Source organism: Macaca thibetana, chromosome 8 (genome assembly GCF_024542745.1).
Source record: "Macaca thibetana thibetana isolate TM-01 chromosome 8, ASM2454274v1, whole genome shotgun sequence".
Classification (NCBI taxonomy): Eukaryota; Metazoa; Chordata; class Mammalia; order Primates; family Cercopithecidae; genus Macaca; species Macaca thibetana.
In genome coordinates, this window is record NC_065585.1 from 84,085,481 (window position 1) to 84,229,659 (window position 144,179).

The window sequence follows — 144,179 nt, forward strand, 5'->3', positions numbered from 1 at the left end:
TTGGCACTTTGTTCTTCAATGTTTAAGAATTGGCCTCATAATTTTGTAAAACTAATTCATACTAATACATAGACTGACATTTAGTTTTTGGCCAGGCGCGGTGGCTCACGCCTGTAATCCCAGCACTTTGGGAGGCTGAGGCGGGCAGATGACCTGAGACAGGAGTTGGAGACCAGCCTGGTCAACACAGCAAAACCTCATTTCTACTAAAAATACGAAAAGTAGCAGGGTGTGGTGGCAGGTGCCTGTAATCCCAGCTACTTGGGAGGTTGAGGCAGGAGACTCACTTGAACCTGGGGAGATGGAGGTCACAGTGAGCCAAGATGGCACCACTGCACTCCAGCCTGGGGGACTAGAGTGACTCTGTCTCCCAAAATAAAATAAACAAAATAAATAAAATGAAGTTCTCTATCATGACTTCAACCAAGAAAGTAATAATACCTGGTCCATCCCAACAGAGGATGAGATGATCTACCGTGGTGTTAGGCTTCATTTTAATGTAAACATAAAGCACACCTAAACTCTTGAGAAACACAGGTAGACACTCTGGTTTACCTATTTGTACAGTCAATTCCTGTTTATTATTAAACAGCTTTATCTCTTTGTGTATCTTTTACTCATATAATCAAACCTCATGCTGCCAACCTCAGGACTAAATAAACTGAGATGCGGCTTTACTATGTATGAGAGAATAAATGTTCAAGGTGTTCCAAAGCCAGATGTGAGTCAGTTTTTCTGAGTGATTGGAAACATTTTGGTACGATTTATATCCCAATCCTTTTTGACCATTAGCAGATAAATAGGGACTATTTTCCTGTTAACAGGCTATTTTAAAATATCATTAAAAACAAATTGTATGCAGTTGTATATCCTGTTTCAGTTGTATATCTAATTATATGCCACATTCTTTCAAAAAATTGGCTTTTCATTCGGTTGTCTTAAATTTGGAAGACGAATGGTAACAGTATCTTTGCGAAGATCACAATTTTGAAATATTACATGTTGAGTGAGACGCTGAAAGCTGCGTTTATTTTTTCAGTGGCTGATTTTCTATGTCCATAGATGCTATAAAAGTTGATCAAAGACCAACTAAAAATTCAATTACAGTATTACAAATTCAACTGCAGGTACCAATATTACATTATTTGACAGGGATAATAAAATGAGCAAAGAGTGGAAATCATAGACAATAACACTGCTTTCTCAATTCACAGAAAGGATTCATAACATATTCCTTAATGGTAGATGCGATTTGTAGAGAATGTGGAAATGAACTATTGAGAAGTCCACCTGCTGCACCAGACTGAGGCACATTAGGGTGCTTGTGGGAGGAGTTGTATTTGAGGGTTCCACTTTTCCTTAGGGTATTAAAATACATGTCCTGGTTTGTTGTTTTTGTCATTAATTTCTCTTCTTCAAATAAAAGAATTGGGGGAGAAAGCATGGAAAAGAAACACATTAAACTTCTGGAAAAGTTAACAGAAGCTTAAAAATAACAATTTCCAAAGAATCATTCTCTTCTTGGTATAGAGCAGAACCTCTCCTAGCTGCCTTAACTTTTTCTACTCATTGGTAAAGAGAGTGATTAGTAAGACCAGTGTATTTGATATGGCCACTTGAAAGAAAAAGGCTGTACTACAAATACCCACCAAAATAGATCTTCTCTCACCTTTCCCTCTGCCCTCAAGGAGATAGTTAAAACAAAACTATGATAGCATTTGGTGATTTCCCACAGAAGTACTGTCAAACTTTTAACAGAGTATTGCTGAATCTTCAGGGAAGACCTGTAGAAAGTTGAAGGCCGTGAGTGAAATGAAAGTAGTTTCAGAATTAGAACTTCTTTATGCTTTTTTTCAGGCATAAGTGCTTTTGTGCTGGTTCAAGAGTAGAAAACACTTGCTTACATTGCTTATACCATCAACAAAAAGAATTTCAATATAGTGAGATTTGTCACATTTTAGCAAAATTTTTAAAAAGGGTTGAGTGTTAAAACATTCTGACCCTTTTAAAAAACATGCTTCAACACATGTAAAAGCTGTAAGGGGACTAAAAATACATTAAAAAAGAGGTGGTCATAATAAAAAAAAAAAAGAACACTTTTATACATAGGATTTTATTTTGCACTGCTATAACAATTTCATTATAGACCAAGGGAGAAAAAGAAAAAAAGGATAAAACCACCACACTGAGTAAATTACTAAAGCTTTTCTACTTTGTAACAGTATTTTTCCATCTGATAGATTTATTGTCATATCCCCTTCAAAACAGACAAGATGCTTACCATATTTAAAGATTATAGAGGTTGCCACCGAAAGAAAAATTTTACACAGTCACTGTACATCAAGGTTGAAAAACTGTCCTGCATGAAAAATATACTTAGAAATCATGTGAATAAAAGAAAAAAGAAAACATTATTGTGTTTAAGGAAAGATTAAAGTCCTCATAATGTGCCATCTAAATGTGGATACTCATTCTTCTTGGAGTCGCTAAGATGTAGGAATTTCTTGCTTCTGCCCTTTTCACTCATTATACTGTGTTTTTCTCCAACAATATTCGTTAAGGCAAACAAATCCTTTTCTGAAGAGGTCTTAAGGAAATTGTGGACAAAGCAAACTTTTGGCATTAAAACAGGTTAACATATACAAAGCCTTTAGTAATATACATTAAGCATATTTCTCTTGGACTAGTGACAAGAAAAGATGAACATGCTTGTTAACAATGTCAAAAAGTTTAAAATTCAGTGTCCAAGCAATTCCTAACAATGCTTCTGTAGCTTTAAGCTCTAAACAGTATAGAATTTATGCAAATGCATTAAAGAATTCAAGCTTGGCAAATTACACCCAAGCAGGTTATTAAACTATATATACAGAAAGTAAATGATAAATACAGAATTAAAAGAGTCCTTCTGTTCCTTATAGCCTTGAAAATTGACAAAGTTTTTGAGGACAGTTCTATAATATTAAACATTAGGTAACCACAGGTGTTGGGAAACCTAACTACACAAACCGATTTAAAATACTCAAGATGACTTTGTAGTGTTTAATACAATTCAGTTCGTAGTTAAGGGCACAAGACAACATTTAACAAAAATAATCACATCAATTGACCTAGAAATCAAATGCAAATAGATATGAATACAATCTCCAAAATCTGTCTTTTAAGTGAACATTAACCATTTATTCAAAGTTATACAAGAATTTGAAGGATTAAAGTCTTCTGTGACATAAAGCCATTTCAAATAGTTTCATGTCTCAGCTGAGCAGGAGGAGAGGGGGTGAAAGAATAAGTGAGTAGGCCCCGTTGGGCAGCTAGACAGTAAAAACAGACTCAACAGCAGCCGCCCCCAGCCTGCTGTCCTCCCTGATTGCCTGCATGTGTTGCATTAGTAGCAGCATGCTGAGGGCCAATTTTAATGCCATTTGCCTGAAATAAAAGAGAACAGAACAATAAATATGACCAGACACAACCAGACGATACAGTTTAACTAGATTCTTAAAAAACTCATTTAATTCTTTATAATACAATTTTATCAAACAACTGAGAAAAATACAGTAAGTAGATTTTAGCAAGAATTAAAACAATCTCTCTTAAGGGCTGTTCCTTCCTTTTAAAAACACTGTGGAAATGTTCCTGAAAGTAATTCTTTATCATACCAGGTTCGGGGTAAACAGATATTGGATAATGCTGCTTTTCAGGAAATTCTCGTAATGCAGAAATTGTTTAAAATAATTATTGCAAGTAATCTTTAAAGCATAAAAATATCCAAAGTCCATGCTGCTTTAATACAAGGTAAAATCTTTTCACTAGACAGTGTTTCTGTTCCATGTTGAATCAGCTGTACAGGCTAAGGGCATATGAGTGTTCTGTGTCATCAATAATTTCTATGATCCCCAAAGACATGGCAGCTTGCCAAGAACCCACACACAGAGTAGTTCTTTCATTCATCAAACTCACACTTATGTCTTAACCCTCACTCCCTCAAGTGGATTTTACCTAAAAATACAACACTTTGAGAAAAGTAATACAGTAGCTTCAGAAATTAAGCTCTTAAGGAAACTTTACGTCACAGTAAATCTCAGATTTATAGTGCTTGGCAGTTGTTCTGCAACAGTAGTAGCCTTGGGGTTTCTGGCACTAGCTCAGTATTGACAGCAGCTGATGTGGTTTCTTTTCGCTCTTTTGACTCCTCTTTAATAAAAAGCATGCCCTATGGCTCATTGGTTTTGCCCCCTCTGGGCTGGTAGCAACTTCTTGAGGAGTCAAGGAGTCAGCCTTGGCATTAGGCCAAATAAATAGCACGGCCTGTTGGCTCCTGACAGCACATTACAATCAAAGCTGCATAAGGCACGGTAAAGCAGTCAGCTACTATATGAAACCAGACAGAAACAATGAATGTACTCTTTCAGATAGAGGCCCAATTACTGTTCAATTTATATGGCATTAGTCTCTGAATGGTGTCACCTTTAAACTAACTCGAGAAGTACTATCATATAAGCGCAGAAGATAGGATTGAGAAACTATATTACTCCAAATTAAACAATGAAAAAATCATGTACTTTTTGGAAACCTTAGGCAAACTGCTGTTTGTTTTAGCAGAGACTACTGAAGTAACAGAGAGCCTCATTAATGTATAGGATGAGACAGACATACATAATGGCTTTCTAACACAATGCTTTTCTAAGTGCAACTGGGGAGAAACCAGGGCTTTTCTTTCAGAAGCCAGAAATCTTAATACAGAATGGCAAAAATATTTATGTGAAAATAAGTATGCTACATCCACATAAACATTTTGAAATAAAAACAGATAAATGCAGAGTGGGGATGTGGGTCAAGTGATGATCTTTGGTGAACACTGAAATAGATGCTTCAAAGCTTTACATTTTATCCTAATCATGTTGACCAAAACAGTATGAAAATAACATTACAAAAAACCCTATGCCAAATGCCAATTATATACATATATATACACACACACACAGACACACACACACACACACACACACACACACACACACACAGATATATATATTTAGTCTCCTGAAAACATGCTATGCTATATTGGGAGTAATTTCCAAATTTGGTATTTCCCTCTTTCATACCAGATAACAGAGAAAGCATCTTTCATTAGTACATAGTACATGCATTTATATACCAGATCATTATTCCCAAAGCAGATGACACCATATGGTCATGTGGATAAAAGTGGATTTTCTTTTCTCTTTGGGGGATTTATATTATTTTGCATTGCTTGCAATGAATGGATAGGGTCACTTACTTTAATCCATTTCCATAGATAAAGTGTTGTTCTACTAGAACATATTTAACTACTATACCACATATACCAATTTTTCAGTTGGATGACTGTAAACCAATGGTGTTAACTGATTATCATGATTGATTTTAGGATTAAAAAAATTATAAAACAATGAAGTGAATTCTAAATTAATATTGACCAACAATATTTATATGTATATACCTCATTATTAATGTCAAAGACTCCTTCTTGAATTTTTTCATAAATTTCTTTTGCTGTATTAATAAATGCCTGAAATATAGAGAAATTGGTTCATATTATATAAAACCAAAGCAATAAAATAACATTATATATGCTCTATAGAATATCATAATGTTCAACATATGAAAGTCAGTTGTGACATATTCATAAAGAATAAAGATCATATTAATATAACATATTAATAAAGAACAATCAATGTAATACATTATATTAATAAAGAACAAGCCCACATGATCATCAATAGATACAGAGAAAGCATTTGACAAAATCCAACATTTCATGATAAACTCAACTAGAAATAGAAGGGAACTCCTCAACCTGATCTAAAGAATGGCATCTAAGAAAAACTATACCTAACATCATATTCAAAAATGAAGGCTGAAAGCCTTCCCCCTAAGATTAAGAACAAAGGATGTATGCACATGCTAATTAGAATTACAAACAGCATTATTCACAATAACCAACAAGTGCAAACAACAGAAATGTTCATTAGTCAATAAAAAAAAAATTGGGATATTCAATTAGAATATTATTTGGCCATAAAAAGGAATGAAGTACTCATTCATGCTACAATGTGGATGAACCTTGAAAAACTGTGCTAAATGAAAGAAGGCAGACACAAAAGGCAACAATACTACAACTCCATTTATATGAAATGTCTAGAATAGGCAAATCCATGGAGACAGAAAGTAGATTACTGGTTGCCAGAAGCTAGATGGAAGGGAAAATGGGGAGAGAATGCTAATGAGTATGAGGTTTCTTTTTGGGGTAACTAAAATGTTCTGGTATTAGATAGTGGTGATAGTTGCATAACTTTGTGACTAGACTAAAAACCATGGAATTGTTTGTTTATTTATTTATTTATTTATTTTTGAGACAGAGTCTCACTCTGTCACCTAGGATGGAGTGCAGTGACGTGATCTCGGCTCACTGTAACCACCACCTCCCAGTTAAAGAGATCCTCCTGCTTCAGCCTCCTGAGTAGCTGGGACACAGGTGTGTGCTGCCACACCCAGCTTATGAATTGTATATTTTAAAAGGATCAATTTTATGGTATGTGAATTATATCTCAAAATAAAACATCATGACCATGAGAGGAAAAAAGAATATTGGAATATGAGAATAGCACACAGAGAAAAACACATATGTAAACTGCATAATCCTCCATGTAAAAACTAGCTTACTTTTGGAGAATACAGTTCCACACAGGGCCTTTTTTGCCATGATAATACATTATTTAGTATATAGTTTAAGAGAGCAAAATCAAAGGATGCTTCTGATAAAGAGATAAAAGGCAGCTCAACTTCTTTGCCATTAAATTGTCAAAATAAAAAACTAGTGTTGGAATACTGTAGATCAAATTAAGCCTATAAATACCAAAATTCATACACAAGCATTCTCTATGTAAAATATTTAGAAATTCTATATAAATATTACCAATGCTATAGAAGGCATATACAAACTCTGAATAGGCTCTAAACTATCAGATTTGACAGATCACAGATAACAGTACCAATCAATATAGTAAAGTCCTCTTCAATTAGCATTCTATAAAAATTCACAAAAGAAAGCTATACTCCATTACCACTGATACAGACCTAATTCAAAGTTTAAAAAGTAAACAGGATTCATGGAGAGGAACAAATCATACCTTTCATCTTTTCTACACTGGAAACATTTGACTGCTGAACTTGCCATCAGAGCTTTTGTTTCCTAATTAACAGGACTGATATGTTTTCACCTTTAAAGGCCTTACAGCTCCCCAGAGTAATCAATCTACTGCAGCTCAATTACTGCACCAAGCACACACCAGTCAGTGAAGGAGATTTGAACGTCTGCGGCAGGAGCACAGAGATATGAATATGCATAAACTCTAAGTGGCTGATCGAATCATCACAGAGGGTCATGAGAATTTGCAGCAAAATAATGAGAAGAATTAATCACTACAGATTCACAAGGCACTTAGGATGCAAGTGCGCTTTTCATGTATGTGCTGGAGCTAAACTGAAGAGAGAACTGGCTTTCAGCCAAGTATGAATTGATTCACATTCTTCAAAATTGAGGTTATCCCTATAAATAAGGAAAAACTTAACTTTATTTCCAATAACACGTCAATTACTGTGATGGCTTTAGAAATCAAGCTAACTAAATACTGAAGTCAACAGATACATAAATTCACAGGGCTGGAGGTGCTTCCAGGAGCACCCACATGTGCACATTTCACTACAACATTACATAGAACTACAAGGCCCCATAAGTGAGTTATACTTCATACAAACAAGCACTTTTATACTACAAAAGTTATTATTAAATGTGTCAATTTACATAAAAATTGCATTTTTGCCCATCTGGTAATAAATCACTTTAAAAACGGGCTTAAGAAAGTGATGCTATATAAAATTTCATAAGTCACTACTAATTTTATTACCTAAATAGTAATGAATACTTTATTAAGCACTTTTAAGCATAGTTGTACCAGATGAACTGAGGATGTACATACAGTATTTTTTATCTGAAAGGCATGCAATTAACTTCATTATAACTGAAATACAACAAATAATAACAAATAATCTTTGGATAATGCTACATTACTTGGTCGTTCAATCTCTGATTACACATTACAGACAGTAAAATCAAATATTTTCTACCTCCTAAGCATATTATAGAGGATACAATACAAATGGGTTTTACATACCTCATGACAAACATTAATATTTAATATATATTACTAAGTGATTAATGACTAATTTTAATGAGTCCTTGGCGTTTGAAACCCAGCCTGACAAATGTAGACATTAATATACCTGTTTTAAAAGTATGTGGCTATTTGTAATAACACTAGGCTTTGCACAAACATACAAAAAATAAAATACGTGGCTATGGACTTTGAAACTGCTGAGTTCCTAAATATAATGAACATTAACCAAATACTATCAAGGCTTATGAGGTCAAATAAAAGTTCTAAGGTAAGAGCCTTGGGTATCACAGACAAAATCTCCTCCACTTAAGATGCAAAACATTTCCAAAAAGATGAGAAATATATATGTATACAATACATTGGCTGGGATTTTAAAAAATTGATCATTTCACTGTATTCATTAAATATCAATCCCAAATAAAAACTTTTTAAGGTATGGATGTTTCTAATCCATCTTCAGATCACTGCATTCCATATATATATATAAAGTACAAAAATACATTTTAAGTATTGCTTGGTAAATACCTCAAGGCAGTACTAATGTTCTTCACAGAATTAGTTTAATTTGAATGGTTAAGCTATTCCCTTAAAAATACCTTATCTATAGATATTAAACATATTGTAGTTTTGAATCTCTGGCACAATACCTAAAATAGCATAGGTACTTAAACTGCCTTTGTTAAACTCAATTACCCTTAGCAAGGAAATACCTACAGGGTAAGGTAGGCTTACATGAAATTGCTGGTTTCTTTTTGCTTATGTGCATCTCTTTGGGGGCAAGTTCTTTTAAGACTTCATTAAGGGACAAGCAGGAGGCAAAACTAGTAGGTTTTAGAATAGGAAAAAATATTTGTTGACGAACTGATGTCAAATGACTTCATTTGTTTCAATGATTTCATTGTTTGCACCATGAAACAAACAATGTCTAGGCAGATCCACGATTATGAAGTGTAAACAGATTTCTCTGCAGCCAACTGAATTTGGTGCTCCTCCTGCTTCCCCATGTGGCAGGTGCTCTGTTGCAGTATCAGAAGCCTGCCTCTCTCATTTTATCACTAGCCCTTCATTTTCCCCAGGCTTTAACTGGCACGTTCAGTCCTTTACCTTCCTTTTCTTCATTAGCCATTCATTCTCTTGCTTTCCACCTCAAACACTAATCTTTCAGTGTTTGGCAGCATTTAATCTGAATGATACTGGTAATACCTAAACTTATGGCAAAATTACAGGGACTTCAATAGCACAGTTGAAACAAACGTAACCACAAAGGGCTATAAATGTGTTGTAATTCAAATAAACATTCAGTAAATACACATGTTAATGTGTATCTTGCATATCACTGACATTTAGCCAAGGGCACCTATTAAACTGTTGTCACTGGCCAGGCTCACACCTGTAATCCCAGCACTCTGGAAGGCCTAGGCAAGAAGACTGCTTGAGGTTGGGAGTTTGAGACCAGCCTGGACAATGTAGTTAAGACCCCTGTCTCTATTAAGAAAAAAATTGTTGCTACATATTCAGAACTTCTGTAGGTACCATGGAAGATACAAAGATGAGGAGAACTATTGTTGCTGAACAACAGGAACCATTTAGGTAGGAATAAAACCATTTAGTTGGCAGAATTCTAAGCCCAACGGCTCAAATCTCCATAAAGATGGAAGAAAAAAACTTTCTGCACTGATAGGAGAATGCAGGGCAGGATTAAGGCAGGTCTCACGGATATTGTGCTAACAGGACCTTTAAAATAGACTGGAGAGAATGGAGGCAAAGGAGAACATAAGATACCATTTTATTTTTATTATGGTTGGACAGTTTTTAAGGCAAAATATTGAAAATAAATGGGCTTCAACAGAATATTTAAATTACTTCCTTACGTAACATGCTGCCACCTGGTGGCAAGATAAAAATTAGGTTAAGACCGGTATTTTGGACAGTTTAATTATCTTGAACAGATGCTACATAGCAGGGTATCTTGTAAACAAGTGACTTTTAGTTCTTAGAACTGAGAAATATGAGGTAACTAATATGTCGTTTAATTTTCTTCTCAACTGCTAAAAGTCAATGCTATGAACATTACAGGTATCCATTTGCCTAAGTTAATAATAATATATACTAAGTACTTACTATGGGACAGTCACTATACTGATTTATAAAGGTTTTCATTATTTCTTAAAAGAAATTCTAAGTATGTAAACAAATAAGAAAATTAATGTTAACTTTCTTTTGCTTTCAAGAAAATCTATAGTTGTGGGATGAAGTTAGACCTTTAAAATGAGCAGAATTACTGAGAGCTCTAGAACCAGGCTCTCCAGGACCAAACCCCAGTGCCACTTCTTACCAGCTGTGTTGCTCTGGAACCAGTGCTTAGCCTCTCTGTAAAATGAGGATGATAATGTGGGAAGTATGTGCTTTTTTTTATGTTCAATTACAACTGCAACATAAACAAAACAAATGAAAATTCCTTTGACTTGTATTAAAGGTAAGTGGTCCTAATAAAGGAAAGATAAATGTAGCCTACTTCATAGGATTGTTAGAAGGGTTAATGTAAAGCATTGAAAACCATGCTTGACATGTAGTAAGCACTCAATAGGTGTGTCAGCTGTTGGCATGAACGTTTGGATGCAAAGACACATGGGGAACAACAGGAGAAGGGAGTACGGGTGCTAAATGTGTATGTGCCCTGCAGACACTACAGATTTAAGGAGAGAAATGGTGATCAATGCTCTACAGTCAATTCAAATATCTTGATTAAATAGAGCGAAACCTTAAAAAAGTGAATTGGCAACATATAATGTACACACTGAGCCCCCCAAAATAAATTTAATAAGACTTAGATATTGGGCAAAAATAGGAGAATCCGGTGAAAAGGACAGCAGACTAGAATTTCATATTAGGGAGTTTAAATAAGAAACTTCTTCAAATTCTGTGACTTCTTCAAATTCTGTGATTCTATCTGATTTAGGGTGAGTGAAGAAAAACTCACACATCATCCAATAGTGGCTTTTAAATCATATTTCAAGGCAATTCTGCAGGGGCCACCTTTTGGAATGAGATGGGAGTAGGGACAGCCCTGTGGAGGGAGAACCTCTGCCTCTTCCCCACCTCTTTCTATAGCATCACTAGTTCCAAAGTAGAGCTGTTGTGCTGTTACTTCTCTCATACAGTTTCTTTGTGTTTCACTAGAAGGAAAAGGGCCATTGCTAAATCTACAATCTATAATTTTCTCATTTTGTAGACATGACTGAGCGGCAAAAGGAGAAACGACTTGCCCAAGACCACACAAAATTATAGCAGAAGCAGGATTAGAATCTAATATTCTTCTCACTACATATATCTTTCCTTTATTATAGTCAGTTATCTTTAATACAAGTCAAAGGAATTTTCATTTGTTTTATGTTGCAGTTAAAATTGAACATAAAAAGCACACACTTCCTACATCCTTTAAAACCCTTTTAGCTAGAAATTATATTGGATTTCTAGGATTATTTTTGGAAGTATATAAAATTTGTATTATTTACATCTTTTGTCTCTTTCCTACCCTTTACAAAAATTAATATCACTAGTATCAATGTTAACTAAAGGAAAGTAGGGAGCCTAAACACATCTTAATTTTAGCAGGGAAATAAAGAGGGGAAGCAACTAGAACTATTTGATTAGAAAGGTTTGGGGAATATGGCATTTAAGAATTTGCTGTTCCTAGAAAACCAAATACCACATGTTCTCACTCACAAGTGGGAGTTGCACAATGAGAACACATGGACACAGGGAGGGGAACATCACACACCGGGACCTGTCGGGAGGTTGAAGAAAAGAGGAGAGAGAGCATTAGGACAAATACCTAATGCATGCGGGGCTTAAAATCTAGATGACAGGTTGATAGGTGCAGCAAACCATCATGGCACATGTATACCTATGTAACAAACCTGTATGTTCAGCACATGTATCCCGGAACTCAAAAAAAAAATAGTTGTTTATTTTAGGGTTTGTTGCTGCAGCATAATATAGCAAAAGCTGAGCAATGCAGATGAGTAATTGGTTTTCTATGTAAACTTAATAGTTTTAAAAATCGTAATTATTGCAGCATTTTACTCTTCAGTACTGAGTATACTAAACTAACGATTAACATTTTGTAATTCAAGTGATGGACTTAAACTTAGCTCATGAAGAAAAATTTCACTCCAAGTTATTCTTAGAATGCTTATCTATATTCAAAAGTAAATATTAAAATATTTTCAATTAAAAAAAAGAATTTCCTGTTCCTACTTTCTGTCAGAGGTAACGTAAAAATGTTTGATTCCTTAGCAATTTAGTTCTTCCATTTAATAAGCATTTACTGAGTGCTTGATTTGTACCAGGCACTGAGGACACTCAGGTAAGTATGAATACCTTAAATCTCAAGGATGTGGTATATAGGATAGATATGAATCCAATACGGGAACGTAGAAGAAAAACCTTCAGTTGCTTAGATGAGTAAGGTGGCGTGACCACTTCTGAGAGAGGAAAGTCCTTCAAGGGAAGTCCTGAAAGGTAAACTCCAACTCATTCCTTAGGAAAATTGAGGGGAAGAAGGGCATTCTGGACAGAGGAGAAGATTTTAAGTTCAATTCTGTTGGAAGCTGGGGATAGCCAGGAATGTGAGACAAAGTTTGAGATGTGGCCCTATAGGCAGAGGAACCCTGAAAAGGTAGCAAGCAGGCAAAATGAGAGGAGTTTGGAGAATGAATCACAAGGGGGCGACGCTGGCCACAGGGAGACTGAGGAGTCCAGAGCAATAATCCAAGAAACAAATGAGGGCCTGACCAATTCAGATGGTGGCAACGAGAATGAATGGCACAGCTCAAACCTAATATCCGTTGTGAAGAAATTAACAGGACTTGGTAAGTGACAGGGTAAAATGGTGATATGTTTATGGATGACTCCGCTTTTGGTTTAAGTGATGAGATAAAAGGGTATACCATGAATTGAGATAAATTAAAAAGGAAGGAAATCAGTTTTCAAGGAAGGAATTAAAAATGTCTTTTAGACATATGGAATTCTAATACGTTGTACACATGGGAAAGTCTTGGTAGATGGCGATCTATGTAATTGTGCACCTATATGGGGATATAAGCTACAGAAATATGTGAGTGTGTAAGTGTATGACATGCATTTATTAGCATAATTTTCTTGGGTAATGTTTAGCCACCCTGGTTTAGAAGTACAGAAAATGGATGCAACTTTCAAAGTCAGAGTTTGGATCATCTACGAAGTTCCGGGGATGATGGCCAAATTAGAGGTGAAGAAGCTGATGCCAGTCAGCCAAGTCTACCAAAATGTGGAGGAGAGTGGTAAATATTTATTAAACTAAGCTATCCTCAAGGGATACTGGAAAACTGCTGAGGAAGGCCAGGTCAGATTTCCAGTGAAGTCCTGTGGTACGCATTCATGAGCTTAACACTCAGAATCGGTTTAAGGGTGCAACAAAGCCTTCAGTTTACAACCTCATTACAGCTATATAAAAATACTCATTCCACCACTTACAACAAAGCCCAAGACAAGATGGTCCCTCAATGCAAATGAGGTCTACAGACTTTCAAGTACTGAGACAGAATGCAAGTATTAGCAAGGGGCCTTGAAATTGGTAGTCTTCCTAGTTACTAATGTCTTAGTAAGTCACGTGTTCTCTCTGGACATTAAAATTCATCTATCCTGTCAATTTAGGTGGCTTGGTGGGTTAGTGCAACCTGTCTTAGGGTTAGCTGGTTGTATTTTCAGCTATTGTCTTGATGGCATCTAGTACTTCAGCAGCCTAAGCATAAGGCTTCTGGGAAGGGTGGGGGTTTACCTGGCCTGCCATTATGACATTAACATCTCTCCATCTGAAAAGGCCTTTTCAACCCACAAAGATTCCAGGCAGCTACTGAAGGAAGAAGCACCTGATTAGAGGCCAATTTGCTCATCTGGATTTTTTTTTTTTTGGAGACACAGGGTGTCTCCCTTTGTTGAGCCAGCTGGAGTGCAGGGGCATGATTTCAGTTCACTGAAGCCTTTCCCTCCTGGGCTCAAGTGATCCTCCTACCTCATAGCTGGGAGGACAGCAGGCGTGTCCCACCATGCCTGGCTAATTTTTTATTTTTTTGTAGAGACGGGGTTTTGCCATGCGGGCCAGGCTGGTCTCAAACTCCCGGCCTCAAGTGATCTGCCCACCTTGGCCTCCCTAAGTGCTGAGAGTATAGGTGTGAGCTACCATGCCCAGCCTCATCTGGAGTTTCTAAAATCTCATGTTTTAAAATGCTTGGGCAAAGATAAGGTTTAGGACAGAATTCCACCTACATGTAACAAATGGGACCAAAGCATAATCAGAATGAAAGACTAAAGGAAGAAGAACATCGTTGAAGCAAATATATACTTACTCATCCAAACTTTTGTTATCTAACATGTGGGGGTTGCAGAAATGACAAGAGTCTGTGTCTTTAAAGAACTCAATCCTTATGGTGGGCTGACATGACAAACAAGTGCAATGATATCATGCCAAGGTGAATTCATGCCCAGGATGACACAGGAATGAGTAGAAGAAAAAGTCTATCAGTTCAGATGCCGTGTATGGTGGCTGGTGGTGGAAGGAAGACACGCTGGTGTCATGGAACACACTCCAGAGAAGGGATCAGACTTGACCATATCCTTGGAGGATCAAGTCGGAAGGAAGGGCATTTCAAGTGCACAGAATACTTTTTTTGTGGAGAAGGAGAGAGAACACTGTAAAGCTGATCGACTCTTAGTTTACCAAGGAGAGCATATGGTGTGAAGGGTTGGCAATCAAAGCATCCTGTATGCCAAGCTAAGGAGTTTGATGCTGAAGCTGTGGGGAACCACTGCATGGTTAATAAAATTGGAGAGAGACATTCAATCTTCATTTTTAACAAGATCCCAGAGGTCACAGTGTAAAAGGACTGAAAAATGAAGACAGGAAGTCCAATTAGGATACAATTATGACAGAGGACAATTTAATAGGAAGAAACAATAACAGGTGAAAAGTGATACGTATTAACTGAATAAATCAATGTGAAGGGGTAAGAGAAAGAACACTATAGAATACAGAAGATTTGCAGACTAGAATAGCGAAGGGCTGTCAGTTCAGTTGGATGTGTTAAATTGGAAAGGTGTGAAGATCACTCAGCACAACTGTCTAGGCAGCAGCTGTCAGGGCGGAGCTGAACATACAGCCTAAAAGGGTACCTGAAGTAACAGACTTAGGTGATATCTCAAAGTGGAAAAAAGAACTGGTAAAGAATATCTGGGGAAGGCCAGTGAGGTGGGGGTGGGGGTAGGGGTAGAGGGACAGAGGGACAGAGGGACAGAGGGAGAGAGAGAGAGGGGAAGGGGGAGGAAGCGAGAGAGAGAAAATGGTGTCATGGAGCTAAGAAAGTTTACTGAAGAGTAGTCAAAAGTATCAAATATTCCCAAAGGACTGTTTAAGCTAAAAACAGAAAAGCAGAAGAAAAAAAAAGCTATAATTCTTGCTTTTTGAGTGCCTATACAGTCATTGCTGTTACATTTTCTTCTAGCCTTTACATATTATGAATATGTTTTTATTATTCTTTTACTTATTATCTATTTTGCAAGTTTTCTTTCATGCAATTACTTTTTTATAATAAACTTTTTCTAAAAGTAAAAATAAAAACCAAACAAACCCAGAAAAGTATTTGTTACGTGTGGCTTTTAGGAAGACCAGGATGACTCTGGCCATGGTGGAAGAAGTCAGACTATGAAGAGAAGTGTGAAAAAGAACAAGGAAATGGAGACAGCTCTTAATAGAAGCCAGAAGGAAAAACATTCAGGAGAAATGGAGTGAAAGTATTTTATAAGATGGCTGAAACTTAATTACATGCTGGGAGCCAAGAATCAATAGAGAAGGAAAGGGTGAAGATAATGAGATGGCTTGAAGCAATAACATCTCTGAGAAAATGGGAGGAGACAGCACTCCGCCTGATCCTCCTGTGACAGAACAGACTGGATTCCTCTACAGCTTCTGTATCTCCTCAGAGTGTGACCCCTGGATCAGCAGGATCTACATTAGTTGAGGGCTGGTTACAAATGCAAGCTCCCAGGCCACAGCACAGATCTACTGAAGCAGAATCTGCATTTTAACAGAATTCTTAGGTGATCTGTATGTACATTAATATTTTGTGACGCTCTGGTCAAAAAGACAACTGACTTAGGTAGGTTGGGCATGGTGGCTCATGCCATAATCCCAGCACTTTGGGAGGCTGAGGTGGGAGAATTGCTTGAACCAAAGAGTTTGAGACAAGCCTGGGCAATATAGAGAGACACTGTCTCTACAAAAAAAAAAAATCTTAATAAATAAATAAATAAATAAAAAAGACAACTGACCTGAAAAAAAGGAAAATCTTATGAGGCATTCTTAGTTTAGTTTAAAAAAAAAGTAGTCTCCATGCACCCACCACAAAATATATGTGACCATGAAATAAGAGAGTAAGCAAAATAACACAGACATCAGTCCATGGTATGTTAAGAGGTGTTATGCATCCCCCACAGATTCCAATTTTAGGCATTTCAGAGACTTTACAGGAGCTCTTCCCATCACAGGCCTGGAGGCCTAAGAGGGAAGAATAGTTTTGTAGGTCAGGCCAGGGCCCCACCACCCTGTGTTGCCTCAGGACACCGCTTGTGTATCCTAGCCATTCCAGCTCCAGCTGCAGCTCAATAGAGCCCAGGTATAGCTTGGGCAACTGTTAGAAAAATTTGCTGACTTTTTAAAATCCAGATTTCCCAAGTATTATTTGTGTATACAATAAATATCTATGTGGTTATATATTAGTGTTATGAATGTAGTATGTGATAGTACTCTCTCTATGATCCTGTCTTAAGAAATTCTTCCCTCTAAGTAATACCTAGTTTAGGAAGACTAGGGCATTTTATTTTTATGTTCTTTGGAAATAAACTTCAAAGTGTTGCCTTGGGTGCCATTTTACATTTAAGATACTAGTTCAAGATAGGCAGCATAAATCCAGGTAAGAGCAAAACAGTTGGAATATCAGAGGTATAATTAAAGGATCTGGGTACCAGTATCATCTGGACAGATACTAAAACATTTAAGAGTATTCACTGCAGGATTTGCAGGTCAGAGGCAGCTCCAAAGATTAGTACTTCTTAGTCTTTACTTTCTCCTTGCTCAGGGCATCACTGAAAAGAAGCGTTTTATATACATGTATTAGTTTCTTTCACCTATGAGTCTTTACTCCTTCCCAGCTCAGGGCGTCACTGAAATGAAGCATTTTGTTTGTTTGTTTGTTTTCTAAGACGGAATCTCTGTCGCCCAGGCTGGAGTGCAGTGGTGCGATTTGAGCTCACTGCAACTTCCACCTCCCTGGTTCACGTAATTCTCCTGTCTCAGCCTCCTGAGTAGCTGGGACTACAGGCACAAGCAACCACGCCTGGCTAATTTTTGTATTTTTAGTAGAGATGGGGTTTCGCCATATTGGTCAAGCTGGTCTTGAACTCCGGACCTCAGGTGATCTGCCTGCCTTGGCTTCCCAAAGTGCTGGGATTATAAGCGTGAGCTACCACCCCCAGCTTGAAACGAAGCATTTTTTATATATATGTATTAGTCCCTTTTGCCTATGAGCCTGTAAAATAAACAGCTAGTTACTTTCAAGATACAATGGTGACACAGGCATTGGGTAAATACTCCCATTCCAAAAAAGAAAAATTGGCCAAAAGAAAGGGGCTACATACAGGTGCTATACAAGTTCAAACCCAGAAGGGCAGTCACCAAATCTTAGAGCTCCAAAATGATCTTTTGACTCCATGTCCTACGTCCAGGGCACAGTGGTGTGAGGGGTGTGTTCCCAAGGCCTTGGGCAGCTCCACCACTGTGGCTTTGCAGGGTTCAGACCCCACTGCTGCTCTCACTGGCTGGCACTGAGTACCTGCGGCTTTTCCAAGCGATGGGTGCAAACTGTTGGTGTATCTACCATTGTGGGGTCTGGAGGACGTGGTCATCTTCTCATGGCTCCACTAGGTGGTGCCCCAGTGGGGACTCTATGTGGAGCACCAAGCCTACATTTTCCCTCTGCACTGCCCTAGAAGAGGTTCTCTGTGAGGGCTCCACCCCTGCAGCAGGCTTCTGCCTGAACATTCAAGGTTTTCCATACATTCTCTGAAATCTAGGCAGAGGTTCCCAAGCCTCAACTCTTGGACTCTGTGCACCCACAGGCTTCCCACCACATGGAAGCCACCAAGGCTTGTGGCTAGCACCCTCTGAAACAGTGACCTGAACTGTACCTGGGCCCCTCTGAGCCACAGCTGGAACTAAAGTGACTGGGATGCAGGGAGTAGTGTCCCGAGGCTGTGCAGGGTGGTGGGGTCCTGACCCTGGCCCTGACCTACAAAGCCATTCCTCCTTCCTAGGCCTCTGGGCCTGTGAGGTAGGGGCTCCTGTGAAGTCTCTGATAAATGCCTTCCCCCATTGTCATGGCTATTAGCATTTGGTTCCTTTTTACTTATGCAAATTTCTGCAGCCTATCTGAGTTTCTCCTCTGAAATGGGCTTTTCTTTTCTACCACGTGGCCAGTCTACAAATTTATCACCTTTATGCTATGCTTCCCTTTCAAGTCTAAGTTCTAGTTTCAGGTCACTTCTCTGCTCACACATATAAGACAGGCTATTAGAAGCAGCCAGGTCGCATCTTGAATGCTTTGTCGCCTAGAAAATTTTTCTGCCAGACACCTGAAATCATCATTCTCAAGTTCCAAGTTCCACAGGTCCCTAGGGCAGGAGCACAATGCAGCCAGGTTCTTTGCTAAAGCATAACAAAAGTGACCTTTGCTCCAGTCCCCAGTAATTTTCTCTTCTCCATTTGAGACCTCCTCAGCCTGGACTTCATTGTCCAGATCATTATCAGCATTTTGCTCACAGTTCAAGCAGTCTCTAGGAAGTTCCAAATTTTTCCTCATCTTCTGAGCCCTCCACACTCTTCCAACCTCGTCCCATTACCCAGTTCCAAAGTCATTTCCACATTTTGAGGTATCTTTATAGCAAACCCCCACTTCTCAGTACCAATTTTCTGTATTAGTCCTTTCTTACACTGCTATAAAGAAATACCTGAGACTGGGTAATTTATAAAGAAAAGAGGTTTAATTGTCTCATGGTTCTGCAGGCTGTACAGGAAGCATGATGCTGGTATCTGCTCAGCTTCTGGGGAGGCCTCAGGAAACTTACAATCACGCCACAAGGCAAACGGGGAGCAAGGCACTTCACATGACCAGAGCAGGAGAAAGAGAAAGAGGCGGGAGGCACTACATGCTTTTAAGCAATCAGATCTCGTGAGAACTCACTATCATGAGAACTGCACCAAGCAGTATGGTGTTAAACCATTCATAAGAAACTGCCCCCATGATCTAATCACCTCCCACCAGGCCCCACCTCCAACAATGGGGATTAGAATTCGATATGAGATTTGGGCAGGGACACAGATCCAAACCCTATCTGTCTGTCTGTTATCAATCAATCATCTATTTTCTTTCTTCTTTTCCTTTCTTTTCTTTCTTCTCTTCCCTCTCCCTCTCTTTCTCTCTTTTTAAATAGAGACACGGTCTTGCTATGTTGGCTAGGCTGGTCTGGAACTCCTGGTGTCAAGCAATCTTCCTGCCTCAGCCTCCCAAAGTACCAGGATTACAGGCATAAGCCATGGCATTTTGAGTCATTTTTAATATTAATATCATAGCATCATCCCTCCTATTACTAAGTGAATAAAGGGGATTCATATATTATGCTGAGTGGGTGCTTCATTTCCTTGAGTTGAACTGTGTTTTATTATTCTAATTCAGTATTTCTCAATCTCAATACTGCTGACATTTTGGACCAGATAATTCTGTGTTATGAGGAGCTATCCTTTGCATTCATTTACCAGGTTGCCTCTTTTCCCCCTCAACAGATCCTTCTTGGATGAAATCATAAAGCTGATTAATAGGAAATCTATAGATTAATAGTAAACTTATTTCCAGCAACAACACAGCTAGTGCTGGAACAAAGCTGTTGTTATCTTGTGCTGTAAATTATCCAGTTCTTTTTGGGAACAGTAACAGTTAAACTTCATGGTGTCTACTTGTATTACAGTAACTGGGTCTTGGTTAAAATGTATAAATAGACTACAGCACAACATCAAAAGGAAACAGATCCAATTCTAAACATCATCAATGTGCCATTTATATTTAACCTTAACAAATAATAATAGTCTAAAAAATATTTTAAGAGAGTTCCCTGTGCATTAAAATTTCTCTACACATGGTTGCCAAGGATCAGCTGGGATGTGAATAATTCTCAACAGATTATAAAAAAGAGGATGATGACCTTCCCTGAAAAGTCCAAACGCCAACCACCACTGTCACTAGAAAACGGGAATGTGTCATTAGAATACCTGCCTTATTCTTAACCCATCACATGATCGGCTCTCACAGAAGAGAGTCCTCCAGAGAGCAAGCTGAGGATAGATCCTGTCTGAGCCCATATCAGTTTCTACCCACTGTGCTAAACTGCCTCTCCCATACAGCTCTGCTTATTTTCCTAAGGAACAAAAGGATGGCACAGTTAGGCAAATCTGAGTCCTTGAAAAGCAAAAACGTAAGGCATAGCACTTAGAAAAACTTCCCCATAATTACTATAATTGCTGTTTTTTCCAAGTCCAAGGGTCAACCTGATCAAGAATCAATGGGCCATGCATGCCTAACATTTACCTCCTTGGATCTAATTCTGCAGGATAATTCTTGCTTAAATCTCTGAGTTAGTATATTGTAATATGTCAGCTGCATAGTGGTCTTGGCTCTCCTGTCATAGGAACTGAGGGTGAATGCCTATCAAAAGGCAGATACCAAGTAAGTACTGGTTTAGTTCTCCTCTTTCCTACTTCTCTAAGGAGAAAGAAATCCTTTTGTTAATCTTCCTTGATCCCAAATAAAGAAACTAAATACTTGTTTTCCAACATTACTTGTTGAATGAAATAAAAGGGATGACACTAAGACTTTATATTAGATATTAAGCAATTACTGCTTAGTTATATATTATAATGGTATTGTATTATATTTTTAAAAATTACTTATACTGAAATATTTATAGGTAAAAATATTTCTGGCATTTGCTCAACAGATGGGATATAAGACTCAAACTGTCTACATGGTGATAACCTCTAAAACTAGATGATGTCTATAAAGGTTTAGCTTTTTAAGTGAGAGTACTGATTATGTTAATTTGAAACAGCAGCCTTTCCAGGCACAGTGGCTTGAGCCTGTAATCCCAGGACTTTGGGAGGCTACGATGGGAGGATATCCTGAACCCAGAAGTCTGAGATCAGCCTGGGCAACATGGCAAGACTTTGCCTCTACAAAAACACAAAAAAATTAGCTGGGCATGGTGGCACACACCTGTCATCCCAGCTACTTGGGAGGCTGAAGCAGGAGGATCACTTGAGCCCAAGAGGTTGAGGCTACAGTTCAAACCACTGTACCCCAGCCTGGGTAATAAAGCGAGACCCCATCTCAAAAAAAACAAAATAAAACAAGGCTTAACAACAGTTCTATCAACTTCATTTTGAGCCTACCAAAATGCTTTGATATATATGATGTAGAAAAATAAGCTAAAGAATAAAAGTGTATTGTCCAAAAAATGCCTTCTACTTAAAAATCTGACACGCAGACATTGTGAATGAATGTGGCTTGTTTTGTTTATCTTCTAACCAGGACTTTCTTATTTCATATTAGCACAATTTCATCTTTGGCTACTTCTGAGAAATGTTAATTAAGAAAGTCTATGCATAATATGCTGGGCGTGGCAGCTCATGCCTGTAACCCCAGCACTTGGGGAGGCCAACGCAGGTGGATCACTTAGGAGTTTGAGACCAGCCTGGGCAACATAGTGAAACCCCGTTTCTACTAAAAGTACAAAAAATTAACCAGGCGTGGTGGTGCATGCCTGTAGTCCCAGCTACTCAGGAGGCTGAGGTGGGAGAAGCACTTGAACCTGGGAGGTGGAGACTGCAGTGAGTTGAGATCGTGCCAATGCAATCCCGCCTGGGTGAGAGCAACACTCCATCTCAAAAAGAAAAAAAACCAAAACAGACAATAAAGTCTATGCACAATAAAAATTATTATTTGTTAGGCATGTGCTAAACATATATGGAGGGAACTATTTGTATAAAAATTTGCCCTGTGCAGAAATGCGACATAAAGAGCTCTTGTGAAAAAGTCATATCAGCAAAAATTTAATAATTTGAAAAAGAAAATCTGTATTTCTCAAGAATTCATAAAAATACCAACAAGCTCCTATAGCCATATTCCATATTCTAACATTAGTATTTTATTGTGGTTGGGAGGCTTCTTCCTGATGAATTTTCATTTTTAAAATTGTCATCATGGTGTTAAAGGACTGAATTTAATTAGTTTAAGTTGGATGTACACAGTTATTTTTTGATTAAACTTTTTAAGGTAATTATAGATTCACATGCAGGTGTAAGAAATAATACAGAAGAATCCTGTGTAACATTTATGTAGTTTCCCCCAGTGGTGACTTCATATAAAACTATAGTATTAATACATTGTTACAAAAAAATTTTATCATTTCAAGAAAGTTACATAGATGGGATAATACAGGATCAACCTTTTGAGAATGGCTTGATTCATTAAGCACGGTTCTCTCCAGATTTATCCAGATTGCTGTATAGTATCTGTACTTTCCCTCTTCTTATTGTTGAGTAGTATTCCATGGTATAGAGGGACCACACTGTAACCACACAGCCACTGAAGTGTCGTTTAACCCAATGTCTCTGGTCTGTTTCCAGTTTTTGGCCATTCTGAATAAAACTACTGTGAACATTTGTGTACAGGTTTTTGAGTCAACCTAAGTCTTCATTTCTCTGGGATAAGTGTCCAGGGGTGCAACTGCTAGGATGTATGGTAGTTGCATGTTTAGTGTTTAAAGAAACTGCCCTTTTTCCAGACTGGCTATGTTATTTTACATTCCCACATGCAACGTGAGAGTGATCTGGTTTCTCCACATTCTCTTCAGCATTTGGTGTTCTCAGTATTTTTCATTTTAGCCTTTCTGACATTCTGACAGGTATGTGGTGATAGCTCATTGGGTGTTTTTCTTTCTTTTTTGAGACAGGGTCTGTGTTGCCCAGTCTAGTCTCAAATTCCTGGGTGCAAGTGATCCTCCTGCTGCCTCAGACTCCCCAGTAGCTGGGATTACCGGCTTACACCTACCAGGCCTGGCTCACTGAGGTCTTAATTTCCACTTCCCTAACGGCTAGTGATTTCAAAGATCTTTTCTAGTGCTTATCTGCCATTTGTAGATCCTTTTCAATGAAATATCTGCTCATATCTCTCTTGCCCATTTTGTAATTGCATTGTTTTTTACTACTGGGTAAAATTACTCAATACTTATGAGAATTTTTACTTCTAGCCACTAGTCTTTTGTTGGGTACTTGGTATGTAAGTGTTTTCTCCCAGTCTGAAGATTTGTCTTTCCATCTACTTATACAGAGTCTTTAACAGGGCAAAAGTTTTTGAAGGCGAATTTATCACTTTTTCCTTTTATGAATCATCCTTCTGGTGACACGTATGCCAATGCTCAGATACTGAAATTTTTGGGGTTTTTTTCTCCCCTAAAAGATAAATACGTCAATATTTTACATTTAACTCCAGGATTCATTTTGTGTTAGTTTTTTTAAGGTGTGAGACTTAGGATGAAGTTCATTTATTTTGCCTATGGATTTCTAACTGCTAGAGTTCCATTTGTTGAAAAGGCTATCTTCTTCCATTTAACTATTTCTGAATCTTTGTTAAAAATTAGTTGTGCCTATTTGCATGCATGTTTCCAGGTTATTTATTCTGTTCCATTGATCTATGTGTCTATCCCTTTACTAGTATCACACAGTCCTGATGATTAGCTATGCAAAACTTGAAATCAATGGATGGATTCATCCCATTTTATTCTCCTTTTCTAAGTTGTGTCAGCTACATTAGTTCTTTCGCCTTTCCATATATATTTTATAATAATATTGTCTATATCTATAAAACATCATACTGGAAATTTGATATGAATTGTGTTAAACATTTATATCAATTTGTGAATAAGTGACATTCTACAAGATTGAATATTCCAAACAGTAGGCATAGTATGCCTCTCCATTTATTTAGATCTTCTACTTCTTTAATCACTGTAACTAGTTCTGCAGTTTTCAGAGTGTATGGCCTGCACATGCTGTTTTTAGATTCACACCTAAGTATTTCATTTTTTGTGTGCTTAAAAATGATATATTTTGAGTTTTGGCATTCATGTTTTCATTGCTAAAATATAGAAATATGACTGATTTTTATGTCTACCTTGTATCCTGCAACCTTGCTGAACTCACTTATTAGTTCATTTTTTTGTTGTAAATCCCTTGAGATTTCCTACGGAGACAATTACATCATCCACAAATAGAACAGTTTTTATTTCTTCCTTTCTCAGTTGTATGCCTTTTCTTTTTTTTTCTTTTTTTTTGCTTTACTGCACCGGCTAGAACTTCCATCAATATGTTGATTAATGGTGAGAACAGACATTCCTGCTTTGTTCCTAATCTGAGGAACAAAGCCTTCAACCTTTTGCCCTTACGTATAACATTAGTTGTGGGTTTTTTTTTCGGTGTATGTTTACGTGCTCTTTAACAAGTTGAGGAAGCCCTCTTCAATTCCTATTTTTTGGAGAGTTTTTAAACATGGATGGGTGTTGAATTCTGTCAAATGGTTTTTCTGCATCAACTGCTATAATCACGTGGTTTCTCTTCTTTATCTTACTAAATGGTGGAGTACACTGATTTGGTTTCTGAATACAGAGCAAGCCTTGCATCCCTGGAGTAAACCCCATTTGGCCATGACGTATACACTTTATACACATACATACACACAATTTCACATATTGTTGAAATTCTATTTTCTGGTATCTTGTTGAGGATTTTTGCTTATATATTTATAAACGCTATTGGTTTGTACTTTTCCTTTTTTTGTATTGTCTTTGGTTTTAGTGTCGGAGTAGTATCAGTTTCATAAAGTAAATAGGGAAGTGTTACATCTATTTTCTGGAAAAGATGGTCTAGAATTGGTGTTCATCCCTTTTTTAAATGTCTGGTAGAATTCTCCAGTGAAACCATTTGGACCTAGAGATTTCTTTTATGGGAGTTTTAAAACTATGAATTCAATTTCCATTAAAGTTTATAGGGCTATGCAATTTTTTTCTTTTTTTTGAGATGTAGTTTTGCTCTTGTCGCCCAGGCTGGAGTGCAACGGTACATCTTGGCTCACTGCAACCTTTGCCTCCTGGGTTCAAGCAATTCTCCTGCCTCAGCCTCCCGAGTAGCTGGGATTACAGGCTCCTGCTACCATGCCCAGCTAATTTTTGTATTTTCAGTAGAGACAGGGTTTCACCATGTTGGCCAGGCTCAAATTAACTTTTTCATACTGGCTGGGTGTGGCAATTTATGTTTTTGGATAAACTGGTCTATTTCATCTAAGTTGTCATATTTATGTGGGTAGAGCTATTCACAGCATTCCCTAATTACCTCTTTTATATCTGGAGAATCTGTAGTAATAGCTTCTGTTTTGTTACTGACATCGGTAACTTGCACCTTTTCTGTCAGTTTTGCTAGAGGTCTGTCAATTTTACTGAAGTTTTTAAAAAATCCAGCTCTAAGGTTCACTGATTTTTGTTTTCAACTTAATTGATCCCTGCTCTTATCTTTAACATTTCCTCCCTTCAATTTATTTTGGGTTTTTCTTTTTTGGGGTTTATTTTGCTTTGGGTTCTTGAAGTAGGAGTTAAAATTATTTTCAGACTTCTTTTCTTTTTTATTACACTTTAAGTTCTGGGATACATGTGTAGAATGTGCAGATTTGTTACAAAGGTATATACGTGCCATGGTGGTTTGCTGCACCCATCAATCTGTCATTCACATTATGTATTTCTTCTAATGCTATCCCTCCCCTAGCCCCCGGTGTGTGATGTTACCCATCCTGTGTCCATGTGTTCTCATTATTCAACTCCCACTTATGAGTGAGAACATGCGGTGTCTGGTTTTCTATTTCTGTGTCAGTTTGCTGAGAGTGATGGTTTCCAGCTTCATCCACATCCCTGCAAAGGACATGAATGGATCCTTTTTTATGGCTGCATAGTATTCCATGGTGTATATGTGCCACATTTTCTTTATTCAGTCTACCATTGATGGGCATTTGGGTTGGTTCCAAGACTTTGCTACTGTGAACAGTGCTGCAATAAACATATGTGTGCATGTAATTCTATAGAATGATTTATAATCCTTTGGGTATATGCCCAGTAATGGGATTGCTGGGTCAAATGTATTTCTGGTTCTAGATCCTTGAGGAATTGCCACACTGTCTTCTACAATGGTTGAACTAAATCACCCTCCCGCCAACAATGTAAAAGTGTTCCTATTTCTCCACATCCTCTCCAGCATCTGTTGTTTCCTCACTTTTTTTCATTTTTTTTTCAGACGAAGTCTTGCTTTGTCACCCAGGCTGGAGTGCAGTGGCGCAATCTCGGCTCACTGCAAGCTCCGCCTCCCGGGTTCACGCCATTCTCCTGCCTCAGCCTTCCGGGTAGCTGGGACTACAGGAGCCTGCCACCATGCCCAACTAATTTTTTGTATTTTTATAGAGATGGGGTTTCACCCTGTTAGCCAGGATGGTCTCAATCTCCTGACCTCGTGATCCACCCACCTCAGCCTCCCAAAGTGCTGGGATTACAGGCGTGAGCCACCACACCTGGCCGTTTCCTCACGTTTTAATGACTGCCATTCTAACTGGCATGAGATGGGATCTCATTGTGGTTTTGATTTGCATTTCTCTAATGACAGTAATGATGAGCTTTTTTCACGTTTGTTGGCCACATAAATGTCTTTTGAGAAGTGTCTGTTATATCCTTTGCTCACTTTTTGATGGGGTGTTTTTCTTGTAAATTTGTTTAAGTTCTTTGTAGATTCTTGATATTAGCCCTTTGTCAGATGGATAGATTGCAAAATTTTTCTCCCATTCTGTAGGCTGCCTGTTCACTCTGATGATAGTTTCTTTTGGTGTGCAGAAGTTCAGTTTAATTAGATCCCATTTGTCAATTTTGGCTTTTGTTGCCATTGCTTTTGGTGTTTTAATCATGAAGTCTTTGCCCATACCTATGTCCTGAATGGTATCGTCTAGGTTTTCTTCCAGAGTTTTTATGGTTTTAGGTCTTATGTTTAAGTCTTTAATCCATCTTGAGTTAGTTTTTGTATAAGGTATAAGAAAGACTTCTTCTTTTCTATTGTGTGCATTTAATGGTATAAATTTCCCTCTTGTAACACTGTTTTAGCTGTTTTCCACAAATTGGTATGTTGTATTTTCATTTTCATTCAGTTCAATGTATTTTTTGTAATTCAAGACTTGCTCACTGACACACAGAAGCATACTGTTTAGTTTCCAAGTATTTGTAGATTTTGCTATTTTCTGTTAAACTCATTTCTAGTTTAATTCCATTCTGTTTGGAGAATACATTCTGTATGATTTCAATACTTCAAAATCTATTGAGGTTCATTTTATGGCCCAGGACATGGTCTATATCTTGGTACATATTCTGTGGGCATCTAAGGGATGCTGAAGTCTCCAACCATAATTGTGAATTTCTCTATTTCTCCTCGCAGTCTATCAGTGTTTGCTTCACATATCTGGTACATGCACGTTTAACATTGTTACATCTTTCTGGAGGACTGATTCTTTTATCATTATATAATGTCCCACTCTGATAATTTTTTTTTTTTGCTCTTAAGTTTACTTTATGTGATATTAATGTAGCTACCTATCATTTTCAACCTAACTGTACTATTATATTTGAAGTGAGTTTCTTACAGATACCATATAGCTGAGCCATTGTTTTTAAAATTCTCTCTGCCAATCCCTTTTGATTTGTGTATTTTGACCACCAACATTTAGTTACTGATATATGAGGGCTTACATCTGCCATTTTACTTTTTTTCTATTTTCTTTCTCCTGCCTTCCTGTAGGCTAATCAAATCCCTTGGCATTCCTTTATTCCCATGGCTTATATTATTTCTGGAATACACTGATAATCACATCAGACAGTGTTTGTTTACTTCAAACATCAAACATAATTTGCAAGACTTGAAGAAAAAAGTCTATCATATTTATCCATATTTTTATTTCTTATTTTTCTTCTTTTATGGTTTTCTAAGATTCTTTCTTCAATCATTTCACTTCTATTAGAAAACTTCCTTTAGCCATTCTTTTATGCAAATACTCTGCTACTAACAAAGTCTTGGTTTTTCCTTCTCTAAGAATGTCTTGATTGCACCTTCATTTCGAATTTTTTTTTCTTTGCTTGGTAAAGGATTCTGGGCTGATAGTTCTTTTCTTTCAGCTCTTGAAAAACACTGTGCTACGTATGTTTATTACGGCACTATTCACAATAGCAAAGACTTGGAACCAACCCAAATGTCCATCAATGGTAGACTGGAATAAGAAAATGTGGCACATATACACCATGGAATACTATGCAGCCATAAAAAAGGATGAGTTCATGTCCTTTGCAGAGATATGGATGAAGCTGGAAATTTTAATTGTCAGCAAACTATCACAAGGATGTTCTCACTCATAGGTGGGAAATGAACAATGAGAACACTTGGACACAGGGTGGGGAACATCGCACACCCAGGCCTGTTGGGGGTGGGGGTGCTGGGGAGGGATAGCATTAGGAGAAATACCTAATATAAATGACTAGTTGATGGGTGCAGCAAACCAACATGGCACATGTATTCCTATGTAACAAACCTGCACGTTGTGCACATGTACCCTAGAACTTAAAAGTATAATAAAAACAAACAAACAAACAAAAACCACTGTGCTATTTTCTCTGTCCTCCATGGTTTCTGATGATAAATCTGCTATCATTAGAACTGTTTTTCCCCTATAGGTAGGGTGCCATTTTTTTGCTGCTTTCAAGATTTTTTTTCTGTCTTTCACGTTCAGACATTTGACCATACAGAGGTTTGTCATCACGTGGATTTGTTTGGGTTTAACCTCTTTGGGGCTGTTTTCAATCTGTAGGTTTATATACTTTTTGCCACATTTAAGAATTTTTCAGCCATTACTTCTTTGAGTATTTTTCACAGCCATTCCTTTTTCCTCTCCTTCTAGGACTTATGATGAATATAACATAGTTATAACAAAAGTATAACATCAGCTTTTGTTATAGTCCTATAGGTCCCTGAGGCAGTGTTCATTTGTTTCCTCAATTTTCTCTCTGCAGTTTAGACTAAGTGGTTACTACTATTGTTCTATTATCCAGTTCACTATTTCTTTCCTTTATCTCCATTCTGCTGTTGAGCCCATTCACTAAGTTTTTTTTTCCAGTGTACAAAGAGCTTTGAAAGAGTTTTAAAATTCCTCAATTACTGTATTTTTTCAGTTTTAAAATTCCTATTTGGTTCCTTTTTTACATTTTGCATTCCTTTTGCTCAAATTGTTTGTTTGCTAAGACTCTTTTGTTTCAAGCATGTTCCTTGTTTGTTGAGGCATTTTCATGATTGCTGTATTGAAATCTTTGTAAGATAATTCAAACATCACTGCCATTTCACTGCTGGCACCTATTACCTTTTTTTTTTTTCATTCAATTTAAGATCTTCCTGGTTCTAGGTATGATGAATGATTTTCTATTGAAACATGGGTATTTTAGATACTATTTTATGAGACTCTGGGTCTTATTTAAACCACTGCTTTAGTTGGCTTCCTCTGACTCCACTCCAAAAAGGGAAATGGTGGTGGTAGGGTGCTACTTCATTATTGCCTGGGGATGGTGGAAGCAGAGCCACAATTTTTTCTCTGATGTTTGGCTACAGAATGGTTACTTTCTAAGAGTGTTCTGACTTGTGAACACTGTTCTGACCTGCCTATTTCCTGGTTCTCTGGCTAGAAAACTTTTTTTCTGCGCCTGTCGACCTTTCTAGGTTGCCTGTTTCTCTAGCACCCAGTCTTGGGTATGTGGCAAAAAGAAAACTAAGGGAAATCATCACTATGTCATTCCTCTGGCACCAAGTTCTATAGCTGGTGTGTAGTAGGCTATACCATCTAGGCTTATGTAAGTACACTCTATGATGCTCACATGACAATGAAATCACCTGGTGACATATTTCTCAGAATGTATCCCTGTTGTCAAGCAACGCATGACTGTATAATATTTTACCTAAGAAAGAATTCTTCAGTGAAAATATCAATGCTGTAGAATTACTGTGGTCAATTTCTATGTTCAAGGGTTAATCAGAAGAGCTCCAAGTATCATTCTTTTTTTTTTTTTTTTCTTTCTTTCTTTATTATTATTATTATTATACTTTAAGTTCTAGGGTACATGTGCATAACGTGCAGGTTTGTTACATATGTATACTTGTGCCATGTTGGTGTGCTGCCCCCCTCAACTCGTCAGCACCCATCAACTCGTCATTTACATCAGGTATAACTCCCAGTGCAATCCTTCCCCCCTCCCCATGATAGGCCCCGGTGTGTGATGTCCCCCTTCCCGAGTCTAAGTGATCTCATTGTTCAGTTCCCACCTATGAGTGAGAACATGCGGTGTTTGGTATTCTGTTCTTGCGATGGTTTGCTAAGAATGATGGTTTCCAGCTGCATCCATGTCCCTACAAAGGACACAAACTCATCCTTTTTTATGACTGCATAGTATTCCATGGTGTATATGGGCCACATTTTCTTAATTCAGTCTGTCACTGATGGACGTTTGGGTTGATTCCAAGTCTTCGCTATTGTGAATAGTGCCGCAATAAACATACGTGTGCATGTGTCTTTATAGCAGCATGATTTATAATCCTTTGGGTATATACCCAGTAATGGGATGGCTGGGTCATATGGTACATCTAGTTCTAGATCCTTGAGGAATCGCCATACTGTTTTCCATAATGGTTGAACTAGTTTACAATCCCACCAACAGTGTAAAAGTGTTCCTATTTCTCCACATCCTCTCCAGCACCTGTTGTTTCCTGACTTAATAAATATTTACTGACTGCTTACTATGTTGAAGGCACATGCTAGCTGTTTCCCAAGACCCTGACCTCTGTTATCCTTACAACAGTGATTCTTAAATCATTTTTCAGAACTACTTTCTCTAGTTGCTCTTATAAACTGTTCTTATCCAGAAATCGGGAACTAAGCATTACTTTGGATAAACTACGACTTTTCTTAGCTTCATTACCTCTTTTTATAAAATAAGCGTAATACATTTACCTTAGAAAGGATCAGCTATGTAATCATCTATTTATAATATGTATAAACACACTGCCTCCAAACACATACAGCATAAAAGAATACACTGTGTTCAGAAAAGTTCCAACAGTTCAGGTTGATCAATGGAAATAATTGAAATAATACAAATTTCATCAATAGATGAAACAGAATTCTTATGCTTTGTAAAATATTACACAGCAATACTATAATACTTTAAGCAGAAGTGGTGATGTGATAATATATTGACAGTTAAAAAAATAAATAAAATTAAAAAAATAAGCAGAAGTGGATATAAACAGCTACAAATGTTCTGGTGTCTTGAAACATTTCCAAATTTCATTAGCGTGTTCTTTATTTCCCTCCCATGCAACACAAAAAAGATTTCCCTACCATGCAACCCAAAGAACTCCAATACCTTATATCTGTGAGTACAGTGGGTTCCCAGAGAAGAAAGCCATTTTGCTCAACATAATTTGAAAGAACAGAACTACACTATCCTCCTCCATTGGCCAGACTGACTTTATATGAATGTGATTAAAATATAACTCTCAGAAACTATAGGAAATTGTTTAGAAAAATGGAGGGAGGGAAAATATGTACAAAGATGTAAGAAAGCATTCAGGCTTTAAGAGAAGGCTCAATATGATTTAAGAGTCTGACAGAAGGTAAATGTTTCAAGGCATTTCAAAGGGAAGAAATTTTCCTACTTTATGATGTTCAAAGGCCATCTGACTAAAAACTTAAAATAAATAATAAAATGAAGATATGTAAAACATTTCTATTAATTATAAAGATGAACATTTTAAAGGGCCTCTTACTTACCTCTTCTACATTGGAAGCAGTCTTAGCAGACGTTTCCATGAAGATAAGTCCATGTTCTCGTGCAAAAGCTTCACCTTCTTCTTTTTTTACTTCTCTTCTAGATTCTAAATCACTAAATATGGGAAAGAAAGGGTCACATTATTAATCAACATGGTACAAATAGAAGCATCTGTGGAAAGTGTACCATGGAATTCAAAGTTGTGATGACCATTCTTTTAATTAATTTTTAACATACTAACTGTATTATTTAGGGTATTATGAGGGTTAGTATTTAGAACACTGTCTAGTTTCTTAAGAACAATCCAACAGAAGAAAGAGTCTGTGTTAGAGTTCTAGAATGTTAGAACTAGCTGTAACTTAAGGGACCCTCTAGTCTAATACCTTGTATCTTTGAGTACAGTGCGTTTCCAGAGAAGAAAGCCATTTTGCTCGACATAATTTGAAAGAGCAGGACTATACTATCCTCCTCCATTGGCCAGACTGACTGAGTTTCTATGAATGTGATTAAAATATAACTCTCAGAAACTATAGGAAATTAGTAAAATCCAAAGTACTAAAGATACATTACATCATTGATCCCAGTTTGTTTAATTCCCAGTTTCTTCTTAAAGCAAAATTGATATAGACAGAGAGGGAGAAGGAGGGATGAAGGACTAGAGAGAGAAAAGGAGAAAGGGAGAGAGAGAGAAAGTATAAGCTAGAAATTTCCGATGAAAGCAGGGTATTCATTTTTATCATACTAGAACTGTATTAGTGAGGTGGCGGGGGGGAAGTAGCAGTCGCTTTTAAAGCATGTTTTATTTTAAAAGTTAAAAAACTTTACTATTTATTTCTTTTTACATAGTATTTACTATTACATGTTTATACATGAAAAAAGATGTATGATAATATCCACATACTTCCAGCTAGTCTTGACATATTATTTGCTAGATTCAGGTTTCTTTCCCCTTAAGAAATAAAATCAGCAGAATCATCACCTGTGTGTCTCTGATCCCACTCTCCTCCCTCTTACCCTAAAGGTAACCATTACCTGAATTTGGTGTTTTCATTCTCATGCATGTTTTTGCATTTATACTCATGTTTATAACCATAAATGGTATTTCTTTTTCATGTCTTTAAAAATTCAGATGTAGCTACTGTTTTACAACTTGTTAACTTTGGTCAACGTTATGTTTTTCAAATTTATGCATATAACACATGTAGATCTAGTTTATTTTTTAACTGGTGTATTATAGTCTACTGAATGAATGCAATACAACTTAAATTCTCTATGAGACAAAGTTGTTTAAAATTTTTCATTATTACAAACAATGTTACAATAAGCATTTTATATATATATTTTTTTGTGTATACATGTGCCAAGGCTTTTCCAGGGCAGTTTTTAAAAATTTTTTCAGAGACAAAGTCTCTCTATGTGGCTCAGACTGGTCTTGAACTCCTGGACTCAAGTGATCCTCCCACTTTGGCCTTCCCAATTGCTAGGATTACAGGACTGAGCCACTGTGCTAAGCCTGGGTAGGATTTTTCAAACTGTGTCATGACTCAATGAATCGTAAAAATCACTCAGTAGGAAATAATCAGAATTTTTTTAAAAAAAGAAACAATAGGCCAGGTGCAGTGGCTCACACCTGTAATCCCTGCACTTTGGGAGGCTGAGGCGGGAGGGTCACCTCAGGTTAGGAGTTCAAAACCAGCCTGGCCAACATGGTGAAATCCCTTCTCTACAAAATACAAAAATTAGCTGGGTATGAGGGCGGGTGCCTGTAATCCCAGCTACTCAGGAGGATGAGGCGGGAGAATTGCTTGAACCTGGGAGGCGGAGGCTGCAGTGAGCAGAGATCATGCCACTGCATGTACTGTTTCATGGAACTTATGTATAAAGGTATAATTTATGAATATTTCGTTTTATGTGTAGGTATATACACAATTTATTTACTAGGTCATGATGTAAAATATATTTCTTACCATAGGTCAAGTCAAAAACTCAAAAGCCATAGTACTTGACTATATAGTTAGTGCAAAGTTTTAAAAATACCTCAGTTTTCCAGGCATTACATCATATTGTTGTCTTAGTTCACTCCCTCTGAATCCCACTTAAGTTGCTTAGGTTACTTAAGTATCTTTCTTTTTAATTTATGCCCCCTTTTTGTTTAGGGTTTGCATTGTAATCCTTATACTATTAAAAAACTTTCATATTTTAAACGTCTGCTTCCTATTTCTTATATAACCAATTTATTAATACAATGCCATAGTAAGAAAAATCTGTGTCATCTGTCACTCTGACTAGGTCACTGCCCTTCACTGGCTCCCTACTGCTTAATGCCTCTAATTCAAAAATTGCTTATTCCCTGCTTTGATGTCTACCCACAATTCAATTCATCTAAAAATAATCATCTCATTTATTTCTGTTCCTTCTTGTTCATTATACTCCTGATTTTAAAGGTCACCCACCTACGATCATCAGAAACATCTCTTGTTTACATACTATGCTTTGTTTATTTCTTCTCACATTTGAACTATCAGCTCCTAGTGGTCGGCAACCAAATTTAAGCCACCTGTCACTCATGCTCATCATGTTTCAGACACAAGGAAAAAATCGGTAAAATAAAAGGATTAAAAATTATCTTTATTCTCAAAGTATTTTCCTCTTATTATTTCATACCTTGAATGGCAGAGTAACTATTTCCATCACAGAAAGACTAAAGCTTCCCTCCAATAGCTTCATAACCTTAAAAAGATTTAGTGAGATGATTTAAATGTGGAAAAGAATACCCAAGAAAGGCCTTCAGAGAATATAATGGTTTCTTCTCTACACAAACAAGCAATGTTTACCTTTTTATAATGTAAATATCACTTAAGTAAATATTTTCTCTTAACAGCAAATCTCACTTTCTATTAAAAGAACACTCTAAAATCTATACAGTGTAATGATGTTTTACATTATAGTTTTACAGCTTTTTTGAGGTGTAATAGACATAAAAGAAGTTGTACTTAAAAGCAAAATTTGTTTAGTTTTAAGATATGTATGCCTGTGAAGCCATCCGTCTCCCAAACGTTTCCTCAGACTCCACTGTAATCCATCCCTTCTTGCCACTGCATCCTAGGCAGCTGATGATCCGCTCTCTGCCACTACAGATTAGTCCGCATTTACTAGGATTTTTATATAAACGTAATCACATGGTATTTTTGGTCTGAGTTTTTTACTCTGTAATTATTTTGAGAATCATCCATTTTGCTGCATGTATCAATAGTTCATTCCTCTTTATAGCTGAGCCGTAGTCTGTGGTAAGGCTATATCACTATTTTTCCATTCATCTGTTAATTGATATTTGAGTTGTTTCCAGTTTGGGGCTATTACAAATAAAGCTGGTATGAGTATTTGTACATAATTCTGTGGACATATGAAGACATATTTATGTTGTGTAAACATCTGGGAGTAAAATGGCTAGGAAATACAGATGTGTGTTTAATTTCTTTTTTTGAGACAGGGTCTTGCTTTGTGGCCTAGCCTGGAATACAGTGGCGTGATCACGGTTCTCTGCAGCCTTGACCTCTCAGGCTTAAGTGATCCTACCCCCTCAGCCTCTGGAGTAGTAGCTGGGACTTTAAGTATGCACCACCATGTTCTGCTACTTATTTTAAAAATTTATTATTTTTGTATAGACGAAGTCTCCCTACATTGCCCAGGCTGGTGTCAAACTACTAGGCTCAAGTGATCCTCCCGCCTCGGCCTGCTAATTTCTAAAGAAACTACCAAATTGTTTTCCAAAGTGATTGTATCATTTTATGTTCCCATCAGTAGTATATCTTCTGTAGTGAACTGCTGGTTCAAATCTTTTGTTCATTTTTAAAAACTGGATGTCTTCTTATTAATGAATTATAAGCATTCTTCATATATTCTAGACATAAATCCTTTGTCAGTTATATGTTTCACAAATATTTCCTCTCAGTCTGTAGCTTGCCTCTTCATTTTTGTAACTGTTTTTCCTCAAATTTATTTATTTAAATTGATAGATAAAATTGCATATATTTATCATGCAGAACATATTGTTTTGAAGTATATATACACTGCAGAATGGCTAAATCTAGCTAATTTGCATTATTTCACAGTTATTTTTTGTGGTGAGAACACTTCACATCCACTCTTTCAGCATTTTTCCAGAATGCACTATATCACCATTAACCATGTCACGATGTTGTATAATAGTGTAACTGTCTTTTGAAGAACAAAGTTTTAAATTCAGTTAAACAGCAATTTATTGATTTTTTTCTGTTTAAAGTTCATGCTTTTTTCTGTCCCATTTAAGAAATGTTTGCCAAAATAGGGTCACTAAAATTTGTTTTCTTTAGAAATTTTAAGTAGTTTTAGCTCTTACACTTAGGTCTATGATCCACTTCCAGTTAATTTTTGTATATGGTATAATGTAAGGGTTGAGGTTCATATTTGTACACACGACTATTAACTGATTCAGCACCATTTGATGAAAAGATTACCCCTTCTTCAACTAAGTTAGCATCTCTGTCAAAAAATTAATATATCATATATATCATTAATATATCATGAATCTACTTCTGGAATTTCTTATTCAGCTCTGCTGATCTATGTATGTCTGCTTATGCCAAACAATATTAAATTGATTATAGTATAATAAATCTTAAAATTTGTAGAATAGTAAATTCTCTTCAATATTGTGCCTCTTTGTCAAAGCTGATTTGGCTATTCGGTGGACTTTGCATTTTCATAGAACTTTAAAGTAAGCTTGTCAATATCTACACTCCGAAAAAAAGTCTGCCAACATTTGATAGTTTGATTAGGGTTACAATGAAACTTTTTTTTTCCCCTTGGAGACAGTCTCGCTTTTTTGCCCAAGCTGGAGTGCAGTTGGCGCAATCATAGCTCACTGCAACCTTGAGCTCCTGGATTCAAGCAATCCTCTCACCTCTGTTTTCTAAGTAGAGCTAAAGGCGTGTACCAGCAAGCCTAGCTAGTTTTTTTTTTTAAATTATTATTTTATTTTTTGTACAGACAAGATCTTGCTACATTCCCAGGTTTGTCTTGAACTCCTTGCCTCATGTGATCCTCCTGCCTTGGCCTCTCAAAGTGCTGGGATTACAGATGTGAACCACTGTACCTGGCCTTCAATGAATTTTTACATAAATTTGAGAAGACATCTTATATTTAGTCTTACAATCCATGAACATGGTTATATCTCTTTATTTATTTAGTCTGTTTACAATATTCTCTTTATCTTTTTATTTATAGTGATGTCAACCTTTCTTTCCTGATATTGCTAATGTTTGTCTTTTTCCCTGATCAGTATCTATTTTATTTTATCTTCTGAAGAACTAGCTTTTGGTTTCATTGGTTTTCTCTTTCTCTTTTTTTTCACGGGCAGGAGGCTTTCCTTGAGTTTGATTTGCTCTTATTCCAGTTTCTTAAGGCAAAAAAATTATGCTATTTTCTTTGTTTTTTTTTTTGAGACAAAGTCTTGCTCAGTTGCCCAGGCTGGAGGAGTACAGTGGCATGAACAGAGTTCACTGCAGCCTCAACTGGGCTCAAGTGATTATCCCACCTCAGCCTCCCGAGTATCTGGAACCACAGGAATGCACCATCATGTCTGGCTAAATTTTATAATTTTTTGTAGAGATTGAGTCTCCCTGTGTTGCCCAGGCTGATCTTGAACTCCTGGGATCAAGCAATCCTCCACCTGGGCCTCCCAAACTGTTGGGATCACAGGTGTGAGCCACTGTACCTGGCCTAGGCTGTTCATTTAAATATTTTCTTAATAGTACTATTTTAATTGCATCTCACACATTTTCAAAGATTGCAGAGAGAAAAGTTAACTTGTGGGAATAAATGCAAATAATTCCTGTCCATGGAAACGCAGACTGTGTCCTGTGGAATAAAATTAATACCCTGTTAATATTGTTCAGTTTTGCATCCATCTTGTAAATGCATTTCAGTATTCCTTATTTGATTATAAATGTGTGGTACTTTGAGTTCCCTTCTGAACTGGTTGAAATATCTTACCAGTTTCCTTATCTTGTTAATTAATGAGATAAAAGTTTCTAGATGTCCTCATTATCACATAAGTCATGATTTTGCCTATCTAATATTAATATAACCCTAAAGAAGGAATGGGCTGGGTATGGTGGCTTATACCTGTAACCCCACTACTTTTGGAGGCCCAGGTGGGAGAATCACTTGAGGTTAGGAGCCTGAGACCAGCTTGGGCACAAAGTGAGACCCTTACTTTATAAGAAATAAAAAGACTAACTGGGGGTGGTCATGCATGCCTATAGTCTCAGCTACTTGGGAGGCTGAGGCAGGAGGATTCCCTTGAGCCCAGGAGGCCGAGCTGCAGTAAGCCATGATCACACCACTGCACTCCAGCCTGGGTAATAGAGATCCTGTCTCAAACAAAAGAAACAAAACAAAATAAAACAAAAAGAATGGTGCCTAGCATTTTGAAAATACTAATATTTTCTTACCACTGTAAGTTTCTACAAAAATTAGTGAAAACTTTCCCATACTCTTGGAAGTTTATGGAAACTGGTCAAGCAAGAAGGTTTTCTCATATTTTAAATGGACAGCACAAAGATGTTCAATCCACCTGCTCAAATAATCAGTAGGTTTTAACTTTACATCAGGAATCTGATAAAACTCCTTCAGATTACTTTTTAAAGTACTTCTTTACACAAAAACTATTTCAAATAATAACAGTAATAATTTCCAAGAAAGTTTATTATCATCATTTTAAAAATCAAAAGAAACACCTTAGAATTTCTGAAATTTTATAACTTAAGAGGCTGGTAACTCACAGTTGAACACATGTTAAGGAAAGTAGTCAAATAAACAGTACAGTCTTCATCACTAATGCAATGTAAACTCTAAATTAGCCTTTTTACCTTTTATTTCCAATAAGCATAATGACCATGTTGGAATTGGAATGCTGGCGGGCATCTTCTAACCAGGTTGTCAAGTGGTTGAATGTATCTCTCCTAAACATAAATAATAATTTAATTACTATGTTCAAAGCATTTCCCTCAGTATACAACGAACAATATACACATTATTAAAAGAGAACCATTTTTAGCCACATCCACTTATGTAACGAGAAGTAGTTTTAAGCACCATATCTGCGTTTAGAGTTCACTGATTACATTTCAGTTTATAAATTTAATGTAATCACACTTCAGAAAATTCCAATGAATAAATAATATTGCCAATTTCAATTTGAAGGTGCTAATTCAAATAAAAACAATTCAGGTGCAGGTTTCTGTAGTAAATTTAAATTGGACTCAAGACGCAGTTTTAAAGGTGAGTAGACAGGGCAGAAAGGCTAAGCTGTTCTTTCATCACTGTTAACCACATTTATTTAGAAAAATTCTCTGTATCGACTACTGAATTGCAAAGTTTTCAAGTTCTCACCGTGTAATATCGTAAACTAGTAAAGCTCCTGCTGCACCTCTGTAATACGACCTTGTGATGGAACGAAAGGATTCTTGCCCTGCCTGTGACGAAAGAAAAGGTTGGAGAGTTTCCTTTAATACAATGTCCTCTATATTTTTATATTATTCATATACAGAATACAGGCAGGTAGGGAAGGAGTGCATAAAGGGAGAGAAGAAAACTTAACTTCATCAGTCTTAGGAAAAAGTTACAAAATACCACTATTGCTCAAGATTGCTCAAGTCAACCAGACGCACATGTAGTGCACACACAGTCGCTCCTGCAACCTCTCCACCCCGCAAGACCTCTAAACCCTTTTTGGCAATCCCTGACAACCCAATTTACTGAATGGCTTCACAATACATGAATCATTATTAAAGGACAGAATGGACTCCTAGCAACTAAGCTCTGAAGACAAATTTGAAAGGAAGCAAATAACCCAGAGCCTCACATTTGAATTCAATAACCCACTCCCTGGGGCAGCTGTTGACACTAGAATAAATAAAGCCCATTGTAAATAAATGATGAATGACATCTTTACGCCCACCATCTGCTGGTGTAAAGGTTGTTGGAAGGCCAAGGATGCAGATTTTATCAGTTATATCATAAACTGCAGTGAGCTTTCAACAGTCATCAAATGGAATTCTTTGAGCAATCATTTTATTATGAAAAACAAAATGGTTCTGAATTTAATTTATATAAGTTTTTTCTCCACACTTAATCAATTTTCTCTGTATTTGATACATAACGCTTGTCAAAAGGCAACAGGATGTAAAAGTCATCTTTACATCCACTTGTGAAACAGACACAAGAGATTATGCAAAGCTAGGTGATTTCTCTTTTACTCGTGGTACTAATTTCTGTTTTTTTAAGAATTGCTGGGGAGGAATGTGACTGTTGTCTCTGAGTTTAAAACTGGACAGCTCTTATAAGAAGTTATTTTTCATTTTTAATCCCTTCTTTTTCTATTTTTGCAAAAATGTAAGCATTTTTTTTTTTTTTTTTTTTTGAGACGGAGTCTCACGCTAATTAAGTAAACGTAAAGCCAATTTTAACGATTTTTATATTCAAAATCCCCTAACTTGAAAAATATTGACGTTTACACATTCTGAGTTCTGATCTTGCAATGGAAGTATTTAGCCCTTCCCACCCTCAGAATGCGCATGTTTAACACTCAACATTCTACAATACCTTGCTCTTCTTGGCCCTTCTTCTACACTCCCTCCCTCCCTGACCCCCTGCATGTGGCTAAGTGTGTGCTAGGCACTGGGTCTGGCACATAGCAGGCATTCAGAGAAAGCCTGTTGAGTGAAAAAATGGAAACACAGGCCGGGCATGGTGGCTCATGCATGTAATCCCAGCACTTTGGGAGGCCATGGCTGGTGGATCGCTTGAGCCTGGGAGTTTAACCCATTTATGCCTAGTCTTCCATTATTGGAATGCTAAGCTTGTGGGAGTTATTTATATCCTACTGCTCAAGGTCACTGACAAGGTCTGATTTTTCACAAAAAAAATTTGCAACCTCCTGCATAAATGGGTTAAGACCAGCCTGGGCAACATGGCAAAACCCTGTCTCTACTAAAAATACAAAAATTAGCCCAGTGTGGTGGCACGCCAAGCTACTTGGGAGGCTGAGGGAGGAGGATCTTCTGAGCCCAGGTGAGAAGGTTGCCGTGAGATGTAACTGCACCACTGTACTCCAGCCTTGCTAACAGAGCAACACCTGGTCTCCAAAAACAAAAACAAAAACAAAAAACCAACAAAAAAGTGAAAGAAGAAATCCTAATGTCTTAGTTATACGCATAAAATAATCAGTACTCCATCCCATGTAGCTGAGTGGACATCTGTAAATCCTAACATGCTAAGATTCAATACAAATAACTTCTCCCATGTGGAAACTAACAATTAGACCCTCTCTTGGCTAGGCAATTTTGGTAGTTAGAATAATATCATGCTAAATTAGATAGTGAGAGAGCCATCACATAAAAGGGCTTTATAAAAATAGCCAAATCATTTCACAGAGCTTAGGTTAAACTGAAGACAGCTGGGTATAGTGGCTCATGTCACTTTGGGAGGCTGAGGCAGGAGTATTGCTTGAGGCCAGGAGTTCAAAACCAGCCTAGCTAACATGGCGAGTCCCCATCCCTACAGAAAAATTTTCAGAATTAGCTGGGTGTTGTGGCTCACACATGCAGTCCCAGCCACTTGGGAGGCTGAAGCAGGAGGATCACTTGAGCCTAGGAGTTCAAGGCTACAGTGAGCTATAATCACACCACTGCACTCCAGCCTGGGCAACAGATGAGACCCTGTCTCTTAAAAAAAAAAAAAAAGAAAAACAACAACAACAACAACAACAACAACAAAACCCCAAAAAACTAGAAGATACCATGTTTTTATTTTAAATTCATTGTTTTTTAAAATTTATTTTTTATTTTTTATTTTTTACAGAATTTTTTTTATAGAGACCAGGTTTTACCATGTTGCCCAGGGTGGTCTCAAACTACTGGACTTTAAGCAATCAACCTGCCTCGGTCTCCTAAAAGTGCTGGGGTTACAGGTGTGAGCCACTGTTTCAGGCCAAATTCACTGTTCTGAAGGCACACTGGCAGGAAATATCTTCTTTCACTGCTTAGCACAGGAAAACTAAGGACTAGATCTTTAGGGATTAATTTCACTGTAAATCCTATGTATCAAGAAAGGATTCTGTGTTAGGTACAGTAGTTCCCCCCTTATTTGAGGTTTTGCTTTCTGAGGTTTCAGTTATTGGTGGTCAACTGCAGTCTGAAAATATTAAATGGAAAAGTCCAGAAATAATAATTCCTAAGTTTTAAATTGTACACTCTTCTGAGTAGTGTGATAAAAGTCTCCCACTGTCCTGCTGCTCTGTGCTCCTGGGGATGTGAACCATCCCTTTGTCCAGCCTATCGTCACTGTATACACTACACTACCTGCCTGGTAGTCACTTAGTACAGGCTGAGCACTCCTTATCCAAAATGCTTTGAACCAGAAGTGTTTCCGATTTTAGAATATTTGCATTACACTTATCAGTTGAGCATCCCTAATCTGAAAACGAAAATTCAAAATGCACCAAAGAGCATCTCCTCTGAGGGTCATGTGAAAGCTCAAGAGGTTTGGGATTTTCAAATTACGGTGCTTAAACTGCAGCTGTCTCTGTTATGGGATCGAAAAACTAGTATATATAGAGTTCAGCACTATCTGCAATTTCAGGCATCTTCTGGGGGTGTTAGCATCTATTCTTCATGGATAAGGAGGAACTACTGTAATAAAAAAAGATACGTATTTTGTTAGTTCAAAATAAAAATCAGGTTTACAGCTCAAATATCGCCCATGGCTGATCATTAAGCAAAGGTAAAGTCCTTTAAAACAATCTCTCCAGGGACATTCTGTGCGATGAATTAAAATGAACACATTGCTAGAAAAGCACTACTATAAGATCTAAAATTTCCAGTTTAGAGCCTAGATAAAAGAGTAAAAGACAAAATAAATTTAGGAAAAGGAGAAAGGCAAACTTTCATAACCATTCTCATTCCTTCTGAACTGTTTTGCAAAGAACAAAACATGTTCCAATACGGAAATAACTTACACAATAATCTACACTTCTGTTCATTACAAAATTAAACAAAAACTCGAGTAAATAAAAAAAACACAATTCCCACTGAAGACTATGACTGTAGCTATGCATCTTAAGATCTATGGTTATTTTATAATAAATAAAGATGAATATTCAGAAGAGTTTACAAATTCTTGAGAACTTACTTATCTGAAAACTATCACAACTCTGGCCTATTCTCTTATGGCTTCTCTAACTATAAACAAACTGTTATAAAACAACTAACTGAATAAAGTTAGCCCAAAGGTTAACTACCTTGACGTATTAAAGCAAAGTAATCTGATTTTTAAAAAGTACCTTAGGCTGGGCACGGTGGCTCACACCTGTAATCCCAGCACTTTGGGAGGCCGAGACGGGCAGATCACAAGGTCAGGAGTTGGAGACCAGCCTGACCAACTGGTAAAAACCTCTCTCTACTAAAAAATACAAAAATTAGCTAGGTGTGGTGGTGCACACCTGTAATCCTAGCTACTCCTACTCGGGAGGCTGGGGCAGGAGAATCACTTGAAGCCAGGAGGCGGAGACTGCAGTGAGCCAAGATCATGCCATTGCACTCCAGCCTAGGCAACAGAGCGACGCTGTGTCTTGGAGGGGGAAAAAAAAGTACTTTAATATATAACTATCCAAACTCGGCCTGACCTACATTGTTTTAAGTGAAACTTTTTGTTAACTTAGGGCTGGGCGTGGTGGCTCATGCCTATAATCCCAGCACTTTGGGAGGCCAAGGCGGGCAGATCATGAGGTCAGGAGATTGAGACCACCCTGGCTAACACGGTGAAACCCCGTCTCTGCTAAAAATACAAAAAATTAGGCGGGCGTGGCGGTGGGCGCCTGTAGCCCCAGCTACTCGGGAGGCTGAGGCAGGAGAATGGCGTGAACCCGGGAGGCGGAGCTTGCAGTGAGCCGAGATTGTGCCACTGCACTCCAGCCCGGGTGAGAGAGCGAGACTCCGTCTCAAAAAAAAAAAAAAAAAAAAGTTAACTTAGGAATTGTGAATGTTGTGTTTGATCCTCTTCACTATATCACTATAAACTGTTGGTTAAAGGGGATTTTGGAAGCTTGAAACCAAACAGGATACAAAATTCTTTGTATGTAATAGTCAGATTCCTGATAGTAGCTTAGAGTGTAAAGAAAAACACATTTAATCAAACAGGAATGATGCCTAAGTGAACAGCACCACAAAACAAACTTGGGGTGGAATGGCCAGAGTGGACAGTAAGTTCTCTTGGCTCACAACATAACTGTTAGATTTACTTAAAAATCCGCAAGATTAGCTAGGTGTGGTGGCTCATGCCTATAATCCCAGCACTTTGGGAGGCCAAGGCGGATGGATCACCTGAGGTCAGGAGCTCGAGACCAGCCTGGCCAACATGGTGAAACCCCGTCTCTACAAAAAATACAAAATTAGCCAGGCGTGGTGGCATGTGCCTACAATCCCAGCTATTCTGGAGGCTGAGGCAGGAGAATCACTTCAACCCAGGAGGCGGAGGCTGCAGTGAGCTGAGATTGCGCCACGGCACTCTAGCCTGGGCGACAGAGCTGGACTCTGTCTCCAGAACAAAACAAAACAAAACAATTCACAAAATACTCAGACATACAAAAAAGTAAAGCAGAACAAGTCTGCCTAAGAGATAAAGAACATGCTCATTTTTAGTGATGCTTAATATTAAATCAGAGTCATGGAACATCTGTGCAAAAGAAGTCTTACACCTTCATCTTTCATGTGAGGATTGCCAAATCAAAATTGATCCTTTGCATCATAATTTTAAAACTTATTTCTAACTGCCAGATAAAGAATCCCCCAAATTGGCTTTTCCATGCATCTAAATCTTTTGGTGAATAGCAGTATTTGTAGTAACCATGCTGGCAACTAGTAGTCATCTTTACCTCTTCTTCCTCTTCTACTCCTATAAAATATAACTTTATACATATTAAGCTATAGTTCAAAAATCTCTAACTACCCTGAATTAAAGTCCTAAGCTCTTGAGAATCAGATCTCTATTTATCTCACATGAATTTTTTCTTATTCAATCAAAGTCTTATTCATACAAGTCCATTTTTTTCTACTGATATCTTGTCTATAGTCTGAAAATTCCTGCTTTTGTGCCTCTGCTTAACTCCTTGCCTGAAAAACTATTTTCTCCTCTCTCCACCTATCCAATTTCCATTTCCTTTGAGGACCAGCTCAAGTCCCTAATTCTTTCACAAAGCTGGGAAAGCTTGTCTACCACAGCCCATAGTTATCCTTTTCTCCTCACAAATCCAAAAGCACTTTCATGTGGTCATTTGGTTCTAATACTATTGATTAGACACAATGAACATACTATTCAAAGCTTATCTTTTTTCCTCTTCAGTTATCCTTGAGGGATAGCTTAACTCAGAGTACTAAAGTATATTTATAGTAGGCACTCAAATATGTTACCTGGATTGATCCCAAAGAGCCAATAAAGTGAGAAAATTAAGATTTGTGAGAATCAGTGTTAGAGTAATACTTCTCTTACTTGCATTGCTAGTTATTTATCAAACAACTCCAGCTATGTAGAACACAGATGAGAACCAAAAGAAGGAAAGAAGGATTTCTAAACAGCCAAATAAACTGTCCCTTGCCCAAGCATTAAATCTCCGGTACTTTACTTAAAAGACTCAACTTAAAAATTCAGACCTCTACCAAGGAACTGCTATCATTGAGAGGAAAGATTTTGAAATCTACATGCATGTCCAAAACTTCTATTCTGGGTGACAGTAAGATCAGTAAGAATCAAAGTGATTTTTAGGCTGTCTTAGTGTCCACAGCAAGGGTGGTGAAAAAGTCAACCTGCACTATTTAGCCGTGGGATCCTGAGAAAAGTAACAATGGGTGGAAATACCTAGAAAAAACAGCAGAAGTTGAATGCTTTAAAAAATTTGAGGATATTTACTTTGGAAAAAAGGCTTAGCTGGGCGCAGTGGCTCACGCTGTAATCCCAGAACTTTGGAAGGCCAAGGTGGGCAGATTGCTTGAGCCCTGGAGTTTCTGACCAGCCTTGGGAACATGGCAAAATCCCATCTCTACAAAATTAAAAAAAAATTAGCTGGGAGTGGTGGCGTGTGCCTGTAGTCCCAGGTAATGGGGAAGCTGAGGTGAGAGGATCACTTGAGCTCAGGAGGTGGAGGCTGTGGTGAGCTGTGATCATACCACCGCACTCCAGCCTGGGCAACACAGCAAGATCCTGTCTCAAAAAAAAAAAAAAAAAAAAAAAAAAAAAAGAAAAAAAAAAGAAAATAGGATATGATCACCGATGTCCGAATTCTTTTAGTGCTGCCATGTAAGAAAAACTGGAGACCACAGGTGGGAGGTAATAGCTAAAGTACAACGAAATGTCTAAGACAGTTTCCTGTCCCTGTAGTTCTTCAAGAAAATGTCGATGAATTGCTGCCTAAGGAGGCACAACAGTTGGAGCTCTAAGCCACTCAACTCCTAGCTGTGAGGATGATGGGGGAGAGGAAGGAAGTGACAGTAATGGGAACAGAGAGGAAAGGCAGAAGTGGAGGCAGGATTGTTTCCAGCCTTCAGGATTCCAGGTCCTCTCCCTGGCTCACTGCATCTGGTCATCCATCCTTACTGATGCATTGAAACAAAACAATATTCAATTTTTAGAAACAATATGTCAAGAGTATAAAGTAACACTTTTTTTTCAAAGGAGAAAAAAATGTGATTTGCTGAGAAGAAACTTTTAGCATGTTAGTTTTCATATAATTTTGTCAAAAGTCTCACTAACTCTTACTTGATATAAGATATGTAAAACAAATATTTCCAGGGAAGCTGAGTAGATAAATGAACTGAACTAAAACATTCATATTACAAATTTTTTTGGAGGGGCTGGGAAATCAAATGTATTTGGATATGCTGAAAGGCAACTGAAAGAGTGATAGAAGGCAAGAGAAAAAGTAAGAGAAAAAGAACAAGAGCAGGATGAGGCAGTAATGGCTTGGGTCTAACAGTGAGAACACACCTCTGCCTTTTTTCTGCCAATGAACAGAACCGGGGGCAACATATGTTTTTTCTCTGAATTCCCCTGGCAGAAGAAGAATATTTACAGTTTGGCTTTGGCTTTTAATAAATGAAAAAAAAGTAACTCAGTACAGGGCCAAGTGTCAGTGCTTTAAGGGAGGCACTGATAGACTTTTTTTTTGAGACCGAGTCTTGCTCTGTTGCCCAGGCTGGAGTGCAGTGGCATGATCTTGACTCACTGCAAGTTCCACCTCCAGGGTTCATGCCATTCTCCTGCCTCAGCCTCCCGAGTAGCTGGGACTACAGGCACCTGCCACCTCGCCCGGCTAATTTTTTGTATTTTTAGTAGAGACGGGGTTTCACCGTGTTAGCCAGGATGGTCTCGATCTACTGACCTCGTGATTCGTCTGCCTCGGCCTCCCAAAGTGCTGGGATTACAGGCGTGAGCCACACTGATAGACTCTTATCACTGCTTCCAGCTGTGAAATTGATTGACGGCCTTAAGGCCTCCAAGGAGTATCTGCTGTCAGCTATCCTAACTATTTGCAAAAGAAAGCAAAGGTGGTGGATGTGAAAATTTTGCAAGGAAAACTCCTTAAATTTTTTGAAGATAAAAATGACAAACATCCTGTAGGCCAGGTGCAGTGGCTCACGCCTGTAATCCTAGCACTTTGGGAGGCCGAGGCAAGTGGATCACCTGAGGTCAGGAGTTCGGGACCAGCCTAATCAACATGGAGAAACCCTGTCTCTACTAAAAATACAAAATTAGCCAGGCCTGTAATCCCAGCTACTTGGGAGACTGAGGCAGGAGAATCACTTGAACCCAGGAGGCAGAGGTTGCAGTGAGCTGAGATTGCACCATTGGACTCCAGCCTGGGCAACAAGAGTAAAACATCGTCTAAAAAAAAAAAAAAAAAAGACTAAGATACTAAGAAAACTTCAGTTCTATAAGGCTGATGAAACAAATAACAACATTTGGCTAATTTTCCCCTGAAGGACTCTAGGATGGTTTTGTAAACATCTTGGGCCATGAACAGACGTAACCCTTGCTACCAAAAATGCAAATGGCTATCCAAATGTATAGACACACATTAATGGTATGGAAAATCCTGTTTCACTCAGATATAAACTAAGTGTGAGACCAATCTTAATGTGTATTAGATTACATTTATTAAAAAGTTTTGGAAGTTGGGTATGAAAGTAAGAATAAAGTCAATGAAAATAAGAGAAAAGCCTGACCAGCCTGGGAAACATAACGAGATTCCATCTCTACAAAAAATTTAAAAAATTAGCTGCACATGGTGGGATGCACATGTAGTCCCAGCTACTCAAGAGGCTGAGGTGGGAGGATTGCTTGAGGCCAGGCGTTTGAGGCTGCAGTGAGCTGTGATCTGCCGCTACACTCAAGCCTGGGCAGCAGAGTAAGACGTCTCAAAACCAAAACCAAAAACAAAGAAAAAAACCCAACAAAAGAGGAAAACTTGTAAGAAAGACAAAGACTCAAGAAACAACCTCCAAAAGAAATAAGTTAAATTATTTTAAACAGGCCGGGGGCGCGGTGGCTCAAGCCTGTAATCCCAGCACTTTGGGAGGCCGAGGCGGGCGGATCACAAGGTCAGGAGATCGAGACCACAGTGAAACCCCGTCTCTACTAAAAATACAAAAAATTAGCCGGGCGCGGTGGCGGGCGCCTGTAGTCCCAGCTACTCAGGAGGCTGAGGCAGGAGAATGGCGGGAACCCGGGAGGCGGAGCTTGCAGTGAGCCGAGATCGCGCCACTGCACTCCAGCCTGGGCAACAGCGTGAGACTCCGTCTCAAAAAAAAAAAAAAAAAAAAAAAAAAAAAAAAAAAAAAAAAAAAAAATTATTTTAAACAGTCCTTTAAATCTGGATCAGGCCATTCGTTCGGGAGCTCTCCATGTAGAAGTTGGAAGTGGTCGAATTCTTTCTTGGGCGTTATGATGTCTTTAAAGGGACCACAGTCTCTCTCAGAAATAGAGGAAAGAAAACGAGCCCTCTGCCCTCCTAGAGGAACACAAACACGGGTTTTTCTTCTATTCCCTTCTCATACTGTCCAGCAAAAGAAATTATTTTAGATTTCTTTTGTAAGTTTATTGTTGTGCAAAGAAATCAACTCAAGCAAAAACAAAAACAAAAAAACACCCACAAAAAACCAGGCTTCTATCAAAAGAATGCATGATGAGTTAATCTACAAAACAGACAACTAGGAAATGAATGGCTTACTCAAGTTTCAAAAAACAAAGATTATTTAAGGGACTACTTTAAGAATAGAAGAACAAGTGAATAAAATAACCTACAGACAATGAAGTGGTTTATGCCCAAAATATCACATAATTATCATTACTATATTAACCTTTCCTTTTCAAAACTATGTACTTTAATTTAGTAGATGACATCTCCTGAACACATCCAGTGACCCTACAAGTTGCTTAGACAGAATGAGATTCTCTATTCATTCATTAAAATTTACCAAATGCTGTATGTATCAGTCACCAAGCTAAGAATGCAGGATACAAAGCTGCCTAAGATATAGGTGGATCCTTCCCTCATAATGCTTATTCTGAGAAGGGTAGCTAATGTGAACAAAAAGCTATGACAATGGGACCAGAACTACAAGAGATATATGCACAAAATACTACGGGAAGAATAAGTTATTCCCATGAGGGTCAAAAAGGCTTCAAAAAGAGCTGATATCTTAGTTGCCTTAAATGGAAAAGAAAAAAAAAGGCACTTCAAGCAATGCAAGTATTTATGCAAAAATATAAGAAATGAAAAATATGTTTATTGAAGAATAACAGTAGTCTGGTTCACACTACACAGTGCAAAGATGTGTGTTACACAAGGTTATAAGCTAAAAAGAGTAACTTAGTTTATGTAAATCAGTTCTGAATAAGAGACAGAAACTCAGCCGGGTGTGGTGGTGCACGCCTGTAGTCCCAGCTATTCAGGAGACTGAAGTGGGAGGACTACTTGAGCCCAGGAGTTCGAGGCTGCAGCGAGCTATGATTGCGCCACTGCACTACAGCCTGGGTGACAGACACCCTGTCTCAAAAACAAGAAGAGAGAAACTCTTTTAATACAGAAGTAGAATATACTTCTTTTTGGTTGGAGATTATTAATTTTAAATTTCTAGGAAAAAAGGGACTTTGTGTATTTTATTTTCCTCTTTTCCACACAGTTTTGAGATGTTGCCTGAGAGAATGCAAATCAAAAGTTTTGAGATGCTTTAGGCTCACATGGGAAATCCCTAAGAAATAGTAAAAGTGTGAATCTTCACTGAGGAAGAAGAGGCAAAAAAGCACAAGAACCAAGAGTTGAGTGGACAATTCAAGGACAGGACAAGACAGACATGTAGGGTTATCATTTAGGGGACAACTGTGACACATAGGAAGATCAGGAAACCCAGGTCCCACAGCAGCCTTCAGTAACTTGCTTGGTCTAGGGAATCCAGTCTGTGAGACTGGATGTTCTCTAAGGTTCCTTCTTTCAATGGCTACTACACATGACAAGTGAGAAACTAAGACTGAGTGACTGAAGAAAAATAGGCCACAGGTATATGATGATTTATATCTCATTTACTGGTTTAGAGAATATGGTCTTTGACACAACAGACCTTTCAGGTTTTCTTAACTGGAGTTCTGTGAAGAATTATCTCCTAATGCCCTAAAGCAGTGGTTCTCAAAGTGTGATCCGAGGATTCTGGGAATTCCTCAGACTCTTTAAGGGTCCATGTGGTCCTCCATTTCCCAACTGACTATTTGTGTGAGGCTGGATTTTCTTAACATACTTCAATTAAACAACATATGTAAGGCTCAGTGCAGAAGCAGATATGAGAATCCAGTGTCTTCTATTAGGCAGACAGATATCACTAGTCTCACTAGAAAAATGTAGTTGTTTGTTTTGGAAAATATAGTTTCCATTACAATTGTATTATTTACCCTAACAAGTGATTTATTAATTTAAAATGAATTAATGATTGAATATTTGATACGTTTCCCATTTTCAATTTCTAATATGGTAAATACTAATACCTTTAAGCCATATAAGCTAGAGCCCTTTGGGGGTCTTCATTAATTTTTAAAAGTATAAAGCAGTTCTGAAACAAAATGGTTTGAAAATTGCTACTTTAAGCCACCCAATGCATATATACAGTCACTTCACTTTTATACATCTAAAATGGGAGAATAGAGAAAACAGTCACTCAAATCATTTTCTGTATATTATGGTTCAGATGAGGAATCACGATTAAAAACAATATTGTATGGCATATAATAGGTACTCAATGAACAAGGGTATGACAGAATTAGGATAATGGATTAAGAGCAACATGACTTCAAGTTGTTAGGACCAAAATATTTAAAATAATAAGCTTGAAGAATAAGTTATTGTATAATATTGATATTGTTATTTTACTTCCTACGTGTACTTGAGACGCGCTGATTGTTTTTCTTAAAAATACAGTTTCTAGAGCATTTCAATTTAGACCACATAACATGAGCATTCACTCAGATACGCTCACTAACACCAACACCCGGGGCCCATCTATTGAAAACAGCGCATAAGAAAAACCAATCTACTCCAGCACCACATTTCACCTCAAGGCTGCAGGAAGTTAGTGTCTAACAAACCATAACAGGCATATAATAACATTAAAACAAATGTACAATGTACTTTCATAAAGCAACTTTACTGAGATCACACAGTGCATTTTTCCTATACTTACCGTATCCCATATCTGAAGTTTTATCTGTTTCCCGTCAATAGTTATCATTCGAGCACCGAACTCTACACCTAAATGGAGTACAAAATGATTTGTTACAAAATTAGTGGGAATATATCTCACTTTTGAGGATTCAAAACAGAATGTTTACTTCCAAGACATGCTATGCTAGGTAATATACAGATAGACTTTAACAAATGCAGCTCCTATACTTAGAAAATATATAAGCTAAGGAAGAGGTGCTAATAAGACATAAGCTAAGGACATAATTAAAATACTAAGATACTGAAATGTGGCAGAGTCAATATTAAGAAACCAACTGTGATCTTCATGTTTTGCAGGCTCAGTAACATAAAAATTAAAAAAGAGATCATCCAAGAGCCATAATTATTAATCACAAATGTTAAATATTAAAATTTCTTAAAAATTACATTAATATGGTATAAAAATCACCAAAAAGGGACAGATACATTTCAATATCATAGTATTGGTTCCAAGCATGAGTAATTAGCAAGGAAAGAAATCTCCAAATCTGCCATTAGCTATAACCAACGTTTTAACATACTTCCCAGACAGTGCTCCATGAATACACATGCAGAAATAAGTATATAATTCTGCATAAATGGGAACATAAAAATTCTGCTCTACAATTTGCTTTTTATTTATTTAATAATACATCACAGACATTATTCTGTATCACAAACATCCTTGCAAATCAATAAACATAAAACTATGCCATTATTTTTGATGTCTGCATAATATTCTTTTGTGTACAGATAATTTACTAACTTGATACTTTATTGCTACAGATTTAGGTTGTTCTCCTATTTTCACTAAATAATGAATGCTAAAATGAACTTTCTGCATACATTTTTCAACTTACTATAATTTTAGGCAAATTATAAGAAATCGGATTACAGGTCAGAAGGAACACAGACTTCACACCCACAAGTTTACTACTTTGGCTTTTAACTTGCATTTATCATCTTTGGAAAGTACTCATTCAGTCATCAAAACAGTAGAAAAATAGGGGATAATTTTAGAAGGGCAAATAGTTGTGAAGACAACTCTGAAAGTAGTATATCTCTTATACCAAATCATTACTACCTAGAGTATGTTCAATCAGTATTTAGATCAGAGTCAGGGTGAAGGGAGGATACACATGGTACCCAGAAACCAAATGTTATCCTGGCAGAAAAACAACTTCTAGTTTCCCAGAGAAGAACACACTGCCCAATGTCGGAATTCCAATTCAGCACCTCCCATAACTCCCCAACTGTGATTAGAAGGGTGAGAAACAAAGGGAATTTGTCCCATGACATAAAACCTGATGAGCTTTTACTCTACATTATAATAGTTATTCCATCGCACAGGCCTGATGAATACCAAGAAACTAAAAATGATGTTTATGTTTCTCAGGCCCAGAAATACAAGAAAGCTAGAGAAAAGAGATTCAGGGGTCATGATGTATCAGACCGAAAAATGAAAAATTGACAAATTATGCCACATAAAACCATTACAGTGTTTACATATATATGCACCTACATATGCATATAGATTCATGACATATCTATGTGAATATATATATTCTTATCTGTTCTATGCCACAGGGTGGAGTCATACACAAAACCCATTAATGACATGAAAAATGAAATTAGTTGGGGGAAGAAACCAGTTGCTAAGTAAGATACAGATGTTCTTTGAAATACTCCGTATTGAAAATGAATATATTGAAGCACAAAATTCTGCATGTCAGCGAGATATCAGACAGAGTAGAGGCTTTTTCATGAATCTATTGTTTCTACGTACAAATGAGACAGAGAGAGAGAAAAATTTATTTTTATTTTTCCTTCCACTGTCAGGGATGGGCTGGCTTTTAAGCACAATCCAAAACTATCTACATTGCTCATAATGTCAAATTTAACAAAAAACAACTACAGACTAGAAACAGACCAACCCATGAATGCTCCTGGTACCAAGGGTGAGCAGGTAAGGAAGGCAAGGCTAGCAAAAGCAAGCAGATGCTCCCTCTCTGGAGCTGGTATCTTGAGCAGAGGGCTAAAGATATGGAAACTGACTTCTGATCATTCCATCCGAGCAGATGAGAAGCTAACACAACTGCTCCTGCTGCAGGAGAGCTATTAACAGTTTCTGCTTCCTGACCTCCAAGATGCTTTGTTCCTGCCCAATTCCAAGACAAAGTTTCCAACTTACTGGAGGTTCCGTATATAACTACAGATATTCTAGAATATTTCCTTTGCTTACCCTAGCTAGAATTGGGTTTTAGTATGTTCGTCTCTTTACTCAAATTAAGCAGATCACCTGGACCCAGTGGCTCAGTATGGCCTGTAATCCCACACTTTGAGAGGCTGAGACAGGAGGATTGCTTGAGCCCAGGAATTGGAGACTAGCCTGGGCAACATAGGGAGACCCAGTCTCCATGAAAAATTAAAAAATGAGCCAGGTATGGTGGCATGTGCCTGTGGTCCCAGCTACTTGGGAGGCTGAAGCGGGGAAGGATCACTAGAGCCTAGGAACTCCAGGTTGCAGTGAGCCATGATTGTGCCACTGCTTTCCAGCCTGGGCAACACAGTGAGACTTTGTCTCAAAAAACAAAAACAAAAACAAAAACAATTAATAAAGTAAGCAGGAAGAAGTCATGAAGCTTAAAATCTTTAAACAATGATTTTGCCTCCAAAAATACATCCAATTTTAAATAAACCTGTTAAGTGAACATCAAGAATGTTTTTAAACCAGGGATATGTCATAATACAATAGACATTTTAACTTCACTTATCAACCAGGTCAGGATGGATAAAGAAAAACAAAACAACAACAACAACAACAAAACACAAGAAGCAAAGAGACCAGTTAAAAGGCTATTGTATTATATTTAGGCATGAGGTTAAAAAATGGTGGTGGGAAAAAAATACACATCTCAAAAAGAAAAACTGACAACTGTTGTTGATTACTGAAAAACTATGATTTCTGTTTTCCTATCAAATGAAGCAAAAACACACTTTAATTTCAGCTTCAGAAATATAGCTCTTTCCCATTTACCTTCCCATAACTGGGTTCAATGTAGGTTTTACCCTTTAATTCTATGTGACAAATGAAAACACTGAATCCTAGTCTCTTGGAAGCCTCAGAAACAAATACAGAAACCAAAAACTTGACTTCTTTTCTGGAATATTAACATTTTAAAATCCTTTTCCTTGGATGTATACATGCTTAAGAATTCCATTTAGAAAGGTTTCCTTCTCTTTTTTTTATGTGATAAATTGTTATTCTCTATGCCTTTGAGGCCCTCTTCCCAGATCCATTTTCAATTAACAGCCAATTTGGCTGCTAGATAAATTTCTGTGAAGTCAAAGTCAAGACCTCATCTACCTGACATTGTCAGGGTGTAATGCTTATTTTCTCAGATACGTTATTCACTTACAAGCTTCCAGAATCAAATACTCTGAATAGGTACACTTTTTAATTGTCTCCAATCATTATCATCCTTGCATCATTTACTGAGCATTCATAATCAATATCTACTAGGTTGTGTGACCCTGGGCAAGTTATTAAGCCCCTTCTTTGTCTTAGTTTTCTAATCTGTAAAATGGTATTCATAATACCTACCTCATGAGTTTTTTTAAGATTAAAAGATGATTACATATGAAATAGAACAGTGTCTGGCACATAGTAAGTATTTAATATGTCAGGTATAATTATTATTATTCCATATTATGCACTAGAATGTCTAAACTACCATCCACATGACTAATGATGACAGCCCCTGTGAGAAAGGGCCATCTGTCAGAGACAGGTAGTCACTGGTACAGATATGTGCAGAGGCAGAATGTGGCTCCTTACCTAGGTAAGGCTGGGGCGTGCCCATTCAGGCCTCCTTGTAATGTCAAGGCCAGAACTTCCAGGCTGCTGGGGTACTAGGTGGGGTGCTAAGCAGAGAGCACAGCTAGGTATAGAGCAAACAGCCTTCCTTACCAGCATGGTAACATATGGACTCCTATCCCCTATTCCTGTTCCTGAAACCTAGACACTGCAGAAGTTGAAAATGGAAGACTTGTGGGAAGACTTGTTCAAAATGAGACTTGGGGCCTGATTTTTCCTAATTCTAGAAACAAAGGAAAACTAGATACAAAAAGCAATGTCCTCAATTTTCTATGTAAAACAAAACAGCAAACACCACACTTAATGGCAAAACCCTAGAATAATTCAAATTATACTGAGAAAAATATTACAGTTATTTTCAATTTGGAAAATATTCTAGAGACTTTGGTCAAAAATTAGAGTAACAAAATTAAGAGAAACAGATGTTGGCTTAGGAAAAAATCATAACTTATAGATAGGACTAAACAGTCTACCTAGAACATGCAAAATAATTTAACAACAGTGATGAAAAAATTTACTTACAATAGCAACAAATCTACAAAATCTCAAAACAAACTTAGAAAAGCATAAGGCCTATATGAACAAAACTGTAAAATTTTACTGAACAACATTTAAGAAAGTCTGAATAAATGAAAATATATATTATGTGTATAAACAGGTAATCAATGCTGTAAAAACATAAATTATCTCCAAATTAGCTCATAAATTGAACAAAATTCTTTTCAAATTTAAAAGCCTCACTAAAAGTCTTGCAACTTGGCAAAGTTCCATCTGGAAGAACAAATGCACAAGAATAATCAAGAAAACCTAGAAAGGAAAGAAAGAACACCAACTGGCATGAAGTACACTACAAAGTTACAACAACTACCACAGTATGATATTGCCTCATGAAATAGAAAAAAAGACGTGGGAGGCCAAGGCAGGTGGATCACAAGGTCGCGAGATCGAGACCATCTTGGCCAACATGGTGAAACCCCGCCTCTACTAAAATTACAAAAATTAGTTGGGTGTGGTGGCACGTGCCTGTAATTCCAGCTACTCGGGAGGCTGGGGCATGAGAATTACTTGAATCCAAGAGGTGGAGGTTGCAGTGAGCAGAGATCGCACCACTGCACTCCAGCCTGGCAACTAAATGAGACTCTGTCTCAAAAAAAAAAAAAAAAAAAAGAAAAGAAAGATGAACAAAACATATTTTGGCACCCTCAAACAGGCTTGCTTACACACAGGGATTTAACATATTACAAAGGTAATAGGACAAGAATGAATGGCTTATTTAATGGTGTGAGGCCACGAGCTATATAGGGATTAAAGAAAATGATAGCAGCCATAAAAAAGAATGAAATCGTGTCTTTTGCAGCAGCAGGGATGGAGGTGAAGGCCATTATCCTCAGTGAACTAACTCAAAAAATCAAATACTGCATGTTCTTGCTTATAAAGTAGGAGCTAAACAATGGGTACACACAGACATAAAGATGGAAATAATAAACACTGGGGACTCCAAAAAAGTGGAGTTTGGGAAGGGGGTGAAGGATGAAAAATTACCTATTGAGTACAATATTCACTATTTGGGTAATGGGTATGCCAGAAGCCCAGTACCCACCAGTACACAGTATACCCATGTAACAAACATGCGCATGCACCCCCATATCTAAAATAAAATTTAAAAAAAGAAAGTGATCTACATGACCACATACCAAATAGAATGCAAATTTAAAGTTACAGAAGAATATTTAAGACATTATATGTAATTTTTGCATAGAGCAAGGCTAGGAAGCCACAATAGATTTGAGTTAAAAACAAAAAACAAAAACAACTAGTTATCCCTTAATAATTCAAAGTAGCAAAAAAAAAAAAAAAAAAAAAGACAAAGATAAATGACAAGTAAAATCAAAGAGAAGATAAATAGTTCTTAAACATAGGAAAAATGCTCAGCCTCACTAAAAAAGAATGAAAAAGTAAAAAAAAAAAAACAAAACTTTGTTGTCTCTAATTTACAAATATTAAAAACTGAATGAGCTGCAGTAGAAGGAAGGATGAGAAGGAATGGGCACTTTGATACATCAGCAGGGAGAGTGCAAATTAGAACAGCTTTGTGTGTGTGTGTTTAGGAATACATTTAAAAGCTTCAGAAGGCACTAACACACACCACTCAGTGGTTGCTGGAGGGCCAAAGTTATATAGGCAATTTAACTCTCTCCAGATTCTTACAACATTTTCACAATGATCACACTCTGAGAGGAAAATACTTCCACATTTTAAAAATCAGCTACAGAGGGCCAGGCACGGCGGCTCATGTCTGTAATCCCAGCACTTTGGGAGGCCGAGGCAGGCGGATCACGAGGTCAGAAGATCAAGACCATTCCGGCTAACACCGTGAAAACCCATCTCTACTAAAAAAAAAAAAAATACAAAAAATTATCCAGGCATGGTGGTACGTGCCTGTAGCCCCAGCTACTTGAGTGGCTGAGGCAGGAGAATCGCTTGAACCTGGGAGGTGGAGGTTGCGGTGAGCCAGGATGGTGCCACTGCACTCCAGCTTGGGCGATAAAGCGAGACTCGGTCTCAAAAAAATTATTTTTCAGCTACAGAGACTTTTTGAGAGCTTAATGAGAAGTTCGAGAGGTCTTTTAAACTATTATTCTAACTTCTTGGCAATGTTGTTCTAGGCAATTCAAGTTACTAGAAAACTGAACCTCAAATAAATGAGGTGTATTTTAAAACTGATTTCCTGTGGTGAGCCTGATGGAAGCAATCACGCTTCAATTCTATTACTTTGTCCTAAAAGTATACTTTCATTTCCACCAATCATTCCTTTCTTTTTTTTTTTCTCTCTTTTTTTTTGTGAGGCAGGGTCTTGCTCTGTTGCCCAGGCTGGAGTGCAGTGGTGCTATCATGGCTCACTGCAGCTATCATGGCTCACTGCAGCCTTAAACTCTTGAGCTCAAGCAATCCTCCCACCTCAGTCTACCAAGTAGCTGGGGCTACAGGTGTGTGCCACCACGCCTGACTAGTTTTTAAACTTTTTGTAGAGATGGGATCTCACTCTGTTGCCCTGGCTGGTCTCAAACATCTGGCATCAAGTGATCCTCTTGCCTCTGCCTCCTAAAGTGTTGGGATTATAGGCATGAGCCCAGCAATCATTTCTTATAGGTTGACTGGTTTAAGGAAGTCGGGGAGATAGGTAAGAAGGTGAAATCAACATATAAATGGCCTAGCCACTAGACTAACATTTGTCAAACTGTCCATTTGTAGGTAGTGAAATAAATGTAGTGGGTATTAGCAGGCTATGCATTATTTGTAAGCAACATAACTGAACAGTATAACATAAAGGAATGCAAGCATTAAGCCCTGCAATGGCAAGTACAGCTTTATGAAGTGTTCCTCCACTAAGTAGGTAGAATATTTAGCAAATATTTTTAGAATCCCTAGTATGTACCAGGTGCAGATACAGCAATAAACAAAACAGAGAACCATCTGCTGTCATGGACCTTACTTTTTATTGGTGGGGTAAAATCTATTTACTTATATTTACTTGTATAAAACGTTAAGGAGAACAATAAATCTAGGTGGGAGGATGGGTATGAATATGTGTATATAGGTATACAGATTAAAAGCTGGAAAAGAGAGCCATGAAAAATAACCATCAAAAAGGGAAAAATTAATGATGCCTGAAACCAAAAAGAACTACTAAAGCAGTGTCCTTCAGTAGGCCCTGGCTAAGAACTTAAGTTTACCCACAGCACCAAGGGAAAGGCTTAGTTTATGGGCACAATGCAGGTAGGTGGGTCAATGCAGTGGTGGAAACCTGTGAAAACCCTCTTCTACTTGCCTCTATTTTCTGAGTGAAACCGAAACCGGGTTATCAGCTGAGAGTAAAGATAGCAAAGATATCTTGTTTAAAGAGCAAGAAAGTCTGATATCATTCTACAGGAAACTAAAGGGTGCATATAATGGAAATAAAAGTACAATTGTCAGGTAGTACTAAGGGTTTACTTGACGTGAGTGTCCAAGAAATTAAAATGAGACTAGTTAGTATGGCTCTGTACTTTTCTCCAGACATGTCTAGCTGTACATGTTAGGAATAGATGATTGGATTTAATCTATGGTTTAGCCACAAGACTATGATACAGCATGAGAGGGACAAGAAAACTGTGGGTATATGCAGGAATGATTAAGGAGGAAAGTAGGAACACAAGAGAGATGAGAGTGAAAAGATGGTAGAATCAATGGCATAATTTTGATGAGGTGAAAAAATTGTTAGCATTAGGGACTAAAGAAAGTGAGCAGGAAGGACAGGATAGAAAGTCAAATAGTCAATGCATGAAACTAAATTCTGAAGTGGTTCCAGATACTGGTAATGATGAGTCCTGAGAGTAACTATGGGAGGGAGTAGCTGAAGCAGGGTGGAACCAAGATCACTGGGGACAGGGGGAGAAAAATAAAGCCACTGAGAGGCTAGGATGTGTGCACCAGGCAAAGAACATAAAATGTATTTCCAGCTGGGTAATCAATATTTAAAAGTCATTTCTCCAATGTTTTTTAACCTTCAGTGCCCATATGAGTCACTTGGAGATCCTGTTAAAATGCAAATTATGATTCAGTAAGTTCTTTAACAAGCTCCCACACGATACTGATGCTGCTGCTGGTCCAGCGCAACAGCACACGAACCATCTTTTGAGGAGCAAGGCTCTAGTCTGAACCTTCTGAATTGTGTCCATGAAGCTATTTATAAACTGCTTCTATGATTCATTTCTTAACAATTCTCACTGAGAGAGACAGTCAAAGGTTAAAGAATATTTGTACACAGCCTTTTAAAAACTTTCATGGTCTTTTATTTTCTCTTTTCTATCATTTAATACCTTCTTAGTCACAAACCAACCTTAAATTTTTCCACCCTCATTTATTCATCCAGCAAAGGCAAGTATGCAGCAGAGTAAAGATACTGTCTTACTACTTATTTTACCAAAAATTCTAATGTTCTTTTTAAAAATATGTGACAATAACTGCTAACTTTTTTTATGTCTGAAAAATATATTGCTGTGATGGGTGTCAAAAATGTTAAGGAGGTCTTGGGCCAATGAAGGCAAAAACATGTCTTAACAATACTGCTTCTACTGGCCTGTATTTAGCTTGACTGAAGGAATGGTGGTACTGAATACCCTTTTAATGTATGTATGCAACTCTACATAAGTTGTAGTGGCAAGAAGCACCCCTTTACTCTTCCTCTTCCAGAGTTGGCTTTTACTTTAAAAAATGACTTTCAGTGAAAACAATGCAATTATCATTATCAACAACGAACATTAAGCACCTATCAGCATTCTGAGAACAGTTTTATGATCCTAAATGTTCTGTTTGCTTCAGATAATTTTTTAAAGTATCATTACCTCAAATATCCTGAAACATCTTAAATATTGAGACTCTGCAGAGTGAATGTATAGAGTACATTTATGTTCACTTTATAGGATCTAAAATAAGATTTCAACTTAAAAAAATAGTTCATGATAGCTACCATCTTCGTTCTGTAATAACAGACTGTTGCTAAAGCCATGGTTGGACTATGACCCCAACAAAAAACAATCCATTTTATGAATGTGTACGGGGTGTAATTTCCCTTAACACACAGCAGGTAAAAAGACGGGACTTCCTACATACATCCTCCATAAAATTTACTTTGCCTTTTTAGGAGGACTGATCCTGATTATGAATAATGAATTTCTAACGCATGAGCTACTAGGAATCCATATTGGTGCTGAGCATTATATTGAAACTGTGCCTATACAGTAGTTGTTCCTTTCCTGTTAACAATGTTTCTCCATAAGTGTGGGTATATAAATCTTACTTCCTTTAAATGGGAGCTATAGTTTGGGATATGGACAGTTGTTCAGAAAAGAACTGTAATAAGCAAATATGTCAAGCAATGGCATCCTCTGAGAAGAGAAAGACTGAGGGTATGAAAAAGTACTAAGTGTTCAGGCAGGAGCAAGCAGCAAAGACTTGATGGCACATAGTGTCTACACGTGTTAGAGAAAAGTAGGAGAGAAAGCAAGAGAGGCAGACTGAGAAGAATCATGAGCTCAGGAGTCAATGGTTTATAAACAGAGTAGAGAATTGATCATTACAGGGGACAAAAGATAAGGACATGGTGACTAGCTAGAATAGCTAGGTGTGAGGGTATTCTGGTGGTGGCTATGTATGACTACTCACCCAGATTGCTCCTACGACTACCAATTTGGAAACCATGTTGTATAAAAGTGATTCTGGGCCCATGAAGAGAGTGGACAGAACAAGAGATAAGTGGGCCTGAACCAAATTGAACCAATGAACTCTCTTGCCTAGGAAACTTAGAACTGAGTTAAAAAGAATCTCTGCTCTCCTGAATGGTATATGAACTTTGGAGCTATTGACAATGGCCATTTCCCATCATGGAGATAGGGAAATCAAAAACAATGGTCAAAAGGGAGACAGAAAAATGAAACCGGCATGAGAAGAGAATGGGAGACAATGAGGGAAGGATGGAAGACTGCGAAACAGAATTTCCTGTGTTCCCTCCTTAAAAGCTCTGAGCTCTGGTTCCAGGCTGACCCAGCTGGCTCCCTGCCCTCATGTTGAGACATACCTGAATATTAAAATAATAAATTGCCCTTTTGTTTAAACCCATCTAGGTAAATTTTTGTCATTTACAACCAACTGTAAAAGTTAGAAAAAAAATGGTATGCCAGTCGGTGCAATCAGAAAAACAGAAACTACACTTTAAGTACATAGGGTATAGGGAATTTAATGTAGGGACTTGGTTATAGTAAACAAAGAGCCCCCAAAAACCCAAAGAAGAGATGGGGAATAAGCCCAGAGATTACAAACAGCAGGAAGCTGCTACCACCCCTAGGCTAGAAAGACAAGAGGGAAAAAGGTTATCAGAGCTGAGGAACCAGACCACTTGGGCCTGCCAGGCAGGGGCTGGAGCCAGAGGAATGGAGAACACACAGTCAACCCAAGGAGAAAAAGATCCTTGGTTTTTCTTCTCTTTCAGCCTCCTACTTCCTGGTGCCTGCCATTAGCAAACCTAGTGTGAAGCCAGCTGGCAGTTTATACGAGTTATAGTTTCCCAAACAACTCTCGGGTCTACTCCTCTATCTCTCCCCACAAGTACAGCCTATGGCAGAGGTGTCCAATCTTCTGGCTTCTCTGGGCAACACTGGAAGAAGAATAACTGTCTTGGGCCACACATAAAATATACTAACACTGACAGGTGATGAGCCAAAAAAAAAAAAAAAGCAAAAAAATCTTATAGTGTTTTAAGAAAATATATGAATCTGTGTTGGGCCTCATTCAAAACTGTCCTGGGCTACATGCAGGTCATGGGTTGGACAAGCTTGGCCTATGTTAACTTCTGACAGCAGGCTCAGGTCCATCTTCTCCACTTGGTGTGCCATACTAACTTAGAACTTTATACATAAGAGTCAAAGAAAAGGAAGAACCCTGTTGTTTAGTATCCTATACTAAAAACAACTGTTTTGCTAGTTATCTTAGAACTGAGTCATGCCTAAAGTTGGCTAGTTTCAAACTTATTAAGCAAAGAGCAAATTTGCCTCTACAGGAGGTGGGGAAGAGAGTTCATTAAACAGGCCAGTGCAGTGGCTCACACCTGTAATCCCAGCACTTTGGGAGGCTGAGGCTGGCAGATTGCCTGAGCCCAGGAGTTTGAAACCAGCTTGGGCAACAAGGCAAAACCCTGACTCTACCAAAACACGAAAAATTAGCCAGGCGTGGTAGCGCATGCCTGTAGTCCTAGCTACCTGGGAGGTTGAGGTGGGAACATCACTGGAGCCAGGGATCTGGGGGCTGCAGTGAGCTGTGATTGCATCACTGCACTCCAGCCTAGTCTACAAAATGAGACCCTGTCTCAAAAAATAAAACAAAATATTACAGTTATTAGGACCAGCATGAGTTACCTGTTTCACCCATCATTATTGTATACACTTAAAACTATCAAAATTAAAATAGAATATGGATAGTCTTAATGACAGTAGTTGCTAACAAAAGATTTCAATATATCCACAAAGTATTATACCTGTAGCTTAGTTGAAAACTATTAGTTAATAATGTTATTCATGAGCTCTATCTTTGATTTGGTATTTTAAAAACACACAGAACATAAGGATCAACATGCTATAAATGGTAAATTAATAATGTCAACAGAAAATGAGCAGTCAGTAGCTAAAAAGATTCATTAAGCAGTTCGTTGTAAAGAATGACTAGATTTCCAATGATCTGTTTCTTCATATTGGACTAATTTACAGTTAATGGGCTACAGCCACAAAAGAATAATCCAGCTAGATTCTTCAGCTTTCAGAATATAAAATATAATTTTTAAACAAATAAAAATCCTAAATAGTAAGATTACCTAAAGTTTTTAGCTTTTCACTCATCTTAACTTTTTCCTTTGCATATTAATAAAATGGAAAATCATTATTTTAAATAATAACAGCTAATATTTGTTGACTATTTCTTACCAGTAACTATTTCATTTACTCTTTATAACTGAGGAAAATACAAAATGCCCAGTGGTACTTTTTCTCAGTTAATAATTATAGGAAAGTCTAAAGCACTTTCACATTGCCAGGCACTTTAATGCTTTACATTTACTAACTCACTGCTCACAGTAACTTCATGTGATTGGTACTACTACTATTCTCATTGAACAGAAAGAGAAACTGAGACATGAAACAGGGAAGTGACTTGCATAGCAAGTTAGTAGCACAGACTTGATTCAACTTCCAGCAAGCTGAGTCAAAGTTTCTGCTCTTACCTTGCTTGGATACTGTCTTAATTGTTTCATCGTTAATTACAATTGAAATCTTAAAAACTACTGTCTTTCAGCATGCTAACCAGTTCTACAAAGCTGGGTAATATTTATTTTTACTACACATATTTTTAAAAAGTGACAGAGACAAAACTGCATAACAACAAATCCAGTTTCACAGATTTTAGCATCATCACTAGTAGACTGGACCTTCTAGCATTTTCCATTTAAACTACCCAAAACTTTTAATGCTTCTCATCCCTTTTATAAAACTTACCAATAGTAAGGTCATGCACTGGCTGAAACCTCTTGTCTGTAAACTGTAGCAATAAGCATGATTTACCAACACCTGAAAGTTAAACAAAAAATAAATAAGAGACAAAATTCACAGAAATTAAGACACTTTACAAAAAGGATATGGAAAAGAGGCAGCCAGGGCTTCTGGTGCATTGTGAATAATCTACCATGATTTCCTCAGTACTCTAATTTCTTGCAAAATAAGAAGACTAATGATTTAGGTGGAAGCTATAAACCAATCTAAAGTACATTTTCTTTCTTACAGTCTAAAGTTCATTTCTTACAATCTAAAGTACATTTCTTTCTTATACATTCAATATTTCAATGTGAAAGATAAATGTGGCAGCTAAACTCGTAGACGACAACTAACCAGGTCCTCCTGGTAGCCTCTACTACGGTAGTGTTTTTGTGCACTTTTGTTCTTTGTGTAACAGTGAAAATATTTAAAGCATAGTAATAGTTCATTTTATCATACTCCCCTATGAACAAACAAATAAATAAGCTAGCAATAAGTGTCTGAGATCTACTTTTCTGGGAAAAGTTCCTTGCTCTGTTTTCTCGCTAATTCATTTCACGAGCAAATGGAATCTGAATTGCATTCTTTCACTCTATTAAAATTGACCCCATTAAGGTCATGAATATAACTTCCACATTTCTAAATTCAAAGGAAAATTTTCTATATTCATCCTACTTGTCCTCTAAGGAAAACTGGATACTGAATACCATACCCCCTTCTTACTCATTTTCAAGTCCTCTAAGAAACACTTTCCTCATCCTCATGCTAGACAAAGGCTGCTTAATTGATAGCATCCTGCACTTCTACAAAATACTAAAAGCAGTCACCATTCATTCATTCATTCATTCACTCACTCACTTACTCAAAGTCTTTACTGAAAGCTAAGTATCACTACACTAGGACTTTAAAATACAGTAATGTAGAAAACCAACATGGTTCCTGTGTATGGAGTTACAGTCTAGTTACAGGTAGAGAAATTAAACAAAATGAATACCGAAATAATATACTGTATATGAATAATTTGAAATAATTATAATGACTGATCTGAAAGAGAATAAAGTGCTATGAGAAAGGGTAACAAACTTAGTGCAGTGGCTCAAGCCTGTAATCCCAGCATTTTGGGAGGCCAAGGTAGGCCTTAAGCCCAGGAGTTCAAGACCAGCCTGGGCAACAGAGGGAGACAGTCTTTTAAAACAAAAAAAGACCAAAAAAAAAAAAAAGATGGGTGTGGTGGTGCGCATGTGTAGTTTCAGTTACTCGAGAGGCTGAAGTGGGAGGATAGTCTGAGACCAGGAGTTGAAGGCTGCTATGATCACACCACTGCCCTCCAGGGTAGGTAACAGAGTGAGACTCTGTCTCAAAAAACAAACAAATGATACTTAATTTAGACAAAAGGAATGAAGAAAATCTTTTTTTTTTTTGGAGATGGAGTTTTGCTCTTTCACCCAGGCTGGAATGCAGTGGCATGATCTCAGCTCACTGCAACCTCTGCCTCCCAAGTTCAAGCAATTCTCCTGCCTCAGCCTCCCAAGTAGCTGGCATTACAGGCACACACCCCCAAGCCTGATTAACTTTTGTTATCTTTAGTAGAGACAGGTTTCACTATGTTGGTCAGGCTGGTCTCAAACTCCTGACCTCAGGTGATCCATCCCCCTTGGCGTCCCAAAGTGCTGGGATTACAGGTGTGAGCCACCATGCCTGGCTGGGATAGAGAAAACCTTTCTGAAGAAATGACAGTGAAAAGAAACTGGAATTTCAAAACATGTGATCTTTAGTTTTCTTCTCTGTTGTATTACACAAGGCCCAAAGTCAAACTCATTTTATCCAATTTTTAACTCTTTTGAACAGACTTTCAGGTGTAGGACAGAAGACAAAAGAACAGTTTTTTTTAAGTTAAAAGAGTTAGTTATCAAGTACACCAAAAGAATTTACTCTATATCCAAAACCTAGCATGAAAGAATATTATCTTTTAAAAGATGTGAAAGTTCAAAATAGGTGAGCAATTACTTAACATCCCCAATTTTTTCATGTGGTATAGAAAAAATATATATAGTTAGAAATCACAAGTTTTCTTGAGGGACTTCAAGAATCATCTAAGAGTTTGGTAATCATTTAAGTGATAGAAGAACCAGAAAACCCTTTCCCACCTCACAAGAGAATATGTATCACTCTAGTAATACTAATCTTATTCTGACTAAGTGCTGGTTAAATACAGAAAATGCTTATTTCTTTGGTTCCTCATTTTCAGGATTCCATATTCCAGCTCAGGCTGGCCACAAACTCTTGACCTCAAGAGATCCTACCACCTTAGACTCTCAAGGAGCTGGGACTATAGGTTATGTGTCACTACATCTACACCTAAGTTTCCGTGTTCTTAAAAAATTTTTTAAAAATTTTAATTGACACATAATTGTACTTATTTATGAGACAGTGATATTTCCATATATGTCTACAATGTGTAATGATCGATCAGGGTAATCAGAGTATCTGTTCACCTCAAACATTCATCATTTTTTTATGTACATTGGTAACATTCAAAAATCCTCTCTTACAGCTATTTGAAAATATACAAGAAGTTATTAATCATAGTCACCCTATAGTACTATAGAACAGGAGAACTTATTCCTGCTATAATTTTGTACCTGTTAACCTAACCACTCCCTATCCTCACCTTTCCCCTACCCTTCCCAGCCTCTAATACCCACAATTCTACTTTCTGCCTTTATGAGCTCAACTTTTTAAGCTATTACTTATTGTGGATATGAGAACATGCAGTATTTACTTTTCTATACCTGACTTATTTCACTTTACATAATGTCCTCCAGTCTCATCCATGTTGCCACAAATGACAGGATTTCATCCTTTTTTATGACGAATAGTATTCCATCGCGTATATTTACCACATTTTCATTATCCATTCATCTACTGGTGGACACTTAGGTTGATTCTACATCTTGGCTATTGTGAATAGTGCTGCAACAAACATGGGAGTGCAGATATTAACACTACTTTGATATAATGATTTATATTCCTTCGGATAAATACCCAGTAGTGGGATTACTGGATCATATGGTAGTTTTATTTTTAGTTCTTGGAGGAATCTTGATATTGTTTCTCTTAGCGACTATAATTTAAATTCCCACCAGCAGCATATAAGAATTATCTTTTCTCTGAATCCTCACCAGCATGTTAATTTTTTGTCTTTTTGATAACAGCCAGTCTAACTAGGATGAGATGTTATCTCACTGTGGTTTTGGTTTGCATTTCCCTGATGATTAGTGATGCTGAGTATTTTTCATATACTTGATGGCCATTTGTGTGCCTTCTTTTGAGAAATGTCCATTCAGATCCTTCCCTCATTTTTAAATCATTTTTTTTTTTACTGTTGAGTTCCTTGTATATGCTAGATATGAATCCCTTGTAAGACAGTTTGCAAATATTTTATCCCATTCTAAAAGTTGTGTTTTCATTCTATTGTTTCCTTTGCTGTGAAGGAGTTTAGTTTGATATAATCCCATTGGTCTCTTTTTGCTTTTGTTGCCTTTTTGTTTGCTTCTTGTGCTTTTGAAGTCTTATCCATAATATCTTTGCCTGGATCAGTGTCCCGAAGCATTTTCCCAGCATTTTCTTCTAGTAGTTTTATAGTTTTGGGTCTAGTTTTGAAAGACCAAAGTATTTCACCCATTTTGAGCTGATTTTTGTATATGGTGAGAGACAGGGGTCTAATTTATTCCTGCACATGGCTATCTAGTTTTCCCAGCACAATTTATTGAAGATAAATATATTCGTGCCCATAAACTATATCTATATAATGTATCAGCCTACAACCTCCTTGAAAATAATCTCTTCTGGCTTTGTCAGGCTACAACTATCTCTTTGATGTCTTAATTCTATGACAACCAACTCCTCTTCTTCCACGTAACCCTGAAAATACTGGAGGTCTTCCTTAAGCCTCTGCACTCTACCTTTTGTTGTCACTTCAGAGCACGAATCCAGACCTGTGGCCTCAACCTATGTTCTTTTTCTTTTTTTTATTTTGAGATGGAGTCTCGTTCTGTTGCCCAGCCTGGAGTGCAGTGGCGCCATCTCAGGTCACTGCAACCTCCGCCTTCCGGGTTCAAGCAATTCTCCTGCCTCAACCTCCTGAGTAGCTGGGACTACCGGCGCACGCCGCCATGCCCAGCTAATTTTTTGTATTTTAGTAGAAACGGGGTTTCATCATGTTGCCAGGCTGGTCCTCAACCTACTTCTATAAATTAGTCAGTGATTATCAAATCCACCACCTTAACTTCACTCCAATTATTTCCAACTGCCTACTAAACATTTACACTTCAATACCTTCAGCTGCAAAACTCAGACTTCTGGAACCGATTTCATTCTTTTTCATTCTCTTATTCATCATCCTCCCAATCAACCTGTGATTCACCCTACCCATGACAGAAGAGACCAAAACACAGCTTCTCCTTCAGTATTTCCTAATCTCTGGAATTGTTTCCCAATGGATCATACTTAAAAGAAACTTGGAATCATCCTTAATTATTCCTCTTCTTTCATCATCCAGCTCTAGTGGTTCATCCATCTCATCAATTCTCTCTGAAAGTCTTCATAAATTCCATGCTCTACCCTCCTCTGAATCATCAGTGCTCTAGTTCTGGTTCTCACTAAGAACCAGATCTTTCTTCCTTCAGCCTTTCTAATCTATTTTGTAAATCACTGTGAAAATGTTTGCTAAAATGCAGATACAGTTAACTCACTCTCATGTTATGCTGACTAAAATATAAAAGTTCAAGATCTTCAAAATAGTACACAAAGTCCTTTTTGAGCTGAAAATTATTACTCTAAGAGATTAATACTAAGACAACACAGTCCAAAGACTCTATAGTTAGCAACAACAAACCATCTCTTGTCCCCTGAAATGATATCATATTTTTTTGCTGGTACCTTTTACAAAGGAAATTTTCACTTCCTGGCAAATTTAAATTCATGCTTTAAGACTTAACTCAAAGTTTTATATGTCCTCTTTGGTAGAACATTCTTGTTCCAAAGATTCTACCAATCCCCAAGCAGAACGAATGGTTTAGCCCCGACAATCATATACGCCAATGAATCAATCAATTTCAGCCTTGGGTTCCCATAATACTATATACATGCCTCAAAACCCTGATTAGAATTCCAGCTCTGTCACTTATTAGCTGTAACATAGGGTACTTGACCTTTCTGAGCCTCAGAATTCTTGTCTATAAAATGGAGGAAATCTCTACCCTCAATGAACTGTTGTAAGAAGCAAATGAAATATATAGATATAAAAGGGACCCTGTACAGTACTGGTAACCTGAGTGTGTCCTGTTTATAACAATTATTTGAGCTATACACTTAGGATACATGCATTTTTCTGTGTGCCTAATATACTTCAATAAAAATGAAAACAACAAAATGACGGTCTTTTTGATGCATCAATTTGGCTAGGCCCTACCCTAGTTATGCAGTCAAACACTAATCCAGGTGTTGCTGTGAAGGCATCATACATGTAATAAAAATCCATAATCGGCTGACTTTAAGTGCGACGGGGGCTTCCCAGAGAGAAGAAATAATTCCGCCCATGGACAGCAACTTTAGCCATACCTGTGGGTTACAGCCTGTCCTGAGGATTTCAGACTTGTTTGTCTAGCCCCCACAATCACATAAACCAAATAAACCAATCAATTTCAATTTCAACTCCCATCTCTATCTATCTAATCACATGCACACATATATCCTACTGGTTCTGCTTCTCCAGTTGGACATCGACTTTTTTTCACTTTTTCTTTTTTCAACCCCTATCTTTATTATCCCAGATACTGAATCTTACAAACAACCGTCACCACTCAAAAAGCACAGTGTGTAGAACAGAAAGCCCTCAAATAAAGCTATTATTTTTATTAATTGTATCATGCTTTATAGGCTCTCCTATAACAGAACGTGACCCCCCAAGTCACATAGTATATGAGCTCTATTAGGACAGAAATCACTTGCAAGAGTGTGTCCCTAGCACACAGCAGGTACAAAGCAAGCCTCTATCTGTCCTCATACCTTTTTTACTAGAAAACTTGTCTAAGTTGTTGACTGATAACAGAGAGAAAATTTGCACATACAGCTAATTCTGAATTTTCCTTACTACCTCTAGAAGATGGGAGGGGTTTAACCAACTGTGTAACTTTCCATATATCATTTCATCTTTTTGGACATAATTTTACTATACGTACAGAGAATCAGAGAATTGAGCCAGACAATCATCAAGTTTCTTTCTAACTCTACTAACTGGCCCTGATGATTTATTACTTAGAGCTTTAAAATTTAGTAACATTTTCTTCTCATGGATAAAGTTAACATCTGAGTATCTGTTTAAATAGAAATGGAAAACAATGAATCCATCACGTCACAAAGTATACTAATACGAAGAGAACATAGAGAACTCTTTTCCCTACAACTTATAAGAGTGATAGGTCACTGAGCATGGTGGCTCACACCTGTAATCCCAGTACTTTGGGAGGCTGAGGCAGGAGGATCACTTGAGACCATGAGTTCTAGTCCAGCCTGGGTAACATAGCAAGACCCCATAGGTATTTAAAAATTAGGCTGGGTGTGGTGGCCCATTCCTGTAATCCCAGCACTTTGGGAGGCTGAGGTGGGTAGATCATGAGGTCAGGAGTTCAACACCAGACTGGCCAACATGGTGAAACCCCGTCTCTACTAAAAATACAAAAATTAGCCGGGTGTGGTGGCAGGCACCTGTAATCCCAGCAACTAGGGAGGCTGAGGCAGGAGAATCGCTTGAACCTGGTAGGCAGAGGCTGCAGTGAGCCGAAACTGCGCCACTGCACGCCAGCCTGGGCAACAAGAGCGAAACTCCGTCTTTAAAAAAACAAAACAAAACAAAAACAAAATCCCAGCTACTCAAGAGGCTGAGGCATCAGAATCGCTTAAACCTGGGAAGTGGAAGCTGCAGTGAGCCAAGACTGTGCCACTGCACTCCAGCCTGGGCAACATAGCAAGATTCTGTCTCAAAAAAATAAAAATAAAAATAAAATAGCAAGGCGTGGTAGCACATCTGTGGTCCTAGCTACTCAGGAGGCTAAGGAGGGACGACTGCTTGAGCCTAGGAGTTTGAGGTTGCAGTGAGCTATGACTGAGCCATTGCATTCCAGCCAGAGTGACAAGCAACACCTTGTCTCCAACATAGAATAAAAATAGTAAAAATAAAAGATGTACAGCTTCTACTGAATGTCACTTTTGCACCACTGCAAAGTTGAAAAATTGCTAAGTCAAACCATCATAAGACAGAGACCATCTGTAGTTATCTTTTTAGTGCCTCAGTTTCCTAATCTGTAAGAAGTAGGTTAATAACACCTATTTAATAGGATAATTGAGAACATTAAATAAGTTAATCCATTCTAAGTCTTAAAATAGTGTCTGGCACATAGTAAAGTTTCAAAAAAGAATTAAACAAATGTTTGTTGCTACCATCAATAGTAAACCACTATTACTATGTCTGTTTACACTTTAGGCTCCCTAAAAGCATGAACCATGATCTATTCATCTTCAGCATTAGCCACATGTATCTCCAGTGCAAAGACAAAGGCTCACAAACTTGCGGAATGGGGTGAAAGACTATAAACTTGTTTTTTTCCCAACATGTGTGCACAAACGTGTATGTGTATACAGGAGAGGGAGAGAAACAGAATCAGTTGCAGGGTATTACATGCTATGGTACAAAGAAAAAGCAGAGCAGGGCAAGGATGTAGGACCTGAAATGCTGGGGTAGGGGGAAGGAGGAAGGTATGTTACTAAACCAGGTAGCCTCTCATGGAGAAGGTGAGACTTAAATGAAGGTTTAAAGGAGATGAGGAAATAGGCCAGTGGATCACTGAGAGAAGAGTATTATTCCACACCAAGGAAACAGTTTAGAAGAAAAGTTCTAAGGTGGCACATTTTAGAGAAACTGCAATAAGGCCAATGCGGTTAAAGCACAGGAGGCGGGGAGAGTCATGCCCCTAGGAACTAGGATATAGGAATGACAGGGGCCTAATCACACAGAACCTAAAGAACTCTGTGTTTATTGAGACAAAATAGGGGATTCACTGGAGAGTTTTCAGCAGAGGAGTAAAATAATTTTACTTAAATTCTGAAAGGCCTACTGGCTGCTACAATGAGAACAAACATAAGTAGAAGCAGATGAAAGCAGAAGCAAAGAAGGCAGGTGTGGTGGCTCACGCTTTCCCTAGCACTACGGGAGGCCAAGGCAGGTGGACTGCTTGAGCCCAGGAGTTCAAGACCAGCCTGGACTACATGGTGAGACCCTGTCTCTACAAAAAAATACAAAAAACTTAGCCAGGCATGGTGGTGCACACCTTAGTCCCAGTTACTTGGGGGGCTGAGGTGGGAGGATCACTTGAACCTGGGAGGTAGAGGATGCAGTGAGCCAAGATCGCGCCACTGCACTCCAGCCTGGATGATGGAGTGAGACCTTGACTTAAAAACAAAACAAAACAAAACAAAAAAAACCATGAACCAGTAAGGAGCTTTCTCAATAAGACAAGAAATGGTGACTTGGACCAGGGTGGTTACACTGGGGGTAGCTCAAAGTGACTGAATTCGTGAGGCAGAGCCAAGAGAATGTGTTGACAGTGTGAATTTTTTGAGAAAGAGAAGTGAGTTATGAATGATTCCAATGTTTTTGCCTGATCAAACAGTGAGTTCAATGAGATGGGAGATGTAGGTAGAGCAGATTGAGAGTGGACAGATCATCAGTTCCAGTTTGGTTATTTTGAGTTGAGATGTCTATTAGTCATCCAAGAGACAAAGCTGAGTAGACAACTCAATATGTGAGTACAGATTTCAAGAAAGACGTTCAGGATGAAGATAAGCCACATGTAAAGAGGAATCAGCAAAATAATAATAATAATAAAAAAGACAGACATAGCCCATGTTTGTTATTTAATCACAGAATTAAACAGAATGAGAACAAACAAAAATGGATTTTGAGTGAAGGCTGGCAAATTCCAAAACCCCCCCCCCCTTTTTTTTTTAAAAGGAGGACAAATAGAAAGCCTGTATTTAAATCTTTAACAACAACAACAACAACAACAACAAAACTTCTGGAAAGGAATCCCCTATAAACAGTTGTTTTTGTTACTTTTCTAATAGAAATGGAAAATTAAAGAAAAAGCAACTATCTAGTCTTTTAAAAAAAGTTATGCTGGGATCTCTGATAAAAACCCAATTTGAAATGGGGAGAAAAAACTATCTCCTGCCAATGGCTTTCATTCTGCACCAAGAACAAGGCCTGTGCACATCCTCTCCCTTTCTCTCCACGTAGACAGACATTCCACATTACAGATGCTGTCCTTTGTCATTCCAGTGAAGTAACTCCAATCCCCAATCATTTTCTATCCATTGGTAGTTTTCAATCCACACCAAAAAAAAAAAAAAAAAAAAAAAAAAAGACCCAAAAAACAAAAACAAACAAACAAAAGCAACCCAAGCTGATGCTCAGGCCTCACACCTCCAGAGATTCTGACTGAATTGTGTAGTCGTTAAAAGCACTACCTGGGTGATCTTGGATAAACTACTTGGCCTTTGCATGCATCACTTTCAAAAATGAGGATAAGAACAGTACATACTTCACAACAAGAGTTGTGAGAATTAAACCAGTTAACATATATAAAGCACTGAAAACATGTAGGAAGCACTATGTAATAACTTACCAGTATTATTATTTAATTAAACAAACAAAGACAAAAATCCAACAAGGATTACCTCTTCACTTGAAGCTTCCTCTAGATGTCCATGTAGTTTATCTTTCCTTTACATCCTAGAGAAGTACTATATTCCTTTACCATTCAAAACTAGATCTCAGCCCTCTCTCCCTGTTTGGAGATCTAGCAACCTGTTTTTCTTGCATCTTTATTACCTGCTTCTCCATGGAAATCTTCTGACACATGCATTCAAGTCTCCCATCCTCGAACACACTCAAGAGAAGATTGGTCAAGTCTTGTACATCAAATTCTCTCAGCTATCACAAATAGGAAATATCACTAACTAGAATCTTAAACCTGATAGAAGGTTTGAGAAGGCTTAAGAAAAAAGAAAAAGTCCAACACAAAGAATTACCCTGAGATTTTGGAGAGTACGTGTACACATGACAAAGGTTATTTATTTGTTTTCCTAAACAAACAGAAAGCCATGCGCACCCTCCACCTCTTCTAGTATTCCTCTGGATGTGATCTTTCCCTTAATGGACTTCAGAACACTTTATCTCTGATACGATAATTATTATGTACTAACTTTTATCTTACACTACAGTTATTTAAATGCCTGTTTTTACAACATTTATAAACAAAGTTCCTTTAGGGCAAGATCTGTATTCCTATTCATCTTTTCATTCTCCAAAGCACCTAGAATGATCTGTTCAGCTAGTATTGATGAATTATTTGTTCAATGAATAAAAAGCAGATGTGCAAAACATTGTTTTTTAAGGCCTGATGTCGATATCTTGGATATACACAGATCATCACCACTCTGTAATTAATACAAATCACTACACTTATTAATGCTGCTATTAGAGTTGGTACCATACCTTACCTTCTTCCTCTACTCAGGGTCGGAGTCACTGTCCCTCAGTAGGACACCATTGTGAGAGCTGAATATTAAACATCAAGTCAATGAGATAACAATTATGAGTAGTACTCATTAAAAATCAGATTCCTGGCCGGGTGTGATGGGTTCACACCTATAACCCCAGTGCTTCAGGAGGCCAAGGCAGGAGGACTGAATGCTTGAGCCCAGGAGTTTGTGACCAGCCTGGGCAACATGGCACCTCTACAAAAAATAAGCTGGGTGTGGTGGTGCATGGCAGTAGTCTCAGCTACTTGGAGGATGAGGTGGAAGGATCACCTGCGTTCAGGAGGCTGAGACATTATCGTCCCACTGCACTACAGCCTGGGTGACAAAGTGTGAAACCTTGTCTCCAAAAATAAAAATTTTTTTTTTTTCTTTTTTTTGAGACGGAGTCTTGCTCTGTTGCCCAGGCTGGAGTGCAGTGGCCGGATTTCAGCTCACTGCAAGCTCCGCCTCCCGGGTTCAGGCCATTCTCCTGCCTCAGCCTCCCGAGTAGGAGTAGCTGGGACTACAGGCGCCCGCTGCCTCACCCGGCTAGTTTTTTGTATTTTTTAGTAGAGACGGGGTTTCACCGTTTTAGCCAGGATGGTCTCGATCTCCTGACCTCGTGATCCGCCCGTCTCGGCCTCCCAAAGTGCTGGGATTACAGGCTTGAGCCACCGCGCCCGGCAAAAATAAAAATTAAAAAAAAAAAAAGACAGATTCCTGAAGCCCCATCTCAGAGATTTAGTATGTCTTTGGTGGGGCCCAAGAACTAATTAAGTCCTCTGGTCATTTTAAGGCAAAGAGTCCTTACGAGTAGGTGCTGGGTATTCTACTGAAGTTCATTTTCCTTGTCCTAAACCAACTTCCCACTAATTGCCAGATTTGTCAATATTAGTGATGATTCTATTTTTACAATCAGAAGCCAAACAGCTTTAATTTAAAATATGTGAAAACGAGGTCAGGCATGGTGGCTCACGCCTGTAATCCCAGTACTTTGGGAGGCTGTGCTGGGCAGACTGCTTGAGCTCACGAGTTCAAAACCAGTCTGGGCAATATGGTGAAACCCCGTGTCTACCAAAAACACAAAAAAACTAGACATTTTGTAATTATATTACAAACTGAAAAACCATGAAACATGAAAAAATAAAGTCTGCCCTTTTCAGAGTATTAATAAACAACAGGCTTTACAGTTGTAACACCAGTGTTCAAATCCATCTGGATAATTTCATAACCTGTGACCTCAGGCAAGTTAGTTACGGAAACTGAGCTCTACTTCCACATCTATAAAATTGCAAAATGAAAATACAGGCCGGGGCTCACACCTATAATCCCAGCACTTTGGGAGACGAAGGTGGTAGAATCACTTGAGGCAAGGAGTTTAAAAACCAGGCTGGGCAACATACTGAGACCCCATCTCTATTTAAAAAACAAAAAGAAAAAAAAAGGCACTAGGGGAAAAAAAAAAAAAGAAAAGAAAATACAGCATTCCTATTTCAGAGGAATGCATGAGGCTCAAGTGATAAAATGTAGTAGTATTTTGCAAATTCAAAGTTTTAATACAAATGTTAAACTGAGGATTCTTCAAGACGAGTACAGCTAAGAGAGCATTATCTCCAACTAAACTCACCTGACCACATTAAAAAACTTAAATGAATTGGGCTGGGCATGGTGGCTCACGCCTGTAATCCTAGCACTTTGGGAGGATGAGGCAGGCAGATCATTTGAGGTCAGGAGTTTGAGACCAGCCTGGCTAATATGGTGAAACCCTGTCTCTACTGAAAATATAAACATCAGCCAAAATAGCTTGAATCTGTGAGGTGGAGGCTGCAGTAAGTGGAGATCATGCCACTACACTTCAGCCTGGGCAACAGAGTGAGAAACAAGAAAAAAAGAAAAAAAAGAATTGAAGGAAATATCTGCAATTTTATCACTTTTTTGTTTTTGAGAAGGCATCTCACTCTGTCGCCCAGGCTGGAGCGCAGTAGTGCGATCTCAGCTCACTGCAACCTCTGCCCCCCGAGTTCAAGCGATTCTCCTGCCTCAGCCTCCCGAGTAACTGGGATTACAGGCACCCGCCAACATACCCAGCTAATTTTCGTATTTTTAATAGAGACGGGGTTTCACCATATTGGACAGGCTGGTCTTCAACTGAACTCATGACTTCAAGTGATCCACCTGCCTCAGCCTCCCAAAGTGCTGGGATTACAGGCGTGAGCCACCATGCCCAGCCATCACTGTCTTTTTAAACAGAATGATTTCGGGATTGTTTTCATGTTGTTGGTTTGCCATATATTATCCCCTTGCATCCAAGAGAATAATTTTCATTTCATCAGCTGTATACTCTCTGGCGGTTTACTGTAGTAAACTGGATAATGGCCCCCCCAAAAGATATGTCCAAGTCCTGACCCTAGAACCATGAATGTGACTTTATTTGGAAAAAGGATCTCTGCAGATATAATTAAGGATCTCTAGATGAGCTCATCCTGGATTTAGGGTGGAGCCTAAATCCAAATGACAAGGGTCCTTCTAAGAGAAAGGCAGGAGACAAAGACACAGGGGAGAAAGCAAAGTGAATGAAGACAAGGATAGAGAGTACAGTTCTGCTGCCAGAAGCCAAGGAACGCTTCGAGCCACCACAAGCTGGAAGAGACAAGGCAGGATTCTCCCTGGAGCCTTCTGAGAGAACGCATCTAACATCAGGTGTCTGGCCTCAAGAACTGGGAGAGAACAAATTTCTGTGATTTTAAGCCACCAAGCTCATAAGTTGTTAGAGCAGCCCTAAAAACCTAATACACTAATCAAGAGTCATCTTTCATTCCTAAGACTCTCACGTTGTTAGTTTCCCAGTCTTGTCGATTCTGTCTATAATAATTCCTACTGCAATCAGTAAGTTACTCAAACACAAGAAATATTGAGTGGTGTGGGAAAAGGAAATTGGGAATACGGAACATTTATTTGAGAAGGCTGTCTAGCGAAAGCTAGGAGGGAAGAGAAGAAACAGTTATTCAAAGAATATTAATTGAATGCATCATGCCTACTATATTTCAGGCATCAAGCTTGGTAATAAAAATAAAGTTCCCAAGAAGATGTAGCTTTAAGAACGTAAAACATCTTTCTCCTGGAAACTGCAAAGTGTAGAAAAAAGTATGCTAACAAAACTGAGAGTTGCTAAAGTATCAATTAAAAAAAGAAATAGACAATATTGAAGAACTAACCTTCTATCCTCTTTCCCTTGATACAATCATCTACTACTATTTGTTTCTTTCTTTTACAGTATTAAAGTACACCCAATATTAAAACACTTCTGGGATGAGACCAAAATTACAAAAATGAGTAAATGACACATAAACTCAGCTGAAAGCCTATGTTCCTATATGTCAGTATCTCTTAAACATTGGGCCTCTGCATACATTTATTCAGTGTTCTTTCTTTTCCTTTTTTTTGACGGAGTCTCGCTCTGTTGCCCAGGCTGAAGTGCAGTGGCACGATCTCGGCTCACTGCAGCCTCTGCCTCCCGCGTTCAAGCAATTCTCCTGCCTCAGCCTCCCGAGTAGCTAGGACTACAGGCACATGCCACTACGCCCAGCTAATTTTTTTGTATTTTTAGTAGCGATGGGGTTTCACCGTGTGAGCCACAATGGTCTCGATCTCCCAACCTCATGATCTGCCTGCCTCGGCCTCCCAAAGGGCTGGGATTATAGGCGTGAGCCACCACACCCAGCCTATTCAGTGTTCTTTCTCTAATAATAACCAGCGACTTCTTTTGTCTACAGCTACTCATCTTTAAGATTTAACTCAAGTGTCATATCCTCGAGGAGGCTTTCCATAACACACACCTCTCCTTACAAAGGTAGAAGTATCTTCCTTTGTATTCTCCTGATTTTTATTAAAATTTTTTTTTCTCCTGATTTTTATTTATTTTTGGTGGTGGTGGTGGGGGGGTGCTGCTGCAGGCCACATCTGATTTTTTCAAAGATGAAAATTATCTGGCTGTGAATGTATAAAATAATTTATTTAACTGTCTGGTTTCAGGGGAAAAACACAACAGCCTCTGCTGTCAATGCCAGAAGAGAAAGAACACTGACAAGTTTCTGTGATTATCTCGCTCAGCTTGGGTGTGACGTGGACTCCAGGAAACCAAATCTAGACCTGTGTTTCAATCACTAGATGAAGTAGGCCTCACTGAAGGCCTACACTTTAAAAACAGACTTTGAAGAACTGTAAGCATATGATGTATTCAGAAACTACTTACTAAGCACCTTAAATGGATACACAATGGTTAATGGAGTTCTGTTCTTGTCGCCCAGGCTGGAGTGCAATGGTTCGATCTTAGCTCATTGCAACCTCCGCCTCCTGGGTTCGAGCAATTCTCCTGCTTCAGCCTGCTGAGTAGCTGGGATTACAGGTGCCTGCCACCACGCCCAGCTAATTTTTGTATTTTTAGTAGAGACGGGGTTTCATCACGTTGGCCAGGCTGATCTGGAACTCCTGACTTCAGGTGATCTGACCGCCTCCCAAAGCGCTGGGATTATTCTTTATCCTGCACTCTTTATGAAATCTTTACCTGTTTTTTTTTTTTTTTTTTTTTTTTGAGACGGAGTCTCGTTCTGTCGCCCAGGCTGGAGTGCAGTGGTGCAATCTCTGCTCACTGCAACCTCCGCCTACCGGGTTCAAGCAATTCTCCTGCCTCAGCCTCCTGAGTAGCTGGGATTACAGGTGTGCGCCACCACGCCCAGTTAATTTTTGTATTTTTAGTAGAGACGGGGTTTCACCATGGTGGTCAGGCTGGTCTCGAACCCCTGACCTCAAGATCCACCCGCCTCAGCCTCCCAAAGTGCTGGGATTACAAGCGTGAGCCACCGTGCCCGGCCCAAAATCTCTTTACCTTTAACTCCCTTAAAGTTCTAATTTTTTCCCTTAATTTTCACCTAATGTCCTTTTGTTGTCTCAGGATCACATCTAAGAAACCATATTACATTTAACTGTCAGGCCTTCTTAAGGTTCCTCTTGGTTTTAACAGTTTCTCATGCTTTCCTTTTTTTGATGTTCTTGGCAGTTTTGAGGAGTACTGATTAGGTATTTTGTAACATGCCCTGTGTTGAAATTTGTCTAAATTTTTCATGATTAGACTGGGATTATAAGTGTTTGGGAGGAAGATGACAGAGAAAGATTACCATTTTCATCACATCATATCAAGGGTACATACTATCAATGTAACTGATCACTGTTGATTTTAACCTTTATAACCTGGCTAAGGTAGTCTGTCAGGCTTCCCCAATGCAAAGGAACTTTCCCCCTCTTTTCTATACTGTATTCTTGGGAAGGAAGTTACTATGCACAGCCCACACTAGAAGACTTGACTTCTGTCCCAGAGTTTTCACATAGGGAAAAGTTTTCTCCCCATTGTGTCTTACATAATGTCACCTCTCATCACCATATCCAATCTTCTGCCTTTCCACATTGTTTTAACATTACCATATGTAGGCATTACTTTTACATTAAAAAAATGGGCCAGGCATGGTGGCTCACACCTGTAATTCCAGCACTTTGGGAGGCTGAGATGGGCAGATAACTTGCGGTCAGAAGTTCCAGACCAGCCTGGCCAACATGGGGAAACCCCATCTCTACTGAAAATACAACAAAATTAGCCAGGCATAGTGGCACACACCTGTAATCCCAGCTACCTGAAAGGCTGAGGCACGGGAATCGCTTGAACCTGTGAGACGGAAGTTGTGGTGAGCCAAGATTGCACCACTGCACTTCAGCCTGAGCGAGAGAGGGAATCTGTCTCAAAAAGAAGAAGGGAGGGAGGGAGGGGGGCAGGCAGGAAGGCAGTATTTGAGGTATACACTTTTCAGAAATGGAAAAGTGCCTGAAAATTATCTTCATTTTTAACACTTTTCACTCCCTATGATATCCTTCACTAAATCCTGATAAGTCTAGCTCTCATCTATAACCTCCTTTTATTTTCATTACCACTGCCTTAGACTAGGCCTCTAGGAACCTCTTCTCTGGAACATTTTAATTACCATCTAACTATATACCCGTACCCTTTTAATCTATCTTACATGTGACTGCACCAGGAATGGATGAGAAAAAAAGAATGGATGAGTCAGAAGAAAAGGATTACATTTAACATCTAGTATGTCTATGCCACTATATTACAATATGAATATATACAGTATTTGGTTTTAAAGTTAATTATAATTCTAGTTGTATAATCTTTCTTTTAAAAATTTCAGTGCATTCCACTGTCTACAGAATAGAGTTCAAACTCTACCTTAACCTGTCACATGTACCTCCCTAGGTCTACCATGTTTAATGGATTTATCTTTCCAGCCTTATTTCTCCTAACAGCCTGATACAGGGTCCATACTAAAGTCAAACTGGACCATTCATATCAAGGACAGTACAAGGTGTGGAACTTAGCAGACAACTGCCTTCCTGTTTACTCCTATTTCTATATTTTGATTTTTTACCATTTCTACTTGTCAGAACCAGTTCAAATGTTATTGTACCCTATTTTCCAAGGAGGAAAAAGGCATTCCCCTTCTTACAAAATGCCATACTTTCTTGCAGTTCCTCAGTCAGAGTCCTTATCATATTCTACAAGCACAGCTAGACTATAAACCTCTTAAGGGCAAGGACACATCAAATCTACTTTTTAAATCCTTCACAATTGTACTTAGTCCTACGTTTTATATTTGGTGAACTTACACCTTTTTCATTTCAAAATACATGACGAATTTAAGAGACAACAAATACTCACTGGACTAGATTTGAATCCTGTGTATGACACTGAAAAAGTTGCTTCAGGTCCCTAGGTCTTGTTTGCTTATTTGTGTAATGGTAATTATACTACATCTTATTCATTAGTTATTGTGAGAAATAAAAGATAATATGTAGCAAAAGAGATAATGCATCTAGGAAAAATCACTTCTTTTTCCTTTCCAAATACCTAAAGACAAGCTCACTTTATCTGCTAAGGCCAAATTGCTCTAAACGTACATACTTGATTAAGCACTTATCATATGGTACTTTTATTATCAGTTTACATATCTAGATTCACTCCTCAGGAGCAGTCACATTCGCCTTTTTGTATTTTGAAAACGACCTTGCACAGTGAACTGGCTTAAAAGCAGATGCTCAGGGAATGAATTAATGCATCTCATGCTCACTGGAAAGATCACAAAGTAATAGACTATTCTATCAAACAACTCTAGTCTACATCTCAAGAAAAAAAACTACCAATTTCTAAAAAAAAAAAAAAAAAAAAAAAAATTCAATAGTGGATTTTTCAGATGGGAAAATGATGCTAGAGAATGAAAACACGACTGCATTAAATTAGAGTTGTATCTGTATTATTATCTGCCCCTAACTTAAGTGTTATTTTCCTTTGAAAAGGTAGTGAGTACAGCCATGTGCCAGTTATCAATTGACTGCCTCCTTGCTCCAAATCCACCCTTCACTGTCCTTCAAGTGAGACTGAAACCTTCCTACCTTGGTAGGGCACAGGGCATGACAGCTTCATCAGCACTCAGCACCCCTCTATGGCCATCTGCCCCCAGCACTTCTTCAGGTTGCTTTCCATGGAGTTCTCAGGCTACACACACACCATGGAAGGCTTCCCCAAGCATGAAGAGGGCAGCTGTCCAGCTCATTTCAGTCCCTTAATGTCTCTGACATCCAGTAGGCCTCAGCTGTGCCCCTCCAATGAAGTCTGAATGTCAGATCTGTTCCTTCCTTCCGTGCTCTGCATAGCCTTAGTGGTAGTGACTACTACCCTAACTGCTGTTACTATAGTCTTCAGAGTTCTCTCTACCTCTCAGCCAATTCCCCCATTACTCTAATCCTACGTTACAGTTAAGGATTGTTTACATTAGACTTTCTCTGTTCAAATTCCTGTGTAGTTTCGGTTTCCTAATTGAACTCTAAATGATACAACTAGCATGAATAATAATATCCTGCATTAGATAAGCCAAATTTAATTTGGTAAAGTTGAGGGTATTTGAATATCGGTAGAATTTAAATTTTCTTAGGAAAGACATAGTTTGTCTTTAAGTGCAGTATTTTTGCAAATACAAAGCTAGATATGATTTAAATCTTAAAAAACTGGAAAACAGAGCATTCAATAATTTTATTAGGGAATACGTTACAGAGGTATTAAACCTGATAGCAAGTAAGAATGTGGCGAAAATGGCATCCCTATTCCTTTCTTCCTCCCAACTCGTGGAACTTTCCTCACTAGTTTATCTTAATAGTGGAAAATGGCTAGAATGTTTAAGAAAAATCAGGAAGAATAAAACTGGGCTATATGGCCAAGCATGGTGGCTCACGCTTGTAATCCCAGTACTGGGAGGCTGAGGTGGGAGGAATGCTTGAGGCCAGGAGTTTGAGACCAGTCTGGGCAACACAGTGAGATCCTGTCTCTATAAAAAATCAAAAATTAGCCAGCCGCGGTGGTGTGCACCTGCAGTCCCAACTACTCAGGAGGCTGAGGTGGGAGGATTGCTTGAACCAGGGAGGTCAAGGCTGCAGTGAGCCATGATCATGCCACTGCACTCCCACTGGGCAACAGAGTGAGACTCTGCCTGAAAATAAACAAATAAAATAAAAAAGAAAACAGTTATAAATACCTTTTAGAATTGTAGGATGTCAGTTTTGTCGGAACTAGAGAGGTCCTCTGGTGTGATGTTTTTTAGACAGCCATACTGGTCAGGTCATGAAACCAATTTAGTGGATTGGAACTAGCATTAAAAAAGGATTAGATGGGCCAAGTGCGGTGACTCACACCTGTAATCCCAGCACTTAGGGAGGCCGAGGTGGGTGGATTACCTGAGGTTAGGAGTTTGAGACCAGCCTGACCAACATGGTGAAAAACCCTGTCTCTACTAAAAATACAAAATTAGCTGGGTGTGGCAGCACATGCCTGCAATCCCAGCTACTTAGGAGGCTGGGGCACGAGAATTGCTTGAACCTGGGAGGCAGAGGTTGCAGTGAGCTGAGATCATGCCACTGCACTCCAGCCCAGGCAACAAGAACAAAACTCTGTTTCCAAAAAAAAAAAAAAAAAAAAAAATTATAACAAAATAACAAATACATATACGATTAGAATAAGCACACTTAGAAATTTTTGTTTTGGAGATATATATGCATTTACACACATGAACCCTAGATTGCAATGTAAAATATACTTTATACTGTGGCTTATAAAAAACAAACCTAGAAATTACTGTGCAGTGTCTAATCCAACTCATATACAACAAAAGATCTCATCCACATTTTTGCTAGTACTGACAGTAAAATAAACAAACTGGGAAGAATCTGGGATACTTCTGTTCTCTTTTAATTGATATTTACGAGGACAGAGATATTTACAAGGACAGAGATCAAAGGAAAAATCTGATTGAATCATTTGTTGTCAATTTAACATAAATAATAAGAGGCAGAAACTCAAAATCAAGTTTTTTTGATTCTAAGTCATAGTTTCTTTGCCCACTGGTCCACTCAACCTCCTGAATTTGTTCTTTCCCAGATACATGCTGCTATTTGCAATCAATAAATCTGCTAACTAAAAAGAAAGTTATCTCACTTTCCAGCTAGCAATACTAGGGATGAAAGGAACATTCTATAAGTAAAATGATTCTGACACTGCAGAAATTTAATAAAGAGAAATGTTTTTAAAAGAACACTATTTCCACTATGCTGACTTTATCCCAAATAATAGTGTTCCAATTAGGTTACCTATGTGACTTAATATACACAATTAATGTTGGTTAGGCTGTTGAATTGTAAGTACCTGAAATATATACCAAAGTCAAAATTAAATATTCTTTCTAAATTCATACTTTTAATGGAAGGTAATTTGGCAGTACCTATCAAAATGCAAAACGTAATTACCAGTGACCCAGAAATTTTACTTCTTGCACAAATGCACAAGAAGGCTAACGGCAACATTGTCTATAACGATATTCATCAAAGCAGGTGTAGGTGGACATTTGCTGTTTCTCGCTACCTAACATCAGAGCACTCTTCTTTGAGATCCTTAGCAGCTAGGGCAGGGAGACATGTGTCCTAGACTGAGCCAATCAGATACTCCTATCTAGAACTTAGAATCTTGAAAAAGTGCTGCAATATCAAGGACCATCAACAGACAATACATAGTGGCTACAGTGGAGATGAGAGCAGTGGAGGCCAGTGGTATGCATCCAGCATCCTCTCAAGCAGGCCGTACTGACAACAGCAATTTGGCTGTGCCTTGCCTTTCTTCATTTTGCCCATCTTCAAACTTGATTTTATTGCTTTCCTGTCTGTGAACCATCCAATCTTTCCAATAAAATCTTCTGTTTACATTAACCAGAATTAGTTTCTGTTATTTGCTACCACAGACCTCGACTAACAGAAATCAGAAGCTGATAAATTGTGGTTCATCTATCTAGAGTTTTTAAAAAATGAGAGAGATTTACATGTGGTGATACAGAAAGACACTCAAGATTTACCCTCAAATGAAAAAAATAAAACTGTAGAACAGCAGTGATTGTATAATCTCACTGGTAGAATTGGGACACATGTACACATACACAGGCTTAGAGAGGTACAGAAAATTTCTGGAAGGATGTTTACCATGCTTGCTTACATATGTAAAGTGTGAAGAGGAACTTTCATCAACACTATATAAGCAGTACTTTTACTGACTTCATCTAACTACCTCCATAGTGTCACTGCATTTAAATAACCAGCAAAACTTCTAGTGTGACCACATATAGCTACTATAAATGTTGATCTGGTAAGAAAATTACAAGAAAGCCTGCAAGTAAAATAATGCACTGTGAAACAGAAAATTTTGATTTCTTTCTCCTCCCTGTGTCTAAAAATCTCTGAAGAATACTACTAAGTAGTACTTTTCAGTAAGACTTATTCATGGCTAAGGCTGAAAATTCACATAGCCACACTTAAGTCCAACATGATTTTTCTATTTCTCCTACAAATTCTCCAAGAAAAGAAACTTTAAGCCAGAGAGAATGGGGGGCAAGGCCAAGCAAGAAAAAAAAAATTAAATGGTGAATGAGGCTTATTACTGTACAAATATCTGAGTTGAGGGTAGAAATTTGCTCCACTTAGAGAATGGGGAAGGGAATAACGCTCCTTAATGCAGATATCCAGAGGGTTAAGCAATCCCTTAAACTATGACACACAATGGTCTTCACAGTATAGTCCCAAGATTCCTTAGTGTTAATCATCATATCCCTTTCCTCCAGTCCTGATGAAAATCCTTTACTGCCACATTTTGTACATCACTCCTGGTATAAAGTCATTAAACTTTCTTGGCAAAATAAGTATGAGGAGCCCAGCCCAGTATTTCTCACATAATATAAAGATGGGGTAAAAGCACAAACTGATTCTACTGATTAGGTGGACAATTATTCAAACAAGTTATACCAAGTCTGTACCTATCACCTGATTTTTCATTTGTTATTTATGTTTTATTTTAAAGAGACAGAATTTTACTACACTGCCCAGGCTGGAGGGCAGTGGCTACTCATAGGCATGATCATGGTACACTGCAGCCCTGAACTCCTAGCCTCAAGCAATCCTCCTATCTCAGTCTTCCAAGTAGCTAGGACTACATGCACATTCCACCACGTCTGGTTATTGATTTTTCATTTGGAAAATGGGGTTAATAGTTACCTACTAAGATTACTGTGAGAACACATATGAATGTCACAACATAGTACCAGCATACAGTAAGCGGGTGCTCAATAAAGGTTTACTGACAATCTGAAATCTGTTATAAGCCATTCACTCCACGGTTAGAAAGTACCCTGTCCACATACCTTTAGTACTTTGTACGTATTTTTATTACATTTTCTGGTAGTTATTGTGGCAAATTGGTCTTCCCTGTAGGGTAGGACAGTCTTCATTTTTTGAACTCCAGCACAGGGACTGCCCACAATAGTATCTTTTTTTTTTTTTTTTTTCCTGTGGGAAACTGGGGCAGTTTTATTGACAATGGCAATGTACAAGACTCCACACCTAGGTATGTGGGCGAGGTAAGGCCTGAGCTCAGGCCTTATGATCCTCCTCCGGACCCTTGGAGGAAAACTTCTCCTGCAGTTTCTTCCACATGCTTTTATCCATTTCCTTAAGCTCTTCCAAGGTGTCTGTGGACAGGATCACCTTGTACTCTTCCAACGACAGGCCACTGAAGCTGGTGTCTCTGGGGCGAGGGTACTTGTGTTTGTAGTAGTTGTATGGAGTCGCGCTAAGCTCTGGTACATCTGATCACAGGCCTCAGGCTCTGCAACCTGGGTATTCTCTCCCTCCCGAAAGGCCTGTGCTACCCGCTGTCACAGGTAAGCGCCCAAGTCCCGGCCCCGTTTGGTCTCGTCCACTGGCCATTCCTCACAGAGCTTAAGAAAAGGCCGGTACCAGCTGGCCACCATTTTGGGCCCCCAATAGTATCTTTTTGTTGTTGTTGTTGTTGTTGTTGTTTTGTTTTGTTTTTGAGACAGAAGTCTTGCTCTGTCGCCCAGGCTGGAGTGTAGTGGTGCGATCCCAGTTCACTGCAACCTCCACCTTCAAGTGATTCTCCTGCCTCAGTCTCCCGAGTAGCTGGGATTAGGCATCCATCACCACGCCCAGCTAATTTTTATATTTTAGTAGAGATGGGGTTTTGCCATGTTGGTCAGGCTGGTCTTGAACTCCTGATCTCAAGCAATCCACCCGCCTTGGCCACCCAAAATGCTAGGATTACAGATGAGAGCCACCACGCCTTGCCCACAATAGTATGTTAAATTTCTTTAAGAAGAAGAAGAAAAATAATCAACTGTGAATCTCTATTCTTTGCATAAACTCCATCTTCCAAGCCTTCATATGTGTCAATCAAACTCCTACTCCAGCACAAATTAACTTACCAGTGAACAAGCTCTTTCCATTTTATGAAGAGTCCAACTGTATGTCTTCTACTCATGGTGCTGATATGAGTCCCTCTTTTATATGTCAGTCACCTAAATATCTGAAAGTCATTATTATATTCTCCTTTAAGTCTTCTTTTTCATGTTAAAATGGTTCAGATACTCAACAATTCCTAAAATGTCATGAATGTTATAGCCTTCATACCAGTGTTACTGGTCTCCTGAGCACGGACTCCTGTTTGTAGATATTCCTTTAAAACAAGATTTTCAGAACTGAATTGCAGTTGAGGCCTGACAGGGTAGAACCTGCCTTATCCGTACACTATACTTTTACTAATCTAGCATCACATTTATTCTTTGGTTCACTTTATTACTTATCTGACTCATATGAATCAAGTAATGTAAAACTAAGTTTTTAGACATGTGTGGATATCGAACCAGCTGACCTCCATTTTGTATTTGTATGATTATTTCACAAGCAAATACTGGGTTTTAACTTCATTTTTATTTAATTCAATTTTGCTACAATTTGGACAATCATTCTGCCTACCAAGGTCACTTTGGATTCTGTCAGTTAAAATCCAAATTATATATTAGCTCTTTCAACCAAACTGAACTGCGTCCAAGCTGTTGCTAATATCAGAAGTAAAAAATTCAGGACTGCATGTAGCAGCATGCTCCTTCCAGCTTGCCGACATGGCAGTCCTTTATGGATACAGTTCTTAAACCAGATGAAAATCCGTGTAGCAGGCTGGGTGTGGTGGCTCATGTATGCAATCCCAGCACTTGCGGAGGCCAAGGCGGACAGACTGCTTGAGCTCGGGAATTTGAGACCAGCCTAGGCAACATAGTGAGACCTTGTCTCTACAAAAAATACAAAAATAGCCGGCTGTGCTGGCATGCACTTGTAGTCCCAGCTACTCAGGAGGCCGAGGTGGGAGGATCGCTTGAGCCCGGGAGACGGAGGTTGCAGTGAGCTGAGATTGTGTCACTGCACTCCAGCCTGGGCAACAGAGCAAGACTCTGTCTCGAAAAAAAAAAAAAAAAAATCCACATAGCTATGAAACCAGTAGAATTTCTTCACCTCACACCCAAGTTTATCCTGAGCAAGTATAACAAATACCTTTACATAGAGGACTGGTGACTCAATTCATCAGGCATACATTATTATTGCTTTAATTTATTACTTTTTAGCTATTTATTAGTTTTTGTGTCAAGTAAAGCCTTGAGCATAAGTAATCTGGGACACATATACTTTTACTTTGCCTTCTGACATAGTTAAAACTGAACTAATAATACTTTATCCAAAGAAAGAAGATAACCACTGACAAACATTTATTTATATCAAAGACTTCTATAGAGCTACAAAACTACCTCTTTCCAAAGGGGTTCAAAACTGACTGAAATCATTCAAGTGGTACCACAAGTACCAAGAGTGAGTGTAGAAGAAATCAACGTAGGCCGGGCACGGTGGCTCATGCCTGTAATTACAGTACTTTAGGAGGCCAAGGCGGGTGGATCACCTCAGGTCAGGAGTTCAAGGCCAGCTTGACCAACATGGTGAAACCCTGTCTCGACTAAAAATACAAAAAAATTAGTTGGGCATGGCAGCCAGCACCTGTAACCCCAGCTACTCGGGAGGGTGTGGCAGGAGAATCACTTGAACCCAGGAGGCGGAGGTTGCAGTGAACCAAGATCGCACCATTGTACTACAGCCTGGGCAACGAGAGCAAAAATCTGTCTAAAAAATAAAAAAAAATTCAAGGTAGAAAACAACTACTGGCTTTCCCATCTATTCCTTGAAGACTAGTGAAAAATAGTACCTCCTTGATATTTTTCTCAATCTCAAGTGGATCGTGAGGACACCTGAGATAGAAAAGAACTTTTTCTTTTATTGAGTCAAGGAGGACAACAGAATCAAGGAGAGCCATTCTGTGGTTAACACATGATCAGCAGAGTGAACAGCTTTTTTTCTATAGGCAAGACCAACTCCACTAAATTTTAGAATGCTCAACAGGTAGGAAATATTATCTCTAAGGTATTACTATTAACAAAGCACTTTGTAGCTTACAAGGCACCTTCACACATTATTTACTTTAAGCTCACAAAAATCCTGTGAGGTAGATAATCCAGGCATTGCTATTGGTTTTTCCAGATGAGAAAACTAAAACTGAAGGGGTATGAACTTTTTACTGAGGTCACAAGTAAACAGTACAGACACCACATTGATCGAGATATGCTAATTACAAATACCAGGCTCTTGGAAAACTTTCAAGAGTGGTGTCTAAGCTAAAATAACCGGAGAGGACTGCATAGTAGTTATTTCTAAAGAAAGACAAATGCAAACGGGTCATCCATCAATTTTAATAATGCAGGGGCAGCAGAGCAAGCATGAATACACTACTGACACTGATATATCAACTGTAAATAAATGAAAGAAACAAATGACTAACACTTAAATTTTAAAGACAGCTGTAAAGCTAGGGGTAAAAAACCAAACCAAACCCTGAGCCTTGGTGAATAACTCTACAGGGCGCACTAGGCAGATACTATACCTGTTTTAGAAACAGAAAATTTCAGAATTTAAATTAATTGTTCATGCGCACTAGTAAGTTAGTGGCAGGTATCTTCTCTTCAGTAACCTCTCTACTGGCCTACAAGGAATAGGTGACCTATCCATGCTTGGAAAAATCTACCATATTATTTCCTGTGCAGGACATGTGCCCGTCTAAACTCAAAAGCCCATGGCAAGTGGGCATGCCTGTGATCTACACCTTGATCTTTGTCTACATGACTGAACCAGGGTGGTACTTGATAGTAGAAATAAACCCAAATCCATCAGTGATTTCAATACATATGAAAACATTAAATTATCCTGTTAAAATACAGCCTCTCAGATTGACATTTTTAAAATATAGAAATGGGCTACAATAAAAAAACAGGCCTTTTTTAAAAAAAAAAGGTGATAAAGGACTAGGCATGGTGGTTCATACTGTAATTCCAACACTTTGGAAGGCTGAGGTAGGAGGATCACTTGAGCCCAGGAGTTGGAGACCAGCCTGGGAAACATGGCAAGACCCATTTCTGCAGAAAATTTAAAAATCAGCCAGGTGCAGACAGGCACAGTGGCTCACACTAGTAATCCCAGCACTTTGGGAGGTTGAGGCAGGCAGATCACGTGAGGTCAGGAGTTTGAGACCAGCCTGGCCAACATGGTGAAACCCTGTCTCTACTAAAAATACAAAAAGTAGCCAGGTGTGTTGGTGTGTGCCTGTAATCTCAGCTACTCAAGAGGCTGAGGCAGAATGGCTTGAACCCAGGAGGCAGAGGTTGCAGTGAGCCAAGACTGTGCTACTGCATTCCAGCCTGGGTGACAGAGCGAGACTCTCTCCAAAAAAAAAAAAAAAATTAACCAGGTATGGTGGCATGTGCCTGTGATCTCAGCTACTTGGGAGGCTAAGATGGGAGGATCCCTTGAGCCCAGGAGGCAGAAGCTGCAGTGAGTCATGATAGTGCTATTGCACTCCAGCCTGGGTGACAGAGCAAGACCCTAACTCAAAAAAAAAGGTGACACAGAACCAGAATGAGTCAACTAATTACTTTGGAGAGAGATTTACATATGCTGGTAAAGCCAAAGATGTATATACCTTCCACCCACAAATCCGCTGCAAGATATATTTCTAAAACTCTTAGCACCCAGCTCAAGGAGGCAGGCACAAGAATAATGTATGCAGTATCGTTTTTACAACAAAATAAACAACTTTAAAATGTCCATAAGAATGGAGAAAACTGCAGTACAAACAACAGAACATAATCAAGCAATTAATATCAATAAAATAGAATGAAATGTATTAATATAGACAAACCCCCAAAGTAATGAGCAAAAAAGTTTCAGAGTCAAGTGTAATGTTTACTTCCTAAACAAAGCACATATGAACTAAATATGCAAAATTAATATCAAATACCTGAATTCAAAAAAATCATATTAAGAAACAAGTGAAGGGAAAACTAATGACAAAGGAATAACTTCTCAGTAAGATGTATGGGTCATAAATACCTTACAAATTAGCCCCCAAATTCATGCGGGGAGGGGAGAAATAATCTGACAGAAGAACAAGAAAAATCCATTGTCATAATATGAAATTTTAACATCTCTCTCCAAAGGTCAAAAAGAAGTAGACAAGGCTGGGCGCGGTGGCTCAAGCCTGTAATCCCAGCACTTTGGGAGGCCGAGACGGGCGGATCACGAGGTCAGGAGATCGAGACCATCCTGGCTAACACGGTGAAACCCCGTCTCTACTAAAAAATACAAAAAACTAGCCGGGCGCGGTGGCGGGCGCCTGTAGTCCCAACTACTCGGGAGGCTGAGGCAGGAGAATGGCGTGAACCCGGGAGGCGGAGCTTGCAGTGAGCTGAGATCCGGCCACTGCACTCCAGCCTGGGCGGCAGAGCGAGACTCCGTCTCAAAAAAAAAAAAAAAAAAAAGAAGTAGACAAAAAACTATATAGAAGATACGATCCACGCTAATATCAAGTCTGATCTAACAGACATGAAAACCTGAACTCACTACATACACAAGAATATACTTTTCAAGCACATATGAAACATGTACAAAAACCAATCAAGTACTCGGCTACAAAATTGGTCTCACACACTGAAGAATCAGCACATATAGTCTACAGTCTCTCAGTTGAATAAAGTCAGAAATCAATAATGAAAAGATTCTTTAAAGAAAAGAAGAAAAAGACAAAAGAAAAAAAGAAAGAAACATGCTTACTGGGTCAAGAGAGAAGCCATGAGAAGAAAACAAAAACTTCGGAGTAGCCAACTGCTCAAGATCTGTTACACAGTTTTACTTGGATTCCTGTAAGTCCTCTTTAAATTCTTATCATAAATCTCTTTTCTTGAGCTATTTCGAGTGTGTTTCTGTTCCTTCACAGAACAAAATCCTACCCAGTCTTTTAAATCATTACCAGGAGCCAGGCACAGTAACTCACACCTGTAATCCCAGCACTTCGCAGGGCTGAGGCAGGAGGATCACTTGAGGCCAGGAGTTTGACAGACCAGCCTAGGCAACATAGTGAAACCTCATCTCTTAAACAAGATAAATCATAAAGTGGACTTGGATGGTCATTCACTCTAAATTAAGCAAAACTGCCAAAAATATAGACATCTGAAATAAAAGGAGTCTTGATAAACAGTCTTGATAATGTAAAAAACTTGCCATAAAACAACTTGATGCAAACAAATAAAAACACCAACACAGGCTAGGAAAAAAAACAATTAGAGACAAGGATAACATGCTCCTTCAAGTATCAGCTGGCCAAAAACAAGCAAGCTAAATGGGGGGCAGTGGGAGGATCAACATATTAGAACACAGAGGGCAAAAAAAATTGTTTTTCCTATTATTAGCATTACTTAGACACTATACAGCACTGGTCAGATTTGGGTGAATTTTTCAAATACATATGGGGAAATTATAGAAACATTCAAAGCAGCAGGATAAAAAATAAAGATATAACCATTTTTTATTCTAGTTGTTGTTACATGTATGATATCATTTATTCATCCCCATTTTATAGATAAGGACACCAAGACTCAGAAAGATCAAATGGGTTGCCCACAGTCACATGGCTGGTAAATAGCAGAGAAAGTACTTTATCCTACTTTTATATAGGATAGTTCTGCATTATTATGCATGAACGGAGGTCCTACCTATTTAAGGGAATTGAAGGCTATGTACTCTCACAGCAACTCAACCGATCAAACAGTAAGCCAACAGAAGAGGTATGATGTGAAATTTATGGGAATCAGGAACTGTAATACGGGGAAGAGAGCATGAACTTTGGAGTCAGAAAAACCTGGGTTCAAGTTCCAGATTGGTCAATTACTAGCTGTATACAAGAAGACTGTATGTGGTAACAAGTGTCCCTTTCCTCACCTATAAAATGGTGTCTTCCTCAGAGATTCAATGAGTTATGCCTCTAGAGAAAATGCCCTATAAAACCAGTTGTATATTTATACTCGCGATACTGTATTATTTTTAAGAGGAATCAGAAGCAAAGCTTCTTTCAAGACCCACAATGTCAGTAGTTACTAAGTATATACATGAACGTACTTCAAAAAAAACAATGAATACTAATATTAGGATAAATTAGCAGGATTGTCTTTTTGCACTGGTTAGTGCTAAATTCAGTGTCCACTTCAAAGAAGTCTACAAAACCTCGTATCACAGATTTTGAGTATAAATGTCCTGATATGGTTTGGCTTCGTGTCCCCATGAAAATTTCATCTGGAATTATTATCTCCACGTGCTGGGGGAGTGGCTAATCTGGTTGTTTGATAAGGCATGGCCCTTCCTCCATTGTTCTCTCTCCTGCAGTCTTGTGAAGAAGGTACCTGCTTCCCCTTTGCCTTCTGCCATGACTGCAATTTTTCTGAGGCCTTTCCAGCTATCCAAACTGTGAGCCAATTAAACCTCTTTTGTTTATAAATTATCTAGTCTCGTGCCATATCTTTATAGCAGTATGAAAATGGACTAATACACGTCCTTTCTGATATTACTTTACTGTTTCTACCATTTGTTCCTTAGCCCTTGAAATTGTCTGGCTCTGTGTCCCTACCCAAATCTCACATCAAATTGTAATTTCCAATGTTGGTGGAGGGGCCTGGTGGGAGCTGATTGGGTCACAGAGGTGGATTTCCCCCACTTGCTGTTCTCAGTGACAGTGAGTTCTCACGAGAGCTGGTTGCTTAAAAGTGGGTAGCACTTCCCCCTTCACTCTCTCTTTCCTGGTCTGACATGGCAAAATGTACTTGCTTGCCCTTCACCTTCTCCCATGATTGTAAGTTTCCTGAGGCCTCCCAGCCACGCTTCCTGTACAGCCTATGGAACTGTGTGTTAATTAAACCTCTTTTTCTTCATAAATTCCCCAGTCTCACGTAGTTTTTTTTTTTTTTTTTTTTTTTTTTTTTTTTTTTAAGACGGAGTCTTGCACTGTTGCCCAGGCTGGAGTGCAATGGTGCCATCTCAGCTCACTGCAACCTCTGCCACCCGGGTTCAAGCGATGCTCTTGTCTCAGCCTCCTGAGTAGCTGGGATTACAGGTGCATGTCATCACGCCCGGCTAATTTTTTGTATCTTAGTAGAGACGGGGTTTCACCGTGTTGCCCAGGCTGGTCTCGAACTCCTGAGCGCAGGCAATCCACCTGCCTTGGCCTCCAAAGTGCTAGGATTACAGGCATGAACCATCATGCCGAGCCTCAGATAGTTCTTTATAGCAGTGTGAGAATGGATTAATGCAGCCCTTTATGGTAGGCAGAATAATGCCCTCCAAAAGATATTAACATCCTAATCCCCAGAACCTGTGAATATTTTACCCTACACGGCAAGGGAACTTTGCAGATTTGATTAAGATTAGACCTTGAGATGGAGAGATTAGCATGGATTATCCAGGTAAGCCCAATCTAATCACACGCATCCTTAGAAGTGAAGAACCTTTCCTACAACAGAGAGACATGCGATGGCCCAACAAGAATAAGAAAGATGAGACACAAGAAGGACGTGACCCACTGTTGTTGGTTGTGAAGATGGAGGAAGGGGACCATGGGCCAAGGGATGTGGGTAGGTGGGTGGACTCTAGAAGCTAGGAAAAGCTCTCAGATGATAGCCAGGAAGGAAATGGGGTCTCAGCCCTACAGTTTCATGGAAGTGTATTCTGCCAACAACCTGAATGAGCCAAGACTCTCTAGAAGGGAACCCAGTCCTATTGAAACCTGGATTTCAGCCCAGTGAGACATCTTAGACTTCTGAACTATATAAGATAAATTCATGTTGTTTCAGTTGCTAAGTTTCTGGTAGCTTGTTATGATAGCAATAGAAAGCTAATATACACACACACACACACACACACACACATATATATACACATATATATCCTTACTCTCTCATTTACATTAAAAAACTAAAAAAAATTATATAAGTGCCCTTAAATCCTGTTTTGAAACAAGGAGGAATAAATTGGTCAATGCATGCAGCCTACCCAGCAGAACCTACCTGGCACACATTCATCACTTACTGAAGCACTAACTCTAACTCTGTATCAGGCACCATCCTTCCTTTAAGGAGTTGGCTACAGCATGCAGCTATCGATATTCATTTTCTCCCTTAGATTTGGCTAAAAACACAGTGACTCTCAGCTATACCTGAAAATAAGAATACTTTAAAGTGAGAACTGGGAGAAACCTAAAGCTACATTGTGACTATGAAAAGTAAAAATTCAGAAGATATGGGGAAGGAAAGAGCAAACAAAGGGGAATGGAGCCAGACCACCCTGTAATCAAGAGAATGGCCCGTGGAGTCAGACACCCCTCGATCTTTGTTCTACCACTGTATTTGTTCGTTTTCACACTGCTATAAAGACACTACCCGAGACTGGTAATTTATAAAGGAAAGAGGCTTAATTGACTCACAGTTCTGCATGGCTGGGGAGGCCTCAGAAACCTTATAATCATGGCAGAAGGGGAAGCAGGCACATACTACATGGCAGCAGGAGAAAAACAGAGTATGAATGAGGAACTGTCAAACACTTATAAAACAACCAGATCTCAAGAGCACTCACTACCACCAGATCAGCATGGGGGAATCGCCCCTATGATCCAGTCCTCCCACTGGATCCCTCCCTCGACACGTGGGGACTACAGAAATTAAAACTTGCGATGAGATTTGAGTGGGACACAGAGCCAAACCATATCAACCATCTACTAAGATAACTTGCCCCAAATGGCACAACTCAGTTTCTTCATCTGTAAAACAGTAATCTCATATGTCTGTTGAATAATTAACAGATAATAAGTTTTTGATATGGTGTAGGAACTATAAAAAGTGTGGAAGATTACTCATGAGAATCTGCTATACAGACCACAGTGCCAAAAGCTAATGTGATGGAGAATTCCATGCAAATTCAGTCTGGCTACACCTAAGGGATTAAATAAAATCCCCCAAAGCAGAAAATTTGACAGCAGAAAAAGAAGAATCAATTTTAGAAAAATAAGCAAAAAAGGCCCATGGCTAAACCAGCAGTGGAATTTTACAGTACTACCATCACTACAAACAATATTTTTTAAAAATACTGATGACTGGGACTCCCCGGAGAGTGACTAAAACAGCATTTCCATGGATGAGAACCAAATATTAATAGTCTGAGTTGAGAAACACCGCAGAAATTAAAAGGGGGCTTCCATCTGTGCATGACAGGAAAAGAATCTAGAACCTTTTTGCCAGGCATCTCTTACTTACAAGTAACAGCTAAAACTAGAGTACTTTAAAACTTGCAAATAATCAAGGCTAACGAAATCAAATGGGACAGTTTCTTGGAGAAAATGTAAAGTTAGGAGGGAGACAAGAGAGGTCTGCATATAGCTGCATCTTTTGTACCAAAGGACACAGTCTCACAGACTGAGGACGAGCAGAGAATAACAAATGAAGTAAGCACAGCTGGGCCAGAAGGAAAGGGAAAAACAGCCGAGATGGCAAAATTAGGGCTTGCTCAAATAAAACATCAAACTGGCTGGCTACTGCAAGAGGAGGACAGCTGAAGAGTTAAAACGAAGGAGGGGAGCAGTTGGGGTGATAAAAGAGAAAATTTCATGCTGGACAGGAATGGCATAGGACAGAAAGGACAGAATACCAATTGAGAAGATAAGGAGGGAGAGTCACCAGAGGAGTTTAAGAAAGGTAAATAGGAATGAGAACAACAGGGACAATGGCCTCTATGATTCACTATAAAGTCTCAGGCACAGTATAAATATTAGGTGGAGGAAGTAGTAAATAAACTGGGTTAGAAAACAGACAGCAAAGAGCTAGTTAAATATCCTGAAGGACCACTAATAACATACAAAAATTTAAGGATAACAAAAGTATATCATCTAAATTGCAAATGATGTTAAAAGATGTTTCAGCTCTCATTTGATAAATGAAACAGCTAAGCACATCTAAAAACGGGCAAAACTAAATAATATAGTTTAGGAATCTGTAAGTGATACAACTACGAAGAAAAGCAGGGGAGGATTAATACAAAATTCAGGCTAGTGGAAAACTGGTTGAGAAAGAGATGTATGTAAGAATGTGGAGTCCTTGGCTGGGCATGGTGGCTCACACCTGTAATCCCAGCACTTTGGGAGGCAGAGGCGGGCAGATCACGAGGTCGGGAGATCAAGACCATCCTGGCTAACATGGTGAAAGCCCGTCTTTACTAAAAATACAAAAAATTAGCCAGGTGTGGCGGCATGCGCCTGTAGTCCCAGCTACTTGGGAGGCTGAGGCAGGAGAATGGCGTGAACCCGGGAGGCGGAGGTTGCAGGGAGCTGAGACTGCGCCACTGCACTCCAGCCTGGGCGACAGAGAGAGACTCGATCTCAAGGGAAAAAAAAAGCAAGAATGTGGAGTCCTTTTGCATGTGTGTTTATCATTATTCTTTAAAACTATTAAACTGCATATATATTACATATATTCTTTTATATGCATGCTATATCTCATAATAAAAAAGCTTTTATAGAATTTTTCTACCTCTGAACTTCCCAGTTTGTTTTTTGAAGATAACTCTAACAAATCTGCTTATATAATAAAATAAAATGACTAGTATTTCTGGCCACAGGTTTTGCAACATTCAGCTCCACCTCAAATTTAGTCAATCAAAATCCCTAGGGGTTGGGTTGCTGAATTTTTTTTTTTTTTTAACAAACACCTCAGTGATTCACAAGAATCTAAAGAATCTCAAATTTGAGTCTCCCACAGAAAGGTCTTCCTTCTGTTTTTCTCCAGAGCTCCTGAAAATCTAATCCCATTCCTTCCCCAAATCCTCTAGAACTTTGCTCCTTCCCTCCCCTTCTCTTGTATTTAACCTTTCAACCTCAAGTCTCTCCTATCTTAAAATACAAACACGCACTCACATCTACTCTTCAATAAAATAACCCATGCATGGTTCTACTTGTAACTTTCCAATAACTCTTTTGGTAAAAGCACCAATATTACGTGTGATATTGTTTAAATTTTTTTTAAAAAAACAAAGTAGAAGGACCCTACAATATAAAAAGCCCCATTTCACCAACACCAACTCTTCCAGTGTAACCAATATAAGCATATAATTCTACTCTCCTCCCCAGAAGTAACAGTTAAGTGTGTAGTCTTGGGACTTTTTCTATTTACACATATAAAAATCCACAGTTTTTTTAAACAATATAAATGAAAATACACCTTAGTTCTCCCCCTCATTGATGTCTGAATCAAACACTGTGGCAAAGCACTAATGTCTTCCTACCATTTCAACCAAAAGTCCCTAACCTCTACTGCACATGACACTAGTAACCACTCCCTCTCTATTCCATGACACTGTACTGCCCAGGTCTTTCTTGCTTTTTTGATTATTCCTTGTTAGTCTACTATGCTGATAACTTTCCCCATGTGCCCCATGAACACTAGTATTTCCCACCATTACATCCACGCTTTCATCTGTCAATGCATTCAATGAACAATCACACCTACTTCATTCCAGGAGGACAACTTTGTCAGATCCCCATTTGTCAATGGTTTTGCATGTGAACCAATGCTCCAAATCACTTGCATCAAAGAAACAAACGCTGCCTTGCCACGGTGGCTCACACCTGTAATCCCAGCACTTAAGGAGGCTGAGGTGAGTGGATCACTTGAGGTAAGGAGTTCGAGACCAGTCAGACCAACATGGCGAAATCCCATCTCTACTAAAAATACAAAAATTAGCTGAGAGTGGGGGCAGATGCCTGTAATCCCAGCTACTGGGGATGCCTGTAATCCCAGCTACTGGGTAAGAGAATCACTTGAACTTAGGAGGTGGACATTGCAGTGAACTGAGATCACACCACTGCACTCCAGCCTGTGTACAAGAGCAAAACTCTGTCTCAAAAAAAAAAAAAAAAAGATAAAAGAAAGAAACAAATGCTTGCAATTTTGGCATGATACATAATTTCACTTTGCAACTAATTCAAACTACATTATGATCAGCAAGCCCCTAAGCCAATCAGGAGGATGGGAATCAGAAGTAAGCTTGAGAAATTAATTTTTTAAAGTGATAACTTATTAATAATTATTTTCATGTCATGATAATTCTTCTTCCCTACATAACCCTGTAATTTCAAAAGCTCAGAAAATGAACTCTCAGGTAATAGGGACTCCATTTTATGTTATTAGCTCCCAAATCTCTATCCCAGATTACTCTCTCCTGAGCCAGAAATAAACTTTCAACTACATACCAGACATTCCCCCATGCCCACTCTGGCAGTGCCTACTCATCATTCCAATTTCAGCTCAAACATCACCTAGCGCCTCCCCTCAAGGATCCATCCACTTATCTATTAAATGAATCTGACACTCAGTGGTGTACCCTTGCATCTAAGACAAAGCCAAAGACCTTCCCACTAAAAAGATTATTTAAAATGCAAGTGGGGCTGACAACAGTGGCTCGTGCTTGTAATCTGGCACTTTGGGAGGCTGAAGTGGGAGGATGGCTTGAGCCCAGGAGTTTGAGACCAGTCTGAGCAACACAGTGAGAGCCCATCTCTACAAGAATTTAAAAATTAGCCAGGCGTGGTGGCATGTTCCTGTGTTCCCAGCTACTTGGAAGACTTAGGGTGGGAGGATTGCTTGGGCCCAGGAGACTGAAGCTGTAGTGAGTGAGCCGTAATAGTGCCACTGCACTCCTGTCTGGGTGACAGAGATCATGTCTCAATAGATAAATAAATAATATAAAGTAAAATAAAATAAAATGTAAGCGGTGGGTATATACATAAGACAGAAAAATAAATAAAAAATAAAATGTAAGTGGGACTGGGACTGAAGAGAGGCGAAACAGAATGAGGGAACAGAGGAGGGGACCAGCATAAAATGCAACAGGGAGTGGTAGGATTTGTTAAAATCTCAAAAGAATAGATAAAAAGGAGTTGGCCAGGTGACAAAAATCTTTGACATAACTTTTTTTGATAGGGAAAAACAAGAAAGGGTGCTTCAGATATTAACAGAAATAAGAACGCAACCAAATTTGTGCCTTTGTTTACCTTGCTGAGCATTGAGCGGCAGGGAGGGTTATTGATAAGGTTAAAATGCTAGGCAGATGCTAGAGTTTCAGGTGCAAAAATTACTATAGGTTTGTATTTTTTCTCTCCTTTTATGCTTGAAAATTAACTGCTTATTAAATAAATAACGGCTTATTAAAAACCACTTTCCACTTTACATCTAGATTTAAATGACACATTTTACTAAATGACTCAGAAACAAGACAGGAACAAGGAAACAATTTAAAGCTACATTTTAACTGCATTTAGTCTTACAGTAAGAAAACAACTCAATAGTATCATCATGATCATGTAAAAGTTTTTAAAACCTCTTCTACTAAGGAGGGAACTCTGTAAAGGAAAAATGTGCATTGTTCCTTTCCCTTGAGAAATCAAAGTACTTTCACATTTATCCTCATTTTATCTCACATACTGAGAGAAGGTTATAGGTTAGGGAAACAGGGAAACAGAAAAATTAAGTGATTTCCTTCATTCTAAGATGCATGTTTTTGACCCTGACTTTTTAAAAAATCAAGGTGGATCTCACATTACTGATTTTAAAGCCATCTTTTCTAGGGGAGGGCCACACTGAGTGTATCTTACAACTATGGGTATCCTCTGAATTCAAAAAATATGATAAAGGATTTTGCCCAAATTAATAAGCAAGAAAGTGGCAGAACTGGGTAAAAACAACAACAACAACAAAAAATCTCTGTTAAGCTATTTATACAAAGAGGAATATAGCAGCCTGTTTGGCTCCTCTCTTATTAATTAAATATACAGGGCCTACCTTTTACTAGGCTCTTCCTGAAAGAAACACAGAGCCATACATAACATCTTTTCTGCCTTCAAGAAGTATATAATGGTGCCTACATAATAGAGATGCCTATACAAATATCTATAAAACAAAAAAGTCTGGGATCAATATCAGAAGAATGACACAGAGTGAGAAACATAAATTCAAAAAAGGAGTAGTCACTTTTCAGCCAGGATACTGTGAAAATCTTCACACAATAAGAGCTTAATATATGTTGACTGTGAAGGCATTATGGAAAACTCAGATAAGACTTTGAAGGACTGATGGATTTTCCACAGGGAGAGATTGTGCCAGAAAGCACTCTAAGAATAGAGAGTAGCAGGGCCCAGGAAAAAAAACACCGAAATCAGCCACGGGGTCTCAAATGGCAGAAGCAAGGTGGGGAATAGTGGGAAAGAAGGCTAGAAATGTAGATAGGGGCTAAAATACAGAGTTCACTGAAGGTCAAACAAAAAATTGTGAGCAAACGGGAGCCTTTTGACATTCATGCTTCAGGAAGACTAAACGGACAGTAAACTACACTGGCTGAACTGGAGTGGGGAGAAGTACTGCTGCAGACAACACAGTGTCAAGAATTCCATTCCTGAACTAGGTCGTATCAGCAGCAATGACAAGAAAGAAGTGTCTTCCCTTCGAACTGCGCTTTTGGATAAGAGCAAATTCCAAGAGAACAGAGCATTAACTTGTTAGGATTTGTAGCCCCACTACTCCCTGCACAATACTTTATTTACCCACAGTAGAGCCTGAAATAAAAAACTGAAAAATGGCAATCAGCAAAGTCTGATTTGAATCTTCACCACTAATGAGATAGCCAAAAGGCCATAGTCACAAGCTTCTATTTCTCAAACCCAGTAATATTACAGTTAATGTGGCATTCCTCTCCAATCATGTTTTTACAGACTAAATCAAATTTTGCCAGAAGGCTTTAGAATTCTCCTTCCTTCATCCAAATACACCACAGCATTTTTCTTTTAAAGTTTATAAATCCAATTTCAACACACACACACACACACACACACACACACACACACCAGAAAACCTTGCTGAAAACTCATTTATCTAGCAGAAAGTTTTTCTTTCAGGCAGCAATCAACATGCCTTTTTTTTTTTTTGAGACGGAGTCTCTGTGTCGCCCAGCCTGGAGTGCAGTGGCGCAATCTCGGCTCACTGCAACCTCCACCTCCCGGGCTCAAGTGATCCTCCTGCCTCAGCCTCCCAAGTGGCTGGTATTACAGGGGCCCGCCACCACGCCCGGCTAACTTTTGTACTTTTAGTAGAGACGAGGTTTCACCATGTTGGCCAAGCAGGTCTCGAACTCCTGACCTCACCTCAGGTGATCCCCCACCTCGGCCTCCAAAAGTGCTAGGATTACAGGCGTGAGCCACCGCGTCCGGCCAACATGCTCATTTAGTTACGTATAGAGCCTGCCACATCATTAGTTCAACTACAAACTGCTGCTTACATTACCAAAGTTGTGCAAAGGCTCCAAAGTTGTGCAAGAGTAACCACTGAAATCAGACTCTGGTATATTAATAGTTGCAACATCTAAACAATCTTTATGTTTATTATTAGATTCAAAGTAATGCCAAATCACAGGTATTAAAAATATCTACGAAGAGTTTGTTTACGTTTCTGTGGAATACACTAGGATGTCATTTTAAGTGAGAATAACTGAATTTCTTTCTGCTTCAAATGGGCATGAGCTCACCTGAAAATTAGCAGTTGACACCGAACCTGACATATCTAAAACATCAGCGTCCCCAACAGACATACGTAAGTACACACCCAGAGCACTGAACGACTTTACATTACTATTAAATAACCCCAGTTCACACGTGGCAAAAGTGCACAGAACTCGTTCATGCTTTCCTAACCCCGAAAGGGATTCTTCAGCCGTCAAGTAATGAGACGTGACTTATTCCGCCTTGAGAGTTAAAAGTGTTAAAAAAAAGCACATATATGTATATATTATATATATTTTAAAGCTTTCCTTTTCTCCTTCTCAGCTGCCTGTCCCACACCAAAAAGCGCCTTGCCCAGGCCTTGACAGATGCGTGCAGGTGGAGGAAGGTTGTTACTGGTCAGGAACTAAGACCCGGGTCCCAACACCTTCTGCTCGCCTAGGATTCCCTTTTTCTTTCTTCTGGGGCCGCGAAGAGACCTAACGCGAGGGGCCCTGGGGGTGGGGTGCAGTCATGTGAGTCGGGCCCCGGCGGCCCTGCGCTAGGCCTCCCCTCCTGTCACACACTTCCTGAATCGAGTGTCGCAAACGGCTGCCGCGGCCCTCGGCTGCAAGACTGGCCCGGTCGGGGGCCGCAGACCGGGCCTGGCCAGGCCGCGGCCGCTCGCAGTGCCCACGTCACCAGCTCCAGCACTGCGGAAATGGAGCGGCGCGGCCGGGAGGGAGGCGCCGGGTGGAGTCCGCGTCCCCGCCACCGCCAGACGCCGTTTGCCTCTCAGTCCAGGTCCGGAGGCCGCCGACACTCGCCCGACCGCGCCCGGGGCCCTCACCTGTGTCGCCGATTATGATGTACTTGAAGAGATAGGCGTACGCCATGGCCACGGCCGCTCAGTGCCAGGGCACACGGCTCCTCCTCCCGCTACTGCTCCTCCTCCGCGCCCCTAACCCCGGCGCCGCTCAGCCTCGAAACGCCAGGCCCCGCCCGCCGCCGCCGCCGCTGCTGTCAGCCGCCGGGAGTGAGGGGCTGTGAGGAAGCCGGACGAACTGACACCCGCAGAGCCGAAGGAGACAGCGCCCGACCGAGCCCAGCCGAACAATAACAGCCACCGCGGCACCTCCGCCCCGCCTCCGCGTCGACCCGGAAGTGCTGCGGCCGCCGGCGCCGCCGGAGGAAGGGGAGGAGCCCCGCACGCTGGCCGCGCCCCGGCGGCCGCAGCACCGCCCCGCACCGAGCAGGAGTTACTTGGTCCGCTCTGTCCCTAGGCAAGGCGAGTCCGGGCTCTGGTCTTTCCGCGACGTTTGAGCGGGCGAGCCCGGCGGCCAGGAGACGCCGGGAACGGGACTGGTGGGGATGCAGAGGCTAGGTTCTGTCGCCTTCCGCCCTGCGGTGGGGGCGCGGGGCACGTGGGGGGACGGCAGAGGCGGTGTTCGGTGCAGGGCCCCGCCCTGGGCTGCTGAAAATGTGTGTGAAAATGTGGGAGGCACACGGCGAGGGGGTGGGGTGTTATTTCTGTGTTTGGCATCGGGGCTTGAAGGTGAAAAATGGCAGTATTTATAAATGGGAAACCGTAAATCTGGGACTGCGAAGTAAATCATGGTATGCGCATACAGTGGAGTACTACGTTGCTCTCTCCTGAGGTCAGGAGTTCGAGACCAACTTGGCCAACATGGCGAAACCGCGTCTCTTCTAAAAATACAAAAATTAGCCGGGCGTGGTGGCGCTCGCCTGTAATCCCAGCTACTCGGGAGCCTGAGGCAGGAGAATCACTTGAACCCGGGAGGTGGAGGTTGTAGTGAGCCGAGATTGCACCACTGCACTCCAGCCTGGGCTACAGAGCGGGACTCTGTCTCAAAATAATAATAGTAAATAAAAATGAATAAAGCCTCTGGATCTGTCCTGGTTTTGAGGGTTGCTCAAAAAAAAAAAAAGCCTGATTTAGGTTAAGCAAAACCGAGACAGTCTGTGTATGTGTGTGTATATAACATGCACCATATGTAATATATGAATTGTATACAATTTTTATGTGTGACAAATAGTGGGAAAACATTTACATTCCTATATATGCATAATCAATCTGAAAGGAAAGGTAACTGGTATTAAGAGAAAGGAGGGAATGGAATTGGGGGGAAAAATGTACTTTTCCCTGAATTTTTTTGTGCAGTTTGATGCTTTTTGCAGTGTTCATGAGTTACCTATTAAGAAATACTGTTAAAGGAAAAAACAAAATGACTATGCATTCGAGTAATAGTTATTGAATACTATGTTTCGTGTACTGCCAGGCATAGCAACTAGAGGCCCTGCATTTCTATGTTCTGTTTTTCTACTTTCCTTTTTAAATCATCCAGCCCAAAATGTCACCACTCTGTTCAAAAAGAGCACAGGTTATGGAAGAGGAGGTGGAGAATAGAGTGTCAGGAAAGATTACTTAGAGATTATGATTTCTGAGCCAGAAATATGAATGATGTATAGAGTTTCTCAAAAGAACAGCAGTTTGGGGAAGGGAACCAAAGTTTATGGGCAAGGAACAGAATGTGCAAAATTCCCGGATCTGTTGAGAGAATTTGAAGTTGCGGAAGGAATCTAATTGACTAACTCATATCCTCATAACCCATAACCTCATATGGAAGGAGAATCATTGCTGGGGAAAAGTGATTGGGATTTAGTGGCCCTGGTTCCTTTTGCCTAATACTCTTCTCTTTGGGGCCTCTCATTATATAATTAGTACTGACACCATCATGCTGGGTAGATGTGGAGAGTTGCTGTGTGCTTTGGTTGGCCTTGCCAAATATGAACTCACAAGGTTTTTCTGGAATATTTGGAAGGCATTTTACTAAAGGGTGAGGAGGGATGGCATGGAAGAATTTGACATGAAAAGCTACCTGGAATCGCAAAATTTGGTTCATTCACCTTTAGTTTGAGGAAGGGGAGGTCCCTGCCCAAGGCCTCCAGGTTTCAGATGTCATTTTGTCCCTCCCACTTGAGTGCCTTCACCCACGTCTTCCTGGGTGATAGAGGAGAAACTCAAGTCTTCACTCTCACAAGATAGAGGGACATGGCCTTCCTTCACCAACAGCCTCAACTGGACAACGCTGTCAGGATGTCACACAAATGCCTGGCATCCTAGGAGTCAGGAGTATTCTTGCATTGTTAGAGGAGGAGAGTACCTGGAGAGGTCTCTTGTGCCAGGTTATGCAGGGCCTTGTATGTTATGTCACCATGCATTTAGAACTTTACCCAGTAGACACAAGGGAAATTGTGACAGGAAACAGGGTCAGAACTGGGTATGTAGCAGAAATCATAGAAATGGATATAAAGCTATAGAGGTAATATGTTATAAGGAAAATAACTTAGGAAACCTGGCTTCTGGTCTTGGCTGTACCTGTAACTGATTGGATTAATGTGAGGAATCGTTTAGCCTCTTAAAGCTTCAGAGCACAGGTTGCGACAGTTTGTGCCTGCAGTCCCAGCTACTTGGGAGGCTGCAGAGGGAGGATAGCTTGGGAGTTGAGGCTGCAGTGAGCTAGGATGGTGCCGCTGCACTCCAGCTTGGGCTATAGGTTGAGACCCTGTGTCTTAATGAATAAAATAATTATTTAAAAAATAATTTTAAAAAACTTATGAGTGGTTCAGTGCACTTGTCTATAAAGTAAAGGAGTTAAGTGTTTCTTAAAAGGGCTATTCCAAGCATGAAGTCTTAATTTTCTGCTTAACCAGCCTCCAAATCTAAAGCCATCTGTAAAAAAGGTAGTAATCCTCTTGTGAAAATGCAAGGGCCATAGATGTCAAATGCATATTGTTCTGATTGATTGATTGAGAGGAGGTCTCGCTCTGTCATCTAGGCTGGAGTACAGTGACCCAATCATGGCTTACTGCCATCTTGACCTCCTGGGCTCAGGTGATTGTCCTGCCTCAGCCTCTTGAGTAGGTGGGACCACAGGCACATGCCACCACGCCCTGATCATTTATAATTATTATTTTTTGGAGAGATGGAGACTCCCTGTGTTACCCAGGCTGGTCTTGAACTACTGGCCTCAAGCAAGTCTCCCACCTGAAGGACAGGATTTTCAAGTTCTTTTCTGGGCTTCAGTTTCCTTATTTGGAAAATGTGGATAATAACTGCTTCACAAAGTCCATTTAGTATCAACTAAGATAATGTATGTGAAAATACCATGTAAATTATGAAAAATGTATACCTAATACATAAAACTCTTTGTGCTGCATAATTTTTAGAAATTACCTTGAGGGACTGAGTGCGGTGGCTCATGCAGGTAATTCCAACACTTCGGGAGGCAAAGGCTGGAGGATCCGTTGAGCCTAGGAGTTCAAGATCTGCATGGGTTACATGGTGAGATCCTGTCTCTATAGAAAATTTAAAAGGAAAAAAGAAATTACCCAGAGGAAGTAAAGGCCTAATCACTATATAAATTCATGGTTTAAAATTAGCGTCGTTCCTGGCTCTATTTTATGTCTCTACCTTTTTTCCCTATGTATGACTCATAATATTTTGTTATATTTTCTATAAACCTATAATCTGTTTTAAATCCTCTTGGAAAAAATACAGGGTATAAATAAAAATCACATAAACCTCATTTAAAACATGTTCTTTAGCCCATAAAATCCAAACATTTTTCAAGAAAAGTTCCCTAGACAAAATAAGAGAAATAAACCTCTCTTCCATTAAATATAGTATACTTCCTGGAATTTTCCATTCAGTTTGATTTTTGGCTATTTTCAATCTCTCTCTTAGGATGTATTGTGATAACTCTGCCTTACATCATATGTGGTCTGAATGTCATAACTGTGGAATTTCAAAATTGTAACACTACATTCTTCAGTGTCTCCTAATCAAATTCTCCATGACATTTTCGAGTACAATGCTATGTTAGAAGTTTGCATTTGCTTCTGCCATCCAAACTTTCATGTTTGTATTTTCTCTGGTTTTAATTACTCTCAGGCTTTGGGAAGAGGGATAGGGTGGAGTCGAATGGGAGAAGGTGGTTGGGAATACTGTAATCTTGAGGCTTTTGCCTTCGTTTCCATGGTTCCTTAGCCAATCCTTCTGAAATGGTATGCAAAACTGATAGTGATGTATATATTTGCACATGTACACTTTTATGGGAGAGATTCTTCCATGACCCGGAAATAAGAACAATTGTGAAATGCCTTCCGTCAGCCCTCTCCAAATACCGTAACAGAACCAATTTTCCAGCAAATACTTAAACTCGTTACCAGTTTTTTGTTGTTGTTGTTTTGTTTTTTTGAGAAAAAAGTCTTGCTCTGTCACCCAGGCTAGAGTCCGGTGGTGCAGTTTCAGCTCACTGCAACCTCCACCTCCCGAGTTCAAGCAATTCTCGTGCCTCAGCCTCCCAAGTAGCTGGGACTGTAGGCACACACCACCATACCCGACTAATTTTTGTATTTTTAGTAGAGTTAGGGTTTTGCCATGTTGACCGGACTGGTCTTGAACTCCTGGCCTCAAGTGATCCACCTGCCTTGGCCTCCCAAAGTGCTGGGATTACAGGTGTGAACCAACACACCCAAACTCAGTACCAGTTTTGGAAGAAGAAATAATTAGATTCAAATCCTGACTTTACCACTCAACATCAGTTGAGTGATCTTGGATAGATTACTAAATGCTCTAAGTCTTAGTTTCCCCTCTGAGATGACATATATAAAATGTCGAGTACTATGTCAAGCACACAGAGGACACTTCTGAAACATTGAGGTTGTTTCCCCCTTCCTTTCCTCTCCTCCTTGTCGTCTTCCACCTTCAACCTGTTAATAAGAACTGTAGCTGTGAAGGAAATACATCTCTCCCTCTACCCCAGCTCACCCAACTGGCAATAACAAAAAACCACAGGAGGCTGGGCGCAGCAGCTCACACCTGTAATCCCAGCGCTTTGGGAGGCTGAGATGGGTGCATCACCTGAAGTCAGGAGTTCGAGACCAGCCTGGCCAACATGGCGAAACCCCATCTCTACTAAAAATGCAAGAATTAGCTCGGTGTGGTGGCACGCACCTGTAGTCCCAGCTACTCGGGAGGCTGAGGCAGAAGAATCATCTGAACTCAGGAGGGGGCAGTTGCAGTGAGCCGAGATTGCACTACTGCACTCCAGCCTGGATGACAGAACAAGACTCAGTCTCCAAAAACAGACAGACAAAAACCATAGGAGTTAAATGAGCCCAACAAGGACCCTGCCTTAAAGGAGATTAGAGTCTTCTTGTGCTAAGTCATAAATAGCTTTGGCCTGATGAAGGCTACAGAAAGGTGCTCTATTATTTTAGAGAGTACAATTTTTGGGGGGGGAAATGAGGGTAGATTTTGTAGAGGGAGAGTCTCAAGCTGGGTCTTCAAGGGCATTATCTTTTATAGCTATTGCCTTAGCCTAGTCATTCCAGGTGCTTCAACAACCCTCCTTATTGTGCTTTGTTTTTCTCATCTACTTGATATGCCATTTCTAGTCTAATTGGATAACATTCTTAGTAATATTTCTTGTTTTGCTTTTCCATTCATGACCTATTTCTGGTTAGCTTGTTATCCCAATATTCATTGTTCAATCATCTGGTTCCATCATCTGGTTCCATGTTGAAGCCAGAAGTGACTGTTTTCTCTTTTCCATTCCGTTCTGCTCTTCCTTCAGAAAGCTACCTGACGAGTCAAAAATTGGTGACAGCAAATTCACATCCTCAGTCAAAGTATGTGTAGGTAGGAGAAAAAAGTTTCTTTTATATGTAGGCTATTCTTTGTACCAATGGACTGATCATTAGTAATGGAAAGGACTGACATAAGTGTATGGAACAGAAACAATGAATATTGGGATAATAATAAGCTAATTTTATAAAATAGTGCATTGAAAATATAACTATATGGCCAGGCATGCTGGCTCACACCTGTAACCCCAGCGCTTTGGGAGGCTGAGGTGAGAGAATCACGTAAGCCCAGGAATTCAATACCAGCCTGGGCAAAATAGTGAGACCCTGTCTGTATAAAAAATACGTTCATTTTTTGAGATGAGGTTTCTGTCGCTCAGGCTGAAATGCAGTGGTGCAATCATGCTCACTGCAACCTCATCCTCCTGGGCTCAAGTGATCCTCCCACCTCAGCCTTGTAAGTACCTGGGACAATAGGCACACACCACCACACCTGGCTAACGTTAAAAAAATTATTTGTATAGCCGGGCACGGTGGCTCATACCTGGTATAGCAGCAATTTGGGAGGCCGAGGTGGGTGGATCACTTGAGATCAAGAGTTCAAGACCAGCCTAGCTAACATGGTGAAATCCCATCTCTACTAAAAATACAAAAATTAGCTGGGTGTGGTGGCATGTGCCTGTAGTCCCAGCTACTTGGAAAGCTGAGGCCGGAGAATCGCTTGAAGCGGGAGGTGGAGGTTGCAGTGAGTCGAGATGGTGCCGCTACACTCCAGCCTCGGCGACAGGGCAAGACTCTGTCTCAAAAAAAAAAAAAAAAAAAAAAAAAAATTATTTGTGCAGATGGGGTTTTGCTGTATTGCTGAGGCTAGTCTCAAACTCCTGAACTCAAGTGGTCCTCCCACCTTGGCCTCCCAAAGTGCTGAGATTACAAGTGTAAGCCACTGTGCCTTAAAAATTGTTTTTAACTATTTAAAAAAATTACTATATAAGCTGGGCACAGTGGCTCATACCTGCATTCCCAGCTACTAGGGAGGCTAGGGTGGGAGGATCCCTTGAGCCTAGGAGTTTGAGGCTGCAGTAAGTGATGATTGTACCACTGCACTCCCACTGCACTCCAGCCTGGGCAATAGAGTGAGACCCCATCTTAAAAAAAAAAACACTATATAATATATATTGAATTAATAATTAATATAGAACTTAAAAGTGAATTAAAAACTAGAATAATACTCTTAAATTAATTATTTTTTCTAAATCCTAGAGATTTGCTTAGTGCATTCAACAGAGAAAATAGTCAGGAGAAAGGCTCCGTTTTGGATTCCAGAAAGTCTGAATTACAGTCTCTTCCTTGCCACTCACTAGCTGTCCTTGAGAAAGTCCTCTTCAGACTTTCATCATCTGTTCAAAAGAGAGAATAATTCTGGTTACTTACATAATAGCATTTCTAGTAATAGATGTGAAGATACTCTGAAAAGTACATTATTGCTAGGAGAGAATATATATACCAGGTTGCAGGTGGATTATTTTCTACAAGTGAATCCAAGTATATTAAGAGAACAATTCCTACAGAAGCAGTTAACATCAGTAGTATTTTATCATCTGCATTGTTGAATTTTTTTTTTTTTTTGTTAGTGGAGACCAGATCTTGCAATGGTTTCAAACCCTACTCTTCATTTGTCTTTAATATGTCATATGTTTTATGTTAAATAGTAGATGTTCTTTGCTTTGGAAAATTTGGGATTGGAATGGGAATGAGATATTGAAAATACACTTACTCTTTGTTTTTTGTTTGTTTGTTTTGGCTTTACTGCTTCTTGTGGAGCAGGGCTACCCCATGGGCAATGTGCCCAGAGTAGTGGTACTTGTTACTCTTAGAGATGTCTCAATTAATTTTAACCTCTATCCCTAATTGGTGTTTAAATTTTGATAAAGAAAAATTCATTTTTTCTTTATTTTCCAAGAAATGGTAAGCTATCTATGTCCCTATGAGAGATGTGGACAGAGAAAACTTTCTGTCTCTGATGTCTTTTGTGTGAGACAAGATCTTAGGAAATAAATAAGTGGTGCAGGGAATTGTGAGATTACATTTCACCCCCTTTTCTGTCTCCTCCCTCTTTTATATAATCTTTATCTCTGCTTCTAACATTCTCGTTATCAGAATTTCCAACATATGTAATGAGAGAGAGAAAAATTGCCACCACGGGATCAAATTTCATTTCTAATATGGAGAAAATAGGAATCTAGTTTTCCAAACATTTTTATTTTAAAAAAGAAAAGTTAAGCTATTAAAAGGATAAGTCTGTTCTCCAAAAAGTAAAATTATATCTCAGGACTCATATTAAAAAATCTGTAAGGTTAATTCAGGTTTGTGGCAAGAATAATTGCTGTACTTCCACTGCTCTTTTAAATTTCCCAATTTATGGAATCTGGAGATCAATTCTCAGAAACCTCTACAAATGTTCAGATTACGAGAAAATACTGCACAACCTTGAAACAACAATAAACATTTGATCTCTCACACAATTTTTGTGCATCAGAAATCTAGCAGCAACTTACCTGGCTGATTCTGCCTTAAGGTCTCTCATATGTTGCACTTAATTTTTCAGCCAGGGCTGCAGTCATTTGAAGGCTTGACTGAGGCTGGAGGATTTTCATCCCAGATGACTCACTCACCCAGCTGTTGGCAGGAGACCTCAGTTCTTTGCCACACGGACTTCTTTGTAAGACTATGTGAGTATCCTCATGACAAGGCAGTTGATTTCTTCCAGAGAGGGTGATCTGACATATAACAAGGCAAAAACCTCAATGTCTTTGTATGACCTAGCCTTAGAAGTTGCATATCATCACTTCTGGTGTATTCTGTTAGTCCCACAGACCTGCTGTGATAAAATGTAGGAAGGGACTACACATGGGCATTTATGCCAGAGGCAAAGGTCATTGGGAGCCACGTTGGTAGCTGGCTGCCACAAACCTGAATAGATAAAAGAAATAAAAACATAATCTAATAAATATCGTCTGAAGTCAGATACATTTTGAGTCAAATCACTTTCGTGTAATCTATCTAAATATAATTTTATTATAAACAGATTAGCCTATAAAGAAGTTTGTTGTGATTTTGGTTTTATATACTACTAGAAATATTGTATTTTATTTTTTTTGAGATGGAGTCCCACTGTATCACTCAGTCTGGAGTACAGTGGTGCAATCTTGGCTCACTGTAACCTCTGCCTCCCAGGTTCAAGCGATTCTCCTGCCTCAGCCCCACTGGTAGCTGGGATTACAGGCAAGTGCCACTATGCTGGCTAATCTTTTCGTATTTTTAGTAGAGACGGGGTGTCACCGTGTTGGCCAGGCTGGTCTCAAACTCCTGACCTCAAGTGATCTGCTTGCCTCAGACTCCCAAAGCGCTGGGATTACAGGCATGAGCCACTGTGCCCAGCCTGCTAAGAATATTTTAAATAAGGAACTGAAAAATAATTATTTTAGGCTAGTACTGTGGCTCAAGCCTGTAATCCCAGCTACACAGGAGGACTGCTGGAGGCCAGGAATCCCAGACCAGCCTGAGCAACATAGCAAGACCCCATCTATAAAAAAATAAAAATAAATTAGCCAGGCACAGCGGCATGTAGCCTTAGCTACTTGGAAGGATCACTTGAGGCCAGGGGTTTGAGGCTACAGTGAGCTATGATTGTGTCACTGCATTGTAGCTGGGGTGGCAGAGTGAGACCCTGTCTCTAAACAACAACAGCAACAATAATTGTGTAGTCATTAGCAAGCAATGAGTTTCTGATTAAAAAAAGAAACAAATAATTGTGTAGTCAGAAAAGGAAGATAAAGCATATTTTTTTCAGGTTTTAAAAAAAGTTACATGCAAAGCAATTGTTTTGAGGCTAGAATACAAAGACAAAGTAGCTCCTAAAAAGGATTTTTTTTAAGAATAAATGCTGTTTGTTTCCATTCCACGTCCTTAGGGATTCATGTGAACAACAGAGTAAACCATTTATTTATACTTTTTCATGAACTTTGAATCATTTTTTAGAAACTGAATGTTTTCCTGCCTGTGAAAACTTATATCCAAATACTATAGCAGCTATTATTATTATGAATAACATTGTATGTTATGCAGCATTTTGCATTTTAAGTTTCAGGCTAACAAAATTTACACTAAATGGGGGTGGTAGGAAGCACTGCCTTTAGCTAAGCAAGTTTAAGGTATAAACCAGGAGGGAAGCTTCACTATCATTTTATTCCCCAAAAGTACCTTTTCTGATACTACAGTTTAGTAATCTTTGTTAGAAGAACTGCAGGCTTATGTAATTTTGAAACCTTACCTTGCAGTTTTTATTACCAGACTTACTGAAGAACATTTTTTGCTCTTCGTAAATGGGCATTTTAATTTTCTTGATACTGTATCTGATACAAATTATAATACGAAAGTGTCTGTTTGAAAGAGTGGAGTATTCAGCATCGATACACTATACTTTTTGTTGATTTTTCCATTAGAAAAATCAATTATAGACAAAAACCTCTTTAGAACTAGATCCTTCTTCCTCTCTTTGAATTAACTGCATGCATTTCTGAAAGGTTCTTCTTTCACTTCACCTCAAAAGACACTGAATCCAAACACCAGTGGTGAGATTGTCTGATCTGAACTCTGAGATAAGCTATTTTGCTTTTAAAAAACAAAAACCAGACAGGTTATTGAATTACTAATTGAAATACAAAAACTAAATTACTTACCTTTTCTTTCTTAGAAATAAGCAGAGATGAAGTATACATGTAACATGTTTTATTATAAATGACCCAGTAGATAGGAAATTGCAAGTGGACTCAGTTTACAGGGATCCTTCAAGTAGTGTTAATTCACTCAAGAAAAATGTAAAGTTATTTAAGTAAATAACAATGTAATGATTTATTTCATGTAATCATATGAGAAAGAATATTTGAGACCTGTCATTCAGATGCCAGGCCCTCTGCCAAATGCTGTGGATAAAGAGAGAGGTAGACTTACCATGAACCTAATGAAGCTTAATTTCAGGGCCCCTAATTTGCAGGAACATCTTTTAACACAAATGTGTTCACATGATCAATTTTCTGTTTTTGCAAATAAAAAGTCACAAAAGTAAGATATTTAAACCTTAATCAGTGAATTCTATTTCTCTTTAGTCTTCACTTCCATCTATGACACTTTCCCTTGTATTGAGAGGTGTTAGAGATTATCTACAGGTTTTTTTTTTGTTTGTTTTTTTGTACTGATTAAGGAAGAGTATTGTTGAAGATACATTTAGTTTTGTAAGATATATTAATTTGATCACTTACATGTGTAGTTGAATTATTGCAAAGAGTTATCCAGTATAGAAATGGCTTCCAGAGATACTGCAATCTCTACTGTGCTGATTCACACTGCATCATATGATATAGAGGTTGTATCTTAATATTAGCATGTTCTACTGGATTTGCTTTTTGTTACTAAATTACTAAATAACCTTAGAGGCTAAAGACAATACAGCATTGTGAGATAATAAGGGAGTGTTGCCTTTAGCCTCTAGGGTTGTGGTAAATCCGGGCATGGTGTCACTGGATTCTCTACTCAGGATCTCGTAAGACTAAACTCAAGGTGTTGGCTTGGTTGCATCCTCTTCTGGCACTCAGAGTTCCTTTCCAGGCTCACATAGTGTGGCCAGATTCATCTCCTTGCAGTCATTATTTCCTTGTTGGCTCTTACCTTGGAGTTGCTCTCAGCAACTAGAGGCCACTTGAACAACTTGCCACATGACCTACTGTATTTCCAGAGCTGGCAATAGAGAATCTCCCTCAATTTTAATCCTTCGTGCTTTGAATCTCTTTCTCAGGAAGGGTAGTGTTCCCTTTAAGGACTCAGCTGATAGATCTGGCCTACCTAGGATCATCTTTCTATCTTAAAGTCAACTGATTTTCATTGTTCACATCTACAAAATCTCTTCACAGCAGCACCTAAATTAGTGTTTCAACAACTGGAAAAAGATATGTGTATGTCAGGGTGCAAAAATCTTGGGAGTCATCTTATATTTCTACCTACCACACCTGCTGTGCCCAGCATTGAAAGTATATGGGTTAATGAGTTTTACCTATTATAAAGCTTTTCAACTCAGAATGTGTATTTTCAAAGACTTGGAAGAACATTCAAACATAAAGAAAATGAAAACATTTTCCAAAAGCTCACACAGCTAGAATACACCATTTTAGCGGCAATGTTTCTATTGAAACTAGTAAGAATTTATAGACTCCTGATTTATTTATTAAAAACCTTGATGTGTTTATTTATTAGAACAAAGAGTTCATAAGAAGTTAACAGCATGTGCAATGAAAGCAATAAAGATGAATGAGAAAATGATTTAAAGCTAGGTACAGTGGTGCATCTTGCTTGTAATCCCAGCACTTAGGGAAGCTGAGGTGGGAGGACTGCTTGAGCCCAGGAGTTTGAAATCAGCCTGGGCAACAGTGAGAACTTGTCTCTACAATAATAACAAAAAAAAGTTAGCAGGCCACTGTGGCATGTGCTTGTAGTCCCAGCAACTTGGGAAGCTGCGGTGGCAGGATTTCTTGAGCCCAGGAGACTGAGACTGGCTGCAGTGAACCACGTTCCTGCCACTTCACTTCAGCCTGGGTGACAGAGCAAGACCTTGTCTTAAAAAAAAAAAAAAAAAAGACTCAGTGCCTTTCTTGAACTCAGAAGAAAGGGGCCTCTGCCCTGAACCCTGCATTTTAGAGTACCTTGCCCATCACAAATGTCAAAGCACAAAGATAATTTGTTTTTCTTTTTGACCTCATGGTTGCAGGAAGCTGGCTGAGAACAGGAGAAAATGGCTTGGAGGAGAAAAAGCTGTTTCAAGTTGGCCACCCCAAATCACCAGGCAAATCAGGGCCTCTAGACACTTGCTCTTCTTTTCCTCTTCTGCTTGGCTGATGTTGTTTTGAGAGGTGAACTTCTAGGAGGGCAAGAATTTTTTTTGTGTGTGAAACAAGAGAAAGGGTATCTGCTTAATCTAGCTCCCTGAGGAACTTAATCAAGTCACTCCTGTTCTGGCATTTGGGTGGGTCCAGGCAGCACCCAAGAGTCCAGGACATCACCAGTTCCAGCTCAGTGACAGACTTTGTATGGAAGAACTGGGAAGGAGAAAAAAGTAAGCATGATTCCTGTATATTTTGCCTGATGAACAAAGTAATGCAATTAATTGAGGTAGGAGAAGATCAGGTATATGGGAAAAAGGAGAGTGAAGCAAAGATTCTGTTTTGGACATGTTGAATTGAGATGCCAGTAGGCTTCTAAGTGATCTCAGATGAGCAATTGGACATTTGAATATGGAGCTTGGGGGAGTGGCCTGAGATTGAGATAGAAATACTGCATAGCTGGCATAATTGTGGGGGCCAAATGTTTTTTCAAGTATTTGCTAGACATTTGTAGTTCCTCTATTGTAGATTACATGCTTGTGTCCTTTACCTATATATCTACTGAATCTCTCACAGTTATTCTTAAAATTTCCTAAAAGTTTAATGCAATAAAAAATGTTTAACAAACTACCTTAAATCATCTAATTTTTACAGCAAGCCTGGTACAGGTTTTTAAATTTTTGACTAATGAGAGTTGTGACCTCCACAGACAAATTTTAAAATCGTCAGCATATAACAAATAAGAAAAACATATTTGTCGTCCACAAGGAAATGATGTATGCTTTATGTTCACAAAGCAAGGATATATTGTGTCTCCCAAGGGAGCTCACAGGCTGCTATGTATAGTAAATCAGGCTTAGAAACCTGATTTCTCTGTATATCAGGAGTGAATCCATCTTTCAGGAATGGACTTACATTAACCTAGTTTATGAGTCTGATTTTTAAAAGCAGAAGGTCAAATTGCGATGCAAAATCATTGTCCCAGCGACAGGGATATTTTAAATTTGTGCAACTAGCTTTTTGTTATCCTGGACAATAATGTCTATGGAATATTTAATGACCTTAAGCTAAGAGAACGTGAGTCACCCATCTCACTTTAGGGATGATCTTTCTAGGGAAAAACATCAATCAGCTCATTCACTCTCTTGCTTCATCAGCCCTAACCACACCCTGTTGTCTCACTCTGAACAGCGCCATTTATCTCTTTGGCCTCTACAGACATTTATAACCCTGGCCCTAATGGCTTTGCCCAAGTAGCAAATACTTTGATGAATGAAAAACTCTCATGAATCATATTTAAAACAAGTTTTTTTGTGGTTGAAGTTCTTGAGATCTAAACCATGAGTCATGTTTTAATAGCAAATACTGCTTTTTATCTCTGAGACCTTCCTTTTTTCAGGGTTTAAGGCTGACTAGCCCCACTCGTGATGACAGTCATTTTAGATAATTTAACAAATTCAATCAAATTACTATCCAGTTCTGGCCCTGAGATCCAATCTGGATCTTCAGGTCACTCCCATCATTTTATTTTGCAGTATATTAAGCCTCCAGCTTCATTAATTACTGACCATGTGACCTGGCCATGCCGCTGATTCCATGTGTATTTCAGTTTCTTAATCTGTAAAATGTGAAAAAGAATATCAAAAGTGATAGGATTACTGTGCAGTGCTGAGGTTGTGGGAAGCACATGGATCATTCCATGTGGCAGGGAAATCCCCTTCACGGGGCAGCTCACCAGTTGCTGGGTAAGTTCCTGAACCCATCATTGGCAGGAGGCACGGCATTCTGTTTCAACTGGCCATTCTCAGGCTGAGCACTGCCATACAAGTGTATGCTGGGCATTTTGAGTTGTTAGAATGGTGGCAAGTGGAGGTCAGTGATGCTAAACATCGTAAGATGCACCTGAGAGCCCGGCAGAGCAAAGAACTGGTCAGCCCCAAGTGCTAGTTGCACCTGCTGCTAAGAAATACTACTGGAGGGCCAGGCGTGGTGGCTCATGCCTGTAATCCTGGCACTTTGGGAGGCCGAGGCGGGCAGAGTGCTCGAGCTCAGGAGTTTGAGACCAGCTTGGGCAACATGGTGAAACCCCGTCTCTACAAAAAAATTCAAAAGTTAGTTGGGCATGGTGGCATGCGCCTGTAGTCTCAGCTATTCGGGAGGCTAAAGCATGAGAATTGCTTGAAACTGGGAGACTGAGATCATACCACTGCACTCCATCCTGGGCGACAGAGAGAGACTGTCTTAAAAAAAAAAAAGACTGCTGTAGGCAAGAGAGTCACCCTTGAAGCTCACTGGCTGCATGGGAGGATATGGGTGTTGAAAAACGTCTAGAAGAAAGTGGGAAGTAGGAGCAGGGAAGGCAACCAACAACAGCTATTATAGATGCAGATTTTGGAGGCAGACAGCCTGGGATTTAAAACTTTGCTCTACTACTTTTGAGCTGTGTGATCAAGCTAATGAAACTTTAAAAGCCTTACTTTCTTTAGTAAGTAAAAAATGAAAAATAATACCTGCCCTTTAGATTGCTGAGAAGATTAATGAAAGAATGTATGAGTCTGTCAAATGTCCTGGTCCACAGAAGGGGCTCAATGTCTGCATTCCCTTTGTTCCTGCTAGGATGTGCATTAGTTTACAGTGCGGCCACTTGATAGCATCTGAAGGGATCAGTACCTTGCTATTTCCAACAAATGTGTTTTGAGGTGCTAATATCTTCTAATGAGGGTGTGAGCTGTCATTTAAACCATTAGATTAGGAATATTGCAGATGGTCCCAGCACAATGTGATATGTCACAGATGGCTCATAATAGCTAGTCTGTATTAATAAGCAAGACTAGACATTATCAGTTTTAGCTCTGGGTTTTTGTTTCCTTCTTAAGTATACTATTGTATAAAATAAATGTATGCACACGTTTGCTTCTCTCTTTCTCTCTCTACACACACACACACACACACACACACACACACACACACATATATTTTTCCTTATATAGACGGAGACTCATTATGTTGCCCAGGCTGGTCTCAAACTCCTGGGCACAAGTGATCCTCCCGCCTTGGCCTCCTTCCTAAAGTGCTTACAGGTATAAGCCACCATGTCTGGCCTGTTTTATAATTAGGCAAAAATGCATAAGAAAATGATCTCCATTCTGTTTTTTAGGCTGGGTATGGTGGCTCTCACCTATAATGCCAGCACTTTGGGAGGCTAAGGTGGGTGGATTGCTTGAGATCAGGAATTCAAGACCAGCCTGACCAACATGGTGAAACCCTGTCTCTACTAAAAATAACAAAAATTAGCTGGGCGTGGTGGTGGGTGCCTGTAATCCCAGCTACTCAGGAGGCTGAGGCAGGAGAATCACTTGAACCCAGGAGGCAGAGGTTGCAGTGAGCCAAGATCATGCCACTGTGCTCCAGCCTGGATGACAGAGCAAGACTCTGTCTCAAAAAACAAACAAACAAACAGAAGAAAAGAAAATGAATAATCTCCATTCTGTTTTTTAGTGCATCTGCTTCCCTTCAAACACAGGCCATTATGGACACTGTTCTCTGTTTGGAAGTTAACTCATACTTTTATTTCTTCCAGATTCTATGTAAATTATTGATTCCTCTGGAAAAGCCTCCTTGATTTTCCAGATTAGATAGGTCTTTTGTTTTTGTTCTTATAGTCTTGCATTTTTGTTGTTTATTGCTACTTTATAAATCACTCCAAAATCCTATGGTTTAAATACTAACAGGATATCATTTCTCTTAATTCTTTTGGTTGATGTATTAGTCTGTTCTCACACTGCTATAAAGAACTACCTGATACTGGGTAATTCATAAAGCAAAGAGGTTTAATTGGCTCATAGTTCCACAAGCTGTACAGGAAGCATGGCTGGGGAGGCCTCAGGAAACTTACAATCATGACAGAGGCGAACGGGAAGCAGGAACAATCTTCACATTGTGAAGCAGGATAGAGAAAGTGAAGGGGGAGGTGCTCCACACCATTAAACAACCACATCTTGTAAGAACTCACTCACTCTCACGAGAACAGCAAGAGGGAAATTTGTCCCCATGATCCAATCACACCCCACCAGGTCTCTTCCCCAACATTGCAGATCTCAGATGGAGAGATTTGGGTGGGGACACAGCTTCAAACAATATCAGTTGACCAGGTGATTCTGCTTCACAGAGTGTTGTGTCAGCTGGGGTACTGAGATAGGTGCAAGGTCACAAGGCTGGTATATTGTGCTGGCCACCTACTGGGAGCTCAGCAGGGGTTTTTGGCCAGGCTCCTTGGTTAACTCTTACATGGACATCTTTATGTGGCTACTTGGCTTCTTCACAGACTGGCAACTGGATTCTAAGAAAGTGCATTCCAAGAGGCCTAATCCCATGTGCAAGTGCATCAAACTTCTGCTTACACTATGTTTGTAATGTCCCAATGGTGAAAGTTAATTGTATGGCCCAACACCAGGACGTGGGGGCTACGACGTATGGCGGAGTCAAAGGAATGAGAAAAGACAGGTTAAGAGTACATAAGGTGGGTCCAGGGGGCCAACGCTGGTATGGAGGCTGTGAAGGCCCCCAGCTCTGGGATCCCACACTATTTATTGGTGATCAAACAAAGAAGCAGGTGGTGTGGACGTGTGGATGTGGAGGTAAACAGGTGAGGGTGTGAGTATGTGAGGGTAGAAAGGTAGCAGTGCATCAAGCATAGCTGTGACAGTTTAGCATTTTCTTTGATGCACATAGAATATGTTCTGCTGCTTGAAATAATAGAGAACATGTTTATGAGTCTGGGAGAGCAACCAACAAGTCTGTGTACATTCCAGAGGCCATGAGGGGTTTTATGCCCTGAGCTCTGAATTCCATCCAAGTCATGAGGGGTTTTATGCCCTAGGCTTAGATTTGTGGTGCGGCAGGGCAGGCTTCCACCCTTTGGCACAGAGCTTGGTGTTCCAAAGGCCATGAGGGGTTTTAGACCCTGGACCTGAGGGGTTTTAGACCCTGGACCCTGGACATCTTCCAAGACTCTTTTATATTATGACAGACAAGCCAGTCCTGCCTCAGCACTTCTACCAACATGTCTTCCTTTTCTTTTTTTGCAAAACCGCCACAGCTATCTTTGCTTGTTCTCGGTGGCAGCTTTCTCTCCAGAGGTGGCTTCTGCATCTGCAGACTATATAAAGACAAACAACACAGATTAAAAACACAATCATTATTGAAATCACAGAGCCTCCAAGTGTCTTGATCCATTTTAGCGGGTTAATAGCTGCTAATCCGTCTGCAGCTCCTTCAAGCACTTCAGTTCCTGGCATTGGTGTCAGATGTGCCTGAGAGGCTTGAAATACTTGTTCCTTCAATTTTGCAATATACAAAGATAAATTTCCAGTATGACCTTTTAAATGTCTCTTTACTTTTTCCCACTCATGCTGTTTTATTATACAGATGAGGAGTCATGTAAAAATTAGAGGTATTTCAATCACATTGCATTTGAATTTTACTTTTTAAATTTATGATTTCCCATTCAAATCACTGTCTGACAGAGATCATTAATTTGGTTAACTATTTTTTTTAATTATTTGAGTTTGAGAGTTCCATGGTTTTGTGGAATTCTTTTGTCACTTATTGACAAATTTAACAGTTTGTACAAATGAATGTAGAGCCACACCAGCTACTGTAGTAGTAGTAGTAACAGCAATGAGCCAATTATAGCAACTATGAGAGCAACTATAAATCTTTTTGAATGGGATAAAAGTTTTTTAAGAATTTCAGTTACTATATGAATGGATGGAGATGCCTCCTACAGTCTATTTAAAGACATAGGGATTCAGATTCCTTCCCTGGCTTTAATTATTAGGATAGTCTGATTTTTATTAAAAGTTGAATTAATGCATGTAAAAAATGACATAAATGACATTCAGGGCATGAAATAAAGTGTGTATTTATATCGAGTAACATTTCCTACTGCTAGCACAAAAGGTGACTGGACACAACTTTGAATCCAAAAAGTCCTGTTAGAAAGAAAAGAAAGAGCATATTTATTTTTACCTCCCTCCCCTTTATACTTGTTATATTTACCCTATCAAATTTTGATTGAACTTTGAGCCATGGCTAATTTCCATAATTCAGAATGTTCGTGTTCTATGGCAGGAGATACTATTTTTGGACTGGGGTGACAATGCCAGTAGGACTCCATGTGATAGGGACCTCAGCTTTTGTCTGAATATATTGTGTATGATTTAATTGCCAGTGGTTCCACTGGCTTATTACATTTGTTCTATAAGAAGGTCTTCTGGTGCAATTTTTTTAAAGATCCCTTTAGAAGACTAATTAATGATGATTCCATAGGAATTATTTTGTAGCACCTCAGCCTTACTTGCTGTACAATCTTCCCAAGCTCAAGAATCCACACCTTTAAACTAAACTCTATTTTGTTTATATTTGAACTTATTCAGATGGAACTACAGAGTTTTAGGATGGGAATGATTATATTTTAAACTATGCCCCAAAAATCATATGCAAAGCAACCCATAATTTATTTTTTTTGGGACTACTGCCAACCGGGCCTGTGTGTCAATCTGTAAACATCCAACAGCAGGTCCCAGGCATACTGGGGGATATTTATATTCTGTGGATATATTTATTATTATCCCTTCCGCATTAGGATGCATTGGCCCTCGGTTATCTATGGGCATAGGCACCCAGGTACTGACGTTGGTGTACACCTCAGTAACAGGATCCATCCAACTCACAGACCTAATTAAAGGAGGAAATGGGGAAATGGGACATATGCCCAATAAGTGGAATTCTGAGTTGCTCCTATAGTAAGAAGGCTTGCTGCCACAGTGAGTACTGCCAGCATGGCCACCATCAGGTTACTAGTTGTTTTTAGTTTGTTCTGTGCTTTCAAGTTGTCCTTTGCCATCTGCGCCAACTTCTTGATTTATCCCCATGTTGGACAATTTGCCTGACGACTATTCTTGGTTTTCTCCTTTGTCTCTGAGATGTTTATTTGCGCCATCACTCATATCGGGAGTTTTGGCTCTTCCCAGAGTCTTCTCTTCCTGCTGTAGCTCATGATAGATCTTCAGATATTTGGTGGGCACCCATACAGGCACCTGATTGTTACCTGGGGAGACACAAGCAAATCCTTTTCCCCATATAATTATCCATCCTTTCAGTAAGTTTAGTTAAAGGGCCTGGGAGATTAGTATGTGCTCTCATATGAGTGATATAGAAAAGGGAATGCCTTTGTCGTACTGCTTGCTGTAAAGAATGAAATAAAAGGTTAAGTTGATCATTAGTCACATTTTGAATTAAGGCACATTCAATATTTTGCATGGCTTGCAATACATAGGCTGAATCAGAAACAATGTTTACTGGCTGTTTAAAAGTTTTTAACACTGTTTTCACAGCTGCAAAGTCAGTTTGAAAAACTTGTTGTTGAAGTCCCACAAATGAGGCCTTTCCGTTACTAGATCCATCAGTAAAAACAGTAATGGCCCTTTCAATAGGGATTTTTTGAGTAATGGAAGGCAATATCCATGATGTTAATTTAATAAATTGGAATATTCTGGATTTAGAATAATGATGATCAAGAATGCCAATAAAACCTGCCAAATTAACTTGCCATTCCTAAGAATTAATATACGATTGTTGAATTTGTTGTTTAATGGAACTATAATTTGATTCAGATCATAGCCCATTAACTTTGTTGTGCGCAGCCTTGCTTGTCCTACTAATACACCAATTTGATCTAAGTACAGAGTGAGCATTTTAGTTGTATTGTGAGGTAGAAAAAGCCACCCAACCAGATCAAGATCATTCTGTTGAACAATAACTCCTGTAGGTGAATGTTTAGTAGGAAAAAACTAAAAACTGTAATGGCTGCGTAGGGTCAATTCGAGTCACTTGTGCCTGTTGAATTTTTTCTTCAATTAATTGAAGTTCTTTGGGCAGATCACGAGGTTAGGAGATCGAGACCATCCTGGCTAACACAGTGAAACCCCGTCTCTACTGAATATACAAAAAAAATAGCCAGGCATATTGGTGGGCACCTGTAATTCCAGCTACTCGGGAGGCTGAGGCAGGAGAATGGCATGAACACAGGAGACGGAGCTTGCAGTGAGCCAAGATTGCGCCACTGCACTCCTGGGCGACAAAGCAAGACTCTGTCTCAAAAAAAAAAAAAAAAAAAAAAAAAAAAAAAAGATCAGAATCACCTCATAAGGCAGAAAAGAGGTGAGACATAGCATAAATAACATAGCATAAATAGGAATGTCTAAAGTTGGATGAATCCAATTAATATCACCTAATAATTTTTGAAAATCATTTAGAGTTTTTAAATTATCTCTTCTAATTTGAACCTTTTGAGGCTTAATAGTGTTTTGTTCTACTTTCATTTCTAAATATTAAAAGGGAGTAGAAGTTTGGATTTTATTGGGAGGTATGATTAACCCTGCTGCGGTTACAGCCTTTTCTAACTGTTTATAGCACAGCATTAATTCCTCCCTAGTTTCCGCTGCGCATAAAATATCATCCATATAATGGATAATATAACATTTTTTGAATTGTTCTCTAACTGGCTTAATAGCTTTTCCAACATAAGTTTGACAAATACTTGGGCTATTTAACATGCCTTGTGGTAATATTTTCCAAGGGTGTCTGTCCACTGGTTCTTTTTTATTTATAGCAGGAACAGTAAAAGCAAATTTTTCATAATCTTGGGTAGCTAAAGGAATGGTAAAGACACAATCTTTTAAATCTATTACTATTAGAGGCTAGTATTTTGGAATCATGGTTGGAGGGGGCAGCCCAGGTTGCAGCATGCCCATGAGCTGAATTACAGCATTAGCAGCCCTTAAATCTGTTAACATTCTGCATTTCACTGATTTTTTCTTAAAAACAAACACAGGAGAATTCCAAGGAGAGAAAGTAGGCTCTATGTGTCCCTTTTGCAATTGTTCCTGCACCAATTTTATTATTATTATTATTATTATACTTTAAGTTCTAGGGTACATGTGCACAAGGTGCAGTTTGTTACATATGTATACATGTGCCATGTTGGTGTGCTCCACCCATTAACTCGTCATTTACATTAGGTATATCTCCTAATGCTATCCCTTCCCCCTACCCCCTCCCAACAATAGGACCCGGTGTGTGATGTTCCCCTTCCTGTGTCCAAGTGATCTCATTGTTCAATTCCCACCTATGAGTGAGAACATGCGGTATGTGGTTTTCTGTTCTTGCGATAGTTTGCTGAGAATGATGGTTTCCAGCTGCATCCATGTCCCTGCAAAGGACACGAACTTATCCTTTTTTATGACTGCATAGTATTCCATGGTGTATATGTGCCACATTTTCTTAATCCAGTCTGTCGCTGATTTGGGTTGATTCCAAGTCTTTGCTATTGTGAATTGTGCCGCAATAAACATATGGTGCATGTGTCTTTATAGCAGCAAGACTTATAGTCCTTTGGGTATATCCCCAGTAATGGGATGGCTGGGTCAAATGGTATTTCTAATTCTAGATCCTTGAGGAATCACTACACTGTTTTCCACAATGGTTGAACTAGTTTACAGTCTCACCAACAGTGTAAAAGTGTTCCTGTTTCTCCACATCCTCTCCAGCACCTGTTGTTTCCTGATTTTTTAATGATTGTCATTCTAACTGGTGTGAGATGGTATCTCATTGTGGTTTTGATTTGCATTTCTCTGATGGCGCGTGATGACAAGCATTTTTTCATGTGTCTATTGGCTGTATGAATGTCTTCTTTTGAGACGTATCTGTTCATATCCTTTGCCCACTTTTTGATGGGGTTGTTTTTTTCTTGTAAATTTGATTGAGTTCTTCATAGGTTCTGGATATTAGCCCTTTGTCAGATGAGTAGATTGCAAACATTTTCTCCCATTCTGTAGGTTGCCTGTTCACTCTGATAGTAGTTTCCTTTGCTGTGCAGAAGCTCTTTAGTTTAATAAGATCCCATTTGTCAATTTTGGCTTCTGTTGCCATTGCTTTTGGTGTTTTAGACATGAAGTCCTTGCCCACGCCTATGTCCTAAATGGTATTACCTAGGTTTTCTTCTAGGGTTTTTATGGTGTTAGGTCTAACATTTAAATCTCTAATCCATCTTGAATTAATTTTCGTATAAGGAGTGAGGAAAGGATCCAGTTTCAGCTTTCTACTTATGGCTAGCCAATTTTCCCAGCACCATTTATTAAATAGGGAATCCTTTCCCCATTTCTTGTTTTTGTCAGGTTTGTCAAAGATCAGATGGCTGTAGATGTGTGGTATTATTTCTGAGGGCTCTGTTCTGTTCCATTGGTCTATATCTCTCTTTTGGTACCAGTGCCATGCTGTTTTGGTTACTGTAGCCTCGTAGTATAGTTTGAAGTCAGGTAACGTGATGCCTCCAGCTTTGTTCTTTTTGCTTAGGATTGTCTTGGCAATGCGGGGTCTTTTTCGTTCCATATGAACTTTAAAGCAGTTTTTTCCAATTCTATGAAGAAAGTCATTGGTAGCTTAATGGGGATGGCATTGAATCTATAAATTACCTTGGGCAGTATGGCCATTTTCACAATATTGATTCTTCCTATCCATGAGCATGGTATATTCTTCAATTTGTTTGTGTCCTCTTTTATTTCACTGAGCAGTGGTTTGTAGTTCTCCTTGAAGAGGTCCTTTACATCCCTTATAAGTTGGATTCCTAGGTATTTTATTCTCTTTGAAGCTATTGTGAATGGGAGTTATTCATGATTTGGCTCTCTGTTTGTCTGTTACTGGTGTATAAGAATGCTTGTGATTTTTGCACATTGATTTTGTATCCTGAGACTTTGCTGAAGTTGCTTATCAGCTTAAGGAGATTTGGGGCTGAGATAATGGGGTTTTCTAAATATACAATCATGTCATCTGCAAACAGGGACAATTTGACTTCCTCTTTTCCTAATTGAATACCCTTTATTTCTTTCTCTTGCCTGATTGCCCTAGCCAGAACTTCCAACACTATATTGAATAGGAGTAGTGAGAGAGGGCATCCCTATCTTGTGCCAGTTTTCAAAGAGAATGCTTCCAGTTTTTGCCCATTCAGTATGATATTGGCTGTGGGTTTGTCATAGATAGCTCTTATGATTTTGAGATACGTTCCATAAATACCAAATTTATTGAGAGTTTTTAGCATGAAGGGCTGTTGAATTTTATCAAAGGCCTTTTCTGCATCTATTGAGGTAATCATGTGGTTTTTGTCTTTGGTTCTGTTTATATGCTGGATTACGTTTATTGATTTGCATATGTTGAACCAGCCTTGCATCCCAGGGATGAAGCCCACTTGATCATGGTGGATAAGCTTTTTGATGTGCTGCTGGATTTGGTTTGCCAGTATTTTATTGAGGATTTTCTCATCGATGTTCATCAGGGATATTGGTCTAAAATTCTCTTTTTTGTTGTTGTATCTCTGTCAGGCTTTGGTATCAGGATGATGTTGGCCTCGTAAAATGAGTTAGGGAGGATTCCCTCCTTTTCTATTGATTGGAATAGTTTCAGAAGGAATGGTACCAACTCCTCCTTGTACCTGTGGTAGAATTCAGTTGTGAATCCGTCTGGTCCTGGACCTTTTTGGGTTGGTAGGCTATTAACTATTGCCTCAATTTCAGAGCCTGCTATTTGTCTATTCAAGGATTCAACTTCTTCCTGGTTTAGTCTTGGGAGAGTGTAAGTGTCCAGGAAATTATCCATTTCTTCTAGGTTTTCTAGTTTATTTGCGTAGAGGTGTTTATAGTATTCTCTGATGGTAGTTTGTATTTCTGTGGGGTCAGTGGTGATATCCCCTTTGTCATTTTTTATTGCGACTGTTTGTTTCTTCTCTCTTTTCTTCTTTATTAGTCTTGCTAGCAGTCTATCAATTTTGTTGATCTTTTCAAAAAACCAGCTCCTGGATTCATTGATTTTTTTAAGGGTTTTTTGTGACTCTATCTCCTTCAGTTCTGCTCTGATCTTAGTTATTTCTTGCCTTCTGCTAGCTTTTGAATGTATTTGCTCTTCTCTAGTTCTTTTAATTGTGATGTTAGGGTGTCAATTTTAGATATTTCCTGCTTTCTCTTGTGGGCATTTAGTGCTATAGATTTCCCTCTACACACTGCTTTAAATGCATCCCAGAGATTCTGGTATGTTGTATCTTTGTTCTCATTGGTTTCAAAGAACATCTTTATTTGTACCTTTATTTCGTTATGTACCCAGTAGTCATTCAGGAGCAGGTTGTTCAGTTTCCATGTAGTTGAGTGGTTTTGATTGAATTTCTTAGTCCTGAGTTCTAGTTCGATTGCACTGTGGTCTGAGAGACAGTTTGTTATAATTTTTGTTCTTTTACATTTGCTGAGGAGTGCTTTACTTCCAACTATGTGGTCAGTTTTGGAATAAGTGTGATGAGGTGCTGAGAAGAATGTACATTCTGTTGATTTGGGGTGGAGAGTTCTGTAGATGTCTATTAGGTCCACTTGGTGCAGAGTTGAGTTCAATTCCTGGATATCCTTGTTAACTTTCTGTCTCGTTGATCTGTCTAATGTTGACAGTGGGGTGTTAAAGTCTCCCATTATCATTGTATGGGAATCTAAGTCTCTTTGTAAGTCTCTAAGGACTTGCTTTATGAATCTGGGTGCTCCTGTAGTGGGTGCATATATATTTAGGACAGCTAGCTCTTCTTGATGAATTGATCCCTTTACCATTATGTAATGGCCTTCTTTGTCTGTTTTGATCTCTGATGGTTTAAAGTCTGTTTTATCAGAGACTAGGATTGCAACCCCTGCTTTTTTTTTGTTTTCCATTTGCTTGGCGGATCTTCCTCCATCCCTTTATTTTGAGCCTCTGTGTGTCTCTGCATGTGAGATGGGTCTCCTGAATACAGCAAACTGATGGATCTTGACTCTTTATCCGATATGCCAGTCTGTGTCTTTTAATTGGACCATTTAGTCCATTTACATTTAAGGTTAATATTGTTATGTGTGAACTTGATGCTGTCATTATGACATTAGCTGGTTATTTTGCTTGCTAGTTGATGCAGTTTCTTCCTAGCATCAATGGACTTTACATTTTGACATGTTTTTGCAATGGCTGGTACCTGTTGTTTCTTTCCATGTTTAGTGCTTCCTTCAGGATCTGTTGTAGGGCAGGCCTGGTGGTGACAAAATCTCTAAGCATTTGCTTGTCTGTAAAGGATTTTATTTCTCCTTCACTTATGAAACTTAGTTTGGCTGGATATGAAATTCTGGGTTTAAAATTCTTTTCTTTAAGAATGTTGAATATTGCCCCCCCGCCCCCTTTCTGGTTTGGAGAGTTTCTGCTGAGAGATCTGCTGTCAGTCCGATGGGCTTCCCTTTGTGTGTAACTCAACCTTTCTCTCTGGCTGCCCTTAACATTTTTTCCTTCATTTCAACTTTGGTGAATGTGACAATTATGTGTCTTGGAGTTGCTCTTCTCGAGGAGTATCTCTGTTGCTCTGTATTTCCTTAATTTGAATGTTGGCCTGCCTTACTAGGTTGGGGAAGTTCTCCTGGATGGTATTCTGCAGAGTGTTTTCCAACTTGTTTCCATTTTCCCGGTCACTTTCAGGCACACCAATTAGATGTAGATTTGGTCTTCTCACATAATCCCATATTTCTTGGAGGCTTTGTTCATTTCTTTTTACTCTTTTTTCTCTACACTTCTGTTCTCGCTTCATTTCATTTGTTTGATCTTCAATTGCTGATACTCTTTCTTCCAGTTGATCGAGTTGGTTACTGAAGCTTGTGCATTTGTCACGTAGTTCTCGTGTCATGGTTTTCATCTGTATCAGTTCTTTTAAGGACTTCTCTACATTGGTTATTCTAGTTAGCCATTCATAAAATCTTTTTTCAAGGTCTTTAGTTCCTTCTTTAGCTCTGAGAAGTTTGGTCGACTGAAGCCTTCTTCTCTCAACTTGTCAAAGTCATTCTCCGTCCAGCTTTGTTCCATTGCTGGCGATGAGCTGCGTTCCTTTGGAGGGGTGATGCACTCTGATTTTTTGAATTTCCAGCTTTTCTGCACGGCTTTTTCCCCATCTTTGTGGTTTTATCTGCCTTTGTTCTTTGATGATGGTGACTTACTGATGGGGTTTTGGTGTGGGTGTCCTTTCTGTTTGTTAGTTTTCTTTCTAACAGTCAGGACCCTCAGCTGTAGGTCTGCTGGAGTTTGCTTGAGGTCCACTCCAGACCCTGTTTGCCTGGGTATCAGCAGCGGAGGCTGTAGAAGATAGAATATTGCTGAACAGCGAGTGTTGCTATCTGATTCTCGCTCTGCAAGCTTCGTCTCAGGGGTGTACCCCACCGTGTGAGGTGTGAGGTGTTGGTCTGCACCTAGTGGGGGATGTCTCCCAGTTAGGCTACTCAGGGGTCAGGAACCCACTTGAGCAGGCACTCTGTCCGTTCTCAGATCTCAACCTCCGTGCTGGGAGATCCACTGCTCTCTTCAAAGCTGTCAGACATGGGCATTTACCTCTGCCAAGGTTTCTGGTGCTTTTTGTTTATTGTTTAGCTACGCCCTGTCCCCAGAGGAGGAGTCTACAGAGACAGGCTGGCCTCCTTGAGCTGTGGTGGGCTCCACCCAATTTGAGCTTCCCAGGGGTTTTGTTTACCTACTTAAGCCTCAGTAATGGTGGGTGCCCCTCCCCCAGCCTCGCTGCCACCTTGCAATTAGATCTCAGACTGCTGTGCTAGCAATGAGGGAAGCTCCGTGGACATGGGACCCTCTGGGCCAGGTGTGGGATATAATCTCCTGGTGTGCCATTTGCTAAAACGCTTGGTAAAGCGCAGTATTAGGGTGGGAGTTACCAGATTTTCCAGGTGTTGTGTGTCTCAATTTCCTTTGGCTAGGAAAAGGAGTTCCCTTCCCCCTTGCACTTCCCAGGTGAGTTAATGCCTTGCCCTGCTTCAGCTCTCGCTGGACAGGCTGCATCCGCGGACCAGTGCCAACTGTCTGACATGACACGCCCCAGTGAGATGAATCCAGTACCTCAGTTGAAAATGCAGAAATCACCCGTCTTCTGTGTCGCTCACGCTGGGAGCTGGAGGCTGGAACTGTTCCTATTTCAGCCATCTTGGGCGCAACCCCCTGCATCAATTTTTTTAAAGCCTGTAGTTTTTCCTGTTTCAGTGGCCATTGCTCCACCCAAACTGGTTTGGCAGTTAATCAAACAACTGAAAGAAGGATATTTTCCCCTTGTAACATTTATGCTTTTTCATGCCTGTAAGCACACAGTGAGCAGCTGAACAATGGCAACATTCTTCATTACTGCTGGATTTTCTAATCGACCCCAATTAGGGCCAACTCCCATTAGCTGTTCAAAAGAGTCAGCCACAGGCAGCTGTTATGGTGTGTCTTCTCTTACCTGAATTTGAGCTTCGTCAGCCCACCAGGTTTTAAACTGTAAGTACTGAGATGGAGTGAGAACAGATTTTGTTAAAGTATCCCAGTCATATGGTATTAATCTATCATCAAGAGCCACATTTTTTAGTAAAGTTTGTACAAAAGGAAAATTTTGCCCATATTGACTAATGGCTTGCTTGAATTCCTTTAACAACTTAAAAAGAAAAGTGGCCCAATTAGCTATATTCTGTCTTTGGGTTATAGTAATTGGAAATTGCCATGCTTCAAGGTCTCCCTCGGCTGTAGCCTTTTGAATAGAATTTTGTATAGCACCACCAATCACTCCAGGTTTTAATGTTGCAACTACAGGAGCAGTACGTTTTTCAGCTAATTCATTTTCTCTCCCATTAGGGAGAGAGGGAGGCTTAATTCAGCAGGTGGAACCGATGGGCTAGTAAAATACACCTTTTTCAGGTTCCCTTTCTTTTCTTTAATTTACTCTGGTTCCTGGTCCTCACATTCAGAATCTGAAGTTAGTTTTTTACACTTGTCTGCCTCTTCCTCATCTGAATCTGCCTCATGATCTGTTTGAAATGGCTCAGGAGCTGCCTTTGTCAACACCCACACTGACCAAACAGAAACTGGAATTTTGGCTCCTTCTTTATGTGCCTTTTTAAAATATCTGCCAATTCTTTCCCATTCATCCAACTCCATTGTCCCTTGTTCTGGGAACCATGGGCAAAACTGCTCTACTGTATTAAAGAGTGTTAATAAATTCTGAGTGCTAACTTTCACTCTACCTCTCCGTAATAAATGCCTTAAGAAATTTAAATAAGCAGAATGTTTACTTTCATTTTGTCCCATTGTTACCCTTGTTCTTCTGAGCACCCAGCTTACCCACTGAGCTTCTTTCAGTTGTCCTCAGGTGTCCTCTGACAATGCATCCTCCACTTCCACACGCTGTAGCATTCCTTCACCGGGGTCTTCATAGCCCCACGTTGGGCGCCAAAAATGTTGGGGTGATTAGACCCAACACCAGTCTCCGGGGGCTATGAAGTCCAGAGGAGTCAAAGGAATGAGAAAAGACAAGTTAGGAGTACATAAGGTGGGTCCACGGGGCCAATGCTAATATGGAGGCTGTGAAGGCCCCCAGCTCTGGGATCCCACACTATTTATTGGTGATCAAACAAAGAAGCAGGTGGTGAGGACATGTGGATGTGGGCATAAACAGGTGAGGGCATGAAGACATAGGGGTAGAAAGGTAGTGGTGCATCAACCATAGCTGTGATGGTTTACCATTTTCTTTGATGCCTATAGAATATGCTCTGCTGCTTGAGATAATGGAGAACATGTTTACAAGCCTGAGAGAGCAACCAACAAATCTGTGTACATTCCAGAAGCCATGGAAGGTTTTATGCCCTGAGCCCTGGATTCCATCCAAGTCATGAAGGGTTTTATGCCCTGAGCTTAGATTTGTGGTGTGGCAGGGCAGCCTTCCACCCTTTGGCACAGAGCTTGGTGTTCCAAAGGTCACGAGGGGTTTTAGACCCTGGACCCCGGACATTTTCCAAGACTCTTTCATATTATGACAGACAAGCCAGTCCTGCCTCAGCTCTTCTACCAACACAAGTTCATCAAACTTCTGCTTACACTATGTTTGTAATGTCCCAATGGTGAAAGTTAATTGTATGGCCAAACCCAGTGTCAACACGGAAGGGAATTACTCAAGGGCAAAATACCAGAAGGCATGATTCACTGAGGCCACAAAGTCTACCACATCTAGTGAATCTTTCCTTTATAACACTGAACATTGTTTGGAATTATATATTTGTTTGTGTTATTTACTATCTATCTCTCAATAGACACTAAAATCCATGAAAACAGCTATTTTTAAAAAATTTTGTTAATCATTGTGGAATGGAAACTAAAATGCAATTTAAAAGTTCTGAAGGCTGGGCATAGTGGCTCACACCTGTAATCCCAGCACTTTGGGATGCCAAGATGGGTGGATCACCTGAGGTCAGGAGTTTGAGACCAGCCTGACCAACATGGAGAAATCCCCTCTTTATTAAAAATACAAAATTAGCCGGGCATGGTGGTGCATGCCTATAATCCCAGCTACTTGGGAGGCTAAGGCAGGAGAAACACTTGAACCAGAGAGGCAGAGGTTGTGGTGAGCTGAGATTGAGCCATTGCACTCCAGCCTGGGCAAAAAAGTGAAACTCCATCTCAAAAAAAAAAAAAAGTTCTGAAGATGCCCAAGTGGGTGAGAAACTAACAATAGACGCCATCATGCAAGGCTTGCAATAGGAGTTGTTCAAAACTGTTCTGGCCGGTGTTGGCAGCTTCACATTGTTTTGGAGAGAGTTGCAAGTATGCTGTGTTCTCTCTCCCAGCATGGGAGAGGGGACTGAAGTACATCTCTCTTACCTCAAGTCAAGTAAGAGGATTTCAAAAATGACTTGGAGAACTTAACATATGACCCTTGAATTTGGGTGCACCATCCAGGGAGAAGAGCCAGAGATTGGGTTCAGTGATATGACCAAGGATTTAGTCAATCATGCCTTCATAATGAGACCCCAATAAAAACTCTGGACACCTAGGCTTGGAGGAGCTTCCTGGTTGGTGAATACAGTGATGTGCTGGGAGGGTGATGCTCCCTGACTCCCACAGGGGAGAGGCATTGAAGCTCAGTGTTTCCTCTCAGACCTTGCCCTATGTAGTCTTTTATTTTGTTTTTAAAAAATTTCCCTATCTTTTCATATCTTGGTACTTATATGTATTCTTCACAATAAAACTATTATTTCATATGTAGCATGTTTCTGAGTTCTGTGAGTCATTATGGTGAATTATCAAGCCTGAGATGGTTGTGGGAACCCTCAAATTCGCAGCCAGTCAGAGTATGAGTGACCTAGGATCCCCTGAAACTTACAGCTGGTGAGAGCTATCTTGTGGAGGACTTTGACCTTAACCTGTGGAATCTGTGCCAACTCTGGATGGTTAGTGTCTGAAATGAATTGCAGTACATTCAGTGTTGCCCCAGTTGGGACTGAAATGAAACACTGTGTAATTAGCCATCCAAATAGTTATTTGTTTAAAATAATTTAAAAATTGGGCTGGGTGCAGTGGCTCACACCTGTAATCCCAGCACTTTGGGAGGCTGAGGCAAGCAGATCACTTGAGGTCAAGAGTTCAAGACCAGCCTAGCCAGCATTGTGAAACCTTGTCTCTACTAAAAATACAAAAATTAGCCAGGCATTATGGTGCATGTTTGTAGTCCCAGCTACTCAGGAGGCTGAGGCAGGAGAATTGCTTGAACCCAGGAGGTGGAGGTTGCAGTGGGCCAAGATCATGCCACTGCACTCCAGCCTGGGCAACAGAGTGAGATTCCATCTCAAAAGACAAACAAACAAAAAGAAATAAACAAAAAATTGATTTCTCACAGTTCTGTAGGTTCCTTGGGCTCAGGTGATTGGTCCTCACTTTGAGCTCTGCTATGCAGGTGCGTTGAGACAGCAGCTGAAGCCTGGGCAGACGGAGCCTGGGCTGGGCTGGGCTGGCTGGAGCAGCCTGGACTGGCTGGGCATCTCTCTCTCTTCATAGTTAACCTGGCCTTTCTCACAGCAGGGTGATCTCAGCGCAGTCAGACTTCTTTTATGGTGGCTGACTTCTCTGCCATTGAGTGTTCCAAGAGACAGGACGTGGAAGCTGCAAGTTTCTTGAGAACCAGTCCTGAAAATGAACATAGCTTCATTTCCTGTCAGGCTATTGGGCAAAACAGTGAGAAAACCCACCTAGACTTAAGGGGAGGGGACATAGAGCCCCACTGCTCGATGGAAGGAATATCAGATAATTTGTGGCCGTATTTAATCTGCTTCATGTTCTTTTGGCATTTGACAGTGTTCATCACAAATGATAATGACTTCATGTGGTCTGGTTTTTCTTTTATCTCAGACTATTCTTCATTGATCTTCAATTCTGTGATTTCCCTCACTACTTGAACATCCCCTTCCCTTTTCTCTCTTATTGCTCATTTGCGCTCAATACCATAACCACTCTTATGACACCAATCACTACCTTTAGGCTGATGATCTCCCAGATCTCTAAAGATAGTTTCTCTGGTCTTCTGACTCACATAGCGAAGGACCTTTACAACATCTGTTGACAGCATCTCAGCAGGCTTTGTGCCCTTCAGAGACACAACTTGAAGGTGGCAGGATCTTCCTTGTATTGTTGTCCTGGGAGTGACCTGCTTCCATCCAACTGTGCCCACATTCTTGGCAACCTGCACATTTCCAGGATGACCTAGGTCATATAACCCAAAAATTCTATTCAAGAGGTGTGGGAAGGCTGATTGGCTATGTGAACAAGAATGATTTATCTGAACATTTAAAAAATACTTACTATGTGACCTGCATTTAGTGATTTCCAGGTCACTCAGCTATAAGAAGCACAGACATGGTTGGCATGTTTCTATTAATTGTACTTTGTCATAATTATGCCTTATCATAATTGGACTTTTGTAGTTAAGAAATGAACATCTCTATCAGCCAATTCATGATCCACAGCACTCATTCCTATTTAAAAAAAAAAGCACAGCTGGATCCTTTCTAACAAAGTATGCAGACATGACATTGAATAGTAAAAACGAGCTGGTAGTTGTCCCTGAGAACATACTTAAAAAGGGATATAAATTTGAAAGACTCACTCACTTAAAAAAAAAAAATAGACTATTGATATGGTTTGGCTCTATGTCCCCATACAAATCTCATGTCGAATTGTAATTCCCAGTGTTGGGGAGGGAACCTGGTGGGAGGTGATTGGCTCATGGGGCAGATTTCCCCCCTGCTTTTCTAGTGATAGTGAGTGAGTTCTCATGAGATCTGGTTGTTTAAAAGTGTGTAGCACTTCTCCCTTAGCTCTCTTTTTCCTGCCGCTATATGAAGATGTACTTGCTTCCTTTTTGCCATCCACCATTATTGTAAGTTTCCTGAGGCCTCCCCAGCCATGCTTCCTGTATAGCCTTTGGAACTGTGAGTCAGTTAAACCTCTTTTCTTTGTAAACTATCCAGTCTCAGGTAGTTCTTTATAGCACTGTGAGAATGGACTAATACAACTATGAACACTGTTTAAGTCATATCACTGGTTATTTCCAAGGTACAAGGACATATGTTCTCGAATGGAGCATTCTATAATTATGCTGAATTTGGGACTAATCTCATAATCAGTCTATTCTACAAGTATTTGAGTTTATGGATGTATCATAATTTGGCACCCCAAGTCTGATGCCATCTTCAGTGAAATTCAACAAACATTGATAAGGCTCTGTGCTCAGTGCTGTGGAGGACAGAAAGATGCCTAAGGGGTTCAGGTTAATGGAAGGGAGAGGAGTGACAGTTAACTGTAAGACTAAAGCTAGGAGTGAGTGCCAAGGAGGTATGGGCAGTGTTGTAGAGTGCAGGGGAATTGACTGCTACTTCTCATTTGAAAAGAGGGAGAGATGGGGAGAACATTCCAGACTGGCAGAGGAACAGAGTGAAGGAGGCATGGAGCAGGAGAGTTCAGGCTGTGGTTGGGAATAGGGAGTAAACCCTTCGCTTGATCACAGAGTATATAGGGGTGACTACCAAGGAGAAAATTGAACAAAAGGGTGGGCTGGGATCATGGAAAGCTTCTTTCAGAGACAGATGAGTCATCCAGGCTTTGGAGCATAATTGGAACTTGCTCCCAATACAGTACCACGACTGTATCTCTCATGGAGTACCATATCATGAGCTCTTGATTGCATGGGTGTCTTGTCTCACTTTCCCTTTAAAATAAAAAACAAAGAAACAAAAATTCCATCTTTGACTGAATCTTCTAGTAAGTTTTTCCCTAAATTGGCAAGCCAATAAGAAGAGGTTAGAATCCCTGTCTCTAATTTCTCCATCTAGAATTTGTTCTTCAAAAACCCTCAACTCCACCTCAATTAACAAAAACCTACTTAAAAAAAAATTATGGTCGAGCACAGTGGCTCAAGCCTATAATCCCAGCACTTTGGGAGGCTGAGGCAGTTGGATCACAGGTCAAGAGATAGAGATCATCCTGGCCAACATGGTGAAACCCTGTCTCTACTAAAAATACAAAAATTAACTGGATGTGATGGCATGTACCTGTAGTCCCAGCTACTTGGGAGGCTGAGGCAGGAGAATTAGTTGAACCTGACAGGCGGAGGTTGCAGTGAGCCAAGATTGCACCACTGCACTCTAGCCTGGCGACAGAGCAAGACTCTGTCTCAAAAAAAAAAAAAAATACACGGGATACATATTTAATAAAGAAAATTTTAAAAATACAAATGGGCAAAAGTGTAATGTTAATATTCATGTGTCATCCAATGCCTCGAAAGTAATTATAGGTGAAATTTGTTGTTTTTCTGTTCTTTCCTCTGTAAATGTATTCATGTATTATCTATCTGAGCACACAAAGCTGGATTTATGAAAATGAATATTGATCAATACTATATGACTTGCTTTACTTATCAATACTATAGGACTACTATTCTATGTCTTTAAATATTTTCTACAATTTCATTTTTTTTTTTTTTTTTTGAGACAGAGTCTTGCTCTGTCGCCCAGGCTGGAGTGCAGTGGTGTGATCTCTGCCCACTGCAACCTCTGTCTCCCAGACTCAAGTGATTCTTGTGCCTCAGCCTCCCAAGTAGCTGAGACCACAGATGTGCACTACCATGCCTGGCTAATTTTTGTATTTTTAGTAGAGACGGAGTTTCACCATGTTGGCCAGGCTGGTCTTGAACTCCTGGGCTCAAACAATCTACCCACCTCAGTCTCCCAAAGTGCTGAGATTACAGGCATGAGCCATCATGCCCAGCCCTTCTATTTTTTTATTTTATTTTTATTTTAAGGAATGGGGTCTTGCCATGTTGCCCAAGCTAGAGTGCACTGGCTATTCACAGACATGATCATAATGTACTATAGCCTTGAACTCTGGGCTCAAGCAGTCCTCCTGCTTCAGCCTCCCAAGTAGCTATGACTACAGAGGCATGAGCCACCATGCCAGGATAACTTGAATTTTTTAAAGGTCAGATTTATTGAGGTATAATTTACATACATTAAAACTGTTTTAAAGCGCTCAGTTTGCTGATTTTGACAAATACATACAGTCATGTCAGCACCATAGAAACCAAGTTACAGGATATTTCTGTCATCCCCAACCTCCCTTGTCCTCCCCAGCCCCTGGCAACTATGGATCTAATTTTCTCTCCTAGTTTTATCTTTCCCAGAATGTCATAGAAATGGAATCATACAGTATGCAGCTTTGTGTGTGTGTGTGTGTGTGTGTGTGAGAGAGAGAGAGAGAGAGAGAGTGTCTGGCTCTTTTTCACTTCAAATTAGGCTTTTGAGATACATTCACGTTGTTGAATGTACTAGTAGTTCATTTCTACTCACTGCTGAGTATTATTCCATTGTGTGGATGTGCCATAGATGGTTTATCCATTCACCAGTAGATACCATTTGAGTTGTTTCTAGATTTTGGCAATCATTAGTAAAGCTGCTATAAACATTTGTGTGCAGGTCTTTGTGTGGACCTACACTTTTATTTATTTTGGATAAATTCCTAGGAGTGAGGTTGCTGGGTCCTATGATAAGTACATGTTTAGCTCTGTAAAAAACTGCCAAACTGTTCTGTGGTGGGCAGATCTATGCAAATGTACCCCAAAGTCCACCGAGGCTAAGAGGCAGAAAAAAGAGGCTGACAAGCCCAGTTTCTTATAAAGAAACATTTAATAGGGACTGACGATCAGAAGCCATGCCTGTGCCTGGGGCAGCAGCAAGAGAAGAAGGTGGATCCCAGCACCATTACACCCAAGACCCAGGGCTTATGTAACATAGAATAGGGTGGTTCAAAAGGGATGTGTAGAACAAATAAAGTATAACATCAAGGTTGTTTGACCTAAGGACAGGATTTACAGTGAGTACCTGCTTTGACACAAAGAACAATAGATAAGCTGGCAATCTTAGTGGCCTTTCCAGAACAGGGGTTAATCAGAAGCCAACATGGTGGATTAACTTTCAAGATGGAGTTGCTTTGGTCTGCACACAAACTGTTTTCCAAAGTGCTGCTACCATTCTGTGTTCCTACCAGTAATGTAGGAGAGCTTTAGTTGCTCTACATCTTCACCAGCATTTAAACAAAATTAGCCATTCTAGGCTGGGGGCGGGGTGGCTCACATCTGTAATCCCAGCACTTTGGGAGGCTGAGGTGTGTAGATCACTTGAGGTCAGGAGTTTGAGACCAGCCTGGCCAACATGGCAAAACCCCATCTCTACAAAAAATACAAAAACTAGCCGGGGGTGGTGGCGCACGTCTGTAATCCCAGCTACTCTGGAGGCTGAGGCAGGAGAATCGCTAGAACCTGGGAGACAGAGGTTGCAGTGAGCCAAGATCATGCCACTGCACTCCAGCCTGGGCAACAGAGCAAGACTCCATCTAAAAAAAAAAAAAGAATTAGCCATTCTAGTACATGAGAAATGGTATCTCATGGTGGTTGTAATTTGCATTTCTTTATGTCATTAACATCTCTTATGTGATAAAAATGCCTGTTCAAATTTTTTGCCTTTTTTTGTGTGTGTGGCGGGGGGAAGTTATTTGTCTTATTATAAAATACAACCTTATTTTTATAATTATATAAACAGACTCATGGTAATCCAGATTCGGAGAGCCTAACACTTATATAATTAGGGGAGCTCTCTTTAAGGAAAAGATTATAGGATTATTTATATAAAATGTTAAGGCCCTCTCTCGGTATGTATTTGTTTTGTTTTGTTTTGTTTTGTTTTGTTTTAGAGATCTGGTATTACTATATTGCCTAGACTGGACTTGAACTCCCAGGCCCAAGGGATCCTGCCATCTCAGTTTCCCTGAGTAACTGAGATTACAGACATGAGCCACCACGCCTGGCTCTCACCCAGTATATTGAAGGGGTCCATGCAAGTAAGGAGCCCAAAGCTTAATTTTCAATAGCTTCATGGTAAATCTGCTCTGGATAGAACATAATTGGTATACCTAATACCCTTTTTAAATTTATCTTTTTATTTTTTTACCATTAAACCCACATTCAGATGAATAGCTTATAACTAAATCTTGGCATAGATACATATTCACTTCCTTGAGATAATTTTATAGTAGCAGAATAGCTGGGTCAAATGGTATGATCCTATTCAAAACTTTTGATACAAAGATTCATATTATTTACACTTTTAACAGTATATGAGCATCCCTTTCACTCTCACCAAATCGGACCATAATCTTTGCTTTTGTTTTCTAATGATTCCATCTCTCTTTGACTTCACTCAAGTTTCTACCTCCCCTATGTTACTCAAACTGCTTGGTACATTACCAAAGACCAAAGACCAAATCCAGTGAGTTCTTTTCACTTTTCATCTTCTAATTTCTGTGTCATTTAATATTGTTGACCATTGCAGCATTTTGGGGGAAAGAGCAGGTACAATGTCTGTGGTTCTCCTGGGGTCTCTGGGGTCACCCTCCTTGCCCTGCTGCCCTGGCCCTCTCTTGCTTTGCCGCACCCTAAGAATCTCAGGGTTCTTCCTGGACTCTTTTTTCCTTTTTCTTCCCTACCTACCTACCTACCTGCCTACCTACCTACCTACCTGTGGTGTCTAATTTTATGTAACAATTTGGCCAGTCCATGTTGCTGCTCTACTTTCAGGTAATGCCTGCCTTCCCTATACAGGCTGTGGCCATCCCAAGCTGCACATCAGGCTATTTTTTGGATATTGATGATACTGTTAAACTGAATGTCATGGTCCTTGTGCAAGGATGACACACAAGTTCGTGAAGCATTCCATATTTTATAAATACATTTTGAATTAAAATTATTTAAAAAATTAACTGAATGTGTTCTCTGTCATCTTCACCCAAAATATCTGTCCAGTGACCATTTACTCATCTTTCAAGACTCAGAAGTCAGCTGTGGTACCAAGGCTTTTCTGACCTTCCCAGATAAAATCAGCATTTCTCATACTCACTTTTTTGTTTGTTTGTTTGTTTGTTTTTTAGAGACAGGCTGTTACTCTGTCACCCAGGCTGGAGGGCAGTAGCATAATCATAGCTCACTGAAGCCTTGTATTTCTGGGCTCTAGTGATCCTCCTACCTCAGCCTCCTAAGTAGCTAGGACTACAGGCATGCCACTACACCTGGCTAATTTTTAAATTGTTCTTATTTTTTAAAAAGATCAGTGTGGTAGTATAATTTCTTTAAATTTTTTATAGAGACAGGGTTTCACTATGTTGCCTAGGCTGGTCTTAAACTCCTGGCCTCAAGCAATTCTCCTTCCTTGGCCTCCCAAAGTGCTGGAATTATAGTTGTGAGCCACCAAGCCCAGCAACCAGACTCACTTTGAACGTAGCATCTGAGACACTTTATTGCACTTATTTATTTACATGTGTGGCATCTAAATAAATAGCAAATAATTCCTGATTAGACTGGGAATTAATTTTTCACTTTTATATGCTGAGTATACAGCAGAGTCTGACTCAATACAGATATATATTTGTGCCTAATGAATAAGCAAATGAATTAATTATTGTAGAAACAGCATTGTTCTAGGAATTCAATTACACAAGTCCACTCCTAGATAAACCTACTACTTATTAATTTACTTGCTCTATAGGTAGCCTTGGGATTCACTGGAAAGAAGCTGGTAAAAACATGAGCAAGTGACAGAATTTGTGACTGTTATGTGGGCAGAATGTATTGTGACTGTCGTGTGGGTCTCTAAAAATTATGTGTTACCAATATTCATCTTATGACAGTAATCCATGTTGTGTTGATGTCAAAAGGTTTGGACTCTTAAAAGAGCTGAGGCTAAGAGTAATTCATGCTGCAAAAGTAATACACATCTTGCTACTGA

At 39.3% G+C, this 144,179-nt stretch overlaps 1 protein-coding gene and 1 pseudogene across 2 annotated transcripts; both read right to left on the reverse strand.

Annotated features, from left to right (window-relative positions):
- Positions 1 to 2,097: 2,097 nt before the first annotated feature.
- Positions 2,098 to 105,454, reverse strand: RAB2A (RAB2A, member RAS oncogene family). Its single transcript, XM_050802271.1, has 8 exons — positions 105,147 to 105,454; positions 65,146 to 65,217; positions 52,172 to 52,239; positions 39,786 to 39,868; positions 39,263 to 39,355; positions 32,354 to 32,465; positions 5,477 to 5,545; positions 2,098 to 3,423 (listed from the first exon to the last, which is right to left on the reverse strand). Exons 1-8 carry the CDS (start codon positions 105,190 to 105,192, stop codon positions 3,328 to 3,330), a joined length of 639 nt encoding a protein of 212 aa, XP_050658228.1. The 5' UTR covers positions 105,193 to 105,454; the 3' UTR covers positions 2,098 to 3,327.
- On the reverse strand, positions 87,806 to 92,543 carry LOC126961683 (ubiquinol-cytochrome-c reductase complex assembly factor 2-like; annotated as a pseudogene). Its single transcript, XR_007728388.1, has one exon. The product of XR_007728388.1 is annotated as a ubiquinol-cytochrome-c reductase complex assembly factor 2-like (transcript).
- Positions 105,455 to 144,179: the final 38,725 nt, after the last annotated feature.

Bases quoted from the DNA above. Each gene is read 5' to 3' on its own strand.
- RAB2A (XM_050802271.1), bottom strand. From the start codon at position 105,192: ATGGCGTACGCCTATCTCTTCAAGTACATCATAATCGGCGACACAG. The intron at 32,466-39,262 runs GTAAAAAGGCTA...TCCCATATTTAG, and splicing joins ATGCTTATTGGAAATAAAAG to TGATTTAGAATCTAGAAGAG. The intron at 3,424-5,476 runs GTATATACATAT...CTTTTATTTCAG, and splicing joins TCTTTGACATTAATAATGAG to GCAAATGGCATTAAAATTGG.